Source organism: Lissotriton helveticus, chromosome 11, assembly GCF_964261635.1.
Source record: "Lissotriton helveticus chromosome 11, aLisHel1.1, whole genome shotgun sequence".
In the NCBI taxonomy this organism is placed as follows: Eukaryota; Metazoa; Chordata; class Amphibia; order Caudata; family Salamandridae; genus Lissotriton; species Lissotriton helveticus.
In genome coordinates, this window is record NC_136072.1 from 159,531,880 (window position 1) to 159,676,058 (window position 144,179).

Sequence of the window (144,179 nt, forward strand, 5' to 3'; positions counted from 1 at the left end):
ATGGCGCAAAGAATCTCATAGAAGAACCGAAAAAGAAATCAGAAAAACAGAGTTAAGTAGGGAATCCTCAGAGAGAGCCCAAGAAAGGGAACTTCTAGAAGAAGGTGAACGAGTTAGAGCAGAACAGTCAGACAGACAGAGAAATGCTCTTATAAGGGGCATGTATCCTCTTCTTGCCGAGGGCTTGCCGAAGGCAACCCCGGAAGCATCCAGTAATTTTCCGCCACCATTAGTCCCGACTAGGCTACGTCATAAACCGACCGCAGCTGAAATTTTTCTTTCATCCTATTTGGACGATACAGTCCCAGAATATGCAAATCATATTCCGACTGTTCAACCTCAGCACCCTGTTAATAATGTAATCCCTGCTCCTCCAGCCGCTGGTCCCGTGGGTCCAGTTAATGTTACAGTACCTGTTACAGCACCCCCGGCCCAGCCTACAGTAAATGCACCCGTTTTACCAGTCACGTTACCAGCATCCGCACGTCCGGTATTACCTGACGACTCTAGCCCAGGAGGGGCGGCGGGAGGCGCTCCTACCACCCCGCCTCAAACGAAACGAATGACGCTGAGAGAAGCAGCGTTACAACGTACACCGAAAGTCTCTACTTACGCAGCCCTCAAGAAATACCTTACTGATTGCGTATATGATTCAGTACCAGGTGAAGATTACATGATACTGTATTCAGTACGTTTACGACGAGTTACCACCTTTTTGGTTACTCTGCCAGACATGAAGGACCATCTAGATAGAATATATCGTTTTATCCGTACAGGGGAGGATCCAGAAAGTATTCACGAAGCTATGGCACACAGAAAAGTCGAGACTCAACATCTGATTTTACAGTTTTTGATTAACTGTTCAATAAGAGAACAAGACTATCCTGAGAAAGATAAAGATAAGATGAAAGTCCTGACAGAGTGGAGTGATAATATAGCCGAGGGAAAACACAAGACACAGAATTGTATAGACGCTATGTACAGGAAAATCCGTAAGGAAATTCTAGACATACACGAAAAAGAGAAAGCAAGGAAAATAGCAGAGAAGGAGAATGACTCTTCAAGTGAAGAGGTAGACAGCGAGAATCCCGACAGAATAGCGTATGTAGGTAGAACTAGACTTTCCGACAGACATTCACGTCCAGATTACAAGAAAAGTTTTCCTCCTCCAGTGCCAGAACAATGTTCTCTTGAGCAAGTATTCCAAGCTACCGATAAAATTCTGAAATCACGAATAGGGTATAGTGAACTTAATACCATGCATGAACAAGAACTAGCCCGATCAGCAGTCCGATGGACTAGTGATTCTACCACGTTTCCAGATGAAATCGTGGCACAAATGTTCCTGAAACTGCCCCCAGCCGAGCAGCGTCTGGTGGGTATGTATATGATCCAGCACCTCATTACATTATATGAGGTTCAGCATTCTGATCCAGGTCCTTTACATGATGTATTGAACGAGTTACTCCAGTACAGATGGAAAGATCTAGGTACCGATTTAATTAATGTCATTCTAGAACAGCGCCACAAATACAGTACGTTCCTGACTCCGCATTTTGTTCCCGTTCCACCCCCAGTAAGGAAGTCATTCTACATAGATAGACAGAATCCGTTACGAGAAGTACATCCAGTTAGGACAACGGGGGGTGCTCTAGAACGAGTATTTGTTTACACCCCCATCACGAAAATAGAACTTTTGGAAATGAAAAAGTTAATCCCCTGTCATGACAAAGATCCAGCAGGGTTCCACCGTGAACTAAAAGACATGCTCCGTATGGGAGAATACACGTATCCTGATATCATTAAAATGTTAAAGGTCTTGTTGCCTGCGGGCATATATGAAAAACTTAAAGAAAAAGAATGGGAGGTGGGAGATAATAAGATAGATTGGTCCGCATTAGAAGCCGAAGATAACACACGAGTACCAGGTACCGGTCTTGGGGATAAAGCTAAAGCTTTGCCCGAACTGTTAATACAAGTCTTGCCAAGATTACTAGCCACGAAAAAGGAAGACTGGGATGCCATCTCAGCCTGTAAACAGAAACAAGATGAAGATACTAGTGACTTTTATTCTAGATTCGAGAAATGTTTCATTATTAATAGTGGTCTGAAAACAAGTAGTGAATCGTATCCACATCTTTTTGTTACCAAACTAGTCGAGAATTCAAGTCCACAAGTTAAAAATCGAGTACTGAAAGTCGAGAGTTCTTGGCAAGCTAATACTCCGTCACAGATGCTCCAGATGCTCCAGTATCACCAGAACAGAATCAGGGAACAGCAGGAACATGAAAGAAGACGTATGAAAGACACGAAAATGAAAGTATTAGTTGCACAGTCTGTTCCACAAGACAGTCAGAAGAGGGGTCCGAATCAAGCCAGTCATCCTGCAGCTCCCGTTAAAGGGACATGCAATTACTGTAAACAGCCAGGTCATTTTATAAACGAATGTGCAGTTCTGAAACACAACATAGCTACTGGTAAGACTAAAGAGAGACCACGTCTGTCTAGACAAGAACAAGTTTTACAGACTTCCCAGCCACCGCAGAACGCACAACAGACAGTTACAGTACCGCAGCCTATAGCTGCAACACAGCACGTTACACAGCAGATGTACCAGTATGCACAGTCAGAGTATCCAGATTATCAGCCGTATTCATGAAACAGCCTAGAGAGGGAGGTTGGCTTGCCTCTCATCGAGATTCCTGTAGATCAAGAGGGTCCCTATGTACATAGTCAAGTATTAGGGAAAGACAGAAAGTTTCTGATTGATACAGGGGCAAGTAGGACTACCATCAGTCATGACGAGGTTCCAGGGGCTCCGCTCTCAGGCTCTAGAAATGTTTCCCTTGGATTTTCAGGAAAGCCTATTGTTAATGAAATATCGAAACCAGTTACTCTATAAGTTGGTCCACTGTCCCGAACTACTGATTTGTTACTTACGAAGTCATGTCCAGAAAATGTATTAGGCATTAAGACACTGAAAGAATTAGGTGCCATAATTTGTTGCTCCCCAGAGGGAGTAAGACTGTTCCTGCGAGATTTTAAAGGTCATTATGTATTACGTGATTTTGATCCAAGATTATTGAATGTACCACAGCATTTATGGGCGCAAGGTCCAACTGATGTAGGTTGTATGCACATTACACCCTATCGTGTCACTCTGAAACAAGGTGTTGTATTACCACGAATCCGACAGTACAAATTGCCACCTGAGGCTGTAGCAGCCTTATCCAAAATTATTGACGAACCTATTGTTCAAGGAGTAGTTGTAGAAACTGACTCCAATGTATGTAATTCTCCTATCATTCCGATTCTGAAACGTACTGATCCAAACGCACCTCCAGTATATCGATTAGTGATCGACCTTCGAGAACTTAATAAATGTATCATACCACAGTACCCAGTGGTCCCAGATATTTCTTCCCTATTGACTGCCATTGATTCTGAAGCCACATTCTTTACAGTTATCGATCTCAAGAACGCATTTTTCAGTGTCCCCATTCATCCAGACAGCCAGTTTCTTTTCGGATTCTGTTTAAATGGAAGAAGCTATAAATTTACACAAGCTCCTCAAGGTTTCACAGAAAGTCCTAGTATTTACAGTCAAGCACTTAAAAGACAACTAGACAATATTCACATGCCAACTGACACTGCCCTACTCCAGTATGTCGATGATCTGTTAATTACAGCCCGTTCTGAATGTGACTGCGAACGTGCGTCACTGACAGTCTTGTATTTCCTGGCCAAGATGGGGCACAAGGTGTCCCCTTCAAAGCTTCAGTTCTGTGTCCAGCAAGTGGTCTACTTGGGACACTTACTGTCCAAGAGGGGTAGGCAGTTGACACCTGACCGTATCCAGTTAATAGCGCATCTTCCACAGCCCAAGACTCAGAAGGAGGTACGAGCTTTTATCGGCCTCACTTCTTACTGCAGACAATGGATTCCTCAGTACGCATATCTAGCCAAACCACTGATACAGTTAACGACACAGGAGGCAGCCGTATCGACTGTCCTCCCTTGGACCCAGGAACATACACTTGTTTTCAATGAATTAAAGAAAGCTTTATGTAAAGCACCTGTTCTAGCAACACCAAACTACAGTAAGCCTTTTACACTTTTTGTTACTGAACGTGATGGTACTGCATTATCTGTTCTTACACAAGATCAAGCAGGACAATACAAGCCCTGTGCTTATTTTTCTAGCACATTAGATCCGGTGGCCCAGGCTCTGCCTGCGTGCCTCAAGTCAGTTGCAGCCACAGCTCTAGCTATCAGACAAAGTGATTCCATAGTGTTAGGACATTCCCTGACAGTACAAGTTCCACACTCCGTGGAAGTTCTTTTGAACCGAACTCAGACTCAGCACTTGACAATTGCACGTTTAACAGGTTATGAACTGACACTGTTTCAGCCACACATAGAAATCAGATGCTGCAACGTTTTAAATCCTGCAACACTGTTACCGTCAGTTACCTCAAGTCCTGCCACACATGACTGTGTGGAAGTTGTTAACACTATGACAAAGCCAAGACAAGACTTGACAGACATTGCATTACCTAATCCCGACCTGACACTTTATGTGGATGGTTCATGAATGAGAACAAGTACAGGAGAACTAGTAGCCGCGTATGCAGTGACTACTGAAACCGAAGTTATAGAAACACATCGTATTGACACTCTGTCTGCTCAGGCAGCAGAGCTTGTCGCTCTGACCCAAGCCTGCATACGTGCCAAGAACTTGAAAGTAAACATATATACAGATTCACGTTATGCATTCGGAGTCGTACACGACTTTGGAGTGCTCTGGCAAGAAAGAGGTTTTATGACTTCTCATGGAACTAAGATTCAGCATGGCCTCCTCATTCAAGCTCTGTTAGATGCAATACATTTACCGACAGCTATTGCCATTATGAAGTGCAAAGCACATACGAAAGTTACTGACATCATTTCCCAGGGTAACGACCTGGCAGATCGTACAGCCAAGCTTACAACTCAGACTCCAGACATTCCAGTTAACAAGACACCGACACACATTCCAGATCAGACTACTTGTATGACAGTTAAGGACCCTACACAAGATGTAATAGATATACAGTCACATGCCACTCCAGATGAAATCAAGAAATGGTCCGAACAAGGAGGGGTCCAGACAGATCAGGGATGGTTGACGAAGGGAAAAGCCACATGGTTTCTCCCCGACTCAATGGTTCAAGTCATTATTAATACCGCACATAGTCCAGTACACCTAGGAGAAAAGGCCATGTTAGACAGTATCCAGAACATTTGGTTCAACAAGCATTTACGAGCAGCAGCCAAACAGAAAGTGCGTACCTGCATGATCTGTTGTCAGTTCAATCCAGGTAAAAGTGTCCCGGTGGAACAAGGTGGATTCCATCCCCCTGACCACCCTTTTGAAGTCCTCCAGATGGATTATATTCAGATGGAGCGATGTCGAGGTTTCAAGTATGTCCTCGTAGTTGTATGTGCTTTGTCCAGATGGACAGAAGCATATCCAGTTCCAGATTACACTGCCGCGACCACTGCCAGGCAGTTGGTTCGTGAGTTTTTCCCCCGCTATGGTTTACCAAGGGTCGTGTATTCAGACAACGGCCAGCCATTCTCCTCTGAACTCATGAAACAAGTATCCTTTCTGTTAGGGTACCAGTGGAAGTTCCACTGTGTACGGCACCCCGAAGCAGCTGGTCTAGTTGAGAGACATAATCAGACATTGAAAATCCGCATTGCAAAAGTATGCGCAGAGAAAGGTGTAGATTGGTTGGTAGCACTGCCAGTTGCCCTTTTCTATATGAGAATGGTTGCACACTCTAGATCAGGTCTATCTCCGTACGAGGTCGTATTCGGCCGTCCTCCAAATATGTGGGGTACACCTATGCCCCGAAAGATTACAGACGTTTCCAGTAATATGCTGACAGATTACCTAGCTTCCTTGATGTCTGCCCTACACTCTTGTCGTTCACAGGTCGCCGCTGCTTTTCCAGACAACACTCAAGTGAAACCGCACGAAGTCGTTCCAGGTGAACTCGTGTTGGTTCGAAACTTCGATCGTTCAAGTCCGCTGGAGCCCCGCTGGAAGGAGCCCAAGTTGGTGTTATTAACAACAAGGACCGCAGTCAAGCTTGAAGGACGCAAGGGCTGGGTACATACCAGCCACGTCAAGAAATTCCATAGATTACGACCAAAGACTTTTATCAAAGACTGCCCCGTTCTCAAGGACTGCCCAGAAACTGACTCTAAACTTCCCCTGTTAGAGAAAACTCCGCTGCAGGAGTATAAAGCCAAGTTGAGGTCTAGCAAGTCAGACAGTTTAATTGTTTAAGTCCCTCTCGGGTGAAGCGGTTAGACAGGTTCCTGACATGTATGAGATAGACCCACATAGTGAGAGAGTTAGTCAAAACTCTAAGAGAATACGCTATCAAAAGAATATTTGCAGTAGATGCATCGTTACTCTGTTATTTTTTATGTTTCTGAGTCTTATGGTTACCTGCATAAGTTATGCTTTTCATTTATGTTTTCCTATTTCACATGTACATATGTTTCCTAATGTTACAGTAGAGCACACATTTAGTGACCTGCCTCCTCACGAGTTATCCTATCGTCTTGCTATGCGTAATAACACATTTATTAGAATGTTACACTATTCACACCAGACCAGCAATGCCACTAATTGTTGGGTGTGTGGTCGACTCCCCCCTTTCCAGACGCCGAAGGGAGTTCTGCCACTCTTTCCTTATCCGTTTTCACACAATGGTTCGTGTGGAGCATGGTCCACGTTAACGTCATCCCTAACTGATATGTCCCTTCTGAATAGAACATGTTTCCCAGACAAGGAAGGTTTTCCCCACAGAACAGGTTCTGATCTAGAAAATGAAGTATATGATTTAGGTAATTATTCCTCGAATTTCATGGTTTTGAATGTTCAGTCCGATACTACTCCAGATTTGCCTGCTATTTCAGTCCTACCCGTCAAAGGCGAATTATGTGTCAGAAAGAATGGTTCCACACATGTAGGTCATAGTGATTGTACTACTGTGGTCGAGTATAGTGACAGTGGGAAATCTATTTTCAAAGCCTCACGTCATTCTTATTTTGTATGTGGTCAGACCGCATATATACGTCTGCCCCTCGATTGGGATGGAACATGTTATATTGCCTTCCTACTGCCACCAGTTTTTCTAGCCCCATCCGATTATCACAGAAACACACATCTAGTACACGTTAGACATAGAAGGGAGACTGAGTCCCCAATTGTCGATCAAACTGAAACTGCTCTAGAACAATATCAAGACTTCAATAAAGGTTTCTTTTTCTTCATAGGTCCGGTCCAGAATAGTAAGTTAATACGTAGGTTAACCAGAACCCTTGAAGCAGTAGTGAATGAGACTACTTCCGCTCTAGGTAATTTAACTGAAGAGCAATCTGCCATTAGATTTGTCGTGCTCCAAAATCGTCTCGTCCTTGACGTCATACTGGCCGATAGAGGAGGAGCTTGTAGAGTCATCGGATCTAGTTGCTGCATTTTCATTCCTAATAACGCACCGTCTGTATATTCAGCTATAACCAGACTTCATAAAATTGCCCATCAGTTACACCAAGATCCAGGCACCTGGACATGGTCCGGTTGGCTCTGGAGTATAATATCTGCCTGGGGATGGAAGGTATTGTCATTTATAGGTATAGCAGTAATGATCATATTCAGTTGCTGTCTCTGTTTACAATGTGGCCCTGCGATTTGCGGCATGTGTGCTACATCCTGTATTCCTAGTCCTAAATCCCGTTCCAAGACAATTCGAGACGAGCAAATGATGCTATATGAACAGATAGATGGTATCATGAATATTGATGTTTCCTGATGGAAACGTAGGGTCAAGGAGGGAATGAGGAAAATTATATTTTGCCTTGTTCTATGTCCCTACGTGTTCCCCATCCTATGTTATATGTGCATAATCGATATGCATATATCCCCTATGATCGATTAAAGATGCAATTATAGTTGTGTCCAACTCTAGTATGCCAGTTTCCAGTTCTCGTGAAAGCAACGAGTACTAGGCCTATGTTACCACGATTTACAGTGTACACGTTAATTCATTGAATTGTCCCCGTTTCTAGGCCTCAAAAGGGCCCGGACGCCAGATTCAAGCTCCAGTCTTCTGAACCCGCTCCGAGGAGCGATACAGCCCCCACCTGCATTCCTGACCCTTCACTTACTTCCGCGCAGCGCGGTGCCCGGCCCGGCCTGGCTCTGCCTGCCTGTCTGCCAAGAATATGTTATGCTTCTAGTTATCAGTTCAGCTCCTCGTCTTTGCATTCCTAAGCTACTGAACCGCATCAACAGTTTCAGCTATGGTCTAGTCTTTCTGTCTCCATGCAGGAGAAATACTGTATTAATATTCCTAGCACACGCATTACACGAAGAATATATGCATGCACCAGCCTTAGAGTCAAGTAGCCTCTGCCCTGATAGCTTTTAGTTTCTATCAACATGTACTCCAAACACAAGATACCAGATATGCCATAGGTACATGTCGTCCTGACACCGTAGACTTTAGCCTCCTCTTCTAGTGCAGAAGTCATAGCCCCCAGTTCTCCCTAGTCACACGTCATAGCCCGTTTGCGCGCACCACTAGGTTAAAGGTCCCAGCTGCTCAGGTAGCCCCCTCCATGTTTCCGCCTATCTTATGACACTTCTGTGACGTCTACATCACATGTCCATGTATACGCCTACTGCTACGCCTACTGTATTGAATGTAATTGTAATGTGTATATATACCTTGTACTGTTACTTAGACGTTGCAGCTGCCATCCATTCTATTTCCGTGCAGGCTATCCCGTTCCTGTCCCTTCCCTTATGCCTGATTAAAGCCTGTTAGACTCAGATACCTCGAATCTTGCCTCTTATTTATTGAGCTATCTGTTATTCTTAATGTATTCAAAAATAGTACCGGTAATTAATTATTTATTTACCACACTGTCATCATGGGCAGCTGATGTTTCAGCAATTCCATACAATCAGACTGGTTTTTGCAAAGATATGGGTACCACTACCAATATTGTAGCTCTCTCTTTATTAATTGATGCCGCCCTTGAAGCAAAGCAGCCACTATATCTGTGCTACATTGACTACAGCTCGGCTTTCCATCATGTCAACAGAAACCTTCTGTGGGAAAAGTTAAACAAGCTGAACATCCCCCCGTTGCTCTTAAACCAACTAATCCTCCTGCACAGCGAGACATGGGTGCAAGTTAGGCTAGGCTCTGGTTATTACCTAACAAGGAAGATCCCAACAAATACAGGGCTGCGTACTTGCCCCAGTACTTTTTAATCTTTTCATGGGAGAGCTATGAGCGCTGCTAAATGAATGCAACTCGCATGCACCAAAGCTAGGGGGCTCCCAGCTGTCGAATCTCTTTTACGCAGACGACCTGTTACTTATTAGCCGGACTCCTGTAGGCCTGCAGTGGCTACTGGACATTACTTCAAGATACTCCGCTGCTAACAGGCTTAACATTAACCACGAAAAATCCAAAATAATGTGCATTAACCTCCCTAAAAAGAAAGTAACACTGAACTGGCTCTTGTCATCCATGAAGCTGGAAATGGTCTGGGAATATCGATATTTGGGGGTCATCATAGACTGCAAGGGCAACTTCAAGCCGCAATGTGAAGCCATAAAAAGGAGAGGGCTAACTATTGCGGTGGCACTGAGAAACTTAAAAAACGCGGTTTCTGGCCCAAGCTTACTTCCTCTCATTAAGGTGATTCAGGCAAAATTAATCCCAGCCATCACTTACGGCAGCGAATCTATGAAGGGACGGGACGCTTCCTTAGTAGACAGAACGGTAGCAAAGGCGCTACGTATGATCTTTGGTCTCCCTAGGTATACATCGCCTGCCCAAATGAGACTTGAATTTGGGCTACCAAAAGAAGAGCTGGCACGCAAAGGAACCTACATAAAAAGCTGGCACAAAGTAAGCAGGGGAGACCCGAAAACCCTAAATGCTCTCCTGTGGAAGGAACTTCAAAATAAAGAAACTTGCCCTGAAAGGCTGTACTTGGAGGCTGCTATTGACGATCTTGGCCTACGGCAATTATGGGGACTCCCAGGCTCCCCAGCAGTCTTCAAAAAAGCGGTCAACAAGACAGTCTGGAAAGAATCACTGCTGCAGGACAAATCTGCCCTGTCAAAGCGGGCTCACAGCTGGCTTACAGTTCAATCATACATCAACCCCCCGTCCCAAGCTTATCTACAGACAGGCTTTACCAAAAAAATAAAAGAGAAGTTCCTTAAATTTCGCCTAGGGCTATTGCCGTCAGCGGCCCACTTACCACCATGGATACGGCCATAATCACCAACAATATGCCGACTTTGCGGGAACGGCAAAGAAAACACAGTCCATCTGATCACCATCTGCAGCAAACTCATTCAAGAACGACGCTCCTTCCTGAGACCACTTTTTAACATTCGTAAGATACGGACCTGCAGGCAAGCGGTGCTCGTTTGTTTCAAAGGCGACGATATCCAACTGAGCTGCCGAATGGTAAAATTCCTTGAACAGCGGAGGCCCGCTTCAAAATGTTGAAGGAAACAAACAAAATTCTAGTAGCACCATGAAGGACGAGAGGATCAATCCATCGGTACCCCCGATGAGCAAGCTCGAGCGGGTCACTTCAACTTTGTCTTATACCTATTAACACTGACTATACAACAGGGATACCGCGAACTGTTACTATAATTAATTACTCTTCTTTGAATTGCAAATAGGCTTTTTTTTATTTATTTTTTTACTTTTTACTGAAGGAGCACTCTCTAAAAATATTCTATTGCACCGGCACTTTACTATATTACCCCTAGGCCGGCACCCAGGATGAACTTACTGCATAATTTTCCATGATAATCAGGCCGACCATCATAAATTCAAGCTTATTTTAACCCTGCTGCTGCTATCTTACTATGTTGTTATAGAAGGAAGTATTGTCTTAACATGTATGAACTTGATTCATGATTTATTAACAGAACTTTTTTCTTTTATATTGTAAAGGTTTTAAATAACCATGTACAATAAAGTATTACTTACTTCCCACATTGGATCAAAAGAAAGGCAACACCCTTCCAACCACACACCCTACATTGTGCAGCGTGCTATCCATGTAGGCAAGTGCTTCAGCGCCCAAATAGGAATAGTAAATACTATATCAATGTTGCAGTAAAATACAATACATCTTGGAGACTGGCCATCTTTGGAATGGGTAGAGCTGTGTGTAGGACACACAAAGCTATGTCCTGTAATTCCTTTGGGTGCAAAGTATACTATTATGTGCATGATAAACCCACCCCTTGGATGAGTGGTGAAGAGAGGGGCACAGGCTTTGAAAGACGCAATGCCAAATCTCTAATGAAGTAGCCCCCTTTTATAAAATGATTAAGTAGTTCTCTTTAGAGATGCATGCCGTTTACATTAACTGCTTTATTATACATTTACTATAAATGAGCTGATTTGAAACACCATAAGTCTAATAATGTTCCAGTTTTCATGGAATTAATATTAGATTTTTAAAAATACTGTGGAGGGGCTGGTTGAAAAAGCAACATTAACAGAAATAATCAAAATTCCATACAAAACAAATTAATCTGGGCGGCGAGGTCAATTTTCGAACTCAAATAAACAATACATTTGGCCATGAAACAACCACATTCTTGTGTTTAAACTGTAGCATCTGTTTTCTCAAGTTTAGTACAATCAAACTAGAATTTGAAGAGATATACAGTAGTAATAGTAGGTGCCAGCTTGCCAGAAATATCGTAGGGATTCATTATGAGGTCCCCAGAATTCCTTGGTAACAGATGTCCCCAAACCCACCATCAGAACCTGCAAGATCCACAGGAACACAACATATCTGTTTTGTTAATCATATAGATTACAGCTTCTTTCACACTCTTCACCCACATCACCGGTGCACTTCTAATGAGGTCCTTAATTTAGAGCTGGGCGTAGTCTTTATTATGTAAGTGAAATCTTACATGGAACTGCATGAGGGTTTTAAATGTAGTTCACAGAGTTATTCAATTAACTGTACCTACACTGTTGTATAATTCTTTTGTGCGACTGTTTTCAGGCCTATTCTGGCATGTATTTGTCACAAACTAGAACTGTGATACTTGCAACATTCTTAAAACTGTTTTGCATTCTGAGAGTTTATCAAATACGTTTTAGTTCTGGCGTGTTGTCTCTTGCGGGACATTTTGTTAGCTTAAAGGAAGTATGGAGCCCTTCCATTGCTTACCATTTGTTGGCTTAATTTAAAGTATTATCTGCTGGCTCCTGTATGGTCAGTACGTGCTAGCTTCACTTTCTGGTCATGTGTTTTCCCATCCCTGGAACATGGACCAAGTATTGCTTCCTTTTTTGTGGAGTGTCCTTCTGCTGCTTCTGCTTTCTAGCTCAGCCTTTTTTTTCTTTTTCTTGCAGCACTTTGTAATAGTGAATGTTTTTTTTTGGTTGACTTCCTCCTGGTTTTGCTCCGTGGTGTTGTTTTCGCCTACTCTTTTTTTCTTGTTTGTTCCCTTTTAACTTTCATCCTGTCCCCTTCTACTCTTTGGTGCAGCATATCAACTCCAACAGGCCACATGTTGTTAGCGTTGCTTTTAACAGTGATTTCAAAATTCATTAATGGCTTTACACTATTAAGTAATCATTCGTCTACTTTGTAAGAATGTGCTTTTTTAGCATGAGTTGTATGACTTATAAGATGTCTTCGGCATGATTACAGTGTTTTGTGCAAAAAACAGGGTGTGTTTTAAATTATGTATGTAGCGTGAAAATAACATTATATAGTAAAACACTTATAGAGTTATATAGTAAAGCCTTAGCTTAATGTGTCAATTGTAAAGAAGATGACCATACCATCCTGTACGACCACATGCCATGTCAAACCATACTATACAATGATAGGTCATATCATATCATACCACACAATACCATGTTAGGCCGTACTATACCATACAACACAACGACAAGGCAAACCATACTATACTATACAATGACAGTCCATACTATACCACACCATCCCATACAATGACAGACCATACCATATAATTATATACCATACATGACGGGCCATACCATACAATGACAAGCATACAATATCATTCCAAACAATGGGAGGCTATACCATTCCATAACATACCATACACTGACAAGCCATATAATATTCAATGACAGGTCATATCATACCATAATATGCAATAACAGGCCATATAATACTATACTATACGACAGGTCATACCATACTATACTATACAATGAGAAGCCAAACCATACTATAAGACAGTCAGAAACTTACCATACCATAGATTCTATGCAGTGACAAGCCATACCATACTATACAATGGCAGACAATACCATACCATACTATACAATGACAGGCCACAGTATACCACACTGTAGAATGATAGATCATACCATATCATGCTATCCAACGAGAGGTTATACCATAGCCATACCATGCAATGCCATACAATACAATGACGGGCAATACCATACTATTGCATACAATGACAGACCACACCATACCATACCATACTAGATTTTATAATGGCAGCCATAACGTAGCCTACCATACCATGCCATTCCACACAGGGAATGATTTATTTTTAAATCTATGGACCTAATAACATAGGAACCCACGGTAGATACACATCGGGGCTTCATGTTAATCTTATTAGCTGCTGTTTGTGGTGTAAACATGCTATGAAGTACAGAGTTGAATGACAGAGAAGAAAAAGGAGGCATTGCATGCCTTCTAGAGAATGCTCTTGGGCAGTTAGAAAATCGCTAACGTGAATGAGAATATTTCTCATAAATACCTGCCCAATATCTAAATAGTGAGAATGAAAACACGATATTGATTTTGATCAGTAACATACTATGTTTAAAAATACTATTTATTTCACCAACTGATATATTAAATAAACGTGGAAATATGCCAACTTTAATGGAATTACAAACTTTATTTCATATTTAATTCACACTATGTAGCATTTTTTCATTTGTCACATACTGAAACCAGTGCAGGTTCTTAGTCAATTTCAATGTTTCTTTTGTTGTCCTTCTTAAAAGATTCTAATTGACCCAGTTGAGCCGCTGTGAAAGCCCACCTCTGCATGCCCAGCTCCACCAGTTTAGGCATCTTTTTCACGTTTTCCAATAAGCTGCTAATCCATACTCCACACTCCTGAGAAGATGAGGGTTGGAGACTAAAATCTAATTCGGCAAGATCTGTCAGCATGTTCAAACATTGGAAAAAGCTGCTCCACCCATCATCAGATATTGTGTTGTTGTAACTAAGATCCAACTTCTGTAGTTTCCCCAAATGGCCAGACTGTGCAAGAGATGCTGCAAAAAGTAGAATTTCTTACATCAGTGTGTTTTTCAAAACAACATAGTGTGGCAAAACTTATTAAGCATATTGCAAGTTGCCAAAGAGTTCGATGATTACAGAGGAACAAGATCATGGGAGGTAACTTGCAATATCCTTTTAACGTACTATAGAAAATGATGTATTTGTTATAGAACATGGTCACACCATCACCCACCTGACAAACCACATAAACACTTAGGGCCTGAGTTAGATCTTGGCGGATGGGTTACTCAGTCACAATGGTGATGGATATCCCCTCTGCCAAAATATAAATTCCATTATATCCTATGGGATTTATTTTTTGGCGGATGGGATTTCTGTCACTGTTGTGACAGAGTAACTCGTCTGCCAAGATCTAAATCATGCCCCTAGTATCTTGCTCTTTCCTATGAAAGAGTAGAATCTGTACTGTCAAATGTAACACAATAATATGAAGTTAGTGATTTGTTGCAAAAACATATCAGAAGCAGTTTATTGGGAGGCACATTAAAAAGGGCTCTAACTTAGAATATGCAATAAAATGCAGAGTAGTCCTGCTTTCGTGTAATTTACAATGGATAAGAATCTTTGTGAATAGTTGCTGAGATTCTTTTATTTGTGGTGTGATATGTTTTGTTTTTGTGTGTTGTGTTTTTGTTGTGTTATTTTAGTGTTATACAACGGTAGTGTGTTCCATTCTGTTTCAACTGTTTTGTTGTGTTGTGCCCTGTTATGTTTTTGTTGTGTGTTATTTTACTTTGCATTATGCTATTGTATTATGTAGTATCTAGTCTCTTTTCCAGATAAAATAGTCTCCTTTCCAGATAAAACGACGTGCTCTGTGGCTCGTGTAGAGTTTTGGTCTAAGGTAGTCCCAGCTATTATAATCAAAGAACAAGGCATTCTTCATAAAAATGGTTTTGATATTGCCATGGTTAAAAAGGCACGCTCCGTTTGTAAACAGTTAAGGGAAACCAAAGGAATAAAAGGCACCTCTTTCAATAATTTTAAACAGCCGAGAATGGAAGATAAAGAAAGGACACATGCGCAAGACATGCCTCTGCAGATTTCTATAAAAGATGGTGTTCGTCAATTCAGAGACGGATCGGACTCATGGCAAAAGCCGCATTTGGATGAAAATCCTTGGGCTTGGATAGCGGGTTTCTAAACAAGAATAAGTTGGGCAAAGATTTGAAATTTACCTTTTTTAGCGATAAGCATATCATAGTGTCCTGGAACATCGCGGGAAAGACAACTGATAAAATGCTCTTTATTCTGGAATATCCACCTTCAATCGTGTTACTACAAGAAACATGGTCCATGACAACATTTGTGCAAAAAGATTACTTGGTGTTCACTAAAGCAGCTGAGGCCTCCAGAAGAGGTCACGCAAAACGAGGCCTGGCAATTCTATTGAGAGAAGAGATAGACTGGGACCCGGAGGAAATTGAGCTATCGCTGCCTAATGTTCAACGCATCAGCATTAAGTGCCAGAAAGAAAAAATTGAGACTTTATCTGACCTCTTACTTTTTAATATATATTTTCCACCAGGAACCTCAAAAGATCAAATCCTGAGTAAAGCATTCAAGGAAATCGTTTCAATTCTAGAGGTAAGGGGATACCCTATGATGATAATGGCCGGGGATTTCAATGAAAAGATCTCAAATTCACTAATTTATAATAGGGGGAAATCTCCACAGGAAGAAGCCTGCCAGATTCCAACCCCCGTCCTCCCTGATAAATTAAAAGCAGACAAAAGGGGGAAAATGCTTTTGTCTTCTATCGAAGGAATTAATGGCGTAATATTAAATGGGAGTAAAGATGGTGATATTCCGGCGGCATTTACCAGACTGGGTCCAACTAAGTCTTGAATTATAGACTATTTTATCTGCAGTTTAGATTTATTTCCGAAGGTCCAATCGCTTTCCACTAGATATTCTCATGAAAGCGATCATGCATTACTTACTACGGAAGTTGACGTCTATTCCCAGCACGCCTCCCCGTGGTCACTTCGTTCATACGAAGGCCAGGCAGCTGTAGATCATAAAACAGGAAGGATCTATTGGAATTTTAAAGCAATTAGAAAGTTAAATCATATGATTTCTCATGATACGCTAACATCAGTGAGAAATACTGGTAATTCAATAAATACATTTGAGGTAACCTTACAGTCGGTAGTCGCCTCTCTTCAAGGAAGTACCTCGAGATAAGAACGTGTTAAAACATGCCATATGGGAAAACCTTTGGAGATTAATTCTCGACAATTAAATACATTGACTAGAATGCAATTTCGCTCTTTCTGTGTGCTAAGACAAGGAGAAATAAGGAAACTGAAAAAACTCCACCAACGGACAAAGGAGAAAGAAAGACAAGCACTAAGAGATCGTGTCTGGGTTGATATTCAACTAGCAGGAACACAACAATAATAAATTATTCTGGAAAATAATATCTGCGCAGATGGGGATACGTAAATCTGCTCAAGCGACTCCTGTATCATCATCTGAATGGGAAAAGTATATTCTAAAGCTCTATAAATCTAACCATCATGACCATTCTTCCCCTGGACTGGATCAGGTACTGAAGAAACTACCTGAACAGAAACCAATGGAAATATCAGCCGTCCAGATCTCCCTTCTGATTTCCTCTGCCAGGTCTTCAGCAGCGATGGGCCCAGACAAGATACCTATCAAAGTCTTACAAAAAAATGCTGATGTCTGGGGAAAATTCTTAGACACTCTTTTCCAACATTGCTGGAAAAACTGAGAAATTCCAGATTCTTGGCGAGGGAGTGTGGTGGTTCCCCTTTAAAAAAAAGGCGTAAGAACATATCCCGCAAACTATAGACAAATAGCTCTCCTCGACGCCCCCAGCAAGATCTTTGCTGCTTGTGTTTTGGAACACCTAAAAGACTGGGCTTTTTCTAGAAAAGTTATTCCCATGTATCAGGCTGGATTTCTCCCAAAGCATTCTACTTTGGACAACATTGCTGTGCTCCAAACAGTGCTTGATAAGTTTGTGAAGTTAAATGACCAAATTTTATATTGTGCTTTTATTGATTTTTCGACGGCGTTCGATAGTGTAGATAGATTGACTCTATGGAGAAAATTGGCTGAAATGGGGATTCTCAAAGATCTTTTAACAATAATAATCTCCCTTCATACGTCAACATGGTGCAGAGTCCAAATGGGGGAGAAAAAGGCCTAACCAAACCCATCCCTTTGCGGAATGGGCTAAAACAGGGATGCTTATTAGCTCCCCTATTATTTTCCATCTATATTAGCGATCTCCCAGGGCGTCTCTCTCAAAGTAAGAATTTCCCTCCAAAATTAGCTCAAGTCGATATACCTTGTTAAATGTATGCAGATGATATTGTTATACTTGACCAGAACCCGATAGGTTTACAAAGATCTTTGAATGAATTAAATCTGTATGCAATCGAAAATTTCCTGATGCCAAATATTAACAAAACGAAAGCAATTCCTTTCAGTGGCAGAAGGAAGCCCTTACCTTATATCTGGTCTTTAGGAGATGAACCAATAGAGACTGTAAGAAAGTATGTGTACTTGGGTCGTATTTTTACTTCCAGTCTGTTAGATACAGCCCACCTCTGCCACCTGTACCAGAAGGCAGATTCCCACTTTGGGGCTTTACAGAGATTGTACCACTCCACGGGAAATAGACACTTTACACCAATGCTGGAAGTCTATGGTATGAAAATCCCTCAGATTTTATCGTATGCCATGGAATATTCACAAATTAAAACATGGCAATCTATAAAAGAAAAGGAAGGGACCATACTCCAAAAATTGATAAAAGTGGCTCAGTCGGTGCCAGTTCGAACCCTATGCCTTGAGCTATCAGTAACGGGCATCTCAACCAGAGTAATTTCAAATATTATTAGGTGGGCGTACAATTTATTACAAGCAGCCCCAGACACCTTAAGACATTTGCTAAAATTGGAGACTTTCAGAGTGGAAGCGACTGGGTATACTTTTAATAGGAATATGGCGAAAGCCTTTGAGGTCTCTGAATGCACGGTCGCACTTTTACAGCAGTGGTCCCCAGCACACCTGAAATTGTTCTTAAAACATTTGGCCCCTAGAATCAGCTTTGAATCTGATAAAGAACACTGCAGTCAATTGAAGTACTATAAACGGTTTGCAGAACAAATAGAATTTAAAACCTATGCTCCCTATTTGCGATTTCAATTAAAGCATGGAGGAAGGCATTGTATTCTACTCTTGGGTATACTCCCATTAACCACTTTTTTAGCTAATTGGGATGGTACTAATTACCCCAAAGGTTTATGTGAATTATGCAAAGGTGGCCAACAAGATTTTCTACACGTTTTATTAATATGTCCTAAAGTGAACATAGTTGCGGCTCGTCAACGTTACATAACCCCAATTCAATTAAAGTATAACGCAGTCTCTGCCCAAGACCTAATCAAATTGTGTAATTCTCCCGTTAATTAATTTGTCTGTCATAATCTTTTAAAGTTTTTACAAAGCTTTTTGCAGCTGTTTTAAGTTATAAGCACAAACCCGAAGATTTCACCACATCTAATCCTATCGAATGCTGTATGAGTAGGTGGTAGAATATTGCTACTGTACCAACTTGTAGTGAGCCTAAAAAGCAAAAGTCTTTTATCTAATCATTTTTATGAGTATCTAAAATTATTTTAATTCTGTATTTGTTGATCTCAGTTGAGGTCTGGATCAAATAACATTTTTACTGTTTACTGTTATGTAGTACTGTGTCCTTTAATTACTTTGGAGATGTTAACAAATATTGTTACTTTTCCAGCAAAAGCAGCATATTCCTTTGACAGTGACAAACAACTATTTATCATTTTCTAATGTGGTAACATATGCTGCTACACCTAAAAGTGTGACAAAGATCATGATCCAGATCAAAAAACCTTTTGGACTGCTGCTATTTCATGTCCTTCAAGCTAAGTTAAAGAATGCAAACCCCTTTTACCTGTGTATTACGAAAGCAGTATTGTGTAGCATTTTATTGGGGTGGTAATGTGCTAATTTTTTTCCCCACTGCTGTATTTTGTCTTCGTAAAATCTAATGTTGTTTGGCAATAAATAAATACATTCAGCTACATTTTAGGTCTTTGCTATAAACAACTAGCTATCTGTTGCCAAGGGCTACTGTTTCCAGTGCATGATGTATATTGAGCTTTGGGTCAACCCCTCGTGTATGGTTGGACAGCTTCATTGTCCATCTCAGTTGTCTGCTCCTGATTCAACAGCGTTCATCCCTATTATTGCGTTTGTCCCACCCAGGCGCATTTCTGTCTCTCAATGTGCCGATTAGATGAGTTCTATCCTTCTAATCCAGAGTTGAGTGGAATCTTTTTTATTCTGTATTCATCACTCCACAGGAATGTATGTACTTCCTGTTTATATATCATTTGACTTTTATCACAGGCTGGGAGTACATATCCAGTTCCTTCCTCTTTTCTGACACCACTGGTTGAGGGCTTGTATAAAATAATGTATGTTTGATGAGAAGCTGAGAGGTGTGAATCTGCCCACAAACATAGCGAGGCACCTACCCTGCATTATTTATTTATTGACCTTTCAGTTTGGCTACCCCAGGATCTTTGTTTTGTTTGTCTGCTTGGAAAGATAAGAAGGGAAAAGAACACCTTGGCTGCTTCTTTCACAATGGTGTGCTCAGCCGTGGCCCATGCAGGTAAGAGCGGTGGTGCCGGGTGGGGAATTTCAATGGACGATGACAAGGGGAAATGTTTTATTTATTTAATTTTCCATAGTTCGTCGAAACCCCCTAGCCCACCGCCCCGCCCAACCTCAACACTGGGCCCCACAGCACAGGTGTGCTTTTGATTTGTTAGCAGGAGTCATGTTTTGAAGAACTCCTTTTACAGAACTGCGGGTCTGATTTAGAGGTTGGCGGACGGTGTCCTCTATCACTCACGTGACGACCTACCCTGTCCTCCAAATCCTCAGTCCACCAGCTCTGTTTAGAGTCTGGCAGACCGCCATCTTTCCCGACAGCTGTGGCCCCTCTGGCTCTGTCGTTGGAAAGCTTACTTTGACGGCATGGGGCACTTCTGAATAAGAAAATTAGACCGTGCGCTCTATTTCGAGACGACCTTGTTTTCTTTCTCTCTATCGGCACTTGGAGAACCTCTTTTATTATACAGTTAATTAAAACCGTAACATACAGACATATTGATACTTAATGAAATTTAAGGATTAAAAACTTGGAGAACCATGTTGGTACCAGACAGAAAAAAAATCAAAATGTCCCCACAGCAGGGGAATTTTTTTGTTATTTCAAGAACGGATTGCTACTTTCGGAGTTTGTTTTTGTAAAACAAAAACGTTCGGTGTGCGGCCCTCTGAAAAGATAGATGTCTCAGAGGAGTCGTGGGAGGACCTTCAGAGGACCCGCCATGGCTGCAGCTTCTCCGAAGGCAGAGATATCACTGCTGGGCCAGTAGTGACCTCTAAATATGGCAGGCGGTAGTCCGTCAGAGTGACAGACGGGTTGTGGTCAGCGTACCTGATGGATGGATGGCCGCCCTAAAACAAGACATGTGACCCAAGCATGAAGAATTGATAACAAACGTGGGACAAACAGGAGCAATAGTATGTTGTGCCACATGGTCAGGGAGCTCACCAAGGGCACCCACGGATTCCCAGTTGCTTTGCTTTCCCTTCCTCTCTCTTTTCTGAATGTCTCACAGCCAGTGTGACTTGCTTTGTATTATCTCCCACCTCCTTTGTGTACTTGTACAGTTTAATAGCAACAAGGGCATCTAGGAAATATAAAGATACACCTTCAGTCTTGAAGACATCAACGTGTAGGTCTCCTGTACAAAAATAGTACATGTTGTAAATACTGGAGGAATATCACAAGGCAGTGTATGAAATACTAAATAAAATTGGACAACCCAAGATTGGGAACTGATAGGAGAACCTTCAGTCTTCACAAGAATAAAGTAACATTGAAATGTTTCATCTCAGCTCATGCTCCGGTTGATGCATTTTGTTTACCGAAGCAGTACATTGCTGTCATCATTTGATTTGTTTTCAATGTTTACTCCGACTTGTGACAAACACAGTGGCACAGGCTGTCTAAACTTTTAAAACACTGAACTGTAGAATGTACCTCTATTGGTGAATTTTCACAAACAACAGGCTCACAGTGGAGATGCTGTTTAAATGTATGATATTTTAACATTTCATATTCCTTGCCAGTGGTCGGGACTTGTTCTTTGGACTTTTCACGTGACTTGTCTGGGTGTTTCAAGGGAAGCTGTGTTTTTTTATAAAGTAACAAACTGGCAATCATAAAACTAGAAACAGCTGTCAATGTTACACCTTACTTACCCAGCCTACCCCTATGCCTAACCTACTATACTTTACTTTCCTATGATAGCTGTCAACCAAAGTTACAATACTTGAAAACCATGCCTGCCTCCCATACCCATGTTAATCTTCTTTCCCTAACCTACCTTGCAAGTCCTAACTAACTTAACATACCTTCCTACCTACCTAATCCACCTACCATAACTAAAATATAGACCAAACCAAACATTCTTAACATCTCGTGGTTATCATACCTATCTACCATACTTAACCTACAATACCTACAATACATTAACTTCCATAAACTACCTACCTGCCTATCTAGCATACCATATATAACCTACCATGCCTACCTCCCATACTCATCTTAATTAATCAACTTTCCCTAACCTACCTTGCAAGCCATAACTAACCTAACATACCGACCCAACATACCTAATCCACCACCATAACTAAAATGTCGACCTAACCAAACAATCTTAACTCGTCATGTTTATCATTCCTATGTACTATACTTAACCTACCATGCCTACAAAACATAAACTCCCATAAATTACCTACCTATCATACCATACATAACCTAAAATGCCTATCTAACCATACTTAACCTACTACCACCTCTTCAATGTTCCTGACCGGAGGTGGCGTGTTGTAAAAAAACAGCCAGTTATGCTGATGGGACCTCTAGTAATGGTTTTTGTGCTGCAGTATAGCACAGAAAGCATCTATCTAACTTGAAGTGCCTCTAGAAATGACCTGTAACCTGATTCAGGAACTTGCAGATATTGAAATCAGGAATATTTGAACGACACATTGCTTCATTAAAAACAGCTTTATTTATTGGCTTTGCTAATTTTTGTGTCATTGACTGGTGAATCACTCTTGTTTTTTAAAATGCACCATAAGAAGTTAACTTGACATTCAATTTGTTTGACTTTAAGAATGATTATTTTATTAACATCAGTGATAGTCTATTGTTATAAGCAATTTAACTAAGCACAACGACATCTGGAGATTTGTTTCATTAGTGATATGTATGCAATGGGAAATTAAAATTCTGGCCTTCTGGACAACAGGTTTCACACTCAACTACTTAAGCAATAGCCAATGCCTCCTCTTGTGTTTATGATAAAGGGGCTTCTAATCCTAATTAATTTTAGAAAGATGCTTCTGTAAACATGAAAAGATCAGACATAGCAGCTGCAATTTGATTGGAGGCCCTCCTCACACAGACCCCTTAACTGTAGAAATAAATCATTCTTTGGAATATTATCAGTACATCAGAATCAAACAAGTCAGCCATTTTCCTCTCAAGTGGTATTTCCATCTAGCGTTTTATATGGTACAACCATTGGATGGTTGTTGGCCTTAGCACAAACATTAGATATAATTGACACAATGTTCCAGAACAGTAATACGGTTGTGTGCCAAATTATGGTGGACAGGCACATTGACCTGTACAAATATCAACTCCTGAATATTGACTACCACTGTATTATCAAGGTAAGAGTATCCAGGGAAGTGTAAAACTACTCATCTAATTTCACAGCTACTTGCCCTCATGATATACTATAGGTTGATAGAGTGTGGTCAATATATATGTTTATAATCAAAACTCAATATTATGGTTTCCTACCAGTATTAAGGTGATCAATCTCAACAGAAAAGTGTGTGCTAATGCACGATGGCCACTAACTTACACTTGACTCAGTCCTCCATGGCTGTAATGACAAGGCGCCAACATGCTGTGGCGATCGTGCACCTTAGAAGTAAACTAAACATTAAAAAAAATAAACATACAAACCTAGAACAGCCACATCTTTATCCACCAGGTTGCAGCTGCTTAACTTTAACTCTTGCATTGTGGTTGTATGCTTCAGTGTGTCCAAAAGTTGTGTTAGGCGTCCACCAACACATTTATTCCAAGAGAGATCTAACTGTTCAAGCTCTGTGAGATGGATCAGAGCTTCAGCTGTAAAGAGAGATTATTGAAAAAAATATATTTTCCATTAAAATGATTCAGCTGCTCAATGTTAGAGACAAAGGGCCTGATTTATTTGTTGGCTGGAAGAGTACTCTGTCACAACGACAGAGAACTCTTTCTGCCAACCTGAAGGTCTGCCTGCCTCATTTAGAATCAAGTGGATCTTCAGTGTATAGACGGCAGAGACTACTCCGTCTCCATTGCTTATACACACCTCCAATGGCCCGAAGGAGGCCATCGGATGATTAGCTATTTGTCTGCCCATCTAATTTAGATGGGAAACATATAGCCATTTTTAGTGCATTTCACCACCAGGAAAACCCTAGTGGTAAGGGGCAATAAAAAGTGCTTAATAACCCCTTGCCGTGGGAGAAACCTACCATGGTGAGGGAGGGCACTTCTTTTTATATTTTCAAAAAGAAAATCCTGTTTTAGGCTTTTTTTTTTTTAAAAATAAGAAAAAAAGTGTAACTTTGCAGTAGGGCTCCGTCATGTTCGACGGAGCCGTACAGCAAAATTACTATACGATGTCCGGAACCTCCTTGACAACTGTTCCTTTTAGTGCTTCAAATGTCCGCAGGCCTGGCAGACATTTCAAAATGTGGTTGTCAGGACCCCCGCCAGGGCAAAGGAGTAATTTACTCTGTTGCGCTGCCGGACGGCCCGACCGTCAAATTATAAATCTGACCATAAGATCTTGGGTGAACATCTTTGCACTTGTGCTTAATTTGCCACGCACAATACTTTGATACTAAACAAATGGGTGCTGGGGCTGTTCATTTTTCACGTTGTGTGAACATCAAACCACAATCATTTTGTATGTATTGAGTCACACTGCATGCCCTCTGCCACAGTGCACACTCTTTGTACACCTTCAGCCATATGTGGAACCCTCCACCACATCCTCAGCCATTCAGTGGACACCCTCAGTCATACCCACTTACACCAGGCACATCCATGGCCACACTCTGCATTCTCAAGGCAACACTCTGTACACCTTAGGCAATGATCATTTACAGCCTACACACCTGCAGCCACACTCGCCACCACACATGGTACACCTTAATTCACATGTGACACCCTCCGCCACACTGTATACATGAGCAGTATCTTGCACTCTCAGGCATTCTATGCCAGCTTTCAGTCATGGCCATTTACACTTTGCACACCTCTGGTCATACTCAGCACTGTCTAGGCATATTTGTGGTTCATTGTAGTAGAACGGCATATGTATTTCATCATTTGTAGGTTTGGGTGGACTGTTGAGCAAAAGAAACTGGATACACACCACAAATCCTCACAGGGGAAGCCAGTAGACAAACAGAGGGTGGACATCCATCTGTGAAGAGGTATGCCAAGACATTTCAAAGAGAATGTTCTTTAGCTTCTACTTTGCTGCTGCCAAGTGTAGTGGTGTTCCTTCTGGTAGGCACTGCCTCTGACTGGGTAGTCAGACATGTAGGGCATGAAGAAAGCAGACTCTGGCTGAGTGTGAAGGACAATTAATGTACTCTGATACTGAGGATGGGGCTCCAGCACAACTGGACTCATTTGAGGGCTTAAGTACTCCTACAGTGACCCACTATCCTACCCCATAGGAACTTTGACCATCTGATGGTGAAGCAGGCTGTGCTTATGTACAGTTATTAAATGTGTGAGGTGGGTAGTCCTTCAGATGCCAAGCGCTTCTCTCCTACATGCTGACTTCGCTCTGTTCACATTCTCTTTTTGTCTTACCTGCCCATTCCTGCACTCTGTGGGGTCTATTCCCTGAACTGCATTAGACTGCATCACTACAAACGCCTGTTTCTCGCTGCCTTTAACAAAATAAAACTTCCTGTAACTGCCAGTTTATGATTAACTTGGTCATCCAAGTCCCGACCTCACCCCGCAGTGCTCATGCCTTCGCATATAACATCCATGATATCTCAAATGACGTCACTAATGACATTTAAAAGATTATATACTTCATTGAATCAGTGATACAACCTTTATTGATTTCAGCCTGGTTCTGCATTTCATGTAACACAAACACAGGTCACTGAGCCTTCACTGCACCATCAGGACTTCATTAGATTTATTGTACAGAGTGTACATATATATATATATTCACAGAAAAAAAATAGGTTTTAGGGACGTTATAGTTAGTTGGTCATTTCATTCGTACAAAACAATAGAAATTCCCCCGTTATAGTTAGTCATTTGAGATGTCATCAGTGATGTCATGAGTGATGTCACTGACCATGTCATGAGTGATGTAATATGTGACGTCATCAGCAGGGGATTGCGGGCGCGTGAATTATAGTTAGCTGAACTAGCTATTACGGGGGAATTTCTATGGTTTTGTATGAGTGAAATGTCTAACTAACTATAACGCCCCTGAAACCTATGTTTTTTTTCAGTGAATTTCTAAGGTTTTTTTAATGCTAATTTCTAACTATAACATGCCTGAAACCTATGGTTTTTTCAGAGAATTTCAAAGGTTTTTTAAATGTTAATTTCTAACTATAATGTACTTGAAACCTATGCTTTTTCAGTGAATATATATATATATACATATATATATATATATATATATATATATATATATATATATATATATATATAATAAATGTATGTGGTAGACAATAAGATTTTCTTTCAGCTCTCTGGCCTGTGCTGAGCCCACCTGGTGTTTCGCCTCATCCTAGGGTCATTACATTACATTTGACCTTACACTGAGATAATAGGAATTCAATTATGTCCATAAAACACATTATACAAATAGTATGCCTAAGGGAAGTTCTTAATTGGAGCCGGTGGGGGCACCGGCACTTATTTTTCCTCAACCGACATTTGTCGCGAGCAAGGCAGGAAAAAACACACAAACTGGGAAGAAGTGAAAGACGGGAAACCATCACAAAGAGAGAAAGCAGGACCCTGCAAGAGAGAGATAAAAGGGAGAGAGTTTCTGGCAGTGTATTAAAGAGGCCTAGGCAGGGGGCGCAACTAAAATCAAACTTCAGGGGGTGGGCTAACACATGGATTAGTGGAGACAGAGACATCATAAGAGCTGAATCAAAATTACTTGTGGTTGGGCTACGTTCGCTTTTCCGATGTAGTTTGTAAAACACCTAGTCATTCTTTGGGACTACATGTGGCAAATAGTGCATTTTAAAGCACACAGGGTCATCATTCTCGGCATAGCATGATTTTGGGGCTCTCAAGGAACTTTAGCTCAGTGAATGACAAATGTTTTATTTTAATACGCAGTCCAAAAACTCTGGACCAATTTTGTCGACCTAACTAGTCTTAAAAAAACTTTTACAAAAAATTTCACCATCCTTCCCCAAAGGAAATTTTTGAAAATTGGAAGCAAATAATGCAGTTTAAGCACATTTATTTAGTTACTGCTCTGTTCATGCTTCATTTACCTGCACACAATACTTTTATGTTATTTTCTAAATATGATGTTAGTATAGTAAACAGCTTTGTAGCTGTTTGGGGGAAGCTGACACATATCCTAGCTCCAGAGCACAAATAATGTTGAATATATATTATTTGGTATTTTGTGACAACTCCCACCAAATATTTGTGAATTTGAAATGCTTGGGTAGTCATTTAGCAAGAAACACAACCCAGGTTTTATACGATTTGCTCTAATAAAATACATTAAGGATACAAGCTGAGCACACAAGCTTGATTTAGATGATATATCCACTTCACAGATGGATGTCAATCTGCACTCTGTACCCCTTATCTAAGTGAAAGGATAAAAAATAAACAGCTTTAAAATCCTTAAGTATTTTTTACATTCCAGTCTCTCTAACTAGCCACTGAGCAGCAAATAAGTATCTGTTGTGGAGCTAAGCATGTGTAAAAGGAACAACCTTTGATGCTACTACAACTATTGCTGCCATTGTAGGGAATACATGACATGGCAGCTCAGGGCTGACATTCAAACCTGCAACATACCTGTGAACATAAATGGGAGCAGATTATTAAATAGCAATAACATTTGTGAAATTAATTTGCAACAGTACTCGAAGAATGAGAATGTATTTACTGATAACAATGTTTGCAAATTTCAATTGATTTCTTGTGTGAAGCAAATGACGTATGAAATAAGACTTTTTGGGGTGGAAGCTTAGTAGCTGTATGACCATCCTTATCCAAACCTATTCAACCATTTCCAAACCTATCCATCATCTATCCTTCCATCCCTCCATCCACCCTTTCAATCATCCATCATCCATCCTTTCATCCATCCATCCATTCACTCATCCAGCCAACCATTTACCCTCTCACCCATCCAGCCATCCTTTCACCTACTCATCCATCCATCCACCCAATCACTCATTTGTCCATTCTTTCACCATTTTACTCATCCATCCTTTCTTCCAACTCTTCACCCTCCCTTTCACTCATTTATTCATTGATTCACTCAATCATCCTTACATCCTTCTTTTCACTCATCCATACACCAATTTGCCCATCAATCCTATCAATCATGCAGCCATACTTTCACTCATCCATCAATCCTCCCTTTCTCCATCTCCCTGTCACCCATCCATACACCCAACAATCCATCCATTGACCCTATCACTCTTCCATCCATTCTTTCTCTCATCCATCCACCCTTTCACTCATCCATCTATCCTTTTGCCCATCTACCCTCCCTTTCACTCACTCATCCATCCTTACATCCATCTGTCCATTCACTCGCCCTTTCACTCATCTATCCATCCTTTCACTCATCCATCCACCTTTTTACCCATCCATCCTCCATTCCACCCATACCTCCACCATTCCACCCATACATCTACGTATTTACCATTTCTCTCATGCATCCTTCCACTCACTCATCCATCCATCCTTTCTCTCATATTCCATCTATTCACCCTTTCACTCATCCATTCATCCCTTCACCAATCCATCCAGCCATGTACCAATTCCTTCACTTACTTACTCATCCACCTTTTCACAATAATTATGAGCTGAGCCTTTGTCTGCAGAGTTGCAGCCAGAAGAGGCCTATCAAGAATGTCACCCGTGCTATAGTTCCTAAAGCAAGGGGTGGGGTGGGGGAAGGTTCACTATGCCCCTACACATAGGCAATTTGAAAAACTTGGAAGGCCATAGTCATGCATGATGCACAGTGCCCGGGACTTGAGGTGACTGTGACATGGTGTCGTTTCCAGGGCATTAAGTGGGTTGAAAAAAACGTGGGAGTCTCTCCAAAGAGCGTGTCTAATGTAATTAAGGGTGTGGCTTAAAACACAGTAGCTAAAAATTTGTGCTTAGCCTAGTGTGCTGCCCGACTGGTATTCTGCTACTTCTGTTATGCATCCAGATATATAGTCCATCATAACTACAACAAGCCAGGACTATTGGCTTTGTTAGTTGCATAAAATAAAAAAGCAGCAACTATGGCTTTGTTGTATATAATATTGAAAATGCTTCAGTTCTAAAATGATGAGACTGTGAAAGAACTATAACCCCTTCTTATTAACTTCTTTCCCCGGCTTCTTTTCATGAACTGGATTCTGCACATTTCTTTCATTTCGTGAGACGCAACATTTTTCTTTTTCTTAATGTACGGTTAAAACAGAATGCCCTGCCCTAGTCCGAGGCAGGAGGAGGCCCACCTCATGCTTTAACAGCCCAGACTGGCCCACTGTGATTCTGGTATGTGGCAATCAGCCGGCATACAGAATGACAATGGGCAGGGTGGGGCTGCTCTTGTGCTTCGAGGATGAGTGTGAGGCAGCCCCATCAGGGAGTTGAGGCTTCTCGCAGGGGAATAGTGATGTTCCCCAGTGCCCTAAAATACGGACAGAAGACGTCCTTAAAAGGGATCATCACGGACAACAGATGTGAGATCCAAATCACGGACGGTCCGTGAAATTTACAGATGGTTTGTCACACTACTTGAAGGTCAGGCTGGCAGGCCGTAGCTTCATCCCGGGCAGCCCAGCTGATGGGGGAGGGGGCTGAAGCCCATTCTGCCCAATGGGTGTTCACTCCTGGGCCTGAGGTGGATTCGGGACTACACAGCCCTGGTATTTTGCGCGCTCATATTTAATATCATCGGCTGTGGGCTTCTAAGCAGAGCTTTGGGCACGGCACTCATTATTTTACAAATTAAGCACTGTTAAAGGGGGTACAATTAGTGCTACCTATTTTGTTCTTCAACCATTATGTGTACACGTTTTTTCCAAAATCATACCTAGTGCTGCAAAGGATTCTTCAGTCAAAGCGCAGTGACTGACGCACACAGATTTTAATTTCGGTAAAAACCGGAGCCTGCTGAATAGGTTAAGTGAGGAGCCTCCGATCTTCCTATTGGATGACATGTTCAGGATTTCAAGGCTTGACAGCAGGGGTACCACCTGGGCTGAAAGGACAAATCACGTTATACTTCATGTGGACAAACTCCGTCTAATGCGTAACCTTTATTGTGAGATATAGAAGCAAAACATTTTTGCTGCAGGAGAAAGCGAGCATTGGTGTGTTTGCACGCGCGTGTGTGTGCATGTGTGTGTGTGTGTGTATACATGTGCAATCAGTGCTTAATTTGTTCCAGTGTTTGCCTATGCTTACCACCGGCACGTATTTCTACACACCAGCACGTATTTATGACAGTCAACCACATGGTGGCGCTATCTATTTGTGAGCAGAGCTTGTAAATAAAAAAATATGTTCAATATACTTTAGAGAAAATTAAAACTGTGGTGGCAAGCCATATCCCAACAGCGTGAAGTGACGTGGAAATACCTCGGCCCTGGCACTTATATTTTTTTTTACAAATTAAGCAGTGCGTGCAATGCAAACACCCAACACAGTAATAACTTTTAGGCTATACATAAAGATTCAGACATGTATAAGCAATTTATTCACACACCCAATCTACACCAAGATGAAGCAGGCACAAGTAATTCAGATGGCGCAGTAAAGTTTACTGATCTGCATTGGATTTGCAAGACATACAGAAGAACGGAAGCATGTGTGGGAAAATACATTATTAATCAATTTATTACTGTATTATATATTTATTTTTTGAGAATTACAGTGACTATATCATATATGAATGTGTAATTTAGCTAACATTAGAAGTGTATAAAGTATGCAAATGGATAACTATACACATATCTATATTTATTAAAAGAGGTGCAAAAGCCCTGTCTTTATCACTGCCGTGGTGTTAAGCACACCAATTACGACAAGTTGTAAAATGGTTCTAAAGGGAAAATAAAAACATATATAAATGATACAAAATATCAACGTCTATGCGTAAACCTATGTGCTGTGGTTTATAACTGGTTTTATAACTTCACATAACGAAAACTACTTACTGAGCGCAGCCATGTCATCTTCTGTGATGCTGCACTTGTGTATGTCCAGAATCTGGAGAAGTTTGAGTGTGCTCAACTCAGCAGATGAATTCTGAAATCCTCCTCCAAGTGCCTTATTAGAAGAAAGATCCAGTTTTCTCAGCTCAGTCAAGTTCTTGAAAGCAGCACCTAAAATAACAAGGCTGGCTGGTGATACATCTAACTCAAACATTTTCACAGAAGATATCTATGGCCATTGCCAAAATCTGATCTCCTAGTACATATAAGAAGGGGTATGACTTTACCTATGTGGAACTGTAAATTGTGAGGGAACATTATGGTAATACCCGAGTGTAGAATGCAGATTCATTAATGAGGATAAATGCATTTTAGCAACATGAATCGTATGTATAATTTAGGGCCACATGTATGAAGCATTTGTAGATCCAGGCCGTTTGTGACCACAAAATTGCTTTTTTTATGTACAGACATCAAACTGCGATTCTAGTGAATCTCAATTTGGGTTTGCAATTAGGTATTTTGAAGGGGCGTGTTTAGGGCATCCCTGCCAAATTCCGAATCGCAGAGGTATGTGTTAATGTTTTGAGACCGAATTTTGGTTGCAAACTGTTAATATTTTAACATTTCCTCAAAGGAGGTGGTAAGTCATTTGCAAGCAGGGGGGGGACACCAAGACAGCCCTTCCCCTTTAAGAATGGTAAAAATATATTTTTAAAAATAGGCAATTGCCTAACTGACCACTGCCTATTCTTAAAAAAATGAATTGAAACGTTTAATTCTTTTCTATTGAACCATATACTGTTTTCCTTTAATGAAAATGGGATGAATAAAAAAAAAAATTGCTGTATTTAAAAGCACTCACAGACATGGTGGTCTGCTGACCCCAGCAGGCCACCATCCCTGTGATGGCAATCATTCTTAAGGGTCACAAACTGTGCCATACCTCATTAATATTCATGAGGTAGGTCAATTTGCAACCCACTAGGAATCACTAATGTTAAACTAAAACCTGCATATATTAGGAATAGATATTTCCTAATTGTAATTTGTAGAAAATCACAATTTGGAAACCACTATTCCTAATGTTAGTACATTTGGCCCTGGCAGTATTATTTATGACAGCAAAATCAACTTGAAGATCTGACAGGTTACACAGAGATTGTAGAAAATTTCAAGCAGATGCATTGTCACACCATATTGGTCAGAAGCTCTTATACAGTTCCTTTTGCACAGTGTAAGAGCATATCAGGATGAAGCAGCAGAGAATACGCTCGCCTCGACTGTCGCGAATGCCACTGCCTGCTTGTACCGCTTGGTCCTCTTACTCTCAGAAGCATGTTGCATTGATTTCAAATACTTTGCCAACCTCTTCCAGCCATTCATCTTCTCAAGGAGCCATACACTGTCAACTTCATCAACCACGAACAAATGCAATAAAATAGGTAGTTTCTGCATGAGGTAGACACCGGATTCTATGGAATAATTCCCTCATTCCCTTATCCTCACCTATCTCATCTCTAGTTCGCAACCAAATACTGTGTTCATCGATTATTAAGGGAAAGGTTGCAATGAGCAGAACAGTGAAGATAATTTGCTGAGCACTCAGCACACTACAGTTATAGTTGCTATAATAGGACTGGAGACTACCACTGAATATATTGAACAGTATATTGGCACTTATTTTCCACGGAAAATCTGCGCAAGTGATAGATGACCTTTTGCAGCAATTTTGTTCCACTAATGCCAGAATTCACTGATGCTACGCCTAGAGATCATGAGTAGAAAACCTATCCACTTTTCCCTATTAAAACTAACTGTGCCCACTAGCTAGAGATGTAAGGGCACACAATAACCATTGTCACTTACACACCACAATGATTAAGATATAAGCTTCTCAATCCCACTGACTTTTCCAGCCGCTGACCGTGCAGGTAATAGTGGTGTGGCTGTCGGGCCTGGTTGGGGCGGTGGGGAGGGGGTTGACAGATGACCATGAGGGAAAATTAAATAAATAAATAATTTTTCCTCGTGGCCGTCTGTCGAATCACTCCCTCACCCCCACCCCACCCATGGCGTACCGCTCTTACCTGCACGGGCTGTGACTGCACTTTTCTGTTCGCCGAAATATGTTTTTCACGTCCTGTTTAATTATAAAGGAGAGCATCTGAAAAATGCTATTTTTATATTTTTGGGAAGTTCATAGGTCTCATTTCGTAATATTTCCACAAACTTGTGTGGGATCATACATTTACAGGCGCAGGTGACGTGGCCTAACAAAGAGGTATTACACAAGGATACTTCTCTCTGCTTGAGTGAAACGGCTGTTTTTTGGTGCAGGATTTCTGCTTCAATACTATGTCCTTTCATGGGCAGGGTTCCACACTGCTCCACTGGCCAAGAGATTAAACCTCGATTTAAGAGCATTCTACTTTTCCAAGCTCCTAAAAGTCGTAAAAACTAACAAAAACAAAATAGGAAAAAGTGTATGTGATGGTACCAGACTAGCACAGAGACACAGCTGGTATCATGTACCTTGACTTAATTAGGGGTATGGAAAATAGCATATCCCTTCCATTATATGTAATGCATCGTGCATAGAGACAGTTGTGGGCATGTTGGCCCTTAACGATAGGCTATCATTTTATCCAACTCAATGCGCTTCATAATATTTTGATAGAAGATTTAAGAGCTAATATCATTTAAACAAGCTAGTGAGAGCATAGACAGTTTAAGGAATTTACAATGAAATGTCCCATCCTGGTTGATTACTGCAGGGAAAATATTCGGTGGTGGCTTTGTTTGCTTACATCATCAGTTTCGCAATATTTCAGCAGCTCGCATTCTCACAGGCATACAGGTAGATGCATCAAGCATCAAGCATTTTTGCGAGCGCAAACGGTGCAAATCGCAAAATTCGGCCGTTTGCCGCAAAAATGGCATTTGAGATGCATCAAGTGTTCATGCACTCACAATTTAAGAATTCGCAAATAATTGCGGGTTCTCAAATTGCAATTGCATTTAAGGAATCGCAATTTGCGATTCCTTAAATGCAATGCATGAACCATTCCAAGATTGCGAATTCGCAATCTGGGGCCGCTATTTACCGCGAAGTCAAACTACGTGGTAAATAGCTAAAACTTAGAAATATGCACTTTAGTGCATTTTTCTAAGTTGTATGTTACACACACACATGTCCTTGGGACATGTGTGTGCGCAACACCAGTGAACATTACCATTTCAGGGGTGCAACAGGGTGTCCTTTGGACACCCTGCCACCCTTGAAATTGCGGCACATTTGCGATTCGCTAATTGAATCAGTAGAAATTGCAAATAATATTGCGATTCCTACATGCATCCCGTTTTGCGAGTCTTTAATAGCGAATCCTTAAAATTCGCTATTAAGGACTCGCAAAACATCACTTTGATGCATCTGGGTGGTAACCTTTTAAAAAATAATGTAGGATCTGTAAACAGACTACATGTGTTGGCCTAGAGATAAGATTCAGCCAAATGCATTTTCATATAGGCATTTGTGGTTCATGTGAGGTTTATTGAGTGGTCAAGCGATTACTCTTCAATCTAATTTTTCATTGACTACCCAAGTGGTTTTGAAAGAGTGAGCTTTTCTGTTGGGCAAAGGCACAGAGTCCCACAACTTCAGAGAATGTCCTAAAAAAGCTTCCAGAGTAGATTGTCTTTTTTTTTTTAAAGTTGGGTCTGTAAGTGATAGAAATGGTCAGTTTTTGTGATAGAGATTTAGTGGTACTTTGGTATAGCGCTTTGTAAGTTAAACAGGATGCTTAGTAGCGCCATCTTGCCTCATTAAGGAGCCATCTTAGATGATAGAACAGCTGTGAAATGATCATGTATTCAAGGTTGAACTAGTGGTGCATTTTCTATCAGATAATCAACAGTCCTGCCTGCGAAGGCACTCTCCCATATTCATATGCATATAATGCTAACCTCAAACTTTTGTTATTTATTTATTAATGTATTTTAATTAGAGCTTTATACATTTTACAAATAATAATACTGCCCAGGTGGTAAAATTTCTCTGCGGCAACACCCAAAACAGAATACAACAAATTTGAATCGGAATTACATTTGTACACGTTATAAGATTTTTGTTATATTTTTAGTGCAAAGGAAATGCTACTCACTTAGAAACTGCATGCTGTCTTGATTTATTCCACACATCTGTAGCTTCAGTCCTCTCAAACAGGGAACGTTTTTTAGCTCCTGTGCAATATTCTCCAAACTGCTGCCAATGCCTGGGTTCATGGAGAGTTCCAGTAGCTCCAGAGTGTGCATCACCCTCAGAGCTTTGGCTGAAAATAAAAGCATGCAATATGTATTTTTTTTTCTTCAAAAACCTTTATGGAACAAATTTGCAGAGCAGGATTACAAAACAGCATGCAATATGTTGATTATCATGCGAGGTCAGGGATGCTTGATGTGGTGGTACCCCTGGCTTAAAGTTTATCACATTGCAATTGCTTCATTTGTGAAGAAGTGAGTTCTGGCATACTGGTAACTTTGTCTTCTATGGAGCTTCATACCAAGGTTTTTTTTTCAATTTCTAAGGGGTTTAAATATCAGCTGTTACTGTCACCCAATGTAAAGGTGTTCAAGGTAGTATGGTGGAGGAAGGGGTTGTACGTAAGAGTATCATTATAAAAAATATTGTCGGTTTGAAATATTGTTTCGTAACTATAGTTTGCAAACATATTTTCCCATTTTATTTTTATTTATTTGATTTATTAAGTGCACAAATCATCCCCGAAGGGGTCACTCGACGCTTGAGCAGTAGCACTTCAATGTTGGTGTTAGAGATCAAATAGCCAGGTTTTCTGGGATTTCTTAAGAGAGGATAGGTCTTAACAGGAAGGTTATTGAAGGGATAGTTGATTCCAATATATGGGGGCCAAAAAAAGAAAAAGAGCGGCACCCATACCTAACAGTATGAATAGGGCTTAGGGCGTAAAAGTAGTAGCTCGCTAGATGTAAGAGTGCAAGCCAGAATGAATGGCTGCAACGTATTTCTTAGATTCCATGGACCATTTCTGTGCAAAGATTTTAAAACTAGACCAAGAATTTTAAAAAGAGCCCGCTTTTTGAAGGGGAAGCCAGTGAAGGGAATGTTACAGAGGTTCAGAAGGAGGTTCAGAAGGAGAGTGAGGAGGAAAGCTGCAGACAAGGCGGGCCGCCGTGTTCTGCACCACCTGAAGTCTGGAAAAAAGGCCTTCATTCATTGCGACCAGCAGAGAGTTCCCATAGTCCAGGCGACTCACTATTAGAGCCTGGACTAGGGTTTTTCTGGTCTGCATAGGAGCTCAGTGAAAGGCTTTCCTAAGCATGCGCATAACACCAAAACAAGTCCAGAGATTGAATTGAATTGACATGTTCACTTATGGAAAGGTTGTCATCCAGGAGAACACCCAGATTTTTCACCAAATCCAATGGCCGCCAGTCTGCTGACCAGACTGCTTGTGCCTTCTCAAATAGCAGAACTCTCATTGGGAGTTGATTTTCCATTGTTAACTCCAATGGGGTGAAATGTTCGTAAACAATTTTTAGGACGCAATATTTCTGTCAGAGAATACTTTGGTTACAAAATTCTGGCTCCATGCTGCAGGCAGTTCCAGTGGTAGATTCTACTGTAGATTCAGCACTTCCTCCAGAAATCAGATGGCGTTCCATTTCCAAATGATTCTCAGTTTTTAGCTCTGTGTAAGGTTTGCAGCGATGTGGAGTTCAAAAAATCGAATGCCATTAAGGCCGACTCAGCCTCTATCATTCTCAGCAAGGGTAAAAAGTGGCACCTGTATTTACATTACTTAGAAAGGGCATACGTGTGCTCTTTATAAAGTCACACCCTTACGTTTTCTATCGCCCCCCTTCCAAATAGATAGATACTAAGTTACAATCTATAACTGAAAATCTGCAGAGCAGAAAAATGAAAGAAGGAGAAAGTGAAGAAAAACACTTAGGGGCAGATTTACAAGGACTGGTGCATCCCTGCATATCAGCAGGGATGCGCCAGGTGACATGCTTCATGCAAGTTTACCCTTGCGCCACCACAGATGCACCGCATCTACAATGCGCCGCATCATGGCGCAAGGATTAACAGATGCGTGATGCAACTGATGGCGTAAGGGCGGCACATTGCTGGAGTCGTGTCGCAATGCTCAGGGGCTGCCCTACCTAACATGCTGAGTCACGCCTTATGCCTGTTTCAAGCAGGCGCAGGGTTTTGACACAGCGGCGTCGGAAAAGTGACTGTGAAATCTTGAAGATTTCACTGAGTCACTTTTCCGAGGCTTTTTCCGACGGAACGCCCACCCTGCATACATTAAACCTGACGCAGGTTTAATGTGGCGCAGGGCTTTACAACGTGACGCACCTCCCTAGAAGCGTCACGTTGTAAATAAGGTGCAACATGGCGCAAGATTTACGCCAGCGCTGCGTCACAGAAGTGATGCAACGACGGCGTAAATGTGTCACAAGGGGCTTGTAAATCTGCCCATAAATAAATTTTTTAAATATTGAAAAAAGCGTAAGCCATGTAAAACTGCATACCTACTTTTTTAAATGCAAGTACAGCTTTAAGTGAAATTTTGGGACATTGTTCTAGAGAGAGCAGCGTTTTGCCTCTGATTTCCCACATTTTGCTTTGGCACAGTGAAAGCTCAGTACCCCTGAACTCACTCAAACGTGCTTGGCATGATATGAACTATTAAAAAATGTCATGAGTGACCCAGAACCCATGACCATTCTGCGAATTAATATCACAATTACTCTCAAAATGCACTATTAAAAAAGAAAATGCACTATTGGGCACCATTTTACCAGTGTTTCTTGGGAGACAGCACACATTGGGCTCATGCGCTTCGCCCAATCTGTGGCAGTCCTTAAACTTGTAAGTCATGTTCAGTATATACAACTTACCTAAAAAAGTGCCATCTTCTGATGTCAGGTTACAGTCTGTCAACTTAAGTACTTTGAGTTTGCAGTTTCTCTGAAACTTGTTGGTTAATTGGTGCAGGTTTCCTCCTATGTTTCCATTCCAAGACAAATCTAACTCTTCCAGGTTTGGAACATAGTCAAGGGACTCTCCTGGAAAAAAAACACCAAAAAAGATGAGTAGGAACTCTTTAAGTTATTTTAGGATTTTCCATCTAAACACTATTAAAGATGACAGGAGTTAGGCTTTGACAATTCAATTAAAAACAACAAAAATGTCTCAATTTTCAAACATAGTTTTGCATGTGCATGTATTTATGTAGGGCTTTTACATAGAGCAGTGCACAGGCTTTCGAATACTTGAGAGTTCTAAAGTTGACTAAGAGTCTAGGAGCCTGATTCACAAAGGCCCCGCAAAGGCTCATTACAGAGGCCCCGCAACCATGGGGGAGTCAACCCAATGAGAATTCTCACTGTGAAGATTCCGCCCCAAGTGCAGAGACTTCCCCACTACTGCCGGGCTTCCTCCACGTGTGCGCAGGCGGCCCATTGTGAATCAGGCCCTAGATACTTTGATGAGGGCTAGGTAAGTCCTGTTGGAGGACGCCTACTCATATAGTTTTCCAATAGTTTTCAAAGTTCTTCAACCACTAGCCCAGTGTGTACGAGCTTCAGATATAGACGATCTAAAAAATTTGGTTTTCAGGCATTTTCTGAAAGACATTAGTGGTAGCTCTATGCCAAATTGTGCTCCTCTTTTGTTCACTTTTGTAGATAGGGTAGAGTAAAGAATGCCAAACTGAGGGGTTCTGAAGCAAACCAGCATAACCTATAATCAGCCCCATTATTTAATGATACATCGGGCATTGGACTGTTATTGTATATTGATGCATCAGATTCCTTCATGCAAGCGGTGAAATGCTCAAGTTTGTAGACCAATGCATGCTACAGGCTAGCAAGGAGTTGGGCATTGTCAGCATTGTTATACAGATAGAAACAAATGATTTAATGAGAGCAATTAGTGGAAAGAGATACAATTTGAAAAAGAAATATAGGAGAAAGTGGGGGACCCCTGAAGAAAGAAGGCTGATCTGAAAAGAGGCAGCACAATCATGAACACATGCAAGATCTGGAAGCATCTGCCCTTGTCCACAGCCTTGTCTCTGGTCCCTGTTGGAGTGGGACGGACAATCGCAAAGGCATGATGGAATGTGTGTTACAGGAGCCATCCTGGCAGCCCTTAAAAAGCCAAGCATTCCCTCCTGGCCTATTGCCATCCCTACCACCACAGGTTATTATGACTCGGGCACTCAAACATGCCCCTGGGCGAGGACCTCATCAAGTAGAACTCAATCTACAGAAGCATTCTGACTCCTGATCTCCAAAGGGCAAAGTAGTTGTAGCCCACCATGCTGATGGTATATCAGAACATCGCTAGCCAGCATATAATTGGAGAGAAACGCCACAATCTAAATATTATTTTCAAAAATATCATCCCTTTGCCTGTAGTTTTTCAATTATAAACTCCAGTGGGGCAATCATTTTTGTTAACACTATTTAGTCCACAATGTTTCTGTCAGATAACATGTTGGTTATTCTATTCTGGTACTAGATCTACAAGGCCATGATAAATTTCCCAAAGCAAAGGATCAATTTACAAGGGTCTTGCCAGATAGTGCATGTCTGTGTGGGGCCGGTGTCTACTAATCTTCCCAAATAAGCTACTGTGGCATCCCTTCTCTGCATTGCGCCATAACTCTGTTTCGAACACAGTAGCATCACTCTCCACTGAATCCTTATTAGAAATATAGAATTTACACACGTCCTAGTGAATAGCAGCCAAGCCAGCTTCAGCACTCTTCTGCCTAAAATAGCCTCCTGTAGAATCAACTGTGTAGTTCAGAGGAGACAATTACTTCACACACATAGGCCCACATTATATGTGCTTGGACTTCCTGATTCAGCTGGTAGGGTCAGTTACCCACGGGATCACGTAATTGCTGTAATTTTGCATGCAGAACTATTTCGCTCATTCCCAGAGACAACTTTGTCAGGTAAGACCTGGTGGCATTTTTCTCTGGAAAAAGGCTGGGAATTGATGTATTAATAATGGAAATAAGGCAGTAACATTATTATAACCAGCAATATCCCATTCCGTAGGAGACATCCTGCAATCTCGCCTTATTTTTACAACCCAAATTTACGATATCTGTATTTTATCAATGCTTGCGATATAGGTCATTTTGGATGTGATATTTCCACCCTGGTATTAACCCCCTACTTGGAATGTGGTCCATAAATTCATGATTGACTATCAGGCAAATCGGGGAAGGGAGTGAGGAATTTCCTTAATTACATGCCACTCTTGGCAATAGATCTCGCAATCTTTATCTTAGCCCGCTAAAACCAACTTTCTTGCCGTCTCACCAAAGGTTTCGAAACACCAGTCACCTTCTTGCTCTGATAGCCTCTATTTCGCCTACTCAGATCTCCTTAAAATGTCTATACTGGCTGTTAGAAATGGGATTTCTGGTTGGCTAAGGCTTGCGCCAAAGCCAGGCAGAAACCACCACTCTAGTCAGGATAAGGGAGTTACCCACCAAAGATAACCCCTGCTCACCCCCTTGGTAGTTTGGCACGAGCAGTCAGGCTTATCCCAGAGGCCATGTTTAAAGCGTTTGCGTACGCACACAGCCACAACATCCCAGGAACACCACAAAAGGAACTCCACACAAGGTTATATAAAACAATATCCTTTGTATTATCAGAAACACATTAGATGCATAATCACACATTTACACTGTGCCAACTGGCATAGGCAATATCCACAGGAGATTATATACAGGAGCCGGCCAGTCGGGCCACAGTCAGAACTATCAAAATGCAGGTAGTTATTGTAAAACACAACCAGTAACTACTGGTACCATAATAACCTAAGCAGTATCACATTAGCATTAGACATAAACCCACATTAGGCCCAAACCTCAACGCATTACGCAATGGGCCTCACCAGCATAAACACCTCATGCAAATAGGTACTCCCCCAAACATCATAACATGACATTAGGCAGTAACACATTAGGCCTGAACCTTCCTAAGCATAAACCCCTTACGCACTAGGACATCAGCAACCCACACATATTAGGCACTGATCATGGGGCATGAATCAGATTAGACATAGATCATCATAAGCATAAACACATTATACCATCTCATTAGGCCTAAACATCACAGCATGACATTTGCATTAGGCATCATCTTTAGAAACTGACCCCCCCCCCCCCCCCCCCGGGCCAACTGGCCTTCTCAGAGGGCTCAAATGCCCTACGTCCAGCAAAGTCAGGGCACAGCTACCAATGCAGCTATTATGAAAAGTACGCAATGCACTGGGCCTAAACGTAGCAGCTGCCCGCTTTACGCATTACGCAATGGGCCTCACCAGCATAAACACCTCATGCAATATAGGTACTCGCCCAAACATCATAACATGACATTAGGCAGTAACACATTAGGCCTGAACCTTCCTAAGCATAAACCCCTTACGCACTAGGACATCAGCAGCCCACACACATTAGGCACTGATCATGGGGCATAAATTACATTAGGCATAGATCATCATAAGCATAAACGCATTATACCATCTCATTAGGCCTAAACATCACAGCATGACATTTGCATTAGGCATCATCTTTAGAAACTGACCCCCCAGGCCAACTGGCCTTCTCAGAGGGCTCAAATGCCCTAGGTCCAGCAAAGTCAGGGCTCAGCTACCAATGCAGCAATTATGAAAAGTACGCAATGCACTGGGCCTAAACGTAGCAGCTGCCCGCTAATTGCGGTACAGCTGTGCAGCAAGATGTGGGCACTGGCACATACTGTGCCCTCTGGACCCCCACTGGGGCCCTAAAAGCAAAGATGGCCAACAGTAAAAACGACACTGGGCTCTGGGGCCCTGCTCGGGGGCTTTCCCAATCAAATCTGCCCCCAAAACGTTGCAGCTGCCCGTGCCGGTGCAGCTGTGAATGCAGTAAAGGGGCCCTGGCACGACTGTGCCCTCGGGACCTCGAAGAGCAATGTCTCCCAAGTCCCACTCCGGGAATTTACAAAACAAATGGCCCCAACTTGGCTCACCGGGAGGGCCTCGATCACCGGGCTCCTCCAGGGGCAATGAATAGAAAATGCCTCATTCGGTGTAGCTGCCCGCACTGGGGCGGCGCAGCTATGCTCTTTGTGGCAATCGGCACTCACTGTGCCTGAGGAGTGCTGACATGGCTCCCCCCTTCAGCCCCCACTCACGGGGGCTTTGACTGGGTGGCTCCGCTCCTCACTCGGTCCCTCTTCTCCGTCGATTCCTCTAGTCTCTGTCTGGCAGCTCTAGACTGAACGCGGGGCTCTCCTCACCGCACAGGAGCCCCGCCTCGATGCTGGTAACTGTTCTCGGCATCCCGCTCCTCTTCCTGGTACTGGCTTCCCCCGGCGACTCCCTCGTTGCTACGGCAACTTATGGGGAGCCACGCTCAGCCTCAGGAACAGCGGCAACTTCTTCCGGGCTGGTCTTAGGCCCAGCCCGCAACCAGGCTTTGACTGCCTGACTTCTGGGTCACCGCAGGCAGCGCGGCGGCCCTCAGTGCTCTCGGTGGGGGCGGCCTCACACAGGGGGGCACTGACCGGCGGGGTGGACTCCCGCTCCAGTTTTAATTATAAAAATAAGCGGGGTGGGCTCCCGCTCGATCATGGAGCACGGGGGAATCCCTACACCGGGGTTCCCCCGGGAATGCTGCAGCACGCTGCCAGGCACACAACAGCGGGGTGGGCACCCGCAAAGGCCACACGACGCGAGGTGGGCACCAGCGATTTTCAAAGCGCCATAAAGCAGGGTGGGCTCCCGCTCGGTATGAAAGGAATGCGGGGTAATCCCTACGCTGGGGATTCCCTCAACCACAGGCAGCTCAAAGCTTCAGAGCCCTCGTGCTTCTTCTTCTGGGGAAATAAAAATGTAGCGCTCATGAGGCGCTAGATGCAGCAAAGTCCTGGGGGTCTTTAGGAATCAAGGGGGCCAGGCTGGGCCCAGGGAGGCAGCCCTCCTGGCAGGTCCTCCTGGGCCCCAGCAGCAGCACGCCCCCGCAGGTTTTGGTTCAGAAACAGAACAACGTCATAGGGTCACAGCCCCTACCTTTATACACCCTTTCTCCTTTGTCTTAGTGCCGGGCATGGGGGAACCAGATGCAACGGGTTCAGGGGGGATTTGAAGTACTTTGTTTTGCAAAGCTCCTCTCCCCCTTTGTCAGGTGGGGGCTCATCATCAGACACAGCACAGGGGGGCGGAGCCAGCATTCACAAGGGAAGACACCAGCCTGTTCAGAGTCAGGGGATTACCCCTCCCACTACTCTTAGCCCAGGTGTCCCATTCAGCCTAGCGCTGACTCACCCTGCCCCTCCTGGAGCCACCCAGACTTCTCAGCCCCTGTCACTCACAAGTCAGACATGCAATTCACATCAGGCAGGATGACACATAGCACACAGAAATGCCAACGTCTAAAAGTGGCATTTCTCCACCAGTCACCATAAATCTGTGCACGCCATTGCGCAACATTTATTCTCACGAGTTCATACATACTAAACTCGCCCCTGCCGCTCCTCTCATAACAGGAATTACCACAGACACACTTATCCCCAATGCATTCCTATGGGAGGGCAGGCCAGTCTCACCACACGCACACAGAGAGCGCATTCACTTTACAGCGGACCACAGTGTTAAAGTGCTCAGAAGCCAAAAATCACCGACACCAGGTAACAGAAAAAGACTAGGAGAATGCAAAAAGTTTCGGGGTGAAACTGCCAAAAGGCCCAAGTCCAACACTGGCCGCCTACCTAAATTAACTACACTTCTGACATAGTGACTAATCCAGGTAACTTCACTAGCCATGTTGACTTCTCCACTGGCTCACTTGTTGCAGCCACAAAAGGAAGTTTTACCTCACTAATATTTCCCCTCTCAGCTGGACAGATGATTTGCATATGATCTTCTCCCATCCGCCCTAAGACATCAGCATTCTCATGTGTTGGCAGGTTTCCCTGACTTCATACAAAAATCCATTCATCCTCACACCGGGCAGTATTTCTTGTTTTACCACTATCCTTCCCAGAGGCAGTTGCACATTCCTGGCCCAATGTGCTTCATTTACTCCGGTAAGTAAATCAACACCTGTATCTTAACAAATATAATTAGTGCCTTCACCTGGATATCAGGGACCCAAGGGTTCATCTGTACCAGTCTTTCACAGGTGCAAATTACAACCTGTACACATTAGGCTAAGTCCATTTTCGGCAGTGAACAGAAGTAAGAAACCTTGCTTGCAAGGAGTTGGCCAGTATTCAGGATCTATGCAAGACATCGCTCTCGTAATAAAAAGGTACGCACCCCTAAACTCCACTCGTATATTTGGGTCGCCAGTGAGCATCGCAAACAAGCAATGGCAAAGGCAACAGGTCGGTCCCTGGCAAGCCTGAGATATTTCTGTGAATTAACTTTTTTTGCAAACATATACAAAAAACATTAAAACTATAAAAGTAATAAAAAATACAAATACTGCCATCGTAACCATTGGTTAGATGCCAGACATGTACCATAATTGTCTACAACGAAGCTTGGAGAGCCTGGAGGACTAAAATAGCTGTAGTGTAATTTACCATATTCAGCAGACAAACTTGCACTTTTCATCCATTAATTTGCAGGATGAAATGGACCAGGGTACTGCAGACAACCAAAGCACATAAAGACACATCATCACACAGTCCAAATGCTATGTCAACACTACATCTTGCCTCTAATTCACAAGGATCCCATAACAGCGAAGGATACAAAGAATCCAAGAGTGCTATAGACCAGACCAATGCTAGTGCAGTGTCATACAGACTGATATACCATAACCTCATTCAGAGAAGCCTTTGTAGGTGGGGAAGCATGTGCATTGCACAAACAATACCACTTAGAAAAACTCACATTCTATATTTGAAAGTGCGGCCCATGCCCAACGCTCACTTCAAGGCCCTATCATGGACTACTTTTTACCAACCAGTCAGCAAATAAAGAGACAGATAGCAAAGGACGACGGGAGGGGACCACGGGCCCAAATGGGATTCCACCTACACTTTTCAAACAACACGCCAGCTACTGGTCAGAAAACCTGGAGCCGATTCTTCAGCAAATATCAGCGGATGCCGTAATCCCGCCCTCATGGAGGGGATCCATGATCTCACCGATCCACAAACACAGCGATAAGAGCAGCGCTAAAAAACATCGGCTTGTGGCGCTTGTCGACAATGAGGCCAAATACTTTGACGGCACCATTCTAGAGGAATTGACATCCTGGGCCTCAGCTAATGAAATCATCCAGCTAAACCAAACCGGTTTCTGAAAACATATGGGAACTATAACTATTATCATGGCCCTTTCCCTACTAATAGATGGTTCCAAAAAAACGCGAAGCTACCACTGTACTTTTGCTTCATACTTTCTGCGCCGCTTTTGACCATATTGATCGTGGCAAATTATAGACAAAACTGGCTAATCGGAATGCTCCACCTCCCTTCCTGAGCTACTGATTCTGTTACATACAGGCATGTGGGTGCAAGTTACGTTAGGGATGGGGATGCATCTTTCAAGACATATCCCAACTATCAGGGGACTGAAGCAGGGCTGCATCCTCGCCCCTACCCTGTTCAACCTTTTCTTAGCTGACCTAATGGCAAAACTGCATTGCTGAAACTCCCACACCCGAAGCTGGGTGGGTTACTCCTCTCCAATCTCCTATATGCAGGTGACCTGGCACTAATAAGCCGTACCCTGATCGGCTTGCAGCACCTTTTAGATGTCACCCAAGCATATTCAATAGAAAATGGTCTGAAGATCAACTTTGAAAAAATAAGAACAATGGCAGTGAACAACACCTAAACTAAACCAATAAGCTGGCACATGGCATGCCAATGCTTGAAGTCAGTGTCGGAATACAAATATTTAGGAATTATCATAGAATAAAAGGGCTCATTCAAATCACAGAAAGAGGCTCTAAAATTGAAGGGGAATGCCCTAGCACTGGCCCTAAGAAACCTAAAGAAGAAAGTGGCCAGCCCCACTCTAACACCACTGCTCCAGTTAATACAAGAGCAGTGGAACCCCACAATAACCTATAGGAGTGAGTCATTACGTGGAAGGGTCACATCAACTTTGGATGGGGATTGTGGTAGGATCCTACAGAATGATCTTCAGCCTTCTCAAATAAACATCCCTGGCTCAGATACGATTGGAGTTTGGACTTCAGAAACAATCACTCGCCAGGAGAGGCGCATACATCAAGTGCTTGCACAAAATCAAGAACACAGAACCAAACACACTAAACACACATTTATGGCTGGAACTGACAATCACGAGCAACTCTCCCACTAAGGCTTACCTTAATGAATCAGTCATTCAACTTGGCCTACAGGATTATTGGGGAACATCTGCACCCCCTTGTCAACTTCAATAAGATGGCAAACAAAACCATCAAAATATTCTAATAAATTGAGGACTAGGCAGCAGTGGCAGGCAGAGCCCATCCATGGCATGCGCTTCACAGTTACAATAAAGCAGTTTCTCAATCCTACTTTCACACGGGGTACACCAACTCAATAAAAGATACATTTCTGAAACACCAATTGGGTATATTACATTTGCTCCTACACCCAAGAAACGTACAGCCACTATGACCGAGTGTCTGCTGTGTGGAAAAGGGAAAGAAGATATGGTATACTTGGGGGCCAATTACGATACGGTCAGAGCCTTTAGGGCCGCATCGTAATGGGCCGCTCGTTTTCCTTTACAACCGCCTCATTATCTTGAAGATGGTCGGAAAGGAAACGGGCCATTCATTGCGGCTGGCTCATGACGGGTTCGGAGAGCCCGTTAGCCGGTCGGAAACCGGCAAGTAATCTCAAGGGCTGGTCTTTCCGCCTTTGAGATTACGATCACGGTTTCCTACATGGTTTCCATGCTGGTCTGTCGAAAGCATGTTTGGGCACCCCCAGAAGGACCCCTTTTGGTGCCCGGCCTCCGGTTGTGGCCGAGGGCCACCTATGGTGCCCCCCTGTTGATCGCTTCACCCCTTGGCAGACACTGGGTGAAGGGATGAACCACACCTCCCAGTGTAACTATTGGAGCATGTATTACGGCCGGTATAAGGCCGTAATCCATGCTCCCATGGTAAACAGTGGTAAACAGTGTTTAGTTGCATCCTAATGAGTCGGTCCGGACCGCCGACTGGGTGTCGATCGGTCCCAGGACCGAGTCATGTCGGGCAGAAGTAATTCCTCCAGACGTCATGATGAGCCCCTTGGTGTTTACCTGCACGGATTTAATAGCTGAGCAAAGAGCCATGTTATGCCCACTCTTTTACCAAATAGGCATCAGAACCTGCAGACAAGCGGTACTGGCCTACGTCTCACCCACGCACACACAGCTGAACTGTAGCTTTGTGAAATTCCGTACTAAGGTAGAAAATACATTTTCTCCTGAACTGGTCGCATGCACCCAGTTGTAACTACCTTTTTGCATACAGATTACCTTAAATGCCACTGCATTCCTCATCTTAGAACGCCTCCGAAAAACTCACTATTTTGTACATAGGTCATTTTAAACAGCAGAATGTAATCTCTTTTTTAATCCTGCTCACCCTGATCGATCCATCGCTGATTTTTTTTTTAATTACTGATGGAATACTATTGTTAATCAATAATTGGTGGGGTAAAGCTCCTTTGGTTAAACAACATACCATTTTGCACATATGTTACCTTAAATGTCTCTACATTCCTTTTAAAATAATTTACAAAAATGTACTTTGCACTGTAGACCACTTTGATTGTGTCTTCAGCTTTTAATTTCCCTTTTCTATGTTCCAACATGTCTAAAGTTCAACTCCTGCCTTTTTGCACTTTAAGACTCAAATGCACATTAAATATATGCCAGGCTTTTCAAGTATTTTATTTAAATTGGAAAAGTGCTGTTTTAAGTTCTGCGATTGATGGACGGTGATAACGTCATTTGAACTGTTTTAATCATGTTTTATAATGTTTTTAATTTTGCAAAGGTTGTAATGAACCAGGTAATACTAAATAAACGTGAAACTTTAAACATTCTTATATTCAGAAATGCCAAGTGGTGATCAGAAGCAAGAGTTTTCTGAACTTTTAATGATGGCCCTGGTGTACGACACTGTTTTGCGGTCACAAACTCTCCAATTCGCAAATTCAAAGGGCTTGTAACTGCAAAACATTGTTTTGAGATATATAAATACGTTTTGTGAGTCAATAAAGTCTTTCCGCTCCACAAAAGGGTTTCTGCAATCCTTTCTGAATCCCAATTAGGAGTCAGCAGGACAAGTTGCAGTGGGATGTGTTAATGGGTTGTGTCTGCAGCTGTGGTTGCAAACAATTGATAAAAAAAAACACCTCAGTTGCAGAGTTTCAGATTTGCAAACTGTCCTGGTTTGGATAACTTCCCCTTTGAGAATGAGGTCAGGTGGATTTGTTGACAGTGGTCCAGGGGATGACTGCATGCTTTGGCTGATGCCTTCCCAAAAGCAGTTGCACCAGTTTCTAACAAGTACAAATATTTCACATTTGGAAATGCAAGAGCTGGGACGAAGATCTGCTGTCCCTTGCAGAACACTGTCTTTGCGATCATAGCCAATTGCAGAGGGTTGCAAGTAGTGATCTGCCCAATCTGCCTTTCATTAGCCAGGTCATTTTGTAGTCCTTTGTGAATGGAAATGGGGAATACGATCTATTACAACATTGGAATGTTGGGTGCTCCATTGAAGACAATGGAGTACACCGGCTACCAATGGCTGGTAGAAGCCTGGAGCATCAACATTCCAACGTTTGTTCACAGCTATTGTTGTGAACAAAGGCGTCACGGAGCCAGGGGGGATTTCATTCCCTTCGGGCTCCGTGAGGCCTTTGTTTTACAAATTAGAATATTCTGCCCTGAAGAGACAGAATGTTCTAACAGCCTTAGATCCCTCCATTATGTGCTCTCCTGGCCATTAAAGGCATGCTCCCTTGTTAAAAGCCCTTGCAAAATGCTGGAGCAGGCCTTTAATGGTCGGTAGAACCAGCTAAGTCAGACAAAAATTGCCCTCCTGTTCTAAAACCAGTCAGTGTCAGGGCTGGACTGAGTACAGCAACCAACCCTGGCAGATCGCTGCTCGACTGGCCCTGGGAGCGGGGGGAGGGGGGAGGGATTCGGGGTGCTAGCAAGAAGCACTGTTCCTGCTTTTGTTACAGTGGGCCGATATATTGTGATATATTGCAAAACCGTCCCCCCGTGACAAATCTGACCCCATGGGCACAAACCCAGCCCCCACCCACCCGGCGCACCGGGCAGTTCAGCCCATGTCAGTCTTAAATTTGCACATCCCTGCTTTGCAAACAGAGATAGTACATTGGGCCTGGTAGTTCTACAACAAAATCCTAATTCCTAGTGGTACCATCCACCCCATAACAGGAATTCTGTGGGTCATTCCTTCACAGTACCTCCTTGCACAACTCACTGGTATGAAGGTGGTGTGACGATTTAAGTATTTATAATTGCTAGCCCCGCTTGCCCTTAATAGATATTTAACATCTTTTAATATGTTAAGACTCTATCAAAATGCAGCTAGTGCACACCTGGGGCTTGTTGCCACTAAAACGGCAAACCAGTCCAATATCACAAGCTGCGAGGGATCTCAATGGGGGCGTTGGATAGCCCATGTATCTCTAGCATAATCTTTAATTTTTTATGTCAGAGGGTTTTTTTTAAACCCCAACACTGACTCATATTTTTTACTCTGCTCGATTTTAACTGGACCGACACAATTCTCACTTTTGCCACATAATTAGAGACAAAAGACGAGAATAGACTGGTGCAGTCGATGCCTCGGCTCCGCCCCGACCCCGGAGACGCCGTGCATGTCCATCACAAGTTTGTGAAACTGACATAAGCACGTGGCTGAGACGCCATTACTTAAACCTCCGCTCCACTGAGGGCTGTAACGGCTCAGGAGCTTTCTAGTAAATCTCCTGTGATGTCAACAACATCCATGAATAAATTAAATGATCCTTCTTGAAGGACAGGTGCGATGATATACCTCGGGCTCGAGCTCATTATTCACGGAATGCACCAATCCTAATCAAGTTATCTTGCTCATAACTCTCGGCAGCCCGCCCTTCCCTTGGACAGCTCTGTGGAAAGTATGTAATAGGAACAATTTACGCCTGCTCGCGCGCTCCAGGACTTCCCTCAGCTGACCCACTTTTTAAACTTGCATATGCATGACATATATCGCCCTCTCAAGTAATGCTTTTTATGAAACCGAGCTGGAAACTAAAATATAATTGAATTTATCATGTTTACTGCTCAGAATGGAGAATAAGAAATAAATCACAGAAGTATAAATTCAGTGGCAGATGTGAAAAGAGACTGCACATTAATAATTGCAGTCAGCAGGATCAAGGTGCTCCAGGCCTCATGAACTGTAGTTCTGCATAGGCACAGAAAGATGGCCGCCATCGCCTGCTAACCAAGCTTTGGCATAGCCAATTAGTGTGCCTTTTAATTTATTAAATATGGAAAACTGCACATGCAAAATCTACATTACTTGTTATTGGGATTTATAAGTAGCTGGTCTACATATAAATTGAGGAAAATGTAGGTAAAATCTGTACACATTGTTATGTTGACATTGTAATGTTATGTATTATGAGTATCCTATTTATAGCTAAGTTTATGTGTAAAGGTATAAATAGGAAGTGTATTTGTTAATTTAAAAGGGGGAAGATAAATGTTGAAAAGATGTTCGTGAAATTGAACGATACACAGAAAATCTAGCACATAGGAATAGCTGATGATTATTTTGCACAGGTGCAACATGTCACGTTTCTCCTGTGCGCGTGGAGAAGCATATGCTGTGTTCTGTATTATTTTTTTTTGCATTAGGAAAGTTTACGCTGCTGTAAACCATGGTGTAGATGTGATGTTTGTTATTGATGATGAGTGAACCTATTTCACCATTAAAAAAACAACAGAATTGTTGGTTCGGAAAAAGGGAAATGCATGGTGTAAACTGCGGAGAGAACACAACTTGCAAGGGGGTGTGCAGGGTGTACGTGGGATTGCTGAGAGCACAGGATCCAACGGGGGGGGCAAGCTTTGTTTGAACACACAGAACAGGTACAACCAATGCAGAATTAGTGCTGCCTGCCACCACCACCACCACACAGAAAAGGTTTAGCACCGGCAGAAGCAGACAGGCAGCTACCACATGGGTCTCAGCTATCTAGGCTTCATTCACATACATAAACAAACTGCTTGAGTAAACATCCACCTATACATTGTTGTCTTGGGTAGTTATTTACGTGCTGTATGTGTGCACGGCTATCGGTTGGTGTGTTGAGCTTGGTGTTTCCATAATAGACTGTCATCATTTTGCCAAGTCTGAATTTGTGTATTTATGTGTGCAGCTGTCAGGCAGAAAGGATTTTCAATGCTTGCTAGAACATGGAAGCAAAGGACAGGCCGCGTTTGAGACATGCCTGACTTTGCCTCCACACCAAGGGACCTTTCAGAGCTGTGTCTGGCAAAAGACTGACCTCACCTCAGCAGAAGAACACCTGATTTGTGAATGACCATTCTCTCAAAGCTGCATCAACAAATGACTAAATCTACAAAAGGTCTACCAGCTTTTCAGAGGTACAGCTGATGTGGGACTGTCTAGTCAGAGATGTGACTAATGTATTACTTTCTCCTCTTCAGCCACATTTGCCTCACTAGTGTGTGTGGGATGAGACTGACTCTTCCAAAGCCCCCTCGAAACTTGCAGAGGTATGCCAGATATCTACAAGGGTCTGGTCCAGTCTGGCTGATCATTCAGAATTGCATCTGATATGAGACAGACATTGACCCATCACTACTGACATACTAGATAAATGCACGCCTGGCGTGTGATCAAGTCTGTTCCAGCTCTATTGCCCCATCAAAGCTGCTTCTCACGCGTGACTGAATTTTCCCAACCTTAGAGGCTTGTCAGAGCTCCCTGCCCCGTCCCTATCCTAACTGCCCCTCGAGTCCGTCCTTGGCTCCTCCCGTTCCTATTCCTCCCCTTAACTCCACCCCCAAACACTAGACTGCATCGCACAGTATTACATCTTCCCCTTTCTTAACAAAATGAAATTAACTTCCACCGTGTTTGTAATTCTTCAACCAGCCGCACAGGTCGGCGGACAGTCTGTTTGAGCTGCAGGGATACATCTCCATGTATGGGCTCAAATTCAGTCCGTTCTTCAGGCATCAGTAGTATCGAATCAGTGGTGGGCATGTCTTTGGTCGATCTTTCTGTTGTCTTAACAAGAGCATCCTCTTGTGGTTTCACTTCTTTTGTCTTTTTGGTCAAGGACAACAATGTCCTCGTGTTCACAGTCCTGAGTATCAGACAGTAAGGCATTATCTGAACTGAGTGTCCTGGTTCGGTTCTGGGACTCATTCCTTGGCTCTGTTTGTCTTATCCGCTCCCACTGGCGTTTGGGAATGTTGAACTCCTTGACCATCCAGGCATGTGCACGTTCCTCTCTCATCCCTTTGTGTTTTGAGAATGATTTATCTCTGTCAACACTTCTTGCCTTCCTTGCAGGGTGATGAGACAGTCCTTTCCTAACATGGTTGATAAAGTCCCATATATTCGTTTTCCTTCTGCAAGCCCTTTGAGTCAGCCTCGCCGACCCCATCCGGGGTGACGGTATGTTATTCATGTCGTGATATAACTGTGACTGACATGCCATGTTGCGTGGCGGGGTGATCAAATATTTTGGGTCATCAGCATGAGATATGTTGCTCTGGACGGGGAGAACGTTCTCTGTTTCCGTTGTGCATTCGGGCGATCGATGCCATGGGCGTTTTCGTGACCTTGATTTTGTTGACCCGAGTGATTGCACAGACAGGCTTTCTGAATCAGAGGAGTCTTTTACTGATTTCCTTTGAGAACGTTCTTTTGGGTGTGTCTTGACTGGTAAGTCCCTTGAGCTGGTAGGCTGTGACGAACTGCTCTTGGAGTCAGAGCTATCTTTGGGACATTTCTTTAGGTACATCTCTCGACTGGTCTTCTGTGCTATTGCAGTGGAGAGATTGTTTGATAGCCATGCGTTTATTTCTTTTGTTTGATCCCAGGGTATTTTGTCTCTGTCTCTCTCGTATGATGTTACTTGTCTCCTCTCAGTTTCCTCGTTGTCACGGGTGTCTTGAGTGTGTTTGCCTACCCCTTTCTGGTGTCTGAGTGAATCACTCCGTCGTATGTGGTTTGTTTCTTCTTCTCGCCTGTTAGGCGCACTAACATCTGTGCCATGGGTGTGACGTCTCCCACTGCTTGATGCTTCTTCAGACTCGTCTACACAGTTTGATAAACAGTAGGTTGCTCGGTTGTGTTCGGGTACCAGTTTCCAGGGCTGGCATGACTGGTCCAGTCTTCTGTTATTTGTCTTTCCTTCATACTTGTTGAGCGGGCTGTCATCTGTTCCATTTGTGTGGCCTGTCCCACTTGATGTTTCTTTAGAATAGTTTGTAGCGTTTGTAGAGTGACTCCTTGACGTTGAATGACTGTCATCTGTTCCATTTGTGTGGTCTGTCCCACTTGATGTTTCTTCAGAATAGTTTGTAGTGTTTGTTGAGTGACTCCTTGACGTTGAATGACTCCTTGAGGTTATATCAGTGAGACTATCATAATCCTGGATCATCCTGGTCTTTTGTTTGCCATCCTCCACTGTCTTTTGTATTGTTGAATTAGAGTATTTCATGTCACTTTGTCTCTCATGCTGTCTTATCTCTAGTCTACCTTTGCCCTCCCTCTTTCTGGTTTTGTTTGTTTCTTGGGCTTGATGTACAGACATGGGAGATATCTCCTTTCTTTTATCTTCCTTTCTTGCATTAAGGTGAAATCCTTTTGACAATTCTCTTGCTTTGGCCCGCTCTCCAGCTTCGGCCCTCCTGATGATTTCCCTTAGCGAGAACTGCCCTTGAAGGATATTGCGCTTTGTGTCAGGTTTTGAACAGCCTTCGATTATCCGGAGTCGAATTGCTTCCTCGTCTGAGAATGTATTGAAATGGCAGTAGTGCACCAGACTTTGTAACCTTGTTATGAAATTTGGTAATGATTCCCCGGGTTCTTGCCGTGCCGCGTTGAAGACGATGCGTTCATGATCCACGTCTTCTTTTGTGTCGAAATGAGCGCGTAGCGTCTCTTTGAGTTTTCCATATGTTTCTGTGTCCTTTGCTGAAAATGTTTTGATCAGTCGCCGGCCTTCATGACCCACCAGCTGAAACAATAATAGTAGACGTTTTCCATCTCTTCGCACCCCAGTTGTTTCGAGAAATGCATCCAGGGAGTCCAACCACCGGGTCCATCTCTGACCTACACCCTGGATGTCAGTCTGTGTCACTGGGGGTGGCACTTCAATGCAGATATTGGATTTTTGTTTCCCTTTTCTCACCGACATGACGGAGGAGAGTCCACACTCACAGGTGACCACTGTAATGTGTCCCCCGGCTTCACCTTTCCCTTTCACAACCAACCTGGCTTGGTGTCCACCCTTAGCGTGACTGGCTCAGTATGCTTCAGTGAGTTCAATATGGCCGCTACTCAGCTGCAGCATGCATGGCTCGTGTCTCAGGAAATTTCTGCTTTCTTTAATGCCGTGTGCTAGCTACAGGTGTTTTGTGCTTCCTCAGCACTGGTACTTGGCGATGTCGCCGTCTTGTTCTTGTATTTCTGTTGATGACTAGTGCAGGTTACCAGTCGCTTAATCGATAGCGGAAGCTTCCTCGATGTTTGTTTACTCGTGTTTCTAGATTATTCACTTTCTTTGTTTCCTTTAATTTCTATTACTTATTTTCACCTGGTGCTGGAAATTTAATTTGGGACTTGTATTTGTTCGTGCTTGTTGCATTCCAGACTTACATTTGCTCGGGTTTGTTGCATTTGAAACTTGCGTGGGCTGGTGCTTGTTGCATTCGCAATTGGCATTTGCTTGTGTGTGTTACATTCCGAATTTGTATTTACTTGCGCTTCTTGTATTTACGCCTCGTATTCCCTTATGCTTGTTTACGTCTGACGCTTGCATTTACTTGTGTTTGTTTGCTTCAGAACTTGCATTTGCTGGTGTTCGTTTACATTTTGCATTCGCAATTGGCATTTGCTTGTGTGTGTTGCATTCCGAATTTGTATTTACTTGCGCTTCTTGTATTTACGCCTCGTATTCCCTTATGCTTGTTTGCGTCTGATGCTTGCATTTACTTGTGTTTGTTTGCTTCAGAACTTGTCTTGGCTAGTGCTTGTTGCTTTTCTAATTGTCTTTGCTTGTGTTTGTTTGTTCTCAAACGTTGTCTTTGTTTGTGCTTGTTTATATATTTGACGCTTGCATTTGCTTATTTCAGAATTCGCGTATTTCAGAATTCGCGTTTGCTTGTGTTTGTTTATATCAACTTGCATTTGCTCGGGCTTGTCTGTATTTGAAACTTGCATTTGCCTGTGCTTGTCTACATTCGACGCTTGCATCTGCTTGTGCTTGTTTATTTCAGAATTTGCGTTTGCTTGTGTTTGTTTATATCACCTTGCATTTGCTCGGGCTTGTTTGCATTTGAAGTTTGCACTTGCCTGTGCTTATTGCATTTGACTCTTGCACTTTCTCGTGCTTGTTGTGAAATTTTCATTTGCCTGACTTTAAGATGGCCGCCCTATGTCTTCGATAGGGAATGGGAGCCACGGCCTGACTTCAAAATGGCCGCCGCTATGGAGATCTCGTCTCCCACGAGATTTGGCTTTATTCACTCTCCCCAACCTCAGTTTCCACTGACCGGCACTCACGGAACAGCCAGACCTCTTAGCAGGCTGCAGACTCTCAGGCAGGCTCCAGACATCCACCGTTCCTCAAGGCGGAAGGTAAGGTCGGGGTGGGCTCCCGGCAGCAGTTCCACACGATGTCGCACATCTGGGGTAGGCACCCGATCTCAGTGCTCGACGGCGCTGTCGCAGTTCTGCTCCACGTGGCCAGGCATTTACCGCTGGCCACTGCAATCTTGGGGGCGTTTTTTTTTTTTTTTTTTGCGAGTACGCTCCACGCGACTGACCAGCCACGGAGCTGCGGGCCTGTACCGCTGGCCGTCGCGATCTCGGCGGCGGTGTGGCTTCTTGCGAGTGCATCACTGGACGGGGTAACTCATCTTCAGGGGTCCAGGTAGTGGCATAGCGCGCCATCCCAACCTCGTCGCCAGCTGTAGTGTCGTTCTTACAATCACGACAGACACTTGTTTGTACTTTAAGGAGCTTTTATTATACACGTCTACTCCCTGCCCCGTCCCTATCCTAACTGCCCCTTGAGTCCGTCCTTGGCTCCTCCCGTTCCTGTTCCTCCCCTTAACTCCACCCCCAAACACTAGACTGCATCGCACAGTATTACAAGAGCTATGCCTGGCAAGCGGATGTTTCTGTCCCAGTGTATTATTGGATTTCAAACTTGCTTGAAACACATTTGTAGATTTTTATGGTGCAGTAGAGAATCTTTACTGGACTCACAAACCAGCAACTGTATTATTGCATTTTAATACCCACACAGATATGCGCCACTGATCTAAAAGTGGAATCCCAAAGAAAGTAGACATGTCAACTGTACCCATTTAGACATATTTAATTACAAGTATATTTCTCTATCTATTTTAACGTTTTTGGCCGTGTGTATGAGGAGGTGTGTGTCGTGAGAGGGCACCCTTCTTTTATGTTGTTGTACTATTTTATTTGTGTGCTTGTGTGCTTGCTTGGTGCAGGGTCGGCTCCTTACCTGCCTCACTCGGATCGCGCTGCCCTTTTGACCGTATTTAGCTTTAAGGCAGGTCGCCTATTGTAGGGAAGTGCTCGGCTACAGGAGGCTGGCTGGAGGCGTCGTTGCTTCAGCTTGAATTCCTGACGCAGCTCTGATTGGCTGGACCGTCCGAGTGATTTGGTCCCGCCCCTCTGATAGCTGGCGTTCTAGTTGGAGGGGGCACAGGATATAGGTGCATGGAGACGCGAGCGCGCAGCGGGCGAGCGCAGCGGGCGCGCCAACGGCGCGCCCGTCTGCGCCCGTCCGCGCTGAGGAAGCGCTCCGCGCCAGCCATGTTGCCGCACCTCTATTGTCTGGTGCCTATGATCATGGCAATGCTCTGTGGTACTCTGCGGCTGATCGACACGCCCTTAACAAAGGTATTCGGAGTAGGGGCAGTCTGGCCTTGGCGAAGTCTGCCGCGCCGGTGTCAGATTTTATGAGGGGGGAGCTTCTTCCTTGTGGATTGCTGAATGTCCGCTCCCTGCCTAAGCATGGGACTGAAATTCAGCTTCTGATTGAGGCACAGGGGTTGGAGATATTATGTATGACTGAGACCTGGACTCAGCCGGACTGTAGGGTTGATTTCGGGGGGGCTTGCCCGCCAGGGTTTAAACTTCTTCATGTGCCTAGGCTGGAGGGCAGGGGGGAGGGGTGGGGTTGATCTACAGAGAATCTTTGGGCTTAAAAACCATTGATATTGACCTGGTCGCTGGGGTGGAACTCCTGGTGTTCACAATTAAGAGTGCGACGGGCCAATCCCTGACAGGTATTATCTGCTATCGTCCTCCGGGGTTCTTTAGTCTGCTGCAGCAGCAATTGCTTTTAGATCTGATCACCAACATGGCTGCCACACATCGGAGAATTTTAGTTTTGGGCGACTTTAATCTCTGGTCGAACGGATCCCTTGATATAGGATTGACTAATCTACTCCAATCTTGTGAGGGGCTGGGGCTGAATCAACAGGTCTCAGTGCCTACTCACACGGGGGGTCACATGTTGGACCTTATTTTCGCTTCAGATGATCAGCTCTACCATGGGGGAGGTGCTTCCAATGGATTGGACTGACCATTTTTTGGTCAAATTCTATTTGAATATGGCCAACTGGGATAAGAAGGTAGGGAAACGGAGGATAAACTTCCTGGGGAGGGACTGGAGAGTCCTGACACGGATGAAAAACTTTGACATGGTGTTCCCGGTGGAAGATTGCTTTTCGCCGGAGGCCCAGGTTGATGAAAACTATCCCTCCTTCTGTAAAAAGATTACTCAGATTCTTGATACATTGGTGCCTCTAAAATCTTTTTTGAATAAAGGAAGGCCATCCGCCCCTTGGTTTGGTGAAGAACTAAAAATACTGAAGCTTGACTGTAATCGGGCTGAAAGAACCTGGAGGCAGAAATATCTATTAGAGGACAAAAAGGCCTGGAGAGCAAAAATACTGAACTACAGGAAGGTCATAAAAAGAACGAAGGCTGACTTCTTCGCCTTTGCGATTCTTAGAGCCTCAAATAGTTCCCGCTGCATTTTTAATATTCTCAATACCTTGACAAACCCGGAGTGTTGTGCCAATGAGATTTTGCCATCTCAGAGGCTCTGTGATAACCTGGCCAGCTTCTTTAGTAACAAAGTGGCCTCTATTATTGAAGATCTTGGGAACAAATCAGAGCCTCTGGAAGTAATAACTGAACATTTGGCCCCTGTTGAGGACAGGAGTGGGCCGTTGGAGAATGACAGCTCTAAGGAGTCTGCCTGGGAGGTTCTTTCGGAATTTTCGCTCTTCCAGCTCGAGGACTTTTGCAGGTTAGCAGAGAGTATTGCTTCTGGCTCCCCCCTTGACCCATTACCCTGTAAGAACTGGAAGGAATTCGGGGTGGAGCTCTTCCCACTGCTGTGCAAGATCTGCAACCAGTCTCTTGCAGAAGGGGTGGTTCCCAGTTTGTGGAAACAGGCACTTGTAACACCTTTGCTAAAAAAAGCTTCCCTGGATTCTGAATGCCTAAAAAATTTTAGACCTATCTCCCTCCTCCCCTTCCCAGCCAAGGTAGTGGAACGGGCAGTGAGTGGCACACTGTCCGCACACTTGGAACGGGTTAATCTTCTGGAGGAGGAGCAATTCGGCTTCAGACCAGCCCATGGAACGGAGACAGCTCTGGTGACCGTCATGGATGAGCTTCGGAGGCGGGCAGACAGGGATCAGGCAGCAGTGCTGATTCTGCTTGACCTGTCTGCCGCCTTCGATACGGTCAACCATAACATCTTGTTGAGGAGGCTGAGTGAGGTTGGAGTCACGGGGGAGGCCCTGAGATGGTTCCGCTCCTTTCTCTCAGGAAGACAGCAAGCAGTCTCCGTTCCTCCCTACCAATCTGCCTTCACTCCTGTTCCTCATGGGGTACCTCAGGGCTCGGCCATCAGCCCCATTCTCTTTAATGTTTATTTGAGACGCCTGCTGAAGGTCATCAAGCGTTATAACATCAAAGCCATCAACTACGCTGATGACACTCAACTCATTCTCTCCCTGGAGGGAGAGCAGTCCATCTCAGCAGAAGAGTTTCACAGATGTTTAGGAGACATGACACAATGGCTGAAGGAGAATTCCCTTCAATTTAATATTGTTAAGACTGCACTGCTGCACGTTACAACGCATAAGAACAGGGAAGGGCCGCCCATGAATCTGTGGCCACCAGAGTTCCCCAACCCCGGCCTGCCGGTAAAAACAGTTCGCAACCTAGGGGTCACATTTGATTGTGACCTCTCTTTGGAGGTGCATGTGGGGAAAGTGGTGAGCTGCTGTCTGGGGATTCTGCGCTCTTTGAGGAAGATCTTTCCCCTCCTACCGCATCAAGCCCGTGCCCTAATTGCACGCAGTACCATACTCAGTCGAGTAGACTATTGTAATGCTCTACTCCTGGGATCCCCCAAATTCCTGCTGGACAGGCTCCAGCGGGTTCAATCGGCTGCGGCTAAGTTGGTACTGGGCTGGTCAAGGCGGACCTCTTCCTCTGGAGCACTGTCGGAGCTGCATTGGTTGCCAGTGGCACAGAGAGTTAAATTTAAGTCTCTGTGCCTAGTCTTTAATGCCCTTCACGGAAATGGTCCAATCCCTCTTCAGCAAATGTTTGAGTGGTACGTTCCGGGCAGAGAGCTTCGCTCTTCGACAGGAATGTTATTAAAAGTACCACGCTTCAACAAAGTCAGGGCAGGGGGTAGAAGATTTGGGGTGGCGGCAGCTAGGCTGTGGAACACTCTACCTCTTGCACTGCGGCAACATGGGGAGTTGCTTGCGTTCAGAAAGAACCTTAAAACCTGGCTGTTCCCTATGAGCTAGCCTGCGCTTCAACTCCCTCCTGTGTTGTCATGGTTTCAGAATTACTAGCGCCAAGATGCCTGTTAGGTGGTAGTGCGCTTAATAAATTGGATAAATAAAATAAATAAATTTGCCAGTAGCAGTGGGTGGAGACTAAAGGAATCTTCATTGGGGATTACTGGTAACTGTATATTATACTAGAGCACATTTGAGAGATTTCGGAGGTTAACTTTTAATAGGGAAATTTAAGACTAAGAAAGTTACCAAGTTGTTACAGAACTGTGGAGCTGGTACACAAAGCTATTTTCCTCACCATGCCTTAGTCACACCAATGTCTGAATCGGAAACAAATATTTATAGAAAAAGTTTTGTGATTTAGGCAATAGTAGGTAACACATATTACGACACATCATGTTATTGTGATCTGGATGGCTATTACATAATTATTTTAGTAAAATCGTGTCCCTTAACAATGTGTATGTAGTTCATCATTATTTAGAGAATAAAAAACACCCTTACTAATAACTTATTTTTCACCTACTGAAGGACCTACACACTAATGGCATGTCTTAATAAAACAAACTTAATTAGCACTTAAGCATAACACTTAACACATTGTATTGCATACCCAAAGCTTCAATGTCATCTGTGGTCAGTCTGCAGTTGTTCATTTTCAGGATTTTCAGTTTGCCGATATGATGTAGTTGAATGGTGACAGGCTTAAGAGCACCACCAACAAAATCATTCCAAGAAACATCAAACTCCTCAAGTTCTGGCAGAAAGGGCAATAAGGTCACTGGGAAAAGCACAAACATCATGTGAACATGGAGTCAGTTTCCCACCAATTTATTGATTCTACACACTCTCTTAAGCTAGTGACTAAAAATAATGCAATCTAAGTACAAGTTTCAGATTGGAACATCTATTTTGAAATTCATCATAAATGTCTGAGTGACAATAGGGTAAATTACAAACCATGTCACAGACAACACTAGTTATGATAGATGGAACAGAGCTGGGTACTTTTATGATGAGTATAATAAGGTCCATATGTGTTTATTAACTTCTGTAATGATTGGGGCTGAATAATACTTGGGCTAGGGCAAGCCCCTTACCCAAGTATCATCAACACTAGAGCCCATGCCTTGAATAAGTAGCTAGTCCCTCCCTCTTGGGTCCAGGGAAGTCTCTGTAGCCACCCTATGCACACTGTTGCACAAGAGTAGCACAAGGCATTCATAAGACAAAATTATAACTCGCGCACCTCCATACACAATGTATTTAACTAGGTAGCCACATTAGCTCGCGCCTTCTCCATGTACTGCTTATACCATTGTATATCATCTAACCTATACCATCTAAAATAATAGTATGTCTAAGAACAGTGAGGAGTCCAAATCAAATATTTTGTGAGAACGCATGGCAGAGTGGTGATTTTTAGTTAGTCTACTGTGGCTACTTATTTAAATAAACTGTAATTGGAGGTGTGTGAGTTATAATAATTTGAAGGTGTTGCATAAATTATAAATTAAAGTTGTGAGTATAAGTTTGGATATTAAAATGTTTGTGTAGTTTAAGTTTGGTTTGTAGATAAAGAATAAATAAAGTTATGATAATTTAAAGGTGCGGCATAAATTATAAATGTAAGGTATGAATTTACAATGTTTATGTATTGTAAAGTTTGAGCTATATAGAAAGAATAAATAAGGTTTTCCTAACTATAACAAAGGAAAAATGGCCACCCTCAGCCCTGGTTGGGGAGTAAAGTGCAGTACTCGTCAGTGTTCAGTGGACCTCAAGAGGAAACTGGACTATGGTGCCATTGCACCTGCTGCACCACTAAGAGCTTCGTCTCCGGGTGCATTGCGAGTATAGCCTTGTCGTGTGACTCAGAAGTTTCTTGTTTAAGCTGAAAGACCTTTGGGATTACCTTGGTAGCACTGCTACATGTTCAGAGGAAGATTTGTCTTTCTGGAGTAAAACCGGTGCTGAGCAATGCTAAACAACAGATAAGATATAGATTGCATACACATATTAGGGGTCTGGTAGCTGGAAAATGTGTACCTACCTAGTTCCATGATATCACTTGCCGTCAACCCACAATTGTTGAGGTTCATACAATTGATGTTCGGCTTCTTCTCAAATTTTTCCATAAATTGTTTGACTTTCTCACAACCTGATGATATTTCCAAAATAGAAATCTGGTTCTCTACAATAAAAACAGAAACATTCCCACTGATTATTTCTCATTGTATCTGTACATTAAATTAACTATTTTAGGCAACGTGAATAGGTATTAATACCTGTAACAGAAGCATCATCATTTGCATCTTTTTTGGGGACATCTGGTTGACCATCATTTTCCTCATTTTCTTTGTTTTCCTCCTTCTCCTCAGTTTTTGATTTATTTGCTTCTAGTCCTCGGAAGAACCTGCTAACGGAAGATGGTTTGCGTTTGTCTGAACTTGAGGTCTTCCTTTGGATCTGGTTAAAAAGTAAGTCAAAGGGGGAGCGCTTTAAGATGCCTTCATCGCGTTTCTTCTCTGGCCCTTCTTTAACTTCTGCAGATAGGTGCAAAATCATATAATTAACACAGCTCTGACTATTGCTTAGTAGTCCATCAAATACGTCTGATTGTACTTTATATACAAAGTGAGGAATGCTGCGCTGGATTCACAATACCAATGGGCAGAAAGTCAAGAATTTACTCCTGTAAGAGTGCTCCTACCTTTGGAATAGATTTCTGACTTTTTTGAAATGCAAAAGGTATCTCAGAAACTTCTAGAAATCCACAATAATTGCAGAATTCCATGAGTCTATCTCAAAATGTGCTTATGCTGATTTTCTGCACAGTTGAAGAGCATCATGAGTAAATCAGGCTGAGTTGTATATTAGCACAAATGACAATTTTTTCATTTTCCCCAAACGCAACATTTTTACCCTCATGAAACAATGCTTCCCCAAAATTCTCACGGTGCAAACTACTTATTTCTGTCTTTCAATGCAGTAAATTTGCATGTATTCCCAAAGTGGGAACCGGCCAGCAAAAGATATACGAAGCCCCACAAACCTACATTTTTCATTGTTCACCATCGATTGTCGGGTGGTTTACCATGACATCCCAATTTCAATCCTAATCCCGGACTTTGAATTTGCAATATCCTGCATGCTGGCTGCTGTAAGTAAACTTTACGATCCCAACATTCCACAAATCGGGAGGCTGTGAGTCCAGGAGCTGAATTTCCTATCACAAATTGCTTTTAATGCATTTATGCACTACCACTTCCATACACAAGCTTTGTGAATTGTGAAATGGATCCTCATAGCCTAACCCCACTTCCTGGTTGTGTGTACTAACAAAAATGTACTTCCTAGACTTTCCCAATGTGGCTAAGATAGCTTTATCGGTGAGGATGACCTTTGACATGCTTTTTTTTTATATATAATCAAACTTCTAGTGGTTTTCTGCATAGACAATGGAGACAGCAATCAGTACACAGCACAGAACACTTCAGGGTTGCAGTAATAGGTAATACACAAAGAAAATAATCCATATCAGGCGCTTCACAGTTTGTAGTACAACCACTACTTCCCCCAGCCATGTTTACGAGGGCAGCCCCTAGCAGTATATATGGGTTCCTCTATCTTAACGCACTAGTCCATTGCAGAGCACCATTCAGTCACTGTTGGTGTTTCCAGGGATTTCCAGTGTAGTGCTATGTCACGCTTTGCAATCATTGTGCCTATGTCAATCGAGGTGCTTTCTGCCCAGGGACCTCCCACTTCCTCCATGACGCGCGTCATGTAATGTGGGTGAAGCAGTCTACGGGCCTCTCTAGGATAATGGAAAATGTGGTAAAGATCAGAGACCAGTATCTTCGAAATGCTTGTTCTCTGCTTAACGTCCTCGCGTGGTGAATGCCGCATTAATTACTACCCCAGGTACAGCTAACATTTCCTTCATCATCGCACATCTCCTTTCCCCTTGATCATCGCACATCTCCTTTCCCTTTCATGTCCTCAAAAATAAATGCCGTGGCTCCTAATCCGCTCGCGTGTGTTACGCGCGCTACAAACCCTTAGACAAAGACGGGCTGCTGTGATTGCCAGCCACTATCTCACCCCCACCAGCGTGCTACTCCCCATGCCGCATGCGCCGTCCTGCGATGTTACACAGGCTGCTAAGATCACCGGCCAGTATCTCACCCCCACCTCCTGCGAGCTACATCACATGTTGCTGCATTTTCTTCTATCAAAATAAAAACCTGTTAAATACTAAAACCCCCTCAAATGAACCAATTGTCTCCCGACGCGCTGCAGGCATCCCCCCTGGACTTCGAGGCCCCTCACCTCGAGAATAACCACCAGCGCCGCAGGGCCTGTCGATCGTCAAACCGCTCCAGCTGCGCTTCAAAGGTAACCCCCAGAGGCAAGGAGACAAAGAGGGCTCGGACTGTCACCTTCGGGGTGGGACTACACATACACCACCTAAGCATCTCACATTACCCCGAGACCCTCCCAGTGACGGCTTCCCAGGAATCGCAACCCCTAGTGACGGCTTCCCTGGAATCGAAACCCATACTTCAGGCTAGGAATCCCCACTAGTGGCCCCCCTCCCCTAGGCGCGGGGGGGGGGTGCCTCTCATTGCTTATGCACCTAGGTCACTTTGGGATAGGGGTTAAGCTCATCCACCATAGTCGCTGAGGGGTGAGGTATGATTTATGTACGTATTTATTTTATTTATTTATAAAGTTTTATATAGCGCAAACTTGATCCCGAAGGATATCAGAGCGCTTTACAATTTGAGGCAATTAAATAACTTCCCACCCTATTCCCCTATAAACCCACATCCCACTATGGAACTAAAAATGCAAAATTAGAACAAAAACAAATTTAATAACTACTAACATTTTAACACAGATAATAAAAACAAAAACAAATCTTATATCAAAAATACATGCATCACACACATACAAAATAAATACAAACATAATTACATTAATACAAAATCGATATTTTTAACATCTTTATTAAACATTTAGTTGAACTAGTCATAGGCGTGTGACATCCTTTTAAGGTCTGTGTTTTTGACAGTACAATTGTCAAGCAAGCCTGTTAACAAAATACATAGTGGCCTATGGGTGCGCTCCGTGTAGCCACTGGCTTTCTTTGACCAGCCTCTTTCAGCCATTGGCTTGGACTTTGCCAATCCTGTTTTTGCCTCAACCCAGTGGAGCATTCATCTCTTACCTAATGATATTGGTTGTTTGGATGAACCTTTCTGCCTCCACTCCAGTGCTTGCATTGAAGTACATTGAACTTTAGAACTATAGCCCTCTCTGCCCACTCCTGCCGGCTCCCTCTTGAATGCCTCACTCTGATGTACTAACACTGCATCTGTTAGAACATTCAACCCAGAGCTCTTGGATTTGACAATGCTTGTTTCTTATTTCCACTAGTATTCCTGTAGATTTCATGAATTAAATCCCTCTCTTTTGCATGTATGTATTTGAAATCCTATAGCACAAGTTTAGTGTAAATCAATGGAGAGATTTATAGGTTGGTTGCTTTGTGGGTGGGGTAGAGGGGTTTTGTGACCAAAACGATGAGAGACCCATTATTTTGTAGGCGCACGCAAGTGTGATAACGTTTGTACGAATGTGTCACCACGCATATGTGCCCCAAGATGGGTCTGTAAATAAAAAAATTAAACTAGAGTAGCACAATAGCTCTTTTTTGTAAGATAGAAGGGCTGTGCCATCCCAAATAAAAAAAATAAAAAATGAACTTAAAATTAAAAAAAATTAAAGAAATGGTGGGGGTTCAGCGGAACTGGTAATATGAAATATGGGGGAGCATCTAGGAGTAATAATAAAAAAAATCTCAAAAGCAGCACAACATGAGAGACAGCAGAACGGCATTGGGGCAACAAGGAGCGCAGGGGGCATGTATTTAGCAGTGGGTGTGAAGCACACGATGAAGCAGGCTTAAAACCCCATGCACTCTCATGGAGTGCTTAAACATAAACACTAAGTAACTAAACATAAGCAGGGGCAGAATACAGGCCAGCCAATCAAAATGATGACAATGACGCGGTGCTCCCAGGGGCCAGACAAACACAAGATGGGACCAGGAAAGTAATTGATTAAGAAGCAATCAAAAAGAGTGTCAATAAAGTCAGCCAATGGAATGCAATGGGTGGGCTGTAAACCCATTTTAAGTTCTTGGTATGCCCACAATAGGTCTTTTGCATCGCTTTCTGATAGGCCAGACCTAAATATACCTGGTCCTTACATATTATGGTAGATATTTACACCCTTTTCAGATTGTTCTTTTATTTACTTAATAGTATAATTCGGTCCCGACAGGGCACGAGTCGGGGCACATGCGGGTGAATGGCGTCCACCCACTTTTTTCACCGGGTGAACGCCGTCCACCCTGCCAAGAATTTGGGCCCCACTGAATAATGTGCTGCACTCGTCTCTGTGTAATTACCAAATACCGGGACACTTTCAGCAGGGCCTGCAAGTTGTCTGTTTTCCTTTTGCAACAAGCAACAATGTGCAGGCAGGGACATGATGGGTCTTTCTTATTTAAGACTCCTGCTGGGCCCATAACAAAGGCCTAATTTGAGGGGTCATCAGCCTCCTTTTGTGTGATTCTCTTGGCAGCAGCAGCCAGAAGCCTCACACCTGATGCACATGAAGTGGAGGGGAAACAAAGGCTCACACCTTGTTAGCACTTCACACATACTTAAGAGAGGCAGTTTTTCACTTTTTTCAGTCCCTGTTTAGGAGTTATGCATGCACTGTTGGAATATCAGATGTGTTGATCTTTCCCAGTATTTACAAAAAAACAAATTGCATTTATCTAGAGTTTACTTCCCCAGAGGAGAAGTCGAAATAAGTACCACTTTTTAGGTCTCGCCTGTCGATGCGCATGCGCATCGAGCAAGCGAGACTATGGGGGCTCATCCACTCTTTATCCAACTTGCAAGGAATCGTGGCGATTCCTTGCAGTGCCCGTGACTTTTAAGCTCAATGCGCATGCGCATTGAGCTTAAAAGCGCGTGCACATGCCCCCAGCCGCCTGCCTTGCCTACTCTCCCGCCCCCTCACTTCTTGATTGCACGGCCGCTAGGCCGTGCCTCCCCTACTCTCCTCCTCCTACTCTGTCTGTTCCCGCACTCCTCCCACACCCCCGCTCCGCCCCCTCCCCTGCCTGCCATGTCGCGTCGCATTTCTCCTCCCCCCTCCCCCCAGCCGCCTGCCTTGCCTACTCTCCCGCCCCCTCACTTCTTGATTGCACGGCCGCTAGGCCGTGCCTCCCCTACTCTCCTCCTCCTACTCTCCTCCCCTCGCCGTCTGTTCGATAGCCATTGTTTTGTATTTCCTATTTGACATTTTTTTTTTTACCAAGCCGGTTTGGGGCGTTAGAACATAAAATCAACCTGGCAATGTTTGCGCACTTTACAAAAAGGCGTTCAATAATCCCGATTGCAAAGTCTACCTCGTAACCCCCAAATCTCTGAGGTTGACGCCCTCCTCGCGCCCCGGCTTGCTCCTGGTGAAGAAGGTATGTCTCCCGCACCTTTCATGGGCTCCAAGCAGACTGGTAGCACGTGCATGGCTTTTGGCACGGCAGTCTGCTAAGTGACTCAATGCAACACTTGTTTGAGATCCGCAGGAACTTGGCACCAAGAGTGTTGTTTATGTGCGCGATTTGCTCGACTTGAGGAATCGAGCGGCTGAGCTCTCACTGTTTCACTTGTGTCCTGGGCGGAAAGCAAGAACGGTTATATAATTCAGCAGATGGTTTAAACTTTCATAACGTTTCTTCCTTTTGGTTTTTCCATGTCCCCCTTTCTCTAATGAGAACAGATCGGAAAAAAAGGCTTCTTGCTATGCGGCTGGTTCCTCTTGCCCGTGTTTTGAAATGTATGCTTTCTGAAGAGATTTCTGGAGGCCATGGGGTTCCATTATGAAGCAATCATTTCTCAATTGTTAGCAAACTACACATAACTAGAGCAGCCCTTCTGCCAGTAGGAACCGGGACATATAATATATAAAACAATGGTTTAGCCTCCCCTACTCTCCTCCTCCTACTCTCCTCCCCTCGCCCTCTGTTCCCGCACTCCTCCCACACATTAGAAATGCAATAGCCAGTCAACTAGCCCTTTCAGCGTCATGTGACCAGCGCGCCCCATTCAGCTTTGCTGGTGTCGTATCACATGACCCAGGCATGGCCAGTCGTCAGGTTGCACCGCCCTTTGGTTCCCGAGCATGCTGTTCTCAGCCTTCTCCAACATTAACCAAATCGGCAGCGGCCTCCTCGACCGCCCACTCATTCCCGGCCATTCAGCTCAGCTGTTTACATTGCCAAATGTCTTCACAACATCTGCAGCAGCTCGGCTAAAAAAAGCAGGAAAAATCCACAACACCCCCTTCGCCAACCAACTAAATACATCGCAACACCTGGCAAACCTTTTTCTGTACCCTGCTGCTTAACACCCTCTCCCCCGCTCCGCCCCCTCCCCGCCATGTCGCATTTCTCCTCCCCCCTCCCCACAGCAATGCCCTCCTAACAACACACAGTGCTCCCTGATGCAATGTAATTATCCGTCATATTAGGAGTACTTTGTTAGCTAACAAGATGGTTGTACTGAACCCCTCACCCTCACTCACCCTCACCCTAACTCACCCTCACTCACCCTCACTCACCCTCAACCCCTCACCCTCACTCACCCTCACCCTCAACCCCTCACCCTCACCCTCACTCACCCTCAACCCCTCACCCTCAACCCCTCACTCTCACTCATCCTCACTCACCCTCAACCCCTCACCCTCACCCTCACTCACCCTCACCCACCCTCAACACCTCATCCACCCTCAACACCTCATCCTCACTCACCCTCACTCACCCTCAACCCCTCACCCTCACTCACCCTCACCCTCAACCCCTCACCCTCAATCCCTCACCCTCACTCACCCTCACCCTCACTCACCCTCAACCCCTCACCCTCACTCACCCTCAACCCCTCACCCTCACTCACCCACCCTGACCCTCACTCACCCTCAACCCCTCACCCTGACTCACCCTCACTCCCCCTCACTCACCCTCACTCACCCTCACTCACCCTCAACCCCTCACCCACCCTCACTCACCCTCAACCCCTCACCCTCACTCACACTCCCTCACCCTCACTCACCCTCACTCAGCGCAACCACAGCATCATTTAATAAACTTTACGCTATTGGCAATATAAAATAAAATCCACGTATTAATTATTAATTGTTTTTTAAAGCCATTGATTTTTTTTATATCAACACATATAAGTCACATATAAGTCCCGTTAATACAAAACATGTTGCTTTACAAATGCTCGAGGTGTCACATTTACAAAAATTATAACTATTGGCTTTGTAAAGAAGAAAGCTATTAATTTAGCTATTTAGAAAAAACAACACATAAATACAAAAAAATAAATAAATAACACCTATAGCTCAAACTTTACTACTGCGAGACCTATTGCATTTCCAATGCTTGTTTTTCTTGTATAGCCTACTCATTCCAATGCAGGGTGTCAGAGCGCTTTACATCAACACGTGCATATTAGATGTACAATAAATTATACGTTTGTACATGAATGTACAGGATAAAACTGGGGGATTGCAAGGTGTAGAAGTCCCATATCATCTTCCATAGCTCACTGTGCTATTATCCTCGCAATACGCTCAAACATACGAGAGACCTGCTAAACATGTATGTGAGGACTTTAGATCTGATGTCACTTCTTGTGATGTCACTTCCTCCTGTAAAGTCGTGGCATGTGTGATGTTATGTGCTGTGATGTCGTGCGCCGTGATGACATGCACCGTGATGTCATGCGCTGTGATGTCATGCGCCATGATGTCACGCGCCGTGATGTCACTTGCCTAGGTTAGTCACCCCACTTCTTTTTTTCGGACTTGTGCCCTGGGTCCCGGCGTGCAAAGGCTTTTACCCCAACTCTCTGTGTTTCTATTACAGACGGCTTGGCGCTGCGCCCTCAGCCGGACGTTCTTTCCGGATGCACTCTGTGTGCACAGAGCCGTCACCTGCATCCGGGACTCCGCTTCGCTTCTGACATAAACATGGCTCACTGGGGCCGTCGAGCCCTCGCCTGCTTGGGAGGAGCGCGCGCATGTGTTTTAATGCTGACTGTGACAGGTGCCTCTCAGTCTTTCTTTAGCTCGAATGCACTGGTTTGTATTCATTGACATTACACTAGCTTCTTGCCTTCAAAACAAATAACCCACTGAAAAAGGAGCATAAATACATATGTATTTTCTGCCTTGTGGCATCATAATATCATTTGAATTTTTAGCATCGCTATATGCAAAAAAAACTCCTAATGTTCTTTTATGCCGGTCAATAAATATGCCACCTCTTATTTTTCTGCAAACAATTGTTGGCTTTTATTTGTTCCGATTTCATTAAATGAAGTTACATTAAATTAAATCTTGAATTAGCAATCTTTACCACCCAGATCTGGAGCGTAATTAGGTTTATAACAGCATTAACTCCTGCACATCCACGTTGTAAAAAGGTGCACGTTTTATTTCCTTTCAAACAAGCACAATTTGTTGTGAAGAAAACAAAAAATTTGACAAAAGCTTACCTCTTTTATCCATTACTTTGATCATTAGAAGGGGCGGTGCAATTTTTTTTTCTAAAAATGTTCCGATGGCAATTCTGCTTCACACATATGCAAATTATGCGCGTAATGTGTCGCACTTGAAAATACACGATTCTCCGTGTTGTTCGGTGTTTACCCGGCTGCCGGATGAAGAACCGCCGCCGTCAGTAAATGCGAAGGCATTGTGTAGACAAGTTATTTTAGCGTCTTCTGCTTCCCAGACGCATCGTCTAAATTCTGAAACTGGGAAAAAATAGAGTTAAGTAAAACCCAGAAGCAAAATACATTCCACCCAGGAAGTCTCGGTAGACGCTGGGTGTGGACTTTGTCTCTGAGCTGCTTCACGGTTCACGGCTGCAAAGACTTGAGTCACTGCACGGATCACATTTCAAGGCAGATTTTTCAAAAGATGTTTGCCATGGTACCATATTTCCTGTCCAGCGAGCAATACGCAGTATTCAAGCACTGCAGGAAATGTATGCCACAACGTGGAATTATGTCCTTTACCGGCCTACGTACCTGTGGCGTAACACCAGAAAAGAAGTCATGTTCTCTACTCTTGCAAAATGTGGCCAGAGCACCAACTTTTCACACGTTTACACACGTTTACTGAGCATGAGTGATATAGACAGTCACTTTTACCATGGGAAAAGTGGCGCAAGGGGCTTGTAAATCTGCCCATAGTCCTTTATGCAAGGCAGAAAAGTGGGCTTACCTGCCTAGCGGAATGCGTAATACAACACAGCAACACCTGTGGTGCAGTGGGCCCAACATACTTATGTGCCCTGGTGCCACTGCACCTGCTGCACAGTCCAAACAATACCCAGGTGCCCACACCTGACTCATACGCAAAGACCGTGGGCCGTGCAGAATCTGTGAGAGCCTACGTTGCCTCACTTGGGGGCATATCAAAAACAATTAGAGATAAACATCGCTAAGCGCGTTTAGCAATGTTTATCCTATCGCTGGATTTCATCGCTGTGATAACGCTGTATCAACAACGCTTTTCACAATGGCGATAAGAAATCCATAGTTAGCGGGGAAATCGCCGTTTTGCAGGGAACATCACTGGTTTTCCAGCGATGTTCCCTGCAAAACGGTGATAACCTTGCTGATACGACCCTGTGGTCGTATCAGCATAATCCTCTCCCCATGTTAAGCACAGGTAAGTAAGGATTTTAGCAGACATAAGTTTTTGGCGAAAACCACAGTTTTCGCCAAAATCTAACATGTGCTAAAATCCTGTGGGCTACCTTGTAAATATCGCGATGTGAACATCAGCGATATTTTACAAGGTAGTCCATCCGGGGTACGCCCAGTGACGCCGACTTTGCATCTCATTAGAGATGCAAAAGGAGGCGTCGGGAAAAAGGGTGCTGCTAACATGCGATTTTGCATGTCAGCACCCTCTTTGTAAATAGGGATATAGTTTTAAAGCCCTTGTTATTATGCCCCTTGATGATATAGAAACAGATTTAGAGCATTCTGTAAATCTGAGTTTTCATCAGGGGACCCTGAAGGCTCTTGCGTACACCCAATGCTTTTATGCAGTGGCAAGCTAGACTGTCCGCCATCATCACATTGGTCTGGGGGAAGAGGGTTCAGCCTCCAAGAAATCTTTGAGAAATGGTTTCAAAACAATAGTTCAAATTCAGGAAAAAATTCCCTAAATTGGTCAAAATGTCATAGGTTTTACGCGCACTTCAAATATTCTAGCTATGCAGTTTGACAGGTAGTAGCTTAAACTGCAGCAGCCTGTACCCCAGCCCTACCAGCAGTCAAGAGGTATTACCTACTCGTCTGGGTAAACCGGCACAGCCCCTTGGCCCAAATTAGAGTCTAACTTCTTAAAGAACTCAGCAGGACTATTAACTGGGATAATTGAAAGGGTATATAGAATTATGGGTGAAATCATCATTTTAATAGAGTCCATACGGCCCCACCAGGAGAGAAAGAGCGGATTCCAGGAGGCAAGAAGCTTATCTACTTTGTCTAAACAATCACTGACATTGCCGAAACCGAGTCGTTAATGGAAGGGGCAAATCAGGTGCCTAAATACTTAATTTTGGAGTTATTCCAATGAAACCCCATGCCAACGAAAGAATGACTAAAAGTAGACTTAGTAAGAGGCATAATTTGAGTTTTGTCAAAATTAATCTTATAACCAGAGAACGAACAAAAGGTTTCAATTTCCTGCAGAAGAGCTGGAACGGACTGCTCAGGAGTGGAAATAAAGAAAAGTATGTCTTCAGCATAGGCTGAAATTTTAAAATGATCAGCTCCATATTGGAAACCACTGATTTCGGTGTTATTTCTGATACGGGACAGGAAAGGTCCCAAAGCAAGAATAAATAATAGAGGAGATAACGGACAACCCTGACGAACACCATGGCCTAACAGGAAGTAACTAGAGATCTTTCCATTGACTATAACTGATGCCCTGGGGGATTGATAGAGTAAGGAAACAAACGAAATAAAACGAGGACCTAACCCATGCCAGGCTAGGGATTTGAGCAAAAAGGACCAGTCAATTCAATCAAATGCTTTCTCTGCATCAATCGAGACAGCTGCTAGAGGGTGAGAAAGAGAAGATGCCTTATTTAAAACATTAAAACATAATCTAGAATTATCAGAGGTAAATCTGCCTTTAATAAACCCTGACTGCTCTTTACCAATCAGTGAAGGAAGGAAGTGTTCAAAACGTAAAGCAAGTAGTTTGGTGAAAATTTTATAATCCACGTTGACTAACGAAATAGGCCTGTCATTTTTACAAAGGGTTCGGTCCTTACCGTCCTTATGGATAAGACAGATGGTAGCCTCTTGGAAGGAGCCCCAGTGGAACCAGATGCAGAGAAAAATAGAAAAAGTTGTAACAGCCTAGGAAGGAGAAGATTGGAAAAGTGCAGAAAAAATTCAACCGCGAAGCCATCTGGACCAGGGGATTTGTTCTTCTTAAGGGATTGAAGTGCATGAAATATCTCTGATAGACAAATGTCAGCTTCTAAGGATGAAAGATCACTATCAATGCCAAGGGAGTTCCTCGAATTTTTTAAGTTAGTCTCTATCTGAGAAGCCAAGGGTGGAGATTCAGATGTGTAAGCAAACTGAAAATATTTAACACATTCTGCAAGAATCTCAGAATCTTTAAAAACAGGAAGGCCTATATCAATCTTTACTGAATCTAACATGTGACCTTGCTTATGAATTTTCAAATAATTAGCCAAAAGCTTACCCATAATATTACGGCCACCGTAATAATGAGCATAATTATGAAGTGAAATTGAGGAGGCTTTATAAGTAGAGATCTTATTAAACTATAATTTTGTACGAACAAGCTCTTTCAAATTAGATGGAGCAGTTGAAGAATAATATTGATGTTCCAGCCATTTAATATCAAGTAAAAGGGATTGATGTTCTTTAAGGAGAGATTTCTTTCTGTAATGATAGGGGCATGATCAGAAATCACAATTGGTTCCATAGAAGAACTGATAAGATTTTGGAAGAGCAATTTAGAGACAAAGAAATGATCCAATCTGGAACGGGAACCACGAGGAAGGGAAAAGAAAGAAAATTCTTTACTAGTGGGATCGCAGATTCTCTATGAGTCCACCAAAAGACGTTGGGATATAAAGAAAAGCAACTGTTTTTGCATTTTGTGAGGAATAAACGTACCTGGGGATTAACGATAAATAAAGGGGTCCAGTACTTGATTACAATCACCGCCGAAAATAAAAAAAGTAATCAGCATGTTGAATAATTGTTTTTGAAAGGTTAGGCCAAAAGGAATTATCAACTTGGGTAGGTGTGTAAAGGTTACAAATAGTTAAGGGGATATCATTAACAATTAACAAAAAGCTATGTTCCTTCCAAATCAAAGTCTTGAGAGACAGTGACCAATTTTAAATGCTTGTGACAGAGAAGAATACGCCATTTTTCTTATTTGAGGGGGGGGGGGCATAAACAGAATCCACTCAGTCTTGTTTACATTTCCAACCCTCAGACTCAGAAAGATGAGTTTCTTGGAGGAGAACAAGGTCAGGAGAATATTTAGCCAAATGAGATACAATTCTCTGCCTCTTTATAGGGCTAATTACTCCTTTAATGTTCCAGGAAATAACTCTGAATAAGGTAAGAAAGGTAAATGTATAAACAGAGTCTGTCTTTTAAGACAGAAAGTACATCAAACAGGAAAATAACAAAAAAGATAACAGAAGGAAAAGAAAGAAAATCAGGATCAGAAAAAAGATAGGGGAAGGAGAGAAAAGAGAAGATCAAAAAGGAGAGGCAGCACAAGTCAAAGAATGATGGCTGCAAAAATATACCTGATGAGACTGAGCACAGAGGGAAGATTTGATGACAGCACCAGGCAAGACGGCACAGCAAAGGAGGCGAGTCAACAGACAAACGGAACATGACATGGTTTTAATTTTAATATCTTTATTGAGTAGAGATCACAAATACAAATTAAAACGTACAGTTTGTCATTGATCAATTGTGTGGTGCAAGAACAGTGTGCTGAGCATTATTTTCACACAAAAAAAGAGGAAATGAGAAATATATAGCTACAGCAAATCAGACCTTAAAACCTCTGCAAAATCCAATTACATCCAATGTTTCACATATTATAAAAATGAATCCGAGAATACAATATTTCGTAGCTATCCTATTGACAGTCAGTTATAAATGAGTGAAACAGAAAAATGGTACATAGAAGATCAGGATTACTCAGTCTTCTGAATCCATATAAGCTCTAACCGGGCCCCATATTTGCTGCCCCAATGCCATTTTTCGCCTTACCTTCATAGCGTACAAATTATATTCCAAATTATAGGTGAATAAAAACCGAGTTCACCATACGTCAAATGATGGAGGTTCACTTTGTAGCCAACATGAGGCTATACAGAGCCTTGGAACCGCTGTAGCCATAAATATCAAATAGCCAACATTGTTGCGAGGGTCGGCTTGAACACACCCCGTATCTATACCGAGCAGGGTCTGCATGGTTGAGAGCTGAAAGGGGGTACCCAAGATCTCAGATAGAAACTTATTTACATGCCCAAACAATTCTACTAATTTTACACAGGTACCAAAAATATGTTTTATATCCGCCTGATGGGCACTGCATCTGAAACATTTTCCATCTGGGTCTCCCCCCCACTTTGAGATTTTGTCAGGAGTAAGGTACATATAAAACAAGGTCTTATAATGTTGTCTTTTAAGATTAGCGGACATGAGTATTCGTCCAGCAAGCTCAATAGAGCTCTCGAGCGGTATTCCAGGACATCCTAACCTATTCTCCCATTTACTCACTTGTACTTCTAAGTCATTGGGCATGGCCTCTAGCATTAAATTGTACAATACTCCAATTCAAACGCCTTTCTTATTGGCCTCGATAAGAGGGTTAGGTATCATGCTTATAGTCATTTCTGTTAAATACTCACACATTTGCAAATATTTATAAAAATGTGTAGTTGGTAATTGATATTGTTCCTTCAACTGAGTAAATGACTTTAAACCGTCCCCGGTATAAAAATCCCCCACAGTGATTAGCCCTCTTGTTCGCCAACTAATCACGATACGATCCCAACAAATACTAGGATGTAAAATCGGGGCAGTCAATGGGGTATAGATAGAGCTTTTCAATTTTGTAGTGATTTTTTATTGCCTTCCAAACTTTATAAGCTGCGGCTACCACCTTAAATCTGGTTCGTTTGTAGTAGTTCCAATCTATATTAAGAAAAAGGCGGTTCCTGGCTTCCGCCCCCAAGAGTAGACCGTAAATTGAAGGTTGTAATGCTAGCTCCACAGGTCCTACCCCAATGAGTAAAATATTCATCCGCTGGAGCATACACGCATAGTAATATAGAAGAAAGTCAGGAACCGACCAACCACCGGCTGCCCTTGGGAGTACCATATACTTTTTGGCACGCCGCTCTTTTCCTTGCGCCCATATAAATTTCATACGGATCGCTTGCAGCTGTGTAATGTATGCAAGAGGAATCTCTAATGGTACACAGCGATAAAAATATAAAATCTTGGGTAATATCATCATTTTAAGTATTGCACCTGCCTACCAGCGTCAAGTGTAGACATTCGAATTGATCCAATTGTTTACGGATCCCGCTGAGCAGTTTCTGCCAATTAGAATCTACCGTAGCCGAGGTCAAGGCACTAATCTGCACTCCTAAGTATGTGACCTCAGTTAGGACCCGGGTATCAAAAAAAGACATTATATTGACACATAATATCTGAGTCTTAGCAGTGTTTAGTTTATACCCAGATACCGAACCATATATCGTCGCTAAATGTTCGATCTCAGGCATAGCCAAAGACGGCCTTGGAGAGAGCACGGCGACATCATCGGCGTACGCTAATACCCGATATTGTTGATGTTGTATCCTAACTGGGGGAATCCGAGGGCTCTTCTCCATCTTTTTTAAAAATTGATCTATGTAAAGGGCAAATAACAGCGGGGAACATGGGCACCCTTGCCTGGTCCCTCTCTGTATTGGCACCACTGCTGATTGTAGCCCCATTACATAGATCCGTACACTGGGTTGTTGATACAGTGCCTGGATAGATTTTATAAATTTTGGCCCGAACCCTTGAAGCTTCATCCAATCCCATAAGAAGGCCCACACCACTTGTTCGAAGGCCTTCTCTGCATCCAGCAGTATAAGGCTCAATTGGATGCCCAAGCCATTTGCATAATCTAATAAAGTGATCACACGATTAAGTTGTGCCCCGCTTGGGGATGAACCCATGCTGATATATAGAAACCAGTGGAGATATCACCTCTGAGAGCCTTGTGGTCAGTATTTTCGAATACATTTTCCCGTCAGTATTTAATAACGAGATAGGCCGGTATGAAGCTGGTTGCTCCGCCGTTTTCCCCTTCTTTCTGAAGACCACTATACTGGCCTCATCCCACGTTTTAGGGTGGTTCCCGATCTGAGCCATCCTGAATGTGGCTAACATGTCATGTTTCAAAACTTGAAAAAAAGATTTGTAAATCTCCAGCGGGAGCTTGTCAGGGCCCGCTGCCTCACCTGCTGGAAGTGCATTAATTGCTGCTTCAAGTTCAGACATCGCTATTGGAGCTTCCAATTCATCTGCGATTTCCTGGTCTAAGTTTTGCTCACATAGTTGTCCGAGCAAAGATAGAGCTTTACTACTGTCATACTCTTCTCTAGTATATAAACAAACATAAAATTGTCTAAAAACTTCAGGGATTCCCATCTCGGTTTCTACAATCTGTCCAGTTTCGTTTTTAATACTTTTAATTCGCTGTGAGACTTCCCTAGTTCTCATTCTCTGGGCCAGGCACCTGCCACTTGCCTCCCCGTACTCATATAGCAGCTGGCGCTTAGTCTCATACATTTTTGTCGCCTCCTTACTCCAGTGATAATTTACCTTTGCCTTACATCGGGCTACCTCAGCTACTGAGTCTTGAATATCTCTACTACAGCATATATCTTGAACCAACCGCTCTTCAACCTTTCCTAAATCACTATATAGCTCCTGCAACTTATGGCGTAATTGTTTTTGTGCATACAACCCAAAGCTAAGCACCTCCCCCCTAAAAGCCGCTTTGAACGTATCCCAGACTATCCCCCTCTCGGTACCCCCTCTATTATAATTGAAGAACCCTGCAACCCACTCTCTCATATACTCTTGAAATTTTAGGTCCAACAGCAGCTTGCGGTCGAAGGTAAATTCGCGGGACTTACTAGGAGGACAGAATATCCGAATAGACAGGACTACATGGCCATGATCAGACGTGGCTCGGGGATACACTCGCATTTGTGCATCATGAAGTAAGCTTTGTGGCGCTAAGAAATAATCGAGGCGCACCAATTTTTGGTGAGGTGCCGAGTAAAAAGTATATCCAGGGTTGCCACTTCTGAGATGAGACCAGGCATCAGTCAGCCCATGTGAGGTAACGAGTGCTTGTAGTGCTCCATATACTTTAGGTTTCCTACCTACATACACATATTTATCGTTACCTAATGAACCAGGTTGGAGATTGATATTTAAGTCCCCGCAAACTATTACTGGGGTAGGCCATGTTGCTAGCTCAGCATTAAGATGTTCTAGAACCGCGGTCTCATCGAAGTTGGATCCATATATGGAGCAAACCGTGCACTTAAAGGTTCCTATGATACATTCTGTAATTGCCCACCTACCACCGCTATCCTCTAAAGCCCGTCCAGAACCCATAACATGCTTTCTAGCTAATATAGCCAACCCGCGGGTCGTAGAGCTTTGCTTAGTACATACTAAAACATTATACCCAAGCTCGCTCAAAGGTTTTTGCTTAGACCATGCTACGTGCGTCTCTTGGAGAGAAATAATATCGCAGCTGAGCCACTGCAATTCCCTAGCCACTCGTTGTCTTTTATTTATAGCATTAAGACCCCTGACATTCAATATACCTAATCTCAACATTCTAGCTGCCATTCCGTATTCTCCAGATGACCAAGAGACAGTCCCCCCACTGCCCTGCAACCCTCACATACATAATACAGAAGAAAAATGCACTTGTGATCTCTTTTTATATTTAACCCCCCCATCCTAGTGCCCCCAAACCAACCCCACCCTCCCTTCCACCCTTCCCCCTCTGACCACCCACTGTAGGGCAAAAGGACATGGTCCTTAATGATGCGAGTGTGCGTGATCCACCTCCACAGAAAGCCCACCAGGCCGCCACCCTTCTACTACATTTTCCTGCTATCTTTTAGCCCAAACATAACGGAGCAGATTATCTCTAACCAGCCAAAAATTATCAGTCAACTAAGATTATCTATAAAGATCAGACAGAGAGACACGTCTCTATCCCTTTAAACCATTTAATTGAAAACTCCAAACTGAATGTCTCTAATCTGTAAATGTCACATTAATCTGCTCCGAAAGAAAAAAGTCAGATAGCAGCGTTAATTTATACTGCTGGTGCAGGCTGAAGTCGCTGGCCTTCTTTGTAATACCAGATTCACACCCTTGTGAGATAAGTTGCTAGATTCTTTGTTAGCACCCAGTCAAGTTAAGGTGCTCCAGTAGTAGTGTCAATGATTTTCAGATACGCTTGAGCCTGGGACTCCGATGTAAAATATTTAGATTGTCCCTTATAAATCACCTTGAGCTTAGCTGGATTCAAAAGGAATACCTGTGCGCCCTTGGCTTGAAATGGCGCAAATAATTGTCGAAATTGCCATCTTAATGTCACGGTTGTAGAACAAAAATCCGGTCGAACAAAGAATTCGCACCCACTACCTGTGCGACGCTTATCCGGGCGAGCTAGGTCATATAGTGCTTTTCTCAAGATGAAATTATTTAGGCAAATCAATATCGCCCGTGGGTATGCTTTAGAACCTACAGCTGAATTTGAGGCTCCATGAGGTTTGCGCTGGGTGAACGGGAATCGGTGTGCCCTAATAACCTCATTCTCCCATTGCCAGTCACTTAGCTCGGGAAATGCTTCTGAAAAACTTTTGATAATGAATTTACGTGCGTCTTTCCCTTCTCTCAATTCCGGTATGCCTAAAACTCGAAGATTATTGCGTCTTGCGTGGTTTTCTAAGTCCGTCAGTTTCCACTCCACATCAGCTCTTGTCGCCTGTAGAGTCTCTATTGCCGCTTGTTGTTTTGTGAGTGAATCTTCGGTGCATGAAATACGTTCCTCAGTTTCTGTAACTCGCGTAGTGAGCTCGTTGATAGATTTAACCATTCGTCGCATGGTATTCTGCAGCTTCCGGACTGCTCCCTGAGTGCGGCTACTTTCAGCTTTAGTCTCTGCCCTATGTGCCATAATGCTCTTGTAAATTAAATCCAAAGTGGCCCCGTTAACTTCCTCCTCCATTAAACCTTGGTTCTGATCTTGTGCTTGCTCTTGCTGTTCACTCTCCCCCCCTTCCCAGGCGGGTTGTGCAAGAGGAGTCATTTCTTGTGAAAGACCCTCAACCTCGGGGTTCCGTCTGACAGTATCTTGATAATCGACAGTCCCCTACCCTGCATTGGTGTCTGCTCCGTATCCGCCATATCCTCCGCCATATCCTCGTCTTCCCCTGTAAGTGCCTCTTCCTCTCCCCATTCGCCTGACAGACTGTTACACTCATCGTCAGAAACAACAGAAAGATCTGGCATAGAATAAAACTTGCCCTCTGAAATTGCGGACTCCGAATCAGCCCTATCCTCATTTACTGCCCGCTGTATTTTATATGTTTCATCCCCGACACTGGTATTGCACTCGGGAGGAGCCAAGCCATTCACAGTTCCAGTATTGACAGAGTTGCCAGCGCTGCCATTTGCTGTAGTCCCAGTTGTGGATTTTACACTGGCCGGAGCGCCTTTTTAAAAAAAAATTGCATGCACAACAGGGGTTTTAGAGCCCTTCCCACTTTCAATTATGCTTGAGTTTATATTTGTATTTTTGCTTGGCTCACCTTGAGTAGCCTTGTTGTAAGCGCAGCAGCTCCAATTACTGCCCCGGCACTGCTCCCCGATACACCGGTTTTAGGGTCAGGAGGATTCGAGGCTTGAACCGCAGTTGACTCATTGGAGCTTACCGTGTTGCCGGCGTTGGTGCCGTTTTTTTTGTACCTCTGCCCTCGGGGCCATGATTTATCCCGCTGCTCGTAGTAAACTGCCAAAGTATCAGCAAGAGATATCAAGCAACACTGTATCCGCGGGAGCGCCTTTCTTCTCCGAAACCCGGTCACAGCTGCAAGTCGTCTCCTCGCAGAGCGTTACCTCAATCGTTCAAACGCCCCTCGTGGCCCTCGCGGCTGTCTAACACCACAGCAGCCGCCGATCTAACAGAGCCCGCCCCACGCTTCGTACTCTGCAATATCGGAATCCTGCGGGGGTCCAGCCGGCAAACGGAAACCTGTCAGAGCGATTCCTCGTCGAGCCCCAGCCGCTAATCTCTATGGCCGAGGATCTTGGATCATCCCAAATTTCATCGATATACAGCCTGCATATACAAGAAGCAGGTAAACGGCTGTTCTGGCGTTCTTTTCCGCGGAGGTGAAGAGCGCCCACTCACACGGCCATTAGCACGGCCACCATCTTGCCCGCGCTGACTAGCCCCCGCACTGACTAGCCGGAACATGACATGGTTAATGACTAGATAAAAACAAGGAACCTGAAAAGAAAAAGAGTGTTAATCAGTAACAGTAAAGAACTAAATAATCATAAAAGTAGCATAAAAAAGAGAGAGTATAAGACTACATGAGAAAAATAAACATAAAAACCAGGATATTATGCTGGAGGAGGTCCTCTAACACCACGAGGGTTCATCTTGACGAAAAAGAAGAATGTAGATGAAGAAATTCTCGCACATCTGCATGAGCAGTGAAGGAGGAAGTTTGTTTCAGAAATGTAACTTTGAAGAGGCAAGGGTGAAACAAACCAAAGCGAGCACCCAAAGAGTGTAGTTGGGGACATAGATCCAAGAACTCCTTCTGTCTGGCAGCTGTAGCTCTTGAGACATCCTGTGAGATAAAAACTTTTGTTACCCTGCCATACAAGTTGCCTTTTAGATTTTGCATTGAAGACTTTCAGCAATTGAGTAAATTCCAGAAAGAAAATGATGACATCTCTGGGTGTGGATGAGGAGGAGGATGAAAGAGGACAAGGATCTAAACGATGGGGTCTCTGAATATTCAAGTGTGTGGAAGAAGGTAAGTCCACCAGCTGAGGTAAAAAAGAAGTAAAAAAGGAAACAGTGTCCATTCCTTCCAAACCCTCCTGAGGACCATAAAGGCGCAGATTATGCCTTCTATTTCTATTTTCCAAATCTTCAGAATGAGCCTTCAGTGCTGCATCCTCTTCTTCAAAACTGCTATCTTCGAAGATTCATTATGCACGTCACTAACACGTTGTTCTAATACTGTGACTCTGGTTTCCATTTGAGACCATTTGTCATCCAAGTTCTGAATGCTCATATTAGTTTCCTCCACGAAAGGATGAAGCACACAAATTTCCTCAAGAACCAGGTCGAGAGAAATAGGAGAGGAGGATTTCTCAGGAGAGGAAGGGTCCTGTTTAACTCTCTTGTGGGTAGAAGAAGATGCTGCTGGACCAATTTTAGCACAAGAAAAGGATGCCATGATGGCTGCAGATGAAGTACACCTCCATGAAGAGCTAAAAAACTACTGGATATAAACAGCTGAAAAAGCAGTAGAAAAAGTGAGCTCTTCATATGGATGCCCTATATCTTTAAAATGGCCACTGTATTGAGGAGAAAAGAAAAAGACCTGAAAAAGGTCTCAAAAAGCACCAGAAAGGCCAGTTCATGATGGATATTGGCTCACCCTGCCTTCTGACATTCATGAAAACTGTCTCCGTGGTAAACAGAGAAAAAAAGCGGCTCCAGTGTGTCTCGTTTGTTCGTCAACTTGAAGAGCTCCCAGACCAGGCGGCCATCTTGTGCGGCAGCCGCACATGCTCGATATTTTTACTATTCTTAACTACTACTATTCTTAACTCGACATATAACTACCCTGAGAATACATATATCCAATATTTACTTCTCAGTAGCTTTGCACAACAATATTTTTGTTGTCTCTATTCTCACATCGATACACTGAAATTTCAAACATAGGCACTTGTTATCCCACTCGGGTCCAAATCTCTTTCTTTTGTTGACTTCATCAAGCAATAGGGGATCTGGTAGCTGAGATAAGCACCTGTTACAAATGTTTTTTATCCATTAAATTAGGGTGCACTCCAAATATGTACATTAGTATGTAAATTGTATTGCGACTTATATAGCGCACGTATCACCCGAAGGCATCAAGGCGCTTGCCTTGGGAACCCGTCCTGGCTTTTCCCTGTGAGATAACCCCTACTGGGTATCCCCAGGGTGAAAGCCAGGCATCCCGCAGCGGGTGGGCCGCCGTAGTGGAGATTAAGCAACTATTGCCCAGAGTTGCAGCGTGGGACCCCATGATTAGAATAGGCACCGAGGCGAGAATTATCGAGTCCGTGGACATTTTGGGCTCAGGACCCTGCCGCGTCGGGAATTGAACCCTGGTCCCAGGCCAGACCTCTGCATCAGGGTCTGCCGCTCTAATCAGTGAGCCACACTCCTCCACTTTGTATTTTTATTTTAATAAAATCGTTATTTGGTGTGGGAAGGGGGATTGATTAATGATTTATAGTTGTTTCTATTTTAATAAAGGTCTGAAAATGCTGTCAATTCATATTTTAAAATTGTGTATTTTCAATTGATTTTTTTGCATGAAATGTTCTATAATTCTATCATTCTTATAAACTGAATAATAAAATTCTCCAATTCTTAAGTTAACTTAGTGTGTAACAGGCACCTGCAGTAGGTCAGGCGGAGTAAAATGGTTGCATATGAAGTCCGTTTTCCAATTTCTGCCCACATTCACTTATCTGAAACAAGATCCATATACTTCAGCTTGCCCGTGCAGGCAACATTACCTCAAGGTGCCACAAGAAGCAGGGTGTCATGTTGTGATAAAACCACCTCTTGCCATATCACAGGCAATCAACAGAGGGGAGTAAGGAGACGACAAAACAAAGGTCCAATATGGATGAGATAAATTAGAGAAAAGGGTGAGGAGGTGGGGATTATAAGTGTGGGGTATTATAGAGGCAGCCTTCTCAGTCAGTCTTGGTGGTGTTGTAGGACTAAAGGTGCTTACAGGCTCTCCTCTGTCTCCATACAGATACATTGATTTGTGGAGGGAAAAGGAGAAGGGGGGGAACAAACTAACAAACAAGGTGTGATAAACTGTAAGTTTTGCAGGGCTGGAAGGATGTTTATGAGATCTACGTTCCCTCCCCACAGGGAATATGGTCCACTGGCCCTGATGGACTAAAAGACTGATCTACAAGATATCCCTTATCATTGTGTAGTAATCAGGAGACCACACTGGAGTGATGATGTCAACGTAGGTTTATTCTGGTATGAGGTAAGCAGGTACACAGGTAAACAAGTCCAGGTATAAGTCATAGTAAACCCCATCGGGAGCAACCTGCTAGCTGCTCAGCCCCATCCATCAACTGTCATCTCTCATTCAGTCACCCAAGCATTCAACTCATAGCCCACACACCAACATTCCACTCAGAACATTCATACAGGCAGAGCAGCCAGGGACAGGGAAACATGGGAGAGGCAATCCATAACATCAGGATACTAACAATTCCACTCACCTAGCTCTACTTGCACACCATTACTGTCTGCAAGCACTCCTAGGGCAGCGGATCTTAGCACTCAGAGGGAGATTTCCTGGGCAAATTCCAGCCGCCATTCCCCACGCTGTGACTAGGGACACGCCCACCTTGAGGCCACGCCCCTTCCCCTCCCCCTGACTCATAAGAATGTGCATCTACCTGAAGCGCAGCGGACAAACGCAGCCGGCGCGACGATTGCGCGCCAAAGGCGCGCATAAGGCAAGCTCGTCTGCGCTCGTCCGCACCGAGTCCAAGCCTAGGGCCATACCCCCTGCATCGCAGTTTCCAGAGCCCAGGTACTACAGTGCGGAAACCCTGTATAGCCTTAGGCCCCCTGCTACTCTCTGCACTCGGCATCTCTACCGCGCTGATCTTATGCCACAGGCCTGCCCTAAATGTAAGTCCTTCCTCAAACCCAAACCCCCCGCCGAACTAACCCATGACTTTCATATGTTCCTATTGAACTGCCGTTCCCTGCCGAAACATAAGGCTGAAATTGCACTTTTAATAGAGGAACATACGCCAGACATATTGTTTCTGACGGAAACCTGGCTCACCTCTGAGTCCGACCCCGCCTTAGTCGACGCCCTCCCTCCAGGATTCCAAATCACGCGGCAAGACCGACCTAAAGGGAGAGGAGGAGGCCTAGCAATTATTTATAAAGAACGGTTTCATTGCCGAGTTACCTCTGAAACCATTCCCGACTGTGAGAGCCTCACTTTTGACATTGATCTCTCACCTAATAGCTGCTTCTCAGGCACTCTTATTTACCGCCCCCCTGGCCCCTCAAAGCAGTTCCACGAGTGCCTACCTTCGAGTTTGGCGGAACGGGCTAGCACCTCGTCCAACTTCACTCTGCTAGGAGATTTTAATCTTCACTTCGATTCCTCTTCAGATCACTTAGCCACTACCTTAGCAGACGATTTGGCAGCCCTGCAACTCACCCAACACGTGAAGACTTCTACACACGTCAAGGGCCACTTGCTGGACCCTGTTTTTAGCAACTGTGTTGACCTTGTAGCCGGGCTGCCAATCCCACTGCCTTGGACAGACCACTCACTGGTCCCTTTTAGCTGGACCTCACTTAAGCCCCCTCCGACTGGACCCACCACAAGGGTCATGCGAGCCTGGTCTCGCCTCTCAATTGACGACTGGTCTTTCAAACTTGCCAGCAATCAACCCCCTTATAATGAAGATCCTTGTTTAGCTAACCAGGCTTACGCTGGCTGGATTACTCAAACCTTGGATGCCACACTCCCAAAAAAGAAAGTCACGCTGAAACGCCCCCACAAAACTGCCCCCTGGTATACGGAAGCTCTCAGGGACAAGAAGCGCCAGTGCAGGAAAATGGAAAGACGATGGCGTCTAGATTACTCGCTGGATAATAAAACCTCCTACCGAGAGTCAATTAGTAAATATAAAGCAGAAGTTAAAGCTGCTCAGACTGCATACTTCTCGAACAGAATTCTGCTTGCTAAGTCAAAACCTACAGAAATTTTTCAAATCGTGAAACAATTAACAAAACTTCCCCCCGACCTACAGATTACAAAATCCACCATCCACTGTAATGACGTTGCTGAGTTCTTCCACCAAAAAGTGAACACGATCTACTCAGCTTTCCCCCCTAGGGATGTCACTTCCTCAGCCCAACTCAATGAAGTCTCAATTTCCCTCCCCCCGCAGCCTCTAACCACTTTGACTCACTTCCCCCCCCCTAGACCTTGCAACCCTTGAATCCATAGCTCGGAAAGTAAAGTCCGGCTTCCCTGACGATCCAGCCCCTACAGACATCATAATGGCAGCTTCACAGTTCATTCTGCCTACCATTAGGGATGTTTTAAACGCATCCATAACATCCGGCACTGTTCCGCCCCTCTGGAAGCAGGCCATGGTCAGATCATCATTGAAGAAACCTAATTTAGATCCGACTGACCTTGGTAATTACCGGCCCATCTCCCTGCTCCCATGGGTGAGCAAGCTTCTGGAAAAATATATAAATTTCCAACTGGTAAACTTTCTAGAAGAGCACCGATTACTAGACCCCACCCAGACGGGCTTCAGACCTAAACATGGGACCGAGACCGCCCTTCTTATGGTCACAGAGGAATCCAGAAAAATCCTGGATCAGGGAGGATCAGTGGCAGTGATCCTCCTTGACCTCAGCGCGGCATTTGACACGGTCAGCCACAACACCTTGCTGTACCGCATGTCCAACGCCGGGATCAGGGATAAAGCCTGGCTGTGGTTCAAATCCTTTCTAGAGGACAGATCCTTTCGAGTCTTCGAGGGCGAGTCTGTGTCCACCAGCAAACCTTTAAAGTGCGGAGTCCCCCAGGGCTCCTCTTTAAGCCCTGCACTTTTTAACATATACATGAGGCCACTAGCTGAGGTCGTCCGCCCTTTTGGGATTAAGATCATCTCTTATGCGGACGACACGCAGCTGGTGGTCTCACTGGCGCAGGAGGCTAACATGCCTGCATCAGGCGGTCTTAAAGAATGCCTAGAAAAGGTCAAGGGCTGGATGTCCTCATCATCCCTCAAACTGAATGGGGACAAAACGGAGCTGATGCTCCTCGGCCCCCTGATCTCTGCTTCCCCAACTCTCTATGGCCCCCCTGTCTAGGCCCTCCTCCAACCCCTAAAAATAACATCAAGAGCCTTGGGGTTTGGTTGGACAGATCTCTTTCTTTTAGTGCCCAGGCTACAAAACTCTCAGCCACCTGTTTTGGCCTCATAAGGATGCTAAATAAAATCTTCCCTCTCCTTCCCATGTAGGCCAAACAGGTAGCTGTACAGGGTCTAATACAGTCACGCCTAGACTTCAACAACGTGCTTTACCTCGGCGCCCCAGAGTACACCCTGCGCAGACTCCAGATAGTGCAGAACTGCGCAGCACGCCTACTGCTCGAGCTTCCTCGCAGACAATCAGTGAGGGCCGGGCTGGTCAGTCTCCACTGGCTGCCAGTGCGCCAGAGAATTCTGTTCAAGGCCATGTGCATCGCACATCAGGCCTTCTGGGACAGGGGCCCCAGGATTACCCGCAACTTAGTCACCCACTACCTTCCCAGCAGAAATCTCCGCTCCAGCCAGACTTTTTTGGCTGTGGCACCAAGAATAAAAAGGTCCAGCGATGAGAAGACGCCATTAACCGTGCCCTCGACATAATGTCCTGGCGCGGGCAACGTTTGCTACACCAATAGCTAGGCTGCTCCACTTGTCTGCCGCACACAATACTAGCTAGGCCGGCGGCAGGCGTGGTACCATGGCCCACTGGCGCTGTCATTCACCAAGCCTGCCATCATCGGCGCATGCGCACCACCGACCCCCCAGCACCTTGGCTCGTTATCAGAGTGCATTGTACTAACAAGAGGGGCCTCCTTTTGGCACTTTCCATGTGGAACTGGCATGACACGGAGCAGCCGTAGCACAGACATTGAGACACGCCGATATGCACTGTTCAGATTTGTTTGTTGAATTCATGGTTTCCTTATAGAAAAATTGTAAAATGAGACGTCATTTATGGGACTGTTTATTTGCAGCACAACTGTACTGTAACTTTTTTTTTTCTCTTTATTTCATTGTGCACTAATGAACGTCTTCTAATAAAAAATATTTAAAAAAAAAAAAAGAATAAAAAGGTCCAGATCTGGCGGCCGGACGTTCGCCTACAACGCATCCAGGGCCTGGAACAACCTTCCCCTGCATCTTAGAGCTAATTCCAATCTCCCCACCTTTCGTAAACAGTTAAAAACTTTCCTCTTTACCCTGCATCACTAATCTCAGCTAGCCTCTCCTCGTAGGTCCCCCGGTTATTCTCAGCGCTTGGACGCCTCCGGGCAGCAATCCGCACTCTATAAATCTACATCCATTCCATTCCATTCCACACATTGAGTGTAAGGAACTCTTATTGACTGAAATCTTTCCTTTGTGTGGGTTAGAACTGAAACTAGGATGAGCAAGAACAGCACTTATTTTAAGGTAAGCGGTAATGTCCCAATAACTTCCTTTGTATAATAAATTACCTACCTAATATTGGCAGTCTTGTCCCCTCACATCCATGAATAAAGCATGCAGGGCAATTTTTTGCAGTTTGTTACATGAAGCAGCAGAAGTATATGGCAGTGCATGCCTGGGAAGGCGCAACAAATAGTTTTACGGATATGTTATCGTTTTCTGACATTGGTAACTTGAAACAGAGAGATTAGGAGACTATGACCAGATGGGACAGAGGTGTGGAATTTTAGAAAATAACGAAGGGACTTAAAGGTTCAGAAATCTACGCCTCTATTAGTCTCTACACTATTTCTTAAATCTAGTACTCCGTGAAAGGCAAAACATAAACCTCTCTTATTGGGTGCCTTTTGTTTCATGTCAGCCATCTAACAATACCTGTCAGAAACCAAAATCTCCCAAGAAACCCCTTTCACCACCCAATATTAAGAGGCAAGAATTGTTGAGATAAATGGATGTTGTGGTCTCTCCAAATCCAAACTGATTTAATCTGTAATCAAATTTCACTATATGAATCTATTTAAAGTGCTGGCTCCATGAACATCCACCAAGTCATTTAGGGGCACTAACTGATTCTGAATTGGGCAATTAGTATGCGATTGCAGGGTGAGGAATTGTCCATTGACCATATGTGGGTAAATGTGTGTGTCAGAAGAAAATGTAATAGTTTTGTACATCCCACCATATATGTGTTAAGTAATGTGTTGATTTCAACGATATCTTTTTTTAATGAATTTGGGTTGTTTACATTTTATTAGGAAACCCGACGGCTATAAGGGAGAAATCGGAGCAGACCAATATCTGACATTGATGTTTAGACATCCATTGGGGCAACACTGAACCAGATGTAATCTGTTTGTATAATAATATAGTTGGGAGCTTGCACAGGCTAGATAGCAAACCAGCTTGTTGTAGACCATGAGAATTTTGTTTGCATAGATGCTCAGGTTTTTATTGTTCCATATAAAGATGCATAGTCATGATTCTAGTTTATGGAAAGAATTAGTCAGAACATATATTGAAAGTTGTTGAAACCAAAAATATGAATGTGGAGGATTTGCCATTGTTAACAAAGTAAGGTGGAGGGAAGGTACAGGAAGATTTGGCCAATGATCTAATAGTTTGTATTTCAAAATAATAATTTGTTTTCAATAAATCATACCATTTTTAGTTATGATTTCCCCGAGATATCTCAATTGAGGATTAACTAGATTAGTCCAGATTTTCACCTGTTGGTCTATATGCCAGTTCATAATTTCTGTCTTCTTTTCATGTATCCAGAAATCCAAGATCTGTCAGAAAATGATATAATGGTAAGATGCTCCATTGCAAGTTAATAATTGTCCGCGTACAAATGAACTTTTATCGGGATCTCTCCCAGTAATAAAGGTGGTATTTTAGGGTTGTATTGCAGCTAGATTACAAACGTTTCAATATAAAAGACAAATAATAGTGGTGTCAATGGGACCATTGGCATGTACCTCTGTGCCTGTGAAAAGATCACTTAGGATCTCAATTTATAACGGGTCTACGTCTGGGATCGGAATAAATGGGCAAAACCATATTGATAAAATTTTTAGGCTGGTAAACCCTCTAACACATGACAAAATTAATCCCACTGCACAGAAAACTTTTTAGTGTTGATTAAAAGTGCTAAAGGGTACAGCAGAAGGAATAGACATATCTACACAAGTATTATGTACAGCAATAGTCTACATTAGGTGTCAAGCAAGTAAAAAAGTCCCTGTTGACCTTGGTGTACAATGTTCCCCATGGCCTCTTGCAAGCGGTTCACCAAAATTCCCTCAAGGATTTTGCCATCCATCATCATTCAGCAAAGAGATGGGGTAATAGGAGGTCGGAAGACTGGAATCTTTCTCTGGCTTTTACAAATCAATAATATTTGTCTCTGGCCAGGATGTAAGGAGTTTGCTAGAGCATATGGAATGGAGATAACATTTACATGTTAATGTTTCCCATAATTCAGCTGATATGCCATCAAAGCTTGGGCGTTTGTGATTCTTTGCTTGTTCTAAACAACTGTTATTGTAAATTGTATTTATAAGCTGTAGGAAGCTGGCTCTGCATGTACTATGCCAAAGTAAGGTATTGTGTGTACAGAGTCCAGTGGGCCCCCAGAGGTATAGCAGAGGCTAAATTAGATAATCACTATCAGCTTTATTGTGGTAGTGTGGTCAAGCAGTTAGGCTTATCAGGAGGGTATATTAAGCATTTATTGTATTCACTCAATCAAGACTGATGTCACACACACTTAGACAGAATACAGACCAATTAGTTAAGTATCAAAATAGTATACTTATGGTTTATTTTTAGAACCAAGCGGTACTTGGTACAGGCAAGTAATATATATTGGCAATTGTACGACTGTTCAAGGAAATGCAGTTGTATTTGCAATATCAATAGTTACAGGTTCCTAATACTTTTAAAATGAGGGTAGAATTACACAGTAATTACTTTTCGCGACTTTCAGAATACTTTGAGTATTTCGGGTGCTATGCCTAGATACCACACCTTGGGATTCTTACATACAAGGTAAGTACGACTTTGTATAAATTGCAATAGTTCTTACTTTTTCTCATACATTGGCAGTTCTATACTTAGCACAATTTCTAGACTCAAACTCTCATCACATGAATCTCGGGGGAATGAAAAAGGCTTATCGGTCTTGGAGATAAGTATTCGACTCACTAGGGTGAATTTTAGGGTTTAGGACCAGGATTCCCCAAGGTCCATATGGGCACTCGAGTGGCACCACCAACGGCACTGGGACGAGCAGGTGCAGAGTGCATGGACCCAACGTTAGCCAACGGGGCTAAGGGAGGCTCCGGTTAGGGATTGCTGGCAAGCAGGCTACTTTTGTGTGGGAGCAAAGCACTGAGGATTAAGGTTGGCTCTGCAGGGGCCAACAACCAACACAAGAACTGCACCGCCAGCAGCACTGGGATGGGCCGGGTGCAGGATGAAAAGTGGACATTATAGACCCTGTATTTCCTAATGGAGAACGTTAGTTTTGGAAGATGCTGCAGGCTTGGTCAAGTAGACTTCTGGAAGGCGACCAATAACTGGAGAGGTGCATTGGTATCTGGGAGGATGCCTGAACACTGTTGGTTGGGCCTGTTAGTTGGGCCACCCAAGGCCATGGAGCGTCGGGTGCTGAGGTGTCTTCTGGTGTTGGATTTCTTGGGCCGCGATCGGTCTCAGTCGAAGTTGGTCGGCTGGCCGTGGTCGGGTTTCCTGGACCATTTTGGTCAAGGTGGAGGTCGGCTTACCGCCCATGGTCGTGTTCAGGGGGGATCCTTCAATTAAAGCTTCAGGTTTGGTTTAGAAGCTTGTGGGAGGCCAGGGATCACCGGATCCCAAGTTTGGATCACCGGGGGAAACTCCTTGGGGTATTGGGCCACTCGGTCTCGGTCTGTGACAGCCAGGGTAAGAGCAGTGCAGAATTGCGGGGTCGACAGAGTCCGGACTCTGAAGGTTAGTTTTGGTTTGAGCATATCGGGTGCAAACAGGAGTAAGAGTTTGTTAGTTGAGTGCAGGGCAGGACCTCTGGGCTCGGGGGTTCTGCGGCTGCTGGACACGCCTGTTTCTTTGTTGTAGTCAGGCCGTGGTCGGTACAGGCCAGTAGGGTTGAGGCCAAGTTAATTGTTGTCCTCAGTTTCTTCCTGGGTCAGCATGGCTCTTCGGTCCGTCTTCTTTTGTAGTCAAATCTTCCTTCTGGGTAAAGGGCTGCCTCCTAAATACTGCATATAGAGGCGTTTTAGGGGTCTTGGGCTAGTAGCCAATGGGCTACTGACCTTAGGGTGACTACACTCTTGGTGTGCTCACCCCACGTGGTGGAGTCAGCACAATCCCTGATTCTGATTGGAGAGTGCCTGCCATCTGCTAGATGGCAGACACTGAAGAGCTTCCCCTCGCCTCCCCCACCTGAGGGGTAGGATTGGCAGAGGTGGGCACAGCTTCTGGGCTGTTCTACTTTTTGCCGCCTGTCTTCCCGCTGAAAGGGGGTGAGAAAGGAAGGGGGCCTGCTCCTGATAGCAGGAGATGCTGGGGTTGTGTTGCAAAGATGGCAAGGTCTTTGAAGCTCCCCTGCCACAGATGGCTCTCCCTGACCTGGGGGAGGTGTGAACACCTCCACCTAGGAAAGGATTTGTTTCTGGGCTCAGGGAGTGAAGGCTCCCACCCCAGGGGTCCGGAAACTTGTTTTGTGTGGAAAGCTGGAGATTACCAGTCAGGGAACCCATCAGAGGCTGAGTGCATTGTATAACAAATCAAATCCCACACTGGCATCAGTATGGGTTTATTATGCTGAGAAGTTTGCTACAGAACTTACCAGAATTCAATAAAGCCATTATGGTCCTGCGGAGTTCGTAATGTCAAACTCCCAGACTATATACTCTTTATGACTTTACTGCACTTACAATGTCTAAGAATTGACTTAGACACCTTAGGGGTACCATGCTCAAGCAACTGTACCCTCACCGTGGGATAGTGCCCCTAGCTAGAGGGGTGTCTAATGTATATCATAGGCAGTGGGCTGCAGGCATGGCACACAGGTATGTGTGCCATGTCAATTCTTCACTTTTCTCTGCACCAAAACACGCAGCCTGCAACGGGAGTGGGTGTGTGTTAAGGTACAGGACCTCTATGTCATGCTTGCCGTGGCTTTTAGTGAACCACGGCAGAGGAGTATGAATATCCCTCGACTCTGCACTCCTTCTAGTGTTTCCGAGTCCCCTAACGCTTCCGGGTCACTCACAATTGTGTTCCCGGCCCGGGCAGCAGCGTCGCAATCCTCAGCGTGGTTCCAGTGTTCTTGGGCTCGTATCCTCCTACGCTCCAGGCATATCTCCACGGATTTCCTTCCCTGGTGCCTGGTTCCAGTTCTGTCGCGGTCGATGATTCCTGAGCTGTCTGCTCACCTTGCCAGTTGCATTTCGGCAGTTCTTCCTTCGACCACGCCTCCTGTTTTGGTGGACCTGCATAGAAAATAGAAAACTCATTACTACGGTAAAAACTTTCTCTGCACATTGTGCTTGACTATCAGTTTGGCAAAATATGTATATGGATAAATAATACGTTTCTGAGCCATTTCCTCAGTCCTTGGGGATCTGCCTTGTCCAAATTTCATTTACCCTGCTCCTGAGTATAAAAATGATATTTTCGTTATTAGTTCCTGATGTAAGGAAGCACAAGGCAAATTCAGGGCATATACTAGCAGATTGCTAGTGCAGTTGGGTCTCTTCAGTTTCTTTTCTTAAAACTAAAGCAAGTTATCACACGAATCAGGTGGGTTCTATTTACTCTTCCTGTTTATTTTTTTACTATGCTCAGTGTTGATATTAGATGATATGTCACTGGTATTTGTTTCTCTCTATAGATAAACACCACCATATAATACTCCAATAAATGGGTTATTTAATGGAAGAGGAGAATTACTCAGGTATCCAGACCACAGTCACTTTACCATCAATTTAACACTTTAATACCTGATTGCACATATCTTACCCTATTCTTTGTTGTCATCTGTAGGAGCCCTCCTGCCTACCTGGACTGCCATTCGACTGGGCGACATCGTGGGACACATATTTCTCTCATTTTTCTTCCCCTTATTTACCATTGTTTGTGATTTTGTCCGCAGGTATATCTGGTCCACTGGTGTCCGGATATGTTGTGATTGGTTGATTAAATGTGACTAGTTAATACTGATTGTATGGCCACAATTTGAGGAAACTGTTGTGGAAGCCATTATGGGACTCAGGAACAAGATCCCTGCATCCTGAAAATACATTTTTTTTTAAAACATAGAGGGGCATGGTGGGCAGACCCTGACTCCAAGGGGGTATGCTGAGAGGGAGACAAAGGGGCCCCGTCGATTGGTTGGCCACAACATGGACATGATGCTTTGGAGGCCATTACGGGACTTGGGATAGGGATAGGGCCGTCATTAGAATATATTGTAGTGAATGTCAGTTTAAAAGGGACACCAAAGGGAGCACTTATAAAGGGTGATAACAGATTTTAGTCACAATATAAATAATTTTTGGTGATATTATGCTTCAATGTGCTCTAGCTGACCAGCCCACTCTTTCATGCGCCTGCTGCAGTCAAGACAGGATTCTGACCTCCTGCCAGGCAGTGCGACCACTCCCAGGAGTCAGGAACAAAGTCTGGGCACACCTCCTTCCACCCCAGCAGGCTAGTGAATTGACACATCAGCTTTAAAGGCTGCACCACCTCTGATAGGCTTCTGGGCTTTCCCCCTGAGGAGGACACAACCCTCCCCTTGCTCCAGTCGTGCTTGCACCCAGGCAGGGCGGTAAATTAGATTTGCAGGTGGTGTGCACCTCCAGGAAGGCTAGTGACACCTCCAGGGTGAGCAGCCTGACCTGTACACCTAAAATCAAATTCTGCCATCTTTAGGACTGTGGAAATAATGGGTTCTGGGCAGAAAAGGTGACCCACACCACAAGATGTGGGTGGATTAGCTGTAGGGAATAGCTGCCTATTAGCTACTAGCTCCCACACTCCTAACACCCCATAGTCTAAGATTTAAGGGACCCCCCCCCCGACACCAGAACCTCAGATCCGAACAACTTACTTCAGGGAAGGACCAAGAGGAGGCCTGTGTCGCCGACAACAGGACTTTGCCAACAGCACCAAAGCAAAAGAGGGATACTTTGTCCCTGAGGCAACAGACTTGGAACTGAGGGAACAACCCTTGTCCTTGGCTAAAACTTGACACTCCCAAGGAGAGGGACCCTTGTGGAAGTCTGATAAACCATCAGTCTCCCCTGGACTAGTAGCACTAGTCCCTGCAAACTGCAGGTAAAAACACTCACCGGATTCAAAGAATCACTGGCCATAGGCCCTAGCTGGGATTTTCTAAATCCAGGAGGTCCAGTTCATTCTAAGAGTTCTAGGCCCACATGTCTCAAAGTTTCAGTCCGCTACCTCACTCCCCAGGACCCAGTGAAGTTCCAGAAGCTTTTTTGTGTGATTACAGCTGCCAAGGCTTGTTGGTCACCAATCCAGTAACTGAACCCCACACTTGACACTGCATCTACAGGGAACACTGTGCAGCCAACATCCGATGTCAGCAGCTGTGTATCTGTTGTGTTTTTGCATTCTGTTTTTTGCAGCAATGTGTAAGCAGTGAAATCAGTACCACCCACGGCTCCCGTTCAGCACCAGGGACAGCCAGAATAACTCATTACCCGGATTCCACAGGCTTGTTAAAATTGATCATCTGATTGCTGTGGCCTGGTCCTGGGGCCTGCATGACCTTAACCCTATAAGGGTTCCATGAAACTCAACCTGCAAGTGACCGATTGTCACTAGTGGGTTTTGCTATTACCGCAATGGTATTTTGCCTATATATTTTACTGTACTGATTTAATATTGCTTCAAAAATCTATAACTCCAGTTATATATATGCTATTTCGTTTGTATTGGTGTCTAAATTAAGATAGAAATATACTCTGATTTTATATATATTGGTGTTGGATTTCTCTCGACTCGTCTCATCTTAATCACTTATTATCATCCATGTTGGTACTCTGAAATGCTTAGCACATGTTCCTCTAATAAAGCCTGACTGCTCTTTGCCACTCTACTAGGACTGTGCGGCGCATTTATTAGCATGAATCCAAGGTCCATCTTTGGGATATTGTGAAAATACCCAGCCATACCACATAATATTCCACTTTCCTACAGTGCACTAGAAAGCTAAAATGAGGGTTCATTTTCTATAAATTCTCGGATAGCTTCATCAATGTCAAGAAATAAGTCTAATATGCTGAGTTTAACATGTACTTTCCACACTAGCAGCAGCCTGACTGTTGATTCCCTAGTAATTTACTGCAGCTTCACCACACAATTCCAAAATGGAACTAAAGCACTAACATCCTGTGCTTATGACAAAAGTGTGACACACCTGAATGCCACAGTGATGGAATCAAAGCAGCAAAACTGAATGCATTTCCTACACAGGAGACTACAGTAAAGGAGCAAAATGGGGCGAGGGGCGTGGGGGGGTTGTAATAAAAATGATGGTTAGTGCTCTAAATAGGTAAAATGAGGAACTTACTTCCAACATCAGCAGCAGTCTGTCAGTTAACCTCATCCATGCTGTTGACGAGCTCAGCTCGTCATGGAGTACAGCTGAGCTCCACTCATGACGAGCTGAGCTCGTCACGGCCGTTGGAACGTTCGCACGTGGGGCTAATTTCCCTGCTGTGCTGAACGTTCTAAAAACAGGTGTGGCCATGACGAGCTCAGTTCGTCATGAGGGCAGCTACCACAAAAGTGGCCACTCCTGGATGCAACTGTGTTGTAATAGGAACAGTTGAATTAAAAACCTTTCTAGAGGATCAGGCAGAAGTAAGTGAGCAATGAGATGTTAATACAGGAGTGAAACCAGTGGGTTGAAAATGTGAGGGGAGAGATGGATTTTTAGTCATTTGAAGCATAATGTATTTTTGAGGGACTGAAAATAGTTAAAGAAAGATACCTGCATAAGTACAGCATCGCGTTTCAGCATCTGTTTGCTCAGCCTACTCGTTTTCTCAGTCACTTAACAGCTCCCTTATTTTAAAATAGTAACATAAACCCAAGGAATTCACTGAAAAAACAACGGTTAAAGTGACGTTACAGTTAGGTGTTGGAAGGCGATAGTAGCTAACATTAAAAAATATCCAGAATCACTGAAATATGCCAGTTGTAGTTTAGTGAAGTACAATAACTTGCACCCGTCATGAACTGCTTATGACCTCACATATCACATCACTTATGATATGTTAAATGACGTAACTGATTACAGCATAGACTGGCCTACAGTCATACTATGCATCCAATCTACATCAACACTTTGTACGGGAAAAAACCTTTACAACGCAACCTTTACAACGCACTACCATTACAACAAAACTTTTACAACGCAACATCCATTACAACGCATGCATTTACAACGCAACCATTACAACGCATGACACTTGATAAGCGTGGCTGAAATCCACCCGAGTGACTTACCGCACTCACCTATAGTTACCCAATAATAAGTCAGCCGGACAGTGGAGAAGAATGAATAAGGCAATTTTATTAGGCCACAAACTCCCATATGAGAGGGCCCTGTCCGACCTCACCCATAAGAGTGCGCCGAGAAGACTGACCCATCCCAACACAGCAGTACATTATATCAGGATACAGTAGAGTAAAACACGCCCAGTGTGGAAAAATACTGGACCCCTGGAAGAGCGAACAATGGCCTCACACAAGAGGCATTTGCACCTGCGATGGCAACATTTCTTTATCTCTGCCCAAGGCCGCGGAGACGGGCCTCAGCGACTCCAGCATATGAGAACACCACTGATAATGAATTTGTTATAGTTTCGGCCACAGTTAGCTGAGAAGGGAAAACTACTGCGTTAGCATTTCTTTTCTCTATTCCTACGGGAGGGGTGAGCGAGTGCGACTCGCACGCAGAAAGAAACACTTCCAAAATGGTGGCACATGAGCTAAGCTAAGAAAACATGATAGTATAACACGCAAAAATGAATATTAGATGAGGAATATGAGCAAGAATGCATAAATGAATATACCATATTAGACACATCCTGCTAACTCATAAATGTAAATGTAAATGGGCGGGGCATCGGGAAATGAAACCTATCAGCCCCTCCTTTTAGCAGGATTGTGGCTAACATATGCGCTGCCTTTATTAACCAAAAGAAGGGTCTTCACAGCAATACTAGGGGCAGGGAATCAATTACTCAAAAATATCATCATCAATGAGCATTAACCAACGAATATCATGAAGTTCCACATCATTAGAAACGGGATATTGTCGTGTTGGTCGTTTGGAAGCACGGATATTGCTGGCACACATGGAACAACAAGGGGGAAGGCAATAAACACAGAGGCAGCAAGTCAGTAGTACACCAACGATCCCTACAATCCCCATCAAAATCTTCCAATCCCAAGAGGAGAAGACACTCGACAACCATGTTTTTAAGGACCAAGTGCCTGTATCCTGATGAAGGTCAGCTGCCAACCTATGAAGCTTTTGCACCGCTAAATTAACTGTCGGTGCCGAGTCTGGAATGTAAACACAACAAGAGGTCCCGATGATGCGACAAGCTCCACCCCTATTTGCAAGGATGACGTCGAGCACCATCCTGTTCTGGATCGTAAATAATCTCATCGCCTGCATCTCAATGGACATATTGGCAGCAATATCAGCCTCCATATTCACTACCTTCTCCATGACCCTCGAGAGATGTCTAATGGCTCTACTGTTAAAGATAGGACCCCAAAATGGCAATAAACCCTTCGAAAAATCTGTGAATTGCTGTCCAGCGGTGTCAGTCTGATCAACATCCTCAACCTGGAGTGCCCTCCTTTTACGCTGACCGGGCATGATGGCATACCTCCGATGAGTCTTATGATAATCTGAAGGCGCCACATAGACAGGGGGAAGTAAGTAGGCTAGGTAACAGACCCCACCCCAACCCTCAGGCAACCACAGGTAGCCATTACTCCCGCAGACAAAATAGAATATTCGGGGGAGTAACTAATGAAGGACTAAGGGGCAGGCGAATTGAAGCAGTCACATTATAGGAGCTGTCTCCCACTTTAATGGGACCTCTCCCCAAAATAAAGAAATAAGGTGAGGGCCCAACAACCGCCAGGGGCACCAGAGAACGACCACTACTGTTTGTCGCGGGGGGGTGTCTATAGGCGAAGGAGGAGTTCAACTGCAGAAAACTTTCCCTCACTTTGTCAGTGTCGTTTGGTGTCACAAATCGTTCTACCTTCTTCGAGCATGTCTCTAAGAATGTCTGATCAAAACGTCCGTCAGTGAACAACCGTCCAAGGGAGGAAGTGGGCATAGGGCGTACTCGCATTGTCAACGTTGACCCAGTACCAGGCAATCGGGGAGTCTGAAAATCAGGCTGCTGAAAGAATTTCACCATACCAATCAAAGTGTACCAGCCTACACAACTGTTCACAGGTGTCAAGGGAAGTGCCAGCAATCTATCCTTCTTGTATGCAGCGGAAGGGAGCAACCCACAGACCCAACAATCTGTCACATTATACACAGCATGAGCATGATGTAGAGTTTTAATAAAAACATTATCACGGTAGCCCTTCCTCATGCATTGTTCACCATAATCAACAGTAATCATATTATGCTCCGGCAACGTTGAAGGAGTGGGAACTAACTTATGAAGAGGGTAAGCTTCATCCAGAAAAAACAGTATCCCAAGAACTATTAGAAATATAATGATGAAGATCACAATAACCACTATTTTCCCTTTTCGGGGCAGAGGCGCCATGGTGAATCTGGTTCTGGTTTACGGGGAGCTGCAAAAGGCTGTTCCTCCTCGGGAATAGGACGGCCAAAAGGATACATATTACCTAGCTAAAAGTCCAAAACTAGTCTAAAACAGGACTATAAAAATTGTCCCAGACACTCAAAAACCGGCCAGAGGGGTTCTTCACCCTTGAAAGGGATCTTCTCCCTGTGTCCATGAAAGCCTCACAGGTAGACTTTTATTGTTCAATCCCTAATCCCTCGACGGAGTCGCACGACTGTTGCAACTCAGGAGCACTAAACCTGGGTCCAGACGCAGTCCTAATGTTCCACGCAACAATGTCTCGAAGCGCACCAGGGCTCTTACCAGAAGTCCATCCCTAACATTGAGCTAACCTGTTCAGCAGCGTTCACACCTGTTCCCTAACTCAGCCCTTCTTCCAGTGCTCACTTTTCCTTTCTCTCTTTTCTGGGCCGCAGATTATAGCGAGTGCTCCCTCGCACTTCAGGATCTGTGAACAGAATGGGGGGATCAATTGTAAAACAGAAGAGGGACCCTGAATCTATGAAACAACTACAAAAGGGGAACAACCCGCCAGGGCGAGAACAAGAGGAAAAAACATGAAAGGGGTGTTCCCAAATAACAAGGATCAAAGTTTAATAAATATCAACAGTATACCCCACACACCACAAAAAGAATACATTTATTCAAAAGAAGTTTTTAATTTTCATTTTGACAATCAACATGATTTTTTTTGTATAATAAATAGAGTGATTCCATTTGTGCAATACAAGACATTTTGAAAAAATATACATAATCAGAAACATGCAAGAACAGTCTAAAAACTAGGACACGCAGTGACACTTCAAACAGTGTCACTTGCAACAGAATTGTGCCGTCCTTTAATTTAATTGAGGTGACTCCTTCACCTTCCAGCAATACGGTAGGGCGCCCTACCGTATTGCTGGAAGGTGAAGGAGTCACCCGTTTTCCTTCGATCCAGGACACCATTTTACGTGCACCGCCGGGCCGTTTCAGGCCCCCCATTCCCTGGGATTGAAGTTGTGCCAAATCGTGATGTCTTCGGTGTTCGTCTTACCTCAATTAAAGGACGGCACAATTCTGTTGCATTGAGGTCGTTTTTCACTGTTGGCTCCGGTGCTACTTACTGTATTGCATCAGTGCTTGCTATTCCTTTTGAGATACCTGGAATGTTTTCATTATATTGCTTTTAAACCTGGTTCCCTCGTACAAATGGATCCCTTGTGGGCCTATTCTAAAATGCGAAATTTCTGACCGGTGAAACCCTGGGATTGCGATCTACTTCACGATTTCTCAATCTGCTACCTCTTTTTTACATATTTAAAGGGGCCCCGTTATTGTAGGGTATTTAGAATACCCACCCACAGCCTTGCTGCTACTAGGACCGCTTGTCAGGACCGTGTCACAGACATTATCTATTCTGTTTGTCTGTGCCATATCTGAAGTGCGCCCTGATGAAGGAAGCCTTTATTGGCACTTGTCCGAAACTCGCGTCGGCGCTTTTCTTGTCCTTGTGTGTAGTGATATGGATGTGAATGTCTGAGTATGAATTTGATTGTATAAAAGGGATGTTTGGATGTATGAGTGGATCTATTTTGTTGCCCTGTTTGAAGTGTCACTGCGTGTCCTAGTTTTTAGACTGTTCTTGCATGTTTCTGATTATGTATATTTTTTCAAAATGTCTTGTATTGCACAAATGGAATCACTCTATTTATTATACAAAAAAAATCATGTTGATTGTCAAAATGAAAATTAAAAACTTCTTTTGAATAAATTTATTCTTTTTGTGGTGTGTGGGGTATACTGTTGATATTTATTAAACTTTGATCCTTGTTATTTGGGAACACCCCTTTCATGTTTTTTCCTCAGAATGGGGGGATCAACAGCAGAGGACGTAATTTCCGGTGTTTGCTCGCCACAATCAGGGGAGGCCTCACTACTCGAACTCAGAGCTGGCCTCCTTTGACTCTCATTTTGCGCGTCACCCTTCAGTAAGGCATCCGAAAAGGGGACGTAACGAGGAACTGCCTCTGTCTTGTGATCAGCAACGCCGCCTCTCACCCATTCATCATAAGGTAGTGGGAGTGGAACTTTCTTGACATGCGAAGCATGGGTCCACGCCTTCCGGCCCTCAACTCGAAGTGCGGGGCGCGTGGTGAGGAGCACTTGCCTTGGCTCCAACCACCTGGGCTCCAAGCAGGACTTCCGTTGGTATCGTCGTATTACTACCCAATCACCGGGTTTGATGCTGTGTCCAGGCCCCTCCGGCTGCGGCTTCAGGGTGTCTGCTACCTGCTGATGAATAGAACGAAGATCTTTAGTCAAGGCATACAGGTAATCTATCAACAAAGGATATTCAATTTCCGAAAAACATTTAGGTCTAGGGACACCCCAGACATTGGCGGCCTGCCAAATATGACTTTGTGGGGGGAAACGCCTGTCTTGGAGTTAACTGTCACTCTGGTGGAAAGCAAAGCACGAGGCAGTGCGTCTGGCCAGCGTAGCCCTGTACTCCCCTGTATCTTGGCCATTTTGAGTTTTAAGGTACCGTTGAATCGTTCCACCAACCCCGCTGCCTGGGGATGTTGGGCTGCATGAAATTTTTGAGATATTTGTAACCCTTTACGGATCTGTTTCATCAGTTCAGCATTAAAGGACGTGCCATTGTCACTCCAGATCACCCGGGGCAAGCCATATCTCGAAAAGTATTCTTTAATCAGCATTTTTGCTGTCGAGATGGCTGTACAATCTTTTGTTGGAAAAGCCTCCACCCACCTACTAAATGAACATACCACCACTAGAACATATTTCAAGTTGTTTACCCTCTCCATCTCAATATAATCCATTTGGATAACTTCGAAGGGGAAAGAAGGAGGGGCAAAATTTCCCACTGGGACAGGTGTTCCTTTGCCAGGATTGTGTCTTAGACAAACCATGCATTGCTGCACTAAATGTGTTGCCACTTTGGAAATGTTCTTATTGCTCCATACTGGGTCTAACAATTTGCAGATCCCCTTCGCACTAATGTGTGCTGGCCCGTGGGCCATTGTCACCACTGGGAGGACATATGCATCTGGGAGTAGCCATCGTCTTTTGTCTGACACATCCGTCCAACATTCATCCGAGTCCAACCTCCCCCCACCATCCTTTCATGTCCTCAACTCGTCATCCTTTGCCTTTCCCTGTATGTTCCGCACACTCTGTACAGTGTTCGCGAACATATTAACATCCGGTACCCACCTAGCTGGTCCTGCCACAAACATTCGTGGGAGTTTTGTCCGAGCCGTTTCTTTAGCTGTTTGGTCTGCAAATGCATTTCCCCGTCCTACGTCATCTACCACCACTTTGTGTGCACTACATTTGATCACAGCCAGTCTTTTGGGAAGTGTCAAAGCTGTCAATAGTCGTAATATCAATGGGCCATTCTGAATCTTCTGTCCGTGTGATCTCAAAAATCCCCGTTCTGCCCACAGTCGGCCATAGCTATGGGCCACGCCAAAGGCGTATTGGCTGTCAGTGTAAATATTCACATCCAACCCTTCACTCAGCTCACACGCACGCATCAATGCTATTATTTCTGCAGCCTGAGCTGAATGATATAGAATCCTAGAAGTCTCTACCACTGTTTTCAAGGTCGTGACTGCATATGCTGCAGTTGAGGTACCATCTGCAAGTTTGAAACAGGAACCATCAACATACAGTTCCCCATCGGGATCATCTAGGGGTTTGTCCGTCAAATCTATCCTTCCCTTTGTCTCCTCCTCTGTTCTAAACATACAGTCATGTATTCCATCGTCCTTTTCGTCTGAAGGGATAGGTATCAATGTGGCCGGGTTCAGCGTAGCACATCGTTTAATCGTTACATGGGGTGCAAATAACGTCATCTCATAACCAATAAGACGAGCACTAGTTAAATGCTGCGTCTGTGTTCTGTTCAATAAGATGTCTACAGCATGCGGTACCATTACTGTGAGAGCTGATCCCAGGACGAGCCCTGCCGATTGTCTAATTGAAACTGCAGCAGCCGCTGTAGCCCTCAAACAACTCGGTAATGCTCTTGCCACATTGTCAAGCATTGCAGAAAAGTAGGCCCACGGTCTCTGTTTCCCACCAAAACATTGAGTTAGGACAGACAACGCGCAACCTTCCGCCTCGTGTACATAAAGCACAAAAGGCTTCTGGTAATCAGGTGTTCCCAAAACAGGTGCAGAGCATAAAGCAGTTTTTAGTAACTCAAACGCTTCTTGACATGCTGGGGTCCAGGGCAGGGGTTCGCGCACTTCTTTAGTGGTCAGATACAGAAGGGGTTTTGTTAGTAGGGCGTAATTAGGTATTCACTGGTGACAATACGAAGTTATGCCCAAAAACGCGCGCACCTCTCGCTGCGTGTTAGGTACAGCCATGTTAGTTATCGCCTTAATGCTCTCCGGCGTCAGCCTCCTCCCCTCCTTCGATAGGAGATGACCTAAGTAGGTAACCTCCTGTCGGCAGTATTGGAATTTAGGAAGAGACACCTTGTGTCCCTTGCAAGCCAAATGGTGTAACAATTTAACAGTGGACTCTCGACACCCTTCCTCAGTGTCCGATGCGATGAGGAGATCATCCACATATTGCAATAAAACATTACCGTGCGGGAGTTCCAAATCATCCAACTGCGCCTTCAAAGCTTGACTATAAATGCTGGGACTTTCCCTATAACCTTGGGGAATTCTACAAAATCTAAAACATCGGCCAGCCAATGAGAATCCGAATAGGTAACGGCTATCCGGGTGCACGGGGATACTGAAGAATGCATTCTTCAGATCCAGAACAGAAAAATATTTAGCAGAGGGAGGAATCATTGTTAAAATCGTGGTAATGTCAGAGACCACCGGATACTGGGGCTCAACCACCTTGTTAATGTGGCGTAAATCAATCACAAAGCGATAAACATCAGGTGTACCATCACTGGAATCTGCAGAGGGCCTCTTAAGGATCGGGAGAATAGGACTATTACAACTGTTAGAGTCCGTCTCCTCCACTACTCCTGAACGAATCAAGTCTTGTATTATTTGCAACAAAGCCTTCTCTCCATCCCTAGATATCTTATACTGAGGTATCCGAGGCAATCCGGCTCCCGTCTTAACCTTTATCGACACAGGGGCAATATCCATTTTACCCACATCAGTATCGCTGCTAGCCCACAAACTCTCGGGAATCCCCGCAAACTCAGTTGGAAGGGGCTCATCTTTTGAAAAACACTGCTGCGCACGCGCGACAGTAGGACCCAACATGAGGTACACACCATCTGGGGAGCAGTAAATGGTAGCATTCAATCTTTTCAGTAAATCCAAACCCAACAAGTTCTCGCCACACTGTGATGTTAGAAGGAAAGGGGAATCAATAGTAAAAGGACCAATCGTAAGAGCGAGTGGTTTAGAGATGGGGCTAATCACCGGAGTACCTGCGAACCCTACGGAGATATTATTCTTGCCAGACAGAGCCGCCCCTGGGACCTGAGAACGGGCCACCGAACTCTTTGTAGCGCCCGTATCCACTAAAAATGTCTGGGGTGACCCTAAAAAATCTGCTGTCACGTAGGGTCCTCGTTGATCAACATCCACAGAAACCGGTCCCATGCCCTGTCCTACGCTGTCCTAGTTATGAGAAAATCCAGTCAAATCGTCCATAGCATAATCATCATTGTAGTACTGTCTGTCCCTACTACTGTCGCCCTGGCTCTGGAAGTGCTGTCGGTCCCTACCTCCATCAAAATAATTTCCACCCGGTCTCCTCCCTTCGTCAGACTGTCTATCATTCCTGTGAAATTCACCCCGACCACGACACCTGCCGTGTCCGGCAGTAGTCTGGAGTTCTGGGCAATCTCTCCACCAGTGCCCCTCCTTTTTGCAGTTGGCACATTGATTTTGCCCCAGACGCTCTCTCTTCTCTCCCCTTCCATAACCACTTCCTCCTCGACCAGCCGCCATGGGCGGGGCTCCCCGTCCCCGACCCTTCGCTACTTGCTGCAGTAACACTCTTGTCTTCAAATCCTTCGCCTACTTTTCTTGTCTGTCTTTATTCTCATTCTCCCTATGTTCATAGTACTGAGCCATACTCAGAATACCAGAGGGGGTGGACGTCGTCCACGTACTCTCCGACGCCTGCAATCGACCCGATATTTCCGGTAACAAATTTGTTACGAATCTATTAACGAAAAGGCGCAGGCCGCCATCTTGGGAAATATCCTGACCACTAAAATCCATGAAAGTCTCTTCCAAGCGAGTGAAAAAATCTGAAACCGCCTCATCCTTCTTCTGCAGTCAACTTATCCCAATCCACTTTCTTAGGAGGAATAAGGGAGTGCATATATTTTATTATGCGTCCCGGTAACGCTAGAATTTCAGCCTTCGGCTTCTCTCCTGGCTTTCGCTCCTTGTCCCAATCCTTAAGTTCCTCCCAGGTGCCACCCAGCTCTTCTGCATGATCCGTACCCTTCACCTGCCTCCACACATCCACTGGAACCAACAGTCCAAAAAACAACTCTATGTCGGCTAAGGTCATGACCGTAGAGGACGCTGCCTCTGTCAGCTCTTTGTAATAGGCAGTCAGATTCTTTCTCGAGTCGGGCAACTGGGCCTTCAGTGCTAATACCTCACTCCTTTTCCAAGGCGTATACACCCATTGTTCTTGGAAATGAGCGTCGACGCGAACTCGAGTGACAATATTAGTGTGCGGATCTACCACCTCGGGTATTTCAGGGTGGAAAATAGGGTGTACCTCCCGCATCGGATGTACCCCAGGGAAATGAGGCTCTCCCGCCGACGGCAGCTCATTTCGATACTCCAACAAGGACCTCAAACTGCGTAATACATCCTTCATACCAGTATTAGCTCTGTAGGCATTATTCCTAATGTCATGAAGAATCGCCGGCGCTTCTCCACCATATCCCTCTTCCCACAACGCTATCAATGTCGTCGACATATGCCATAAAGCATGCTGTTGCATCAGTGGTTCATAATCTTTCATCGTAGACCAAATATCCTCAATCGAATAAATAATATTCCTAGCCCACTGGCAAGCCTGATTAGCCACCACCGTTTTCTCATCCCACCTGACAGTAGAACGCGTGAGCAACTTCCATACCTGATTAAGCAGCCCACTTCCCGCACCTCGAGCCGGGGTCACCAACCCACCTTGAGGGGTAGCGCTAGCAGAAACAGTAGGGAGCGCAGAGGGGGCCACCGAGGGGGCAGGTGAGCTCGCCGCCAAGAAGGAGACCAAGGGCGCCGTCAATGAAGAAGTAACAGAAGACAAAGCTTGCTCAACATCACTCAACAATTTTGGAGCGGAAACGGCGCCAGATAGAGGAGAAGCACCTGCCTGCGGAACCGAAACCATCGCCGAGGAAGCAGAACCAGCCAGCACGGGGTACAAGGGTTGCGGGGCATATGGGGGAGGGGGGCGAGCGTTCAAAATATCCTCCATCTCATCTTGTTCTTCTTCTCTAGCCACATAGCTCTTACTATCCTGCAACCTGAAAAGCCTGTCTGCGCGTTCAATCCGCTGCTCATTCTCTCGCTTAGTGTGCTCTCTCGCCTTCTGCGCCATTGTCTGTGCCGCCCTCTTTTGAGCTACCTTCTCTTCCCTCAACTGTCGCTCCTTTACTTCCTTCTGCCACATCCTCAGAGAATCGAACATACACTGGCGACTGCGCCTAGCAAACAATCGATCTTGTAAATAATCTAATTTTGCCACGTCAAAAGAACCAGTCAAAGGCCACTGCAAATCCACATTTTCTTTCGTATATCTGTGCCACAAAGTGTTAAACAAAATCGGAGGCAGTCCATGTTTAACGTACATCTCAAAATTAGGGGAGCCCTCCACCGGGGCGGGTTGGCTCTCAGCCAATCTAGTGTCCGAAGGGCCACAGCAGCACCCAAGGCACCGCAGTTTACTAAAACACGGCATCACAACTCACTCAACCTCACACCAACACAACACGTTCGCTTCCCCGGGTCACACAATCACAACGAGAAATTCACACCCACACGCAGTTGCACTTCCTAGTTCGCCAACATAATCCCTGCCAAACACGTGTAATCAAAATGGGACGAGGCCCGTCGACCAAGTCCTGGGGAACCTGGACCCTTCCGCAGACCGAACAGTATACACACCGTTCCGAAATTGAGGGACACATCCGCCTCCCGGGCGGCACTAGAGATCGCTGCGCACTATGCCACGTAAGAACCGGGACCCTCACCCAGCAAACCACACACCCTAGGGGTTCGGGTAGGTTCCAAAATTCATCCGCAGCAAGCCACGCCTCGACAGCAGTACCATCCGGTCGGATGACAAACAATCGTCCACCCAATCTCCACTAAGTCTGTCAGGGCGCCACTCGCACCCTGAGTTACCCGGAGCACACTAGCCCCAGGAGCACACCAGCTCCTCCAATCACCAGAGACACACCGGTCTCAGAGACACACCTTCCTCATGGAGCATCCCCGCTCCCTCAATCGACAGTCGGACCACTCACCTTCTATGCGCGGTACCGACCTCTACCGTTCTCCACCGCCGGCTGCTAGGACCAATACGGTCAGCTCCAAAGTTCCGCCTTCTGGACTCCGGCGCAGGATCAGAAACCCGGACCTCTCCCGATCAGCAGGGCGGGGCAGCGCTGCGAGAACCAAGCTCGGCATCAAAGTGGGTACCCAGACCCACCGTGCCGACCAGAGGGTCCCCGGTCTTCTGCTACCCACTTACGGCTGAGAAAGATCCTTATCGCGGAGTCCCTGTTTGGGCGCCATCTGATAAGCGTGGCTCAAATCCACCGAGTGACTTACCGCACTCACCTATAGTTACCCAATTTTAAGTCAGCCGGACAGTGGAGAAGAATGAATAAGGCAATTTTATTAGGCCAAAAACTCCCATATGAGAGGGCCCTGTCCAACCTCACACATAAGAGTGCGCCGAGAGGACTGACCCATCCCAACACAGCAGTACATTATATCAGGATACAGTAGAGTAAAACATACCCAGTGTGGAAAAATACTGGACCCCTGGAAGAGCGAACAATGGCCTCACACAAGAGGCATTTGTACCTGCGATGGCAACATTTCTTTATCTCTGCCCAAGGCCGCGGAGCCGGGCCTCAGCGTCTCCAGCATATGAGAACCCCACTGATAATGAATTTGTTATAGTTTCGGCCACAGTTAGCTGAGAAGGGAAAACTACTGCGTTAGCATTTCTTTTCTCTATTCCTACGGGAGGGGTGAGCGAGTGCGACTCGCACGCAGAAAGAAGCACTTCCAAAATGGTGGCACACAAGCTAAGCTAAGAAAACATGATAGTATAACATGCAAAAATGAATATTAGATGAGGAATATGAGCAAGAATGCATAAATGAATATACCATATTAGACACATCCTGCTAACTCATAAATGTAAATGTAAATGGGCGGGGCATCGGGAAATGAAACCTATCACACTACAACGCACACCACTACAACGCATGTCATTACAACTCAGTCATTACAACGCACACCATTACAACGCATAACATTACCATCCAACACTTACCCTACTGTTGCACCCCCTGGAGTTAGAATAGTAATTTTACCCCTACACTATCCAACACTTACCCTACTGTTGCACCCCCTGGAGTTAGAATAGTAATTTTACCCCTACACTATCCAACACTTACCCTACTGTTGCACCACCTGGAGTTAGAATAGTAATTTTACCCCTACACTATCCAATACTTACCAAAACATGCAATGTAATGTTATGCGTTGTAATGGTATGCGTTGTAAAGGTATTATGCGTTGTAATGGAATGCGTTGTAAATGTAGTTTTTAAAATTTCGTTGTAATGGCATGCGTTGTAATGGAATGCGTTGTAATGGATGTTGCTTTGTAAAAAATGCGTTGTAAAGGTATGCGTTGTAAAAGTGTGCGTTGTAATGTCATACATCCCTTTGTACCCAGGCTCAGACAAGGCCTTGCACCTAACCCTCCGCGAGCATCAAACCCAACTGAACACACTTTGCAGACATACATAGGCCAGTGTCAGCAAACACCCCTCCACAAGTGACCAAGCTGCACTATGCACAGACTTTGAACATACACAGTGGAGATTGTCTGAAGGATCTGGTGTCACAACTAAGCCTGGGCGTAGTGTGCGTAGTGCGGCTAAGTGGAGCGCCACGGAGTTGATAACAAACTCCGTGGTGCTCCGAATAGCTCCGCTACGCCACCCGCCTCCCACCAGCCCTATAATGACAATTGTTAACGTTTTAAAAAATAAGTTTAAAGCACCTTACCTTATCTGCGGCATCTGCGGCGTCACCGGCTGCCCTACTCCTCTCGTCATCGTGTTTGTGGTATGCGCGGACTCCCCGCGGCTGGGTAAATACAAGTAAAAAGACAATGACCGACAAAAGTTCTTCATTTCTGAAATATAAAGAGTTGTTTGCATCTTTGGAAAGCTTACAGGCAAGCTTCTAAGAGTCCAACCATCGATTTAGGTTGTTGTATTATTCCTTGTTCACCAAGCCTTTAGCATAATGCCTAAATCCTTGGTTAATGCTGTTAATAATTCCTGAGGGTTCTAGATATGCTGAAATATGGACCTTTAGATTGACAAAACTGACCACTGTTTTCCAGATTTATAATGCTTGGAAGCGGCCAAAATCTTGTTACTAAGTTCCATAGAAAAGTAGTTATTATTTTTTCATATTAATTTTATTGTGATGATGATGACGAAGATGATGATGATCAAGATGATGAATTCTGATTATCTTTATTATTGTTGTTATTTAACAATCCCTGTTTTGTAGAGTGTTATTCTAGTGATTATTATTTTTATTTTTTTTAAACCTTTATCACTTTATTCCTTCCCCGGTTGTGCGTTAACATGAAACATTAACGCTGACAGTGCATGGGCAGAAGGACAACATGACTCTAATAAGCAGTGTCTGTGCTTGGAGGATTACTTTGGATTTAAATGCTTTGCCTGGCCCTGACTCTTTAAGACGGGCTCCACTCCTAGGAAATGATGCCATTACCTGATTAGGAGAACGGGCTTATTTTAAAAAAGGGATTTTCAAACACCCAAATCCTCTATCCCCTTTACTTATTAGCTGGCACTGGCGAGCATTTCTCCTGTCAAATATATGCACCGGAGTGATACTTCGATTTTTAATTTGGGATCCTTCAGCCTGCAGGCAGATTACTGCAGAACTTTCAGAGATTAACATGTTCACTGCAGGTTGTTTATTTTTAAAGAAAAAACAACTCCTTCATCTCTCACACTCACTTAAAAAGGAAAACTCCAGGCAGTTTTAGGATAAAAGCAGAGATTAATTAAACCAGCCTTGTCAAGCGCTGCAGGCATGGCTTTTGAAAAAAACTACTAATGACATAGAATGATCGAAGATTTAGAATAAATCAGTTTTGTTTTTTAGACCCAACAATTTCAAGTAAAGAATCTAGAAGTAAAAAAAGTGGCAAAGCATTTTCGGGACGTGTTGTACGCAGTGCTTAATTTGAGCCAGTGCTTTCCGGTGCTCAGTACCGGCACCTAATCCTCAGCACCGGGGCCTATAACACCAGTTAAGGACACACTTATTTAGAAGGCAGATGATTTTTACCAGAGACACAGGATGTTGAGCCACGCCGAGACTGGGTACTCCAGCTCCGAAATCGGCAGCTCTACCCATTAGGTCAAGTCCTCTCCAGGTTAATAAGTGCCAGGACTCTAGTCAGGAGGCAGTTAGCACAAGCACATTTATCCTGTTAGCGCTGTCTCCTAAAGAGAGCCCTGTTACAGCAAATAAATTATGGACGGAATGCTGACAATGCAAAGATTCTCCCCAAGTCAAAAGATCTGGGTTAAATCCATCGCTTTTTTGCCCACTATGCCACCCCAGTTTGGACCCAGCCATATGCAAATCAGTCTTGACCCTGTGCCCCATGGGAACAGTCCAGACCGAACTGCCAGGCCAGATCCTCCCTGGACCAGAAACAAACATCCTTGGACCGGTTTCAGGGTATGTCACCTTTTTTCAGCTAGGCTAGCTTGAATCCAGAAGCACAGTGAGCAAGGGCCCCATGTCTGGGCATACCCATCCCGCTTAGGGCGAAAAGTGTTACAGCAAACAAATGTTGGACGGAATGCTTACAATGCAAACTTACTCCCTCAGTCAAAAGATCTGGGTGAAATCCATCGTTCTTTTGCCCACTATGCCACCCCAGTTTAGACCCAGCCTTATGCAAATCAGTCTTGACCCTGTGCCCCAGCCTTCTTCAGCCAGGCTAGCATGAATCCAGTGGCACAGTGAGCAAGGGACCCACGTCTGGGCATACCCATCCAGCTTAGGGCAAAAGGTTTTACAGCAAACAAATTATGGACGGAATGCTGACAATGCAAAGATTCTCCCCAAGTCAAAAGATCTGGGTTAAATCCATCGCTTTTTTGCCCACTATGCCACCCCAGTTTGGACCCAGCCATATGCAAATCAGTCTTGACCCTGTGCCCCATGGGAACAGTCCAGACCGAACTGCCAGGCCAGATCCTCCCTGGACCAGAAACAAACATCCTTGGACCGGTTTCAGGGTATGTCACCTTTGTTTAGCTAGGCTAGCTTGAATCCAGAAGCACAGTGAGCAAGGGCCCCATGTCTGGGCATACCCATCCCACTTAGGGCGAAAAGTGTTACAGCAAACAAATGATGGACGGAATGCTTACAATGCAAACATTCTCCCTCAGTCAAAAGATTTGGGTTAAATCCATCGTTCTTTTGCCCACTATGCCACCCCAGTTTAGACCCAGTCATATGCAAATCAGTCTTGACCCTGTGCCCCATGGGAACAGTCCAGACCGAACTGCCAGGCCAGGTCCTCCCTGGACCGGAAACAAGCATCCTGGGACCGGTTTCAGGGTATGTCACCCTTCTTCAGCCAGGCTAGCTTGAATCCAGTGGCACAGTAAGCAAGGAACCCACGTCTGGGCATACCCAGGCTAGCTTAAATCCAGTGGCACAGTGAGCAAGGGACCCACGTCTGGGCAGACCCATCCCTCTTAGGGCGAAAAGGGTTACAGCAAACAAATGATGGACGGAATGCTGACAATTAAAACATTCTCCCCCGGTCAAAAGATCTGGGTTAAATCCATTGTTCTTTTGCCCACTATGCCACCCCAGTTTGGACCCAGCCATATGCAAATCAGTCTTGACCATGTGCCCCATGGGAACAGTCCAAACCGAACTGCCAGGCCAGGTCCTCCCTGGACCGGAAACAAGCATCCTGGGACTGGTTTCAGGGTATGTCACCCTTCTTCAGCCAGGCTAGTAAAAGAACAATGGATTTAACCCAGGTCTTTTGACTGGGGGAGAATGTTTGCATTGTCAGCATTCCGTCCATCATTTGTTTGCTGTAACACTTTTCGCCCTAAGTGCTTTCGACACGACTCCAGCAATGCATGACTTTTGGACTAACATGCGTCAGAATTACTGAAGCATCTGTCAATCCTTGCGCCATGGTGCGCCGTATTCTAAATACAGCGCATCCATGGTGGCGCAAAGGTATTGCAGGCTGGCGCAGGGAAACTGATGCATCTCTACAGATGCATCAGTTTCTTGTAAATCTGCCCCTTAGAGATTGGTGGGTGGGGTATGCCGTCAGAACATGAATGATGTTCAGTTCATCTTATTGCAAATGCCACAGGCTATAGTGCACGGGGAATATAGCGGAAGACATATACACTACGTTTGTGACGGAGTATCCAGTCCACCAAAGTCTAGATAAGGCCCTATGTTTTGGTAGAATAATAACTCACAAAATCTATTTAGCCTCTATACACACTGTTGAATTATTTCAACAACTTTTGATTTGGAGAGGAAAAAAATGTATTGTCTCATCAGACGAGAGCTGATTAGAACTTAAACAACTAGGCTAACCCTGGAATGGGTTGAGTGCTCATATCATGGTAAATGTGTAATCTTGAATTCTGTGAGATCAGTCTCACGTTGCACCAATAACAGTCAATGAGCCTCATTGAGGGAAAGGCAATGGGACATTGCAACAAAGTTCCCCCCAATAATTTAGGTCCTCATTATGAGTGGCAGAATTTTATCCAGAGCAATAACTCAGTGAAATTCCACTACCTGCAATTTTGAGTGTTTCTGAGCCTGGAATTGTCATTTCTGAAAACTCCAGGCCTGATGATTCTGAGCCTGGAGACCCCAGACATTGTTTAATGCTGCAGGGACAGGCACTGCTCCTGTCTGCTCCACCCGCAGCAGCACAAGGAGAGCAGAAGGTGTCCCATTGTGCATGGTCAGGACTGCCCTAACCTTCTTTCCTCCTCCTTTTCCACACCTGGTCCTTCTGCTGACTCTTTTGCCTTGACTTAACTTGGTATAGCTGGATCTGTGTGTTTAATGGGCATTCCGGGGAGAAAAGTCATACATTTGTGGATCAGAAAAAACTGTCCAGAATTGGAAATTGCAGCTGCCGTTTATGAAGCAAGGGATTATGTCCCTGTGGCCATCGAGGGTCGAAGTCACTACTCCCCGGACACTGGACGCCACTCTGGTGATGGGAGAGGAGGACAGGAAGTGGAGCAGAAGGACACTGGAGGATAGGAAGTGGACTTGAAGGACACTGGGAACTACTTCTGGTGAAACAATCTTTAAATGCCATTTTGTCACTTCTATGTGTGCTGCTTATTGCAGCATTCATCTTGAAGACCCCAACTCACCACGTTGTGTTACATCATACACACTATAGCAATGGCCAATGGAATTATGAAATTCTGCTGCATTTTCCACATAATGCATTTTTCGTTACTGTCACATAATCCAGCATTTTTGGATCAGAAAAAACTGTCCAGAATTGGAAATTGCAGCTGCCGTTTATGAAGCAAGGGATTATGTCCCTGTGGCCATCGAGGGTCGAAGTCACTACTCCCCGGACACTGGACGCCACTCTGGTGATGGGAGAGGAGGACAGGAAGTGGAGCAGAAGGACACTGGAGGATAGGAAGTGGACTTGAAGGACACTGGGAACTACTTCTGGTGAAACAATCTTTAAATGCCATTTTGTCACTTCTATGTGTGCTGCTTAATGCAGCATTCATCTTGAAGACCCCAACTCACCACGTTGTGTTACATCATACACACTATAGCAATGGCCAATGGAATTATGAAATTCTGCTGCATTTTCCACATAATGCATTTTTTGTTACTGTCACATAATCCAGCCTTTGCTACATAATTTGATGATTTCAGCATAATCGTGCAGTGGTAGACCTTTTCCATAGGTCAACTAATGATCATTAAGTTGCTGATTGCTCTAGTAAAGTGTTAAAGTGGAACTAATAAGATGACTCATCTGCCCATACAGTCGTAATAATAACTAGTAAAATTACCAAATGCAGCATAATACCACAAAATGTGCCGCATTGTACCAGATTATTTGCCTTGCCTTGTTAAGTAATTTAGTCAATCTTGCCGGATAATTTAGCCTTCCATTACAGCTTAACTCCTGCCTATAACCTACTACCCCACACTGCATCTAAAAGGCACTAACCCACCATAGAGTCACCAACCCCTGCCCTACATTAAAGGGCTCTTTTCAGGGCATTTTAGGAACATCATTTGAGCACATGTGACTTCATTCTTGGAGCAATAAACCACAGCATGGTTCTCATTCTGAAGGCATAAAATACTGCATTGTACAGCACCTTAGAGATATAAACCCTTCTCACTGCACTGTATCCATGGGTCACAGGTCCATTACACTGCACTTGGAGTTTTAACCCACTACACAAACTATGTAGTATTGATTTATAGTGCCACCAACCCTAAACATCTACTGCATCCTTTCAGCCCTAACCTGTTACTATGCACCGCATCCAAGGAGCTTTTGCCAACGATGCTCTACAGCATCTCAGGTGCACTTCACCACACTGCACTTAATCCGAGGGGCACTAACCCTTTACACTGCATTGTATCTCAGTGGCATCAATGCCTCACAATGCACTGCAGCCTAGAGGCACTAACACATCAGAGTGCATTGCATTTTACTGTACTGATACACCCCCTGCATATTGCACTGAATTCTAGAGGCACTCATCCGGGAAACAGCATTTACAACGCTGTTATTACATCGCGCTACTATTACAACGTGGTTGTTACAACGAACACGATGTTAGTACGCCATGCATTTACATCGCAAGTCATTACGACGACTTGCACTAGGGGGAGCTGAGGTATTGGAAATTAATTTCAACACCTTCCCTACTATTGCGCAAACTGGAGTAGGAATAGTAATTAATACTATTCATAAGTCCAGCGCACCCCCTAGTGCAAGTCGTTGTAATGACTTGCGATGTAAATGCATCACGTACTAACAACGCGGTCATTATAACAACCACGTTGTAAAAGCACGCAATGTAATGAGACATATTCCACTCATCCATAACACTGCACTACACAATAGGAACACTAATACATCACAAGACACTGAATTTTAGGAACACTACCCCATATCACACATTACCCTAGCAGCTGCTATTATCCACGTTGCTTGTAATCTTAGGGGAAGTAACTGGGCAAACATTACTGCATCTTAAGGGACACTATTACATGATCAGGTACCATAGGGATGATAACACACTGCATTTCCCTGAATATAGGAGAAGTAACCACATAGCACCCTGGTAACATCACACCACCACTAACCTACCACACTGCCCCTTAGAGACACTAGCATGTCACACTGCATGACATATGAGGAGCATCTACCCATTACTATGTGTCGCATCCTATGGATACCAACCTGAAGCCTATGGACAGTACCCTAGTACAGCATCCCAGAGTCTGAAACCATCAGAGAGCTCTGAATTACACTCCCTCCACACTGCATTTTAGTAACATGGACCCACCACACTGCATTTCATTTTGAATCCACTGCCACTAAGACTTGTTATTGCACTATAGGTCCTCGGGCACTAGTTCACCAAATAAACTCCATTCTATGGACTTTAACCCCTTGCATGCTGGTGACGAACCCCAGCCGTCACGCTCCGCGGTGCTCGTGTGCTGATGACGGCTGGGGTTCGTCACGGCCCCGCCCTGTTCGTTTGTTTACGGCACAGCGGCGGAAACGGACCAGCAGCGAAGGGGTTAAGCCAACACAGTACTGTGCACCTTCAAGACCATTACCTGATTCACTGTACTGCATCCTACTGAGCATAACACACCACACTACATTCAATATTTGAATGAATGGAGACATGAAATGCATCCAACAATCTAACTCACCAAACTGTACTGTTTCCAAGGGAAGTGAATCTACCCATACAACGCAGGGTGGCTTGAACTCTTGACTTTGTCCCTGTCCAGCACAACTTACAGTAACCCTAAAGCAACATTTGCTTCTAAACGTTATTTTGACACATATTCTTTTAAAATTCACATCTTGACTTCTACTTATTGGATCTTTGTTGTTTTGTACATGTTTTGTTCAAAATATAACAATCTATTTTTCTAAACTGGTGTTGAGACTTTTTGTGCTGTTTGATGTGTTACACAAATACTTTACACATTGGCTCTTAAATTAAGCCTGCCTGTGATGGAGCAAGGATTCGCACCTATAGCGCCTTGCTTGTATTCAAGAACCTCGAATAACTTTATATATACTAATCAACCTGTTTGTCTTATTAATTTATCCCTTATTCTGACATTTTGGGTGTCTCAGAGATGCTTGCATATGTGTTTACTAATCCTAATACGCTTGCTGCTTAAAATGGCTGCTGCTACGTGGGAATTTCTTCTGCGCATGCGCCAGTCATACCCATGTGATGTGACGCACTCGCAGTTCTGGTGGGAAATCTTTTGCACTTGCGCAGTAGGAATAAAATGGCTGCTTTATGTTCTCACATGCCTGAAGCTTGCAGCGATGCTTTTTCTATGCTGTTCATTACGCATTAATAATAATGCTATAGATATTATAAAGTAATGGGAGTAGTATAGTGACTCCTGGTATATAGTACATTCATTTATTCTGTGTTCTAAAGCTGTTTCTATTTGCTTTTCATGTATCGTAAATCCGTGGGCATGAGGGACGGGAATACTCCATGTTGAAAATCCCTTCTGCGCATGACAGCCTACCGCAAGGGGATGAGCTCGGTGTTCTTGAAACCAAGCCAGATGGAAGCATTAGCCAAGATGTGCCTGGGAACCATTAGTCTGACCCTACTAAGAAGATGATAACAACTACAATGTATAAATGAATAGACTGTCCATTGTTTGAGAAAGTCAAATCCTAGGAGGTGCGATGACCTGTCCTTTCTTGTGACCAATCGAAAATTGGGGATCCTTATACTTGCAACATTTGGGGGGTGGTACACTGACCCGAAAACAGTATAACTAGCCTAGTTTAGCTAGAGAAATTGTCCGACTTGTCCGAATAGCTGATCTGTCACTGACCCTATGCACTCAATAGCTGATTGAAACAGAGGTGCTGCGGATCACTCTGTCCGACTGATTCATAGACCCATTCGGGGTTTTGAGAACCTTAAGTGCTGGCGAAGCACTTTGCTGGGGAATTCAAGTACCCAATCGGGGTTTGGACTGATAGCTGCAGAGGAGGTGTAAGCAGGCGTTGCAACTGAACTGCGGGTGCTGGTCTTACCTTGGTGGTCCTGTCCTGATCCTAATCTGGTTTTCCTGTCCTGGGTTTCCATTCTGCACCTGCTGGCCTACTGGCGACTGCATTCCTTGGGGTTCCTACTGTCCTTAACTGACCCGTGGCCAGGGTTGGTCTCCATACCGTTCTAGGTAAATATAAATCTGTGGGGGAAAATTACACTTCTATCCTTTCTTTGCTGCTTTTGAACTGCTACAAGTCTTACTTACACATTTGTTCCTTTTCTTACCCTCCCTGTGCTGACCAATAATAAAGTTTCATACTTTAGCTGTCTTACTAGCATGTTCCATTTTTCCCTTACCTTTTAGGTTGGATAAATTAAAAGTACATGTTTCTGAATAAATAGATGTTCCTTTTCTTTACCCTCCCTTAACTGAACTAAAGAGATCATTTTGAATTATAGCGTGTTCCATTTTTCACCTTCCCTTTTAGCTACATGGTTATATCTAATCCCTTGCAGTACAAATAAAGGTATTTTGCCTTACTCACCTCTGTGGGGTACTCAAACTGCGATATCCTAGCATGTTCCTTATTTTCCCCGTCCTTTAGACACTTCATACCAAGTCTATTTTCTGAAAATTCCTATTAGCATGTTCCCTGTTCTTACCTCCCTTTAGAGTTCTAAATGGTTGGCATAATTTATTTTCTGCATGGTTACACGATTTTTATGATTCTGGTCATTGATAGCTTACTTGCTGTGAATTTCTTGCTTTCAAATGTTGATGAAGAATAGATAAAGGTTTTCAAAACTTCCTGAGTCTGTGGTTATTATAAGGAGTGCAAATATTTTATGTTATTGTATTTTGGTGACTGCTTATCTTTTACAGCTAGCTCCCTGATCCATTGTGATCATAGGTACCTGCGACGAGGATTGGTAAGTCAGGTACATTGGAAATAAACAGGAATGAACAAGGGTTACTGGTAGTAGAGTGTAGGTTACCCGATTAATGAATATGGTAAATTGAATTTATGGGCCCAAGTGTGCATATGGTAAAATTGTAGTCGCGCTCTATCACCTGCTCTGTGCCAAGCTACCGGAGGGTGAGCACAGGTACATTTTAGCTGTGATTCTGACTTAAACTGCCTACGATTGTGGTTCCTGTTTGTACAGGATGCATACTCTGCCAACCAGGAACGCAATTTCCAACAAGGTGTATCACACATCCTTAAAAAGATGAGCATGATTGTCTTCTAAAGCATATCAGCGGGCAAGCTACCTGGAACTTGCAACACATTTAGTTAGGTCCTGTCTGCCAGTTGCATTCATTTCAGACATTTGCACTGCCCTGTGCACACTACCTCTAGCACACAGCAATGTTCTATAACAAGAGATATTACATACAACCAGTGCTTAATTTGTGGTGGTGGTTGCAGGTGGGGTCCAGCACTTATTTTAAAACAGGGCGCTCCTCTGCTAAGGGGAAGAGCATCACCCCACTGCTTTTCAGCACTGCCAAAAAATTAGAAATAAAATGATAACACAATGTTATTATCATTTTATTTTTCTGTGCTGATGCAGTTGTGCGGGCCCGGGGCTGGGCAGAAGGGGGTGGGGGGGAGTTGTGGTACTCTCTAAGTGCGCCTGACTTTTTGGCTGGCCGTCTTGGGGCGGCCAGTCATGCGCACTTTGCATGTTCTCCACCGGCTGCATAGTACAAGCTGGGTGGAGACCATACCCAGGCTCTCAGTCCCTGTCTGCGCACCAATTTCTGCCAAACTACGGCACTCAGACCAATCACAACACTGATTTGTCACATTGTGATTGGTTTAGGGGAGCTGGGTGCTTCCTGTTCCATTGAAAGGAAGCAGAAGGAGAGGCCGTGGTAAGTGATCTTTTTTTTTTATCCCCCCTCCCTCCCTGCCCTAGGGTGACCAACCGTCCGTAAATTTCACGGACCACCCGTAATTTGGGCCTCTTGTCCGTTGTCCGTGAGACATTCTTCCACAGACACCTTTTGTCCGTAATTTCAAACATAAGAGCGAGCTGGCCCCTGCAATGGGAGTTCTGTAACTCTCACTGCAGGGGCCAGCTCGTAGTCCTGCTGTGAATTCAATGGCCAGCAGAAGCCCCTCCCCGACCCAGCACAGACTGCTATCAGGCCCCTTATCATTCTGTATGTCAGCCTAATTATCACATACAGAATGATAATGGGCCTCTTGGTGCAGTGACCTTATAACCTCAAAGGGCCCCATGATAGCCAAAGCATACATGAGCACCCTCTCTCCTCAGCCCCCCTGTCCCCTCTCCCCCCCCCCCCAGTGTCAGACTCTCAAGACTAGAATGTGTTCCACATCATCAGCAACAACTGTGGTGATACTTGGAAGAGACAGAAATGCAAGGGACGCGCAAAAAAGCAGATGCTTAGTATCCGGTTTCCATTTACACTCTAACCACACAACAGCAGCACAAATGAAGACTAACAAGATGTTTGAACTAGCCTCCCTAATTGTGCAACTTGGGCTCTCAGCAGATCTGACAAGTGCACGAGTGCTGTGGCACTTGATAACTTCAGCAATGCCAAAAATCACTGCCTGGCAGCATATACTAAAGCAAGTGCAAAGTTACACTGTAAAATGTTACAGTGCAAAGGTGCATTTTAGTAACATCAATGCAACGACTCAGAAATTGCAGCAGTGCCCTAAAAACAAAACAACAGTGACTACAAAAGCTGCAGCTTAGTAACATCCCGTCCAATAAGTGATTTGACTAGAGGTTACCTGTCATGTATAAGCTTACAAATGATTATCTGCTTATAAAAGTGGTCCAACTAAGCGTATTGTACAGGGTACTAGTAATGTGTGTGAATTCCTTCTTGAAGTGTCTGTTTAGTGTGAACCATCAATCGCATTTGTAAACCATAAAACACCCACTTTCACCTCCCACACTCTCCTGCCAACATGTTTGTATCTCAGTCAGTGGAGTTAGCAGAGTGTAGAGGGTGAGGTGGGACTCAAGCTGCTTCCATCAGCCATAAACCAGGTCAGTGAATAAATAGGTCTAATCATTAACCAGGTAAGTGACTAACCAGGCATAACAGGTATCAGGAAGACTAGACAAATCACAGAAGTTTAAACACTAGACAGCAAGAAACCTATCAGGTTACTCAGATCGTATTTATGGTGCAAGGTTCACAGAGGGAATCTATCCTTCTGGGTGCACATTTAACAGGCTCCCGAGAGTAACCCCTCCTGTTGGGAAGGTCTTATTTGTTCAGGCTTCAGAGCTGTTCATTGGGTTACACGTCCCGTCAGAAGGTCTTACGACACCTGTATTACAAACACCATGCTGAGTCCCATTTTGATTTGAAAACAAAATATTTGCTGTAAAATGAGTTGGATGTATAACATCCTATTAAATGGATACAAGCAATAAAAGACAATATTACTGGAAGCTTGGATGGAGGAGTTTAAAAGGAGTTGGAAAGCATGTCAGAAGCTTTGGTAGGGCTGGGGGCCAAACCCCACCATGGTTTGTTTAGTACATTTGGGTCAGCCTTTTCGTTTGTGATCCAAGAAACAGCTCGCAATTTGGATGACAAATACTCTAGGGAAAGTGAAAACACAAAATTTCTTTTAACTTAGAGCTGTTGCGGTATGTAGTTAGAAGGAACAGGTGAGGCTTTGTTTTATTATTTATGTGGTTTTTTTTTATTTCAAAACAGGTTGTAACAGGAGAGTGGGGTCCCGAAATGAGTGGGTCCAAAATCAAATAATTCCAACTGCCCTCTCCTTGTGAAGAGATCAGGAGGTTGGGGATTCTTCTCCAAGTGTGTTTGTGAAATTAGTGCTAAATGTGTTCAAGCATGTAAATGTACAGGAATTTATATAGCGCAAATCACCAAGCGGTTTCTAAGCGCTTGCTTAGGGAACCCGTCCTGGTATTCCCCTGTGAGATAACCCCGGCAGGGTATCCGCAAGGTGAAAGCCAGGCATCCCGCCGCGAGGGGCCATTGTGGAGATTAAGCAAGCTATTGCCCAGAGTCGCAGAGTGTGAACCCGTGAATCGAGTAGGCACCGGAGCGAGAATTGTCAAGTCCATGGACATTTTAGGACTCAAGACCCCGCCGAGCCGGGAATTGAACCCTGGTCCTGGGCTGACCTCTGCTTCCAGGTCTGCCTCCTCTAACCAGTGAGCCACACTTCTCCACTCAAGCATACTGGGCCAGTATCACTTGGCAGGATTGAAAGACTATATAGGAAGGTTTACATATTTCTGAAAGGTTCTTTCTTTAAAATATATGGACAATTTTGCTTTATGGATTTGAAAGCATGTGAATTAACAGAACTGTGTAAGCTGGTTGAAGAAGCAAGCATTAAGCCTCTCTAGGTGCCCTTTCCTAACACTTTCTGCAATTTTTGATAGCGCTTGGAGCTCAAGAAGTTCAATTACGTCACAGGCCCATGTTTCCTGTAAGCAGATTATATTGGAAACCATAAGAAACTCCGTTGCATCAGTGCACAGGGTTGCACACGTGCATTATATGCTACAGGACAAACATGCAAGTGGGTTTACTAGAAGAAAACTAGGTAGTGAGTTATTATTTGTCTATGGAGTGTTAGGAAAAGGACTTAGGGCTGATTACAAACTTGGAGGATGGGATACTCCGTCCTCTATATAACAAGTTCCAAAGGATATGATGGAATTGTAATTTGGCCGACGGGATAACCATCACGTTTGTGACCTAGTATCCCTGTCCGCCACAATCGTAATCAGGCCCTTAGACTTGAAATTCAAGATGGTGACAAGCCAAGTCTAATCTCAAGCCTATCCTTCAGTATTTCCTTATTGACATCAGAGGTTCAGGTGAGTAATCAGACATGATCGAATACTCAAGGCCTACAACCCTCTCCTCTCCATCCTACATAAAAGTAAGTCTGCCTCAATTCCATAAACTTCTCTTATTTCCAATTCCTTCAGGCAGGCACTTGATTCTTCAACAGTATTTACAATTGCTATCGCTTCTTTCAATTATAAATGCTTTTGCTCATAGTCTCTTCTGCAGAATGTCAAGTACATTATTCTAGCAGTTTATAAACGAAACACACAATGGCTTTGTGATGAGTGGTTTTAGTCAAATGTTTATTTCCAGATTTGATAAACAAGAGGAATTACATGGGGGTCATCATACACACTAGTCACGCTAGTGTGAAGGCACTCATGTGCACTAAGCAGGGAACGCGTTGCTTCCAGATTTGCCAAGCAGGAAGAACTTTATTCAATATGGAACTGATGTGAGTCACACTTGTACACTTGAGTGAGACATGTGCACATCGATGGCAGTGATGAAAGGTTGCGGGTGTGCACTGAGCGAGGCACAGGGACAAATAGTCACACTGGTTGCTTAGCAATGTTACAGTTTTATATGGTGAGTTCTGTGCAGTGTGTGAGTTGCACGTGATGGACTGATCAAAAATAAACATAAACGTGCTCAGTCAATTAATTATTAAAAACCCATAGAGGTGTTTCTTTCAGAATCACTTTGCCAGAAATGAGAAGTGCCTTACTTAGTTCAGACGCAACAATAGGTTGACTCCTTTCCTCATTCGCAAGGTGTGGAGTGGTTTCCTCTATCTCTTCACCTTGGTGTTGGTCTAGATGTTGCTGGTGGCGCTCATTGCCAAATTGAAGAAGTGGCATACACCGGTTTGAGTTTCAAAAATGTTGTATTATTTTATCCTCAGACTAGGAAGGTAAAGTTCCTTCCTGACAGCCAGCAGCCAACTTACTGGTTGGAACCTCACTGTGTGATCTGACTGGAACAGGTGACTAGTCATCCTGCAAGTGAAAATATTTACAACTGGTCACTTCTCAGACTCCTTTCATTCTGTAAATTCATTTCCACAAGCACCCAAGAGGATCCCTTTTTCACAAAGGAAGTTATCCACAGTTCCTTTATGCCAGCTTTTTCCCATCTGCATTCTCATCTTTAGCTAGTTGGCAATCCTAGAAGGACATTTGGAGACACCACGCACCTCTCTCTAATGAATATTCACAGATTTTCCCCTTGCTTCATTCCAGAAAAAAGCAGAGACAGGTAAGACCTGACTTCAACAGTAAGAAAGCAGCTGATCAGCACAAAGTAGAAGGTAGCTATCGAATTTCAAACAAGTATTGGCAAAGACAAAAGGTCCAGGTTCAATGCGTTTATTGATTGCAGCATTAGCATATTAGAGGGAGATCCACGAAACACAGCCAAGAGTATCAGAAAGAGAGGGTAATAGCTGTAAAGTAGTCCCTCATGAATTTCAGTGCAAGTGGAGGTGGAAGGGTACACCTAACTAGCCAGTAGCGTTAGGTGAGAGGTGATAACTCCACTGGGCTGAAGCAAAACGTAACTGTCAAAGACACAAGACGTGTCTGCTATGGATCTTTTCCATCACTGAGTACTGTACCAGCCCCATAACCCATGATTTGTAAAGCACAGCAGATCACCTGTGAGGGTCTCAAGGCGCTGCATTATAGGCATGGGGAGATTAAGTGATTTCCCAAATTCACAGGATATTGCCATCACCGCCAAGACTCGAACGTGGGTCTCACCGGCTCCCAAGTCGCCAGCTCAGGCCGTTACACCACAACCAGTCATCACCTGCTAAGCAGACATGCAATACCTGAAGCGATCTGACACATAAAGCAGGCCACTCGGAGAACTGCTCTCTTGGCCAGTATTGCATGTCCCAATTAGCTACATTCTATGCATGCTGCTTTCCTCTCACAATGGCACTCAAATATGAGATGCTGGTAACAAAGTCCATCCCAGCAGATCTTCCCGACCACTTCTCACACCAAACATGCCTGCTCGGGACCATGAGATGAAAACAAAATATCAAAATGGACAAACCAGTGCAATAACCATATAAATAAATTATGATCATATGAAATACCATAAAAATACCTGCACAGATGCTCAAAGCTGCAGGCATACAGAGAAAACTTTGAAGTCCAAGATGATCACACCTTAATATGAACTTATTTTGACTTGTACTTATGTTGGTTGTCTATTTATATACTTATTTACTATTGAGCAACCTCCTCTGATGTGTCAGTAAAACGTACCTTTTGCTGCGAATTTTTGTCCTGAATTTTGACCTCCTGTCCTGAATTTTTGTCCTCAATTTTGACCCTTTGTCCTGAATTTTTACACTTACTGTCCTGAATTTGTAGCCCTGCCAGTTGGTCACCCTACCTGACCCACTTCTACGGGAGCAGTCACCACTGTTTAAAAAATCAGACTTTAACCCAGAACAAGAGAGACAGGCAGCTTCATGGCAAAGAATGAGGAACAGAATACGGAAAAACAAATAAAAAAGCAGGAAGCAAGGGTGAACCTGCAAGAGTGAGACAAAGAGACAGGGAGTGTCTGGTGGTGAATGAAAGAGGCAGGAGGTGGAATCAAGACTAGGCAGCATTGGTAGTCAACTACCTCGACATTTGGCAGCGCCATCGGCGGGCTTCTGAAATAAATTGGGCTCTGACACCTATTCTTTTACAAATTAAACAGTCTCTACAGGGGAGTGTGTCTCCCTGTTAGGCATGTGTGCAGCCACGCTATTAAGGTGTCATCCGCACAATGCACTCAGCGATAATGGACACCTAAAAACGCCTTTCAAGAATATGCTTTTTTCACACGTTTTGTGAGTTTTGCCTTGTCCTTTACCACAATGAACTATCATACACCAGTGTAAAGTTTAGTTCATGGATTTAACGAGGGGGTCAAAACCTGAAATACATGGGCCTCATTTATGAAAAGTTACGCATCGCTGCGTGAACACAGCGATGCGTCACTTTTCACTGCGCCCTCCTTGCGACACTGTAGTGTTTGTTCAAGAACACAGGAAACGCTGTCTTTGAAGTTTGTAGTTTATTACTAGCTCATAGAGAACACAGCGACACAAGTGCACACCAGGCTTCAACTGCCGAGTCTTAACATTCTACTCGTAGCCCTAGAATCCTCAAAGTGGAGGGTTCTATCTACAGGTGCCAGTGAGGCACAGTACAGAACACTACATTATCCTCTTCCCTATAAACAAAAAGGAAAGAGCTCGAAGAACAGAAAAGAGAAAACATGGAAAAGAAAAGAGAGAAGAGAAAAGAGAGAAAAATAAGAAAAGGAAATGACAATGAAGAAAAGTAGAGTAAGGACTAGAACAAGAAACAGGAACCGAAAAGAGAACTAAGTGGTTATCTAAACCTGGCAGGAATCCTAAGGACTCTCGAACTCCTGCGAAGTCCAGGAAAATCACCACCATCATTGTTGACATCATAAGAGCACTTAGCATCATGGCGAGAATCAGATAGGAGGCCACGGTTGACACAATCAGGTTCCTTGTCATTGACTTTCACCACTTTACTGACATTCCACCAGTGATTATTATTGACACGAATGGCATTGCCGCAAACCTTATCAACAACTAAAGACTCAGAGAATTTGCTTCTTCCCTTGGTGACATGAACAGGGCTCTTAATACGAACAACATCTCCAGCATGAATACTATGCGGTATAGCCCTGTTTCTTTCATCAAAATAAGCTTTCTGCTTTGCTTGAACCTTCACAACATTGTCCCTTACAAACCCATCAATCCCGTCCATTACATTCATCTTAACCCACTTCGACATCCACCCTGGACAAATTTTTGTGGATGGTTTTCTCCCTCTTAGGAGTTCGAACGGAGACACACCAGTGGATGAATGAGCAGTGGTGCGGTAAAACCACAACATGGAGCGAACAGCATTTTCAAGAACACACTTGCAAGCAATAGCCCATTGCACGCAATTGTTTAACACACGGTTCATCCTCTCCACAAGGCCATTGGCCTGAGGGTGATAGAGTGAACTCTTCTTATGAGAAACACCACCTTGTTTAAGGAAACCTTCAAATTCTGAACTTACAAACTGCACACCATTGTCTGTCATAACGACAGAAGAGAACCCTTCCCTAAGGAAAACATCTTTAAGGAAAGAAATGACATTGGCTGAGGAAGGCTCACTGATAAACCGAATCTCTGGCCATTTGGAATAGTAATCAATGGCAACGATGGCAAAACGTGATGAAGAAGGCAAAAGATTGAAAGGACCGACTAGATCAACCCCAATCTTTTCCCACGCCCTCTCGGGAAGAACAACAGGTTCCAAAGGAGGTGTTCTAGGTTTATGGCTTTTGTCAGACGACCTACAGATGACACAACCATCAACTAGAGCGTCCACACACACATCCATCAGTGGCCACCAAAATACATCCCGTAATCTGCGTTTGGTGAACGTTTTTCCCAAATGTCCTTCATGCGCACCCTCTACAAGACGTTTCCTTAAACTCTCGGGGGGAATAAGTCTACCACCCCGCATAAGGATGCCATCTTCCACCGTGAGCTCATCAGCAACTTTGACAAAAGTCTGGAATTGTCCTGAAACATTTTTCTCTTTGGGCCAACCTTTTTTTTAAAAACTTAGGACCTGGACAAGTACCTCATCTTTCAATAACTCCTTTCTCCATTCTGCTTCATTGACAGCACACATCCCCTCAAGATCCAATGCAGCGACAAAACAGTCCTCTTGGTCATCATCATTTTCAAAATCAGAATCATGACCAGAAATGGGGAAACGTGAAAAATAGTCCGCCCTGACATTTTTTGAACCAGGCAAATAGACCACATCAAAATTATACTGGAGTAGCTTAGTCGACAACCTGGCAATGCGCGGAGTGTGTTCTTTAATCTTCTCACCGGACAAAATGGAAACCAAGGGATTATGATCAGTACGTATGATGAAATGACTGCCCCAGAGAAAAGAGTTGAATTTCCTCACAGCCCACCAACAGGCTAAAAGCTCTTTCTCTATCACAGAGAAATTCACTTCAGCGCCACGCAAAACCCTTGAAGCATACGCAATGGTGTTGTCGACCTGACCACTCTTCTGAGTGAGCACGGCTCCAAGACCGAACCCACTTGCATCTACAGTCACCACACACTCTTTATTGGGATCAAAAGCCTTAAGAACACTTTCACTCACCAATTGAGACTTAATCCACACAAAAATTTCCTGGCAGTTCTTATCCCAAACAAATGGCACATTTTTCTTCAACATATTGGTAAGTGGATGAACCTTGGATGCATAATCCTTTATAAACCTAGAATAAAACTCACTGAGTCCTATGAAAGACTTCAAACCTGCCTTGTCGACTGGAGGAGATGCATCCACAATTGCTTTCACCAACCCTGGACGTGGCTCCACCCCATTGTGTGAGACAACATGACCAAGGAATTCCATCTTTTCCTTCAGGAAAACACACTTTTCTCTTTTGAGAACAATACCCTTGTTTTGCATTATTTCCAAAACCTGATTCAAAGAACTGTCATGATCCTCTTTGTTTTCGCCAAAAATTAAAACATCATCTTGGAAGACAATTACACCCGGGGTATTCTTAAACATTTGACTCATCAATCTTTGGAAAACAGCTGCCGCCGACGCAAGGCCGAACGGCATTCTGCAGTACTGGAAACTGCCAAACGGGGAGACAAATGCAGTTAAATGTTTAGAGGACTCACTCAAAACGACCTGATGGTATGCAGAAGCTAGGTCCAACTTAGTGAACCACTTTGCGCCTCTGGTAAGGGACAACAAATCTGTGATTTTCGGTAAAGGGTGTGAGTCAATCCAGATGTTTTTATTTAGACTGCGCAAATCCACACAGACGCGCAAATCACCATTTCTTTTTCTGGCGACAACAAGAGGAGACAACCACAAGGATGACTCAATCGGTTCAATGATCCCCTTCTTGCATAGTTCAATAATTTCGGCCTCTAGACTATCCCTTACACTAAATGGAACACTTCTGACTTTGTGTTTGATGGGGATGGCACCATCTTTAACCCTGATCTCATGACTAAAGTCCTTGATCCTCCCAAGTCCCTTCCCAAAGACAATGGGAAACTTTGAAGGGAGACTCTCAATGTAGTCATTGGTATCAGCAAGGCTAGCAATACAGTTATCAGGTTCAGCCAAGCCGACTTGCTCTTTTGCCCCTGGTCTCAAGATCAATCCGAACAAACCCCCATGAAACCACCCCAAAATGTTCAATCCTTTAATCGCGACATATATTTTCCCAAAGATTTTCCTGCCCCTGAATTGTAGAACATCTTCAAAATAACCAAGTAGGGCTATTCTTCGTCCTTCAAAAGAAACAGGAGCTCTATCAGGAGGTTCAAGTTTTCTCTCTGGCCATGTTTCTCCAAATAATTCTTGGGTGATCATGGTAACCCTTGCTCCTGAATCTACTAGCAGGGAAATTACTTTGTCGCCCACACCAAAATTTTCATAGGGATCAACGCAATCAGATGGGTTACCCACAATGACACCATCCTCACGCACAGCTACAACCATCACCTTGCCATCTCCTTTAACATTATCAGACAAATGTGAGTTTTCATGTACTACTACAACCATGTCTCTAAGATCGTCTTGGATACTGTTAACTGGACTCGCACCCATACTTGTATTATCTTGCATATCTGAAACATTCCCAACTCCATTGACATTCCCTACACCCTGAGGTTTACTAACAAATGTAGAATTTCCCTGCCTAGGATTTTGACAAATTTTGGCAAAATGTCCATATTTTCCACAATTCCGACAAACAGAACTCCTGGCAGGACAAAATTTGTTGTTCTTGTTGTGAGAGAGATTCCCACATCTGTAACAGATGTCACTCCTAGGGAACGGATTTCTTTCAAAACGTTGATAATTTTGAACGTTGTTCTTATCGAAACGTTGTTGACTAGGGACTGATCTGTTGTCCCTATTCTCCTTAGTTCTGACTACGGAAACTGCTTCTTCACTCTTTTTCTCTAGTTCTTTAACTTCTTTCTTAGATAACTCAATACTTTTTGCAGTTCGGATAGTCTCTTCAAGTGTAGGGTTCCCTAAAGTAAGCAGTTTTTGTTGTATCGCCTTGTCGGTGCACTTACATATGTATTGGTCTCTGATTAGTTGTTCCCTGAAACCCTCAAATTCGCATTCTGCGCTCAACAGTCTTAGGCTAGATATGTAAGTCTCAACGTCTTCTCCAGGCAATTGTTCCTTTTTAAAGAACTTATGTCTAATTACTACAAGACTGGGTTTGACGTCAAATCTTAATTCTAATTTCATTCTCGCTTCGACATATTCATCGACCTCTTCCTCTGCGTTGTTCCTTACTAGAGGTGGTAAGTGTTTGTAAATCTCTCTCCCTTCGAAACCTAATGAATGTAGTAATAAGAATTTCTTCCTCTCAGCGCGATATCTAGACGCACCAATTGCCCCTATGTAGGTTTCGAATGCATCAAACCACTTCTTCCACGTGATTGGTGGATTGCCCGGTGTTTCAAGAAAAGGTGGAGGAGGAGAGACCGACTGCATGGTACACAAAGAGGGTTTATTTACTTGTTTATTTTATCCCAAATCAACAGACTATTCGTGTTTTGTCGCTGTGTAGAATAAGTATTTGGGATGAGCACAAACCCTATGTTTGCCTCCACAGAGAACAGAAAAGAGGTTTAACCGAAGCACACCTTCTTCCAAAAAAAAAATGTGTTTTACTTCCCTCTTTTTTTTTTTTTTTTTTATTATTTTTTTGCTAGTAGCAGTATTAAATGCAGAAGAAAATACTCGTTTTTTCCATTTGATTCTACTCGTAATATGGAGGAGGAAAGTTCTTTTTAATTATATTTAATCTCTGTCCCACAGCGTGTAGCACACAACAGTGAAGATTGCCAATCACGTCTTAGTCAAGTGAAAATGGCCGTTGTGTGCGTGGTCCCGCGTTGCCAACCACACACGTCATTGAAGACAGAAACCTTCGTTCAAAATGGCCGACAGGACGTCAGCGACGTGGTTAACGTTGCCAACCACGCGCTCCACTTCTGCGCCAACCACGGCCGTTACGAAGTAGTTCTCCGCCCCTCAGATGGACGCGCAGTTCTCTGCCCCTCAGATGGACGCGCAGTGGCAATAAATCAAAAACGGAACACTTATCTGGCAGTGTCCGTCGTCGTATGCTCCACTCTGGTCCAAGGTCACCGCAGTCTATACCCCCTCGACGGAAGGAATCAGCAGATCAGCGCCTTGCTTGTCAGGTACGAGGTGAATATCATAAGGTCCGTTGTCCGCAGATCGTCGCCATCAAATTTGTAGTGTTTGTTCAAGAACACAGGAAACGCTGTCTTTGAAGTTTGTAGTTTATTACTAGCTCATAGAGAACACAGCGACACAAGTGCACACCAGGCTTCAACTGCCGAGTCTTAACATTCTACTCGTAGCCCTAGAATCCTCAAAGTGGAGGGTTCTATCTACAGGTGCCAGTGAGGCACAGTACAGAACACTACAGACACCAATGATGCGTCATATTTACAGTATGACGCATCATGGCGCAAGGAGTTACAGATACGTCAGTATTTCTGACGTATCTCTATGGCGCAAAAGTGACGCATTGCTGGAGTGTGTCACAAAAGTGACGCAACTCCACCAATGTGTCCTTTCACATGGGGCAAGCCCCATGTGAAAGGGCTTGCGTCAGTCTTACGCCTGCTGCGAAGCAGGCGTAAGAAATTGACGCATTTGTGTCCTAGAAGTGGCGCAGTGAAATCTTATAGATTTCACTGCGTCACTTCTATGACCCTTTCTTGCGCCAGAACGCCCCCCCTGCATACATTATACCTGGCGTAGGTATAATGTAGCGCTGGGGTTTACAAAGTGACGCATCTACACAGATGCGTCACTTTGTAAATATGGTGCAACAAGGCACGTTTTTTACGCTGCTGGGGGCAGATTTATGAAGGCCCTGCGCCGCAGGTGCGTCACTTTTTCCCATGTTAAAAGTGACGCACCGGCGGCGTAAAAGTGACACACGGCCTCATAAATGAGGCCCCCGTATTTTACTAACCAGGCTAGGCAGTTGGCAAGCATTTCCCAAATGACTTTTCACATTCTACGTTTCACTGTATCACTTTAGGACGATTGAGTACAGGCCTTGTAAACCCAAGTTCTGAATTCTGAGTGCGTCAGGACCGAGACAGAGGCCTACTACCTCCAGGGTGCAACACCCACGCTAGGCCTGTGAGAGGGTCTGCTCGTTCAGACCGGGGTTTAAAGAGTATTGTATTTACAGAAAAGTCAATGTTAGTTACAGTTCCGCGCGTTAATCCCTGTGTGTGAGGTAATCTCTTAACCCCTCGATCTAATCCGATCTAAAACGCCAACCCCCTGATCCAGGGGATTTCAAACTGTGAGGAACAAGACACAGCCGAGGGAGTTTCGCGCGCGCTTCTTGTGGCGCACCAGAGGGGCTGGACGGCGTCAACACCACAGTAAGTGACATTTGAAAAATCCAGAAATAGCATACATTGAGCAAATTTCCTATAATTGCAAATATATTTCCAGGTTGCATTAGGGCGGGGCTTGTCGACGTCACAGATGGTAAAATCCTGTTTGGTATTCATTCTAGTCACAAGGAAAATGTATGAGGCTAATTTACGTATAATGCTTTTTCGGCTGGTAATATTCGTATATTTACCTTTGATTCTGTAAACCTGACTCAATTGCACCATGCGGTAGATTAAGTGCGTGACTTTTCTTTGATTTAAGGAGTTCATATTAATTCTTCTGTTTCTGGCACGTGTTATAATACTGTATGTGTAGCTTTAAGCAGTGACGTGCTCCCTTTGACATAGAGGGGCTTATTTACAAGCACCTTGCGCCACTTTTGCGTCATTTCCCCCATGTTAAAAATGGCGCAAAAGTGGCGCAAGGGGCTTGTAAATCTGCCCCTAAATTTTCAGGATTGCCCTTGTATACCTTTAAGAAAAGTATGAAAAAAAATCTCAGAATTCGAAAGAGACATTAAGCAGAAAATATGCAAAAAGTCACTTACTTTCTCGAATTGAATATCTCAATGGCTTGAGTTGGGGACAGGGTTCAATAATTTCTAAAATCTTAATGCCTAGTTTACTGGTTGAACACTAACCATAGTGATAGCTAACTAAAGTTAATGTGAGGAAACAGAGTTCTAACCTGCTTGGGGTGCTTAACCAGCCCAGGACTTTTGGGCTCATGTGATCGGTGCAATAATATTCTTTGACACTCTGTAAAAACCCTGATTTTGACTTTCTGTCGAATTTTCATGTGATGGATTGAAGAAGGTTTGCAGACCATCAACAGCCCTCTCGGCCTAATTAGGGACGAGAAAAAAACACGCGACAAGATAAGATGACATTGGTGGGAGGAAACATTTTTGGAGATTTTTGTAGAAAAATCCAGACTTCAAGTTTTTTGCGTCCTCTTTCTGTCTTACTTTATCAAGAAAAGTAAACACACTTCAGCACCCTAAGGTTATGGTTTCAAATAAAGAAAGGTTTGTGCGGAAATTGTAAAACATAGATATTGTCAGTGTTGTGTATTTTTTACCATTTTCACAGATTTTTAGCTAGAGGCGAATACTACCTTAACTTGCAGATGTGACATATGTAGTTACCACCGAAAAAGGCTGGTGGAAAGACTGTGTAAAGGAATGCGCAAAAATATGTGGTAATGTGGACTGTCCGACTTATCGACTTGACATACATTTATAAAGTTTCAGGACACGGTGAATGAGCAGAATGAAAGACAATGGTTTGGCTGATTAGATGTATTTATAGCGCACACGTGCACCTGAGGGCCCCTTGGCGCTGCGGTCCACCCACAAATTGGAAGAAGCAGGAAAAGAGGGACAGAGAACCAGTGAGAGTTAACAAAATAGGACAGTTTTGAAGGAGTTTCTGAAAGAGACACCATCCTGGATACTGGGTAGTGGTAATGGCAGGTTATTCCATATTCAGTGTCACATGCAACTCGGGCAATTTTCATCAAACTTAGTGATGCCCAGCTTTGGGTACGTTGATGTAAGTGATAAAATTGTCTTTGGAAATAAAATAATGCTATTGGCCCTACAGAGAAAATAGTTTGGCTCAAATGCAAGGTCGTATGTGACTATATCTGTCTCCAAAATTGCAGATTTTAAGTCCCCAGTTTAACAAAGGTCTCACCCCCACCACACTGGTGGCGAAAGGCCTGCTGTATAAAAAGAAGGCAAAAAGAACAATTGATGGACAGAATGTTGAACAATGTCAAACATTCACCAACAGTACAGAGATCTGGGACGAAATCTATCGTATCTTGCTCCCCCTGCCTCCCCAGTTTGGGCTGAGCCATATGCAAATCAGTCTTGACCCTGCTCCACATGGGAACAGTCCAGCCCGAACTGCCAGTCCAGGTCCTCCCTGGACTGGAAACAAGCACTCTAGGACCAGTTTCGGGGAATCACACCTCATCAGTCAGGCTAGCTTGACTCCAGTAGCATGGTAAGCATGGGACCTACATCTGGGCATACCCTGCCAACTTAGGCCAACAAATGCAAAAAGAACAATTAATGGATGGAATGCTGAAACAATGTCAAACATTCATGCCCAGTACAGAGATCGGTCCTAAATCCATCGGGGCAGCTTTACAAGAATGTGAAGCATCTGTAGAGATGTGTCATTTCCCTTGCGCCATCATATCAAACCCTTGCGTCACCATGGATGCACCATATTTACAATACGGCGCACCATGGCGCAAGGATTGACAGATGCGGCAGAAATTCTGACGCATCTGTTGATGGAAAAGTCCCGCATTGCTGGAGTCATGTCGCAAGCACGATGCAACTCCAGCAAAGTGCGTTGCTGTCTTTGCCCAATTCACTGTGTCACTCCTTACACCTGCTTCAAGCAGGCGTAAAGGTTTTGACACAGTGGAGTCCTAAAAGTCACGCAGTGAAATCATGAAAATTTCACTGCGTCACTTTCACGAGGCTTTCCTGCATGGGAACGCCTACCCTGCATACATTATACCTGACGCAGGTATAATGTCACGCAGGGCTTTACAACGTGATGCATCTCCCTAGCAATTTACAAAGACATTTAAGAGTAAATTAAGTGGCACCAGAGAAGTACCACTTCACAAACTCAAAAATGTCTTTGTGGATCGGTCCCATTGTTTTTAAGTTGTTTAGTAATGAGGAACAACTGAAGTATTTGCTTCAGATTAGAAGTCAAGGTCTGGATTCGACTATGGCAATGCTTTTTTGTAGTGCATTACAGAGGGCGTGGCATCATTATGTGCTGCACAATAAGCAACTCAGGCACCAACTTCTTTGTCTGCCTGGGACAATTTAAATTACACCAGCGTAATTCGCGTATTTTTGCATTGCCCTTGTTACATTAAATTCCTAATATTTCACAATTCATCCACTTTGTGTAATTGTGCATCTTTTCACTGTAAAGTTTTACAGCAAATGGGGCAATTCATTGTAAAAATTTACCAAAAATACACGGGAACAATAGAATGTGAGCTTGCGTTGTTCGCTGTGCTTTTGTTGAAATGTGTTGGCGTGCTAAAAAGTGACACAAGGACACATTTAGGGGCAGATTTACAACCCCCTTGTGCCAACTTTACGCCGCCGTGGCTTCACTTCTGTGACGCAGCGGCGTCGTAAACAATGTGCCACGATGCAACATATTTACAACGTGACGCATCTATGGAGAAGCGTCATGTTGTAAAGCCCTGTGCTACATTGTACCTGCGTCATGTATAATGTATGCAGGGTGGGTGTTCCGACACAAGAAAGGGTCGTAAAAGTGACGCAGTGAAATCTACAAGAGTTTGCTGAGTCTTTTTTACGACGCCACTGCGTCAAAACCTTGTGTCTGCTTGAAGCAGCCATAAGGAGTGACGCAGCATGATGGCAGCACTAGATTGATGCCCTGCACCTCTCAGCTGCCTCCTGTAGAGGGAAAGTGCGAGAAGAGGAAAGCACAAGAACATATGGCCTGCAGGAGCGCCATTAACCCCTTTCCTCCTAATTTAGCAGCTCGAGCGGGGGGGGGGGGGAGCGGATACTTCTGTGTAACATGAAACAATGAGGTTGTTATTTATGGATCTTTTTACTTTGATCGGATTCGGAGACTCTGATCTGCAAGAAGGACAAAAGGACCACTTGAAGTTGAGGGACCGAGTGGTGACGATAAAGAGAGAGGGGGAGAGAGGGCTGCATTGATGCAGAGATGGCTGGAGGGATGGATGGGGGCTAGATGATGAGGAGTCAGCTAACCCCCTTTCTCCATTAATTCACGAATGGTGGATTCATGGAAAATGGTTGAACGGACGGATAGACGGATGGACGGACAGACGGAGGGATGTATGGATGGCTGGCTGTCTGGATGGATGAATGATTAGATGGATGGATGGATGGACAGACGGACAGATAGATGGTTGGACGGACAGACGGATGGATGGTTGTATGGATGGATGGATGGATGGATGGCTTTCTGGATGGATGGATGGATGGTTGTATGTATGTATGGATGGTTGGTTGGTTGGTTGGCTAGTATTATTATTATTATTATTATTATTATGGATTTATTAAGCGCATGGCTGCCCTATGGCTTCCCACCGTGTAAGTGATCATATAACTGAATAGGGGCTAACCTGGCCTTAGAGATATTGCTTAAATAACCAGGTCTTAATCGCCTTGCGGAACTGTAATTCTTTCTCTATCAACCTATACTCCAGAGGCAAAGAGTTCCAAAGTTTGGGAGGGAGGTGGGAGAAAGATCTTCCTCCCCATCTCTCCCTTAAGACCATTGTTGGACGGACCGAGGGATGGATGGATGGCTGCACGGACAGACGGATGGACAGACGGAGGGAGGGAGGGATGGATGGATGGATGGCTGGATGTATGTATGTTTGGATGTATGGATGGGTGGATGGATGAAAGGTTGGTTGGTATGGACGGACGATGGGATGGCTGGCTGGCTGGCTGGATGGATGGTTGGATGTATTTTAGAATTATTATACATGCAATGAATTGTTTTTAGCTGTTTTGCTTGTATGATTTGTATTTCTCAAATCGAATAAAAGCTTATGACTTGGTTGGATGTATGGATGTGATGGATATATGATAAAAGAACTTAAGGAAAAAAAGTATGGAGAGAAGGATTGATGGATGAAAATTAAGAAAGAGGTAAGAGTCTGTGAAGAGGCTCACATAGAGGTGGCTCACTGTAGGGGGTCCTAGGGTCGCTTAGGACATCCCCCTTCAGATGGTTGGAGTTATTTACTGCATTCACCTGTAGGTGGACCACTGCCTCTTTTCAAACTCAGAAGGGGTCGCAGCCTTCAGAGCGTAAGGTGGCCCGGTAGCCTCAAACAGCCAGTCCACCTTTAACCAATGTACTGTTCCCATTGCAGGCACACGTTTGCATCTGGACTGTGAACAACCGGGCACAGGGTGTGCGGGCTCTGCTCTTCCCATTATTAGATCCCCATTTCATGCTGAGAAATAATAGCTACCCAAAAAGGGAAGGTTAAAACAGTAATCACAACCTTTCCCGCATCCGGCGAACCTCGACCGCTACTAATCGGCATTCAGCCGCTTTTGCTTCAATAGAAGGCATTACCTGCCTCTATTCAACATGCGCTGTCTACCCTACAGCCTTCGCCACATAACGCACCTTGGTGCTTATTCTTGATGTAAACATCCGACTAGGACCGGGTTGGAAATTTCACCGGTCCCCCGATACCACGTTTTTGCACACGTATTCAGCCCTGAAGAGTCACAGTTTAACACCCGATCTGACGAAACACGTGTCGGCTGGTTTCTTGCTCCGTGGGTCTCCTTTGGTAGGAGGACCATCCACATATCCATTAAAATAAGATAGAAAGAACACTCGTGTGCGATCTTATCCTTAACACCATACTGTGATCACTCATATCATTACATTTGTTGTGTGCTCTTGACTTTGTTTTCTACTTATCAGAAGGGTGAGTGTCCCCACCTTTCAGTCTCAGAGTCTTGGGTTTCCTCTGAACAAGTAGCACCAACCAGTATCACCACTTCTCGATTACTCAACCACTACCTGTTGTGCGCCATTTATTTCTGAACACTCTAAACCCATCGATGAACTCTAAAGTAAGCACAACATAATTTTTCCTGTTTCAAGGACTTTAACACAAGTAGGCCAAAACAGTGGCCCAATAACACGTTATTTAGAGAAACTGTACCAATAAACGCACAGTGACATGCTTATTACTACGGTGCAAGGGTAAAAATTGAGGGCTTTTTCCATAGCACAGCAAAACTAACATGAAAAAAATACTCTTCACTGCCTCAAAGATTCTATGTAACAATTAACTCTCCTAGTAGTCAGGGTTTCTCTTCAGTGCACTTTTATCATATTGCTCAAATTTAAACCCTTGCATCCTGGTTTTGATTAAATACATTTTGATAAAACAAGCACATATGAATAATACCATGCCGCAATCCATATGCACAGATGAGCACAGTACTATATGCTAATTATTACCATTGTTGAGGGAGGGGAGGGACTTCGCCTCTCGTGAGTCATGGCCACTCCCTACACCCAACTACATTTTTATTTATTTTATTTATTTATGAGTTTTGTATAGCGCGAACATGACTTGAAGGTATCAGTGCGCTTTACAGAGTAAGCACAAGAACAATGACAAGAAGGACCTAGAGAGTAGATAAAAACTATATAGTAACAGTAAAAGGAGTAAACGGTATACAGTGGGATATGTAAAGAGAATAGCAACAAGTATCCCAGTCACTTAATGCATAAACAAAAATAGGTAACAACATTGTAAAAAAGAAGGATCCGATAGACAGTAGGACTTCTGAGGTACTGGGATATGAGGGAGGGGAGAGTAGATGCATAGTTGTCTACCGAGGAAAAGAACAAACATGATATCTTAGCGCTTACGTTCATGACAACTTACCCCCAGATGCATCAAGCATCCATTTTGCGATTCATTATTAGCGAAAAATAAGGAATCGCTAATAAGGAATAGCAAAATGGTATGCAAGAAGAAATCACTTTAAAAATAGAGATTTCTTAAAATTCCTTAATTACGATTCACAAATTGCGAGTCGCAATTAAGGAATACGTCCCCATTCATTCCTATGGGCCTAGAGGGTGGGAAGGGGCGTAAAGGAGTCTGAAAATACCCCCAAACCCCAGCGTTTGGGTGGGTGTTTCTAAACTTCCCAGGAAAGAGTGCTTGAAATGTAAACTAGACATTGCCGAGATATGTGCGACAACCGAGGGACTTGATAAGATACAAGGGGACTGTATCGGAAATAGGGATTAAACCGACATGTACTGTAAAGTTTTATTATGCATTGTATGTTAGACAAAGAAAAATATTTTTTTTAAATAAACTTCCCAGGAAATAACTCCTCATGAACGCCCACTCCCCACCTCTAAAGTGGGATTTGCTTATTTGAAATATTACACCATCCTGGCATAAACTGCAAGCGAATAAAAAAAATGAAGCTATATGCTCACATAAGTCACACTTACATGCGAAAGGGCTTTTTGAATCCTCTCCACATGCAGGTAACTGACATTCCTGTTATGCAAAGATATGTTGATGGTGTAGGTTACAAAGGGAGCAAATGCAGAGCTGGCCTCAGGTGTATCTGGAAAGTCCATTTATGGTAAGTACAAGTCACAATAAAAATAAAAATAAATTACAAATTTGTCGAAGATTCTAATTACAGTATTCATCTGGGATCTGATCTAAGTCCTGGGATATCCGTATACAAATTTTTTTTTAGCATTTTGTATTTTTGCAGAACGCTGATATCTAACATTTTCTGGTGAATCGTAAAAGAGTCCTACCCACTTAATTCAACAAATGAAATTTCTTTTGCAGCATCTGTCAGGCTTTTTCTGGCATGCTTAGAGTCTGTATATGCGGTGGCGCGGTCTGGTGGCTGGAAAGGCAGGTTTGCTGAGGGTAAGACTCTAAATTCAAAGATTAGCTTGGCTTCATCCCTACTAATGTGCTCTACAGCCAGGATTTGTGTGGGGGGATCAGGAGGGTCCCAGAGCGCAGATGCCCCCAGTCCGAGCACGTCCGGTCTGATCTCCAAGCTCTTGAAATGAGACCTTCAAACACCTGGTGCAGGTTTTCTGAAACAAGAAGTTAGGAAGAGCCTTCCTACTCAGTGCTTCATTTGAGCAGGTGGTTTCCGGTGCTCAGCACTGGCACTTTATTGTCAACACGCACCTATGACAGTCTGCCACAGGGTGGCGCTGCTAATCTAATTTAGAGATACGCAGAACAAGGGTTTTATATGAATGCAATATACATTAAAATGACTAATACCTGCCTCCTCAGCCATTTCTTTCGCTTTGGGGACCTGGAATAATCTGAACTGTCACACTTGCAGGCAAGAGACATGGTTAGTATTTGTTTTGGCAGCGATGACAACTGTGATGGTTGGTACAAGCTGCAGTGGTCTCCTGGTCAGGGCCCTGGCACTTATTACTTTACAAATTAAGTGCTGGACTCTTACTGTTTTTTTTTATAGACTAGCTATAAACCCCAATCTTGGTAAATTTCCATGTGCAATTTTTTTTGTAGAATAATTTGAGTGTGATGTCTTCATTTTTTTTTTGTTTGAATATGTTTATTGCATTTTTGTTTTATCAGTTCTTACATCAAAGTACAGTATTACAAATCGGAGAAATGATAATCGAGTAGTAATGCTTGATTAGAAACAACAGAGCAATAGCTACTACAGTCAATCACGTACAGTATATAGTATGGCCGTGTAGGCCAGCATATGATCAGGGTAGCAAAGTAGCATAACAATCTCTCGAATAATCGGCATATTACCAGTAGGTAGGAGGTAACATGGGTGGTAGTAGTGCAGACGTTACGTCTCGGCATCCATTCAGATTATTATTCAGTTCGGAACATAGGATGTATAGTAAAAACAGCCCAAGGCAGGGTGGGCTCGTCCGGTATGCAATAGACATTCAAAACTTTAGTACTAAACAGGTAAACATATGGAACAATCCGAAAAGGTAGGTGGTAGAACCAGAAATTGGGTAGGTGCTTATTATTGTGTGTGTATGTCTACGTGAAGTGTGCAGGCCAGGCGAGCGGACACGGGCACGCGCACCGCTCCAGTGGCAGCGGGGAGTGGAATATACTGTCCGTCATGTGCGCAGCGGGCCGGGGGGGGGAGAGAGAGGGGGAGGAGGGCAAGGCGGGGGGAGGCAGGGAGGACAGGGGGAAATCGAGCCGGGTGGGAGAAAGGAAAAGGGGAAAAGACAGCAACGGGGACACGCAGGGGCAGGTAGCAGGTTCTAAACAATGCCACTACGTAAGCACTCTTGATGAAAGGCCGCTAGGAGGCCATCCCAGTCTTGCGCTATGGGATACTTGCGGAGCCCCGCAGTTTCTTCTCTGTGTAGCGCTGTGCTTTCCGCACGTGCCCAATTGTCAAAGGACGTACGCCAATGTAGTGTTTGAGGGGGAGTGGCGCTTTTCCAACGCCTAGTGATGAGGCGTTTCGCCGTTACCAGTCCCAGATCCCAAAATCGTTCTTGGACCTTTGTCTGTTTCGTCCGTTTAAACAAACCCAATAAGCCCGCTTCCCAGGTATGCGGCAATCGTCCTCCCGTCGCTTTTGACAGGGCGTCTATCACCGTCCGCCAGTAGGTGTGCAGGGAGGGGCATGTCCAGAGGGCATGGAGGAATGGAGCGTCTACTAGTTTGCATCTGGGGCACGCTGATGTGGTCAGTCCAAAGTATCTATTTATTTTATCAGGCGACAAATAGGCACGATGGATAATATAGTATTGTATAATTCTAAAACGGGCATTACGAGGCACGTGCAACATCCCAGCCAGTATCCGTGACCATTCCTTATCGGTCCAGTCCCGGCCCCGATCGGCCACCCATTTGTCACGCAGCCGTTGCGACGGGAATTGCGTGTGGAAGTGTAACGCCTGAGCAAGCCAGTGTATCACGTGGGAGCCGTTCCCCATCACATGTAGGTATTGGATCAACAGATGAGGTGGGGGCTCCTCTGTCAGTGGTCCCCAAGCCTGCGTCAGAATGTGTAGGAGTGTCGCGTGTGTCAAGAACTGGCCAGCCGGCAGGCCGCGTCTCTCACTATAGCCGCGAAGGGAAGGAGGGCTCCATCTTCAAACAGATCGCCTAGGCTCTCCAGATCAGATGCCGTCCAGGCACTCAACGCCAGTCCCGTGAGGGTACCCCCAGCCCAAGGCGTTCCCAGTAGTGGCAGGTTGGGTGCATATGGCTTGGTGGTGCTCGTGAGTTTCAGGGACCTGACATAGCACTTTCTGGCCACCGCGAGGTGCAGCTGGGCAGGACAGAGGGACTTAGACAGGGGGTGAAATAGAGCGTGGATTTGTGGGGTCATCATGATCTCATCCAGGGTAGCAGTATTGCCCAAATTCTTGCCGGCCAGCCAATATGTGACCCATTGGAGTTGTGCCGCCAAGTAATAGAGCTCGTGGTTAGGGACCGACAACCCTCCGTTCTCCGTTGCAGCGTACATAGTTTTCAATGCCACTCTGGGGCTCCCTTTGTTCCAGATCAGACGCCTGATCAGAACTTCCAGGTCTCGGAAAATACGAGTAGGAACGTATACAGGTAAGTTTGCATAGAAATACAGCAGCCTAGGTAGGGCAATCATCTTTGCAACTTGGGACGCTCAACGGCAGGGAGGTCCAAAAGGACACCTGGGCTGTGAGCGACGAGATTTGCCTTGTGATGTTGCCGTCCAACAGATCGGCGGGATCGCGATAGACCCAAATTCCTAGGTATCTGAAGACGGTCGGATACCAAATTAGTCGCTCCCCTGCCACTATGATATCACACTCCGGGGTGTCCGCAGCAAAAGAATACACCCCCGACTTCGCCCAGTTGACTTCTAATCCCGATACGACGCCAAAGGTGTTGAAAATGGCAGTGAGCGAGCGAGGAAAACAGGTCAGATCTCTGACATAGATTAGCAGATCGTCCCCGTACAAGGAAACAGAGTGTAACCCGTCAGCTAGGGGG

The 144,179-nt window shown here is 44.1% G+C and overlaps 1 protein-coding gene across 1 annotated transcript; it reads right to left on the bottom strand.

Moving 5' to 3' along the window:
* Nucleotides 1-14,006: 14,006 nt before the first annotated feature.
* On the bottom strand, nucleotides 14,007-71,387 carry LRRC31 (leucine rich repeat containing 31). Its single transcript, XM_078666079.1, has 10 exons — nucleotides 70,933-71,387; nucleotides 62,575-62,832; nucleotides 62,340-62,480; nucleotides 60,900-61,067; nucleotides 38,035-38,202; nucleotides 35,247-35,414; nucleotides 31,087-31,254; nucleotides 29,961-30,128; nucleotides 23,573-23,740; nucleotides 14,007-14,411 (listed from the first exon to the last, which is right to left on the bottom strand). The coding sequence occupies exons 1-10, from the start codon at nucleotides 70,955-70,957 to the stop codon at nucleotides 14,095-14,097; spliced, it is 1,749 nt and encodes a 582-aa protein (XP_078522205.1). The 5' UTR covers nucleotides 70,958-71,387; the 3' UTR covers nucleotides 14,007-14,094.
* Between the last annotated feature and the right edge of the window lie 72,792 nt (nucleotides 71,388-144,179).

What these genes read in the sequence shown, in the direction of transcription:
- LRRC31 (XM_078666079.1), bottom strand. Translation starts at nt 70,957, where the DNA reads ATGATCAAAGTAATGGATAAAAGAG. An exon ending in AGAAGATGGCACTTTTTTAG is followed by an intron (nt 35,415 to 38,034) that starts GTAAGTTGTATA and finishes TTTTATTTTCAG; the next exon opens with CCAAAGCTCTGAGGGTGATG. An exon ending in AGACAGCATGCAGTTTCTAA is followed by an intron (nt 31,255 to 35,246) that starts GTGAGTAGCATT and finishes TTGTTATTTTAG; the next exon opens with GTGCTGCTTTCAAGAACTTG.